Source organism: Rhinoraja longicauda, chromosome 10 (genome assembly GCF_053455715.1).
Source record: "Rhinoraja longicauda isolate Sanriku21f chromosome 10, sRhiLon1.1, whole genome shotgun sequence".
Lineage (NCBI taxonomy): Eukaryota > Metazoa > Chordata > Chondrichthyes > Rajiformes > Arhynchobatidae > Rhinoraja > Rhinoraja longicauda.
Genome location: NC_135962.1, coordinates 26327498 through 26471676, shown reverse-complemented (window position 1 = coordinate 26471676; position 144179 = coordinate 26327498). Strand labels below are relative to the sequence as shown.

The following is a 144179-nucleotide window of genomic DNA, read 5'->3' as shown; positions in this document are numbered from 1 at the left end:
GGTCTTTTCAGGTCATTATGATGTTCCTTTCAATAGTTTAAACAATAGCTATTTCTAAATTTGCTGCTGAATTTTGCACATTTCTAATTTTACCTTTTACTGGAAAGATTCTGAATTCTTGGAGATCTCACCGGTTTCTATCTACTGACTTCATTCTTGAATTTGGTTCTGCTAGAGCATGTCCTAAAGCAACAATTTCCTCTTTAGATTGTTTAAAAATTAAGCTCGTTTTAAATTTGAATGTTTTCTGAGGGATTTCTTGGAGGAGCAAAGGTCCAGGAACAATTAAGGAGGGTGTGAGGTAGAGCAGTATTTGAGCAGAAGAAGGGGATAAAGATTTCCCAGAGTAAACATGCTATTGAAGACATGGGAATAGAGAGGAAGGGAGGGAAAGAAGGAAGTAGGTTGGTGATGATCTTGTCAGCCCACTGTTAATACTGGAATAAGAAAGAACTGCAAATGCAGGTTTACCAAAGAAAGACACACAGTGCTGGAGTAACTCAGTGGGTCAGGCAGCATCCCTGGAGGACATAGATAGGTAATGTTTCGGATCGGGACCCTTAAGATGCTTGGAAATGTCCCGACTGGAATCGTCACCTATCCATGTTTTATGTCTTTCGGTGTTAATATTGACCCTGTCTGTGTGTTGTGAGTTTAATGTTCTTTTGCTGATTGAAGCAGATAATGTTTCTGGCTCAAACAGAGCTAAACAAAATACAGAAAATGCTCAACAGATTAATTGCATATGTGGGAATAGATATAGAGCTAACATTTCTGGTTAAAGTCTCTTCATCGTTGAAACTTTGTCCTGTAATGTAGCCTCCTGATAGACAATAGACAATAGACAATAGACAATAGGTGCAGGAGTAGGCCATTCAGCCCTTCGAGCCAGCACTGCCATTCAATGCGATCATGGCTGATCACTCTCAATCAGTACCCCGTTCCTGCCTTCTCCCCATACCCCCTCACTCCGCTATCCTTAAGAGCTCTATCCAGCTCTCTCTTGAAAGCATCCAACGAACTGGCCTCCACTGCCTTCTGAGGCAGAGAATTCCACACCTTCACCACTCTCTGACTGAAAAAGTTCTTCCTCATCTCCGTTCTAAATGGCCTACCCCTTATTCTTAAACTGTGGCCCCTTGTTCTGGACTCCCCCAACATTGGGAACATGTTTCCTGCCTCTAATGTGTCCAATCCCCTAATTATCTTATATGTTTCAATAAGATCCCCCCTCATCCTTCTAAATTCCAGTGTATACAAGCCTAATTGCTCCAGCCTTTCAACATACGACAGTCCCGCCATTCCGGGAATTAACCTAGTGAACCTACGCTGCACGCCCTCAATAGCAAGAATATCCTTCCTCAAATTTGGGAGACCAAAACTGCACACAGTACTCCAGGTGCGGTCTCACCAGGGCCCGGTACAACTGTAGAAAGACCTCTTTGCTCCTATACTCAACTCCTCTTGTTATGAAGGCCAACATTCCATTGGCTTTCTTCACTGCCTGCTGTACCTGCATGCTTCCTTTCAGTGACTGATGCACTAGGACACCCAGATCTCGTTGAACATCCCCTCTTCCTAACTTGACACCATTCAGATAATAATCTGCCTTTCTATTCTTACTTCCAAAGTGAATAACCTCACACTTATCTACATTAAACTGCATCTGCCATGTATCCGCCCACTCACACAACCTGTCCAAGTCACCCTGCAGCCTTATTGCATCTTCCTCACAATTCACACTACCCCCCAGCTTAGTATCATCTGCAAATTTGCTAATGGTACTTTTAATCCCTTCATCTAAGTCATTAATGTATATCGTAAATAGCTGGGGTCCCAGCACCGAACCTTGCGGTACCCCACTGGTCACTGCCTGCCATTCCGAAAGGGACCCATTTATCCCCACTCTTTGCTTTCTGTCTGTCAACCAATTTTCTATCCATGTCAGTACCCTACCCCCAATACCATGTGCTCTAATTTTGCCCACTAATCTCCTATGTGGGATCTTGTCGAAGGCTTTCTGAAAGTCGAGGTACACCGCATCCACTGACTCTCCCCTGTCAATTTTCCTAGTTACAGATAGTGCCTGACCCTCTGTATTCAAGGTATTTTTTGCTGGGTCTTTTCGATTTCCAGTACCAGCAGCTTTTACTTTTGATTTTCAGTAAATAAAATCCCCTCTGTTTAATTCAGTTTCACTGTTGTACAAACATTCATTAAACCCAAACTTAACCAGCAGCCCAGAGGAACCGAAGGCACTTAAATTAGGGGCGTGGCTGTGTTCTGCAGCTGCGGCTCACCGGCAGTCTCTCTGTCTTTTTTTTGTTTTTTGTCTATTGTCATCGTTTAATGTACGTTTTGTTCTATTTTTAACTCTGTGTATGTGGGGGGGTGGTGGGGGGGTTGGGGGAAACCTTTTTTCTAATCTCTTCCTCAACGGAGATGCGACCTTTACCGTGTCGTATCTCCGTTCGCGCTACGGCCTAACATCGTGGAGTCGGCGGCCTCCAGCTGGGATCGACCTTGAAGACTCCGGTCGCAGGGCCTGGACTTACCATCTCGGAGGCTTCGGCCGTGGGCCCTGCAGACCGCAACATCGGGAGCTCGCAGGTCCCTGGCTGGCGACCGGCTATCGGGAGCTCCAGCCGTAGCAGCCTCGACCGCCCCGAAGCGCGAGGTACGATCGACCCGCTCGCAGGCCCTTCATCACCCTGCTTGGCTCGGCCGCAGCACTTTCCTTCGCCCGGTGGGGGCTCAGGACTTTCATCGGCCTGCTCGGCTCGGCCCTGGGACTTTCCATCGCCCAGTGGGGGCTCAGGACTTTCATCGGCCTGCTCGGCTCGGCCCTGGGACTTTCCATCGCCCGGTGGGGGCTTCAAAAAGTTGGGAGCCTCGATCACCTCGTGGCACCACGGGAGAAGAATGAGGAGGAGATAAGACTTTGCCTTCCATCACAGTGAGGATGTGCCTAGAGCAATCACTGTGATGGCTGTTTGTGTAAAAATTGTATCTGTGTGTCCTGTGCTTTTTGTTGTCTACTGCCGGACCCTGACGTGAGAGGACGCTGGCGTTGTTTATTCGCCGCTTTTCCGTTAGGATAGTTTGTCTGTTTGTTTTTATGTTGATTGTTTTTGTAAAGCGCTTTGAGCACCCGATAAGGCGCTATATAAAATAAATGAATTATTATTATTATTATTATTATTATTAAATTCTTATTTGCACTTTAACTGCACACGTTGTAGACTAGATGTGAATGCCAATTTGTCTTCCATTATAAAAGTGATATTAATTGCTGCTCAGTTATTTATCACCATCCAATCTTGGCCATTGCTTAATTTAGTTCCAAAAGTGCTTTATCTGGTGTACATAGCTGCTTCCTGTTTGTAAATTCTTACTTCCTCAACTTGTATATTAGGTTTTGAAAATAGTGTGTCCTATTCATATTAGTAATATAGATTGGTCAAGATTTAATTCACGTGTATCATTTTTTTTAATTAAAAAAACAAAAAACAAAAAAGTGGGCAGCACAGCTGGTGAAGCTGTTGACTCAGTTCCAGCGATCCAGGTTCAGTGCTGTCTGTGCAGAGTTTGCATGTTAGATCATTGAGCATGGAGCCAGGCCATTTGGCCCAACTCAGCCATGCCGACCAAGGTGCCCAATTCAAGCAAGTCCCATTTGTTTGAGCTTGGCCCATAACTCTCTAAACCTTCCTTCACCTTGTACCTGTCCAAATGTATTTTAAATGTTGTCATTATACCTGCCTCAACTATTTCATCTGGCAAAAACAGACGCAAAGTTCTGGGGTAACTCAGCGGATCAGGCAGCATCTCAGGAGCACATGGATAGGTATCTGATAAAGGATTCTGACCAGGAATGTCACCCGTCCATGGTTTCCAGAGATGCTGCCTGACTTGCTGAGTTAATCCAGCACAATGTTTCTTTTCTTCTCTCCAAGTGCCTGTTACTTTATTTTCATAGATTATTGTTTCTCGATCCTTAATCACCACCAATTTTAAGTTGACCATCCTTTAGTTTGCAGAATGTCCTCATACATTTTTCTGAAGCGGGCAAGTTGCATTTTGTGGTGCCACCTGGTGGCAACCCCAGGGCACAACGAACCATCGGCTCTAGAGGGCAGCGTCTTGGTGTGGGAGGCGCCTGTGTTAGTTTTTGGCTGGACTCCATCGCGTTCCTGCTACATTGGTGACCCCGACGTGATGTGTCCATGGGTCAGCCGTGGCCTATCGTTCCGGCGGCCTGGCGCCGTCGCATCTTTGAGGTGATCCATGGGCTGGCCTACCCATCCATCCGGGCCACGGTCACTATGGTGGCCACAAGGTTTATGTGGCACGGACTTCAGAAGCAGGTCGCTCACTGGGCTCGGACGTGCATCCCGTGCCAGACATCAAAGCTGCATCGACACGTCCGGGCGCCCGTTCAGGACTTCGCAGTGCCACGCCGGCGGTTCAATCACACACATGTGGACATCGGGGGCGGTACCTGTGTTCTTTTTTGGCTGGACTCCATCGCGTTCCTGCTACAACTTGTTAATTTCTAGCATCTTCCCTGTATGTTGAGAAATTTGGAAGACAAAGGTTTGCTCGTCTGCTATTCCTGACCCCACTTTTCTAAGAAAGCTGGAGTGCAACTCCAGGTAACTTATTCGCTCCAAGTATAGTCAACCTTTCCAGCATATCTGACCCATCAGGTCTCACCCCATCCCTTACCTCCATTTCTCTTGTTTCTGCTGATACTTTCTCCGCAGAAAGCACAAGCAGATGGCTCTGGAATAATCTCTTCCCCTCTATGTTGATATTTCACCATTTCACACCAAGTTCTGCTCAAAACAAAATTTTATAAACAGTTCAATGCTTTTCAAAATTCTTTAAAATTAAATTATCATCTGTAACTTTTTTTTTCTAATCAGCAAAATTGTGCTTATAAAAAAATGTGACTTTATATTTCACAATATCTTTAATTGCAACTTTGAATGAACAGAAGATAGGATACATACTAGAAATAGAATAGAATTTCTTTATTGTCATTGTTGTGGTGCACGCAACAAAATTCAGGCGCACTGCCTAAGCGGAGCTCAAATGTACAAGATAAAAAAATAACAATAAAATAACAGTAAAAGAGTGAGAAAAAAAACCTATTCATACACTCACGTACACACATTGTGACACACACACATTCACACATGCATACACATTATGCCTATGTATGCACCCTTATCAAAATATAAGATATTGCGCCTTGTCAGAATATAACATATTGCACAGAATAGTAGTATAAAAATAAATATTATAAATTAATATATCAGTATTGCGCAGAGGTAGGTATTGTACAGTATAAATATTGTCGATCAGGGGTGTGCTTTCAGTGCCTTGGGGTGGAAACTATTTGTTAGTCTTGTGGTGTGCGTTTTGATGGACCTGTAGTGCTTTCCTGAGGGCAGAAGGGCAAACAAGTGATGGGTCCTTTAGGGTGGAGGTGACAGAGTGGGAGAGTGGTGGGGGCCCATCCTGACTGACTGCGGCCACTCTGTTAGGAAGTCCTTTATCTAAAGGCAGATGTTGTGATCGAAGCCTAGGTCGGACAGCTTGGAGACCAGTCTGCTGGGTATGATGGTATTAAATGCAGAGCTGTAATCAACAACCAGCAGTCGTGCAGATGCTGCCCGTTGTTCTAGGTGGAGCAATACAGTATGGAGGGCAGTGGCAATGGCATCATCTGTTGATCTGTTGGCTCTGTGTGCTTATTGGTGTGGATCCAGGGGTGGGTGAGAGAGCAGCCTTGTTGTGCTTAAGGACCAGTCTCTCCAGGCACTTCACGATTATTGGTGTTAGTGCGGCCGGCCTGTCGTCGTTGAGGCAGGTTATGGCTGTCTGCTTCGGAACTGGCACTATTGTGGATGTTTTTAGGCATCCACAATGGCATCCACAATGTTTTTAGGCATCCACAGTGGGGACAATGCACTGTGCCAAGGATAGATTGAAGATGTTTGTGAACACATCAGCTAACTCAGCAGCGCAGTCTATGAGAACCCGTCCTGGAACTCCGGACCGGACCAGCTGCTCTCCGTATGTTGACATTACGGAGTGTGCGTGTGACATCAGCAGTCTGTATGATGTGTGTCTGACTGTTGGAAGCTGGAGCTGGAGCAGTGGGCACGACAGTCTCTGTTCTCTCCACCTCATGGCGGCCAAAGAGGTGGTTGAGCTGCTCTACCAGTGAGGCACTGCTGCTGATGGACGGGTTGGTGTTGTTATTGTAATTGGTGATGTGCTGTATACCTTGCCATACACAACGGGGATCTGAGTTGTCGAAGTGGCTCTCAATACAATACAATATATCTTTATTGTCATTGTACAGGGGTACAACGAGATTGGGAATGCGCCTCCCATACATTAGCAAATTTGCAGATGATACTAAGCTGGGGGGTAGTGTGAATTGTGAGGAAGATGCAATAAGGCTGCAGGGTGACTTGGACAGGTTGTGTGAGTGGGCGGATACATGGCAGATGCAGTTTAATGAAGATAAGTGTGAGGTTATTCACTTTGGAAGTAAGAATAGAAAGGCAGATTATTATCTGAATGGTGTCAAGTTAGGAAGAGGGGATGTTCAACGAGATCTGGGTGTCCTAGTGCATCAGTCACTGAAAGGAAGCATGCAGGTACAGCAGGCAGTGAAGAAAGCCAATGGAATGTTGGCCTTCATAACAAGAGGAGTTGAGTATAGGAGCAAAGAGGTCCTTCTACAGCTGTACCGGGCCCTGGTGAGACCGCACCTGGAGTACTGTGTGCAGTTTTGGTCTCCAAATTTGAGGAAGGATATTCTTGCTATTGAGGGCGTGCAGCGTAGGTTTACTAGGTTAATTCCCGGAATGGTGGGACTGTCGTATGTTGAAAGGCTGGAGCAATTAGGCTTGTATACACTGGAATTTAGAAGGATGAGGGGGGATCTTATTGAAACATATAAGATAATTAGGGGATTGGACACATTAGAGGCAGGAAACATGTTCCCAATGTTGGGGGAGTCCAGAACAAGGGGCCACAGTTTAAGAATAAGGGGTAGGCCATTTAGAACGGAGATGAGGAAGAACTTTTTCAGTCAGAGAGTGGTGAAGGTGTGGAATTCTCTGCCTCAGAAGGCAGTGGAGGCCAGTTCGTTGGATGCTTTCAAGAGAGAGCTGGATAGAGCTCTTAAGGATAGCGGAGTGAGGGGGTATGGGGAGAAGGCAGTAACGGGGTACTGATTGAGAGTGATCAGCCATGATCGCATTGAATGGCGGTGCTGGCTCGAAGGGCTGAATGGCCTACTCCTGCACCTATTGTCTATTGTCTATTGTCTATTGATGCAATAATTTAATTAGCTAGTCAGTATTAATTTAAACAACAACAACCCAACGAAACAAATTGTAACAGTTTTAAGACAGAATAAAGTGCAAGTAGATCTGTGCCGGATCACTGTGCGATGTGACCATCCGGCTCAGCAGGACCGGTTCATGGCAGCTATGGCCCTGGGGATGAAGCTGTTCCTGAGTCTGGAGGTGCGGGCGTAGAAGGCCTTGTATTGTCTGCCCGATGGAAAGAGTTTGAACAGGCTGTTGCAGGGGTGTGAAGAGTCTTTGTGGATGCTGGTGGCTTTTCTGAGGCATCGTGAGGCATCGTGAGCCAAACATCCTCCGCTTGTAGGCTGCTTTGGCGTCTCTGATGCCTCCCTTCAGGTCGGACCTGGCCACACTGTACAGCTCTGTATTGCAGGACCGGAAAGCCATGTTGCAGGCTTTTAGCAGGAGTTGGGCGTCTTTGGTCATCCATGGTTTGTTATTGGGAAAGACATGGGTGTGTTTTGTGGTAGTGACATTGTCTACACAGCTTTTTATGTAAAACAGTACAGTGGAAGTGTAGGTGTCAATGTCCTCATCCTCAAATAAGTCCCAGTCAGTGCAGTTAAAGCAGTCCTGTAGTTGCTCAGAAGCTCCCTCAGGCCACACTTGTATGCCTCTAGCAGCTGGTTTGTCCGTGTTGATAAGAGGTCTGTATGCTGGAGTTAAAAACAAAGAGATATGGTCAGACTGGCCCAGATGGGGAGAGGTGATGCTTTGTACCCTTGTTTAATGTTACTGTAAACATGATTGAGTGTGTTTTTTCCTCGTGGGGCACTGCACATGTTGATAAAATTTCGGGAGGACAGTCTTTAGTTTTGCTTGGTTGAAATCACCTGCTATTATAATAACTCTGTCAGGATGGGCACTCCGTTGTTTGCTAATGGCAGTTAGCAGATAGCCCAAAGCTGTTGTAGTATTAGCATCTGGTGGTATGTATACAGCTGTGATTCTCGTGACATACAGAAAAGGTGACATTTTGTTAATAAATATTCCAGGTCCGGAGAGCAGTGGTTATCAATGACCTTTACATTTGTGCACCAGTTGTTGTTTGTGTATACACAAAGTCCTCCTCCCCTGCTCTTACCAGAGTCTCTGTTCCTGTCGTACTGGTGAGCTGCGCGGCCTGCTAGCCTGATAGCCTCCTCCGGGATTGTCGGGTTGAGCGATGTTTCCTTAATGATCATAACGCAGCAATCCTATATGTTTTTCTGCGTAGATGTGATAAGTTCCAGCTCTTCCATTTTGTTGGCAAGTGATCTTGCATTCGTGATGAAAAGACTTGGCAGTGGAGGTTTGTGCTGGTCTTTTGCTTGCCGAGCATGTATCCCAGCTCGGTAGCCTCGCTTTTGTTTCCTCTCTATGTGTCGCCTTCGTCACTTTCCTGGTAGGACAGTAATCCACAGAGACCCTGGCGGTCTGACGAGTTCTGGCGGAATGTTGTGTCCAAAATTTGCGTTGTTAAAAACCCAGCCACTGCATCGAACCGATGTTTAGTAGTTTGTGTCAGTTGTATGATATGTTAATGTATGCATACGTGACACTTAATAATAAATGAACTAAAAGAATACTACTTAAGGAGTGCCGGCTCGAGGAGTGCTGAGCCACTCTCACTTTAAACCTGCGTCCCCATGTTATTGATTTCTCTGCATGTATCTCGCATGTCGCTTGCCTTACAATGGAAAATCCAAAAGTAGATACGAGGAAATGCTGATACACGTTTACCAAAAAAGACACAAAGTGGTGGAGTGACTCCAGAGATGCTGCCTGACCCATTGAATTACTCCAGCGTCATATTTTAATGGCAAAATCCAAGCTTTTCAATGTTTGATATATTTTATGGCTTTGATCTGCCACCTAGTGTTATGGAAGTGTAGAGTCCTTGCGTACAACCACGTGAGAAAATACAGATGAGTAATTTAAGTTGTGACATACCTAATTACTTACGATGACAGAGGTTTACTGTATGACCTCAATTATCTTGGAAAGCTGTAAACTTAACACCACAATGCAATGCCAAGATATATGACCTTTCTTTTTGTACAGATGAAGCCTTTCAGAAACCAGGTCTGTAGACTGCTATACATACTGAATGTTAAAAGCCACAGGAAAGACTTCAACAAATGGGTAAGTAACAATGCAAAGCCTAAGATGCACACAATTAGAGTCATAAAGTCGTATAGTACGAAAATAGGCCCTTCGGCCCAACTTGCCCATGCCGACCAAGATGCCCCATCTACACTTTTTTGTTTTGTTTAGTTTTTGACTTCAGAGTTCAGAGAGTTTTTGAGTTCAGAGATACTGCGCAGAAACAGGCCTGCGCTGTATCTCTGGTGCTCCAGATAGCACCCAAGGTCAAGATTGAACCTGTAAGGAAGCAACTCTCCTGCCGTGCCACAGTGCCGCCCATGGGGCTGGGGATAGACAACGTTTCTTGCTGGGAATGGACAACGTGCCCAACCTCACTTGCTTTGCATCCCACAACCCATGGTCTTTATTCTACATTTGTTTTTGCACGTTCTCATTCTTATTCTACTTCATTTGCTCTCTGAACAGATAACCATGTTTACAGCTTATTCCCATGGTCACCCCAATTTTACCCAGGTAGGGATATCCCTTCCCCACCCTTCCTGCAATGTTTTGTCTCCTTTTCACTTCTGACAATGGGTCTTCAACCTGAAAATTATACTTCATTATTACATGTACCTAGGTACAGTGAAATGTTATGCTTTGCATACAACCCAGTAAAATCATACAGCAGAAATCATCACCTAGGCAGTACACAAGAGTCACCACGACTCAGGCACTGATAAAGTTACAAAGGTTCACCAAACATTGACTCTTTTCCCTGCCCACAGATGTGGCCAAAGCCCTGATGACCATTTCCAGCATTTTCTGATTTTTGGAAATATATTTATTTTAATTTTCATTTCAGCAAAAGTGCTGCTTTTAAACATACCAAAAAAAATCCTGCACAAAATATAGGGGGAGGGGGGAAGAAAGGAATGGAAGAAGAGAGGAGGGACAGAACAAAGCCTAGCAGGTAATAGGTTGATACAGGTGAGAGAGAGGCAACTGCACAAAATATAATTAAAAGACTAAATGAAAATTGTTTTCATTAGATTAATGAATAAGGAATTTGATCAGTTCATTATGTATTCAGGAAAATGTTCCACTGTTTTAGATTCCTTGATGAATGACAGCTGTCAGAAAAAGGCAGTTTTGGTCTCCAAATTTGAGGAAGGATATTCTTGCTATGGAGGGCGTGCAGCGTAGGTTCACTAGGTTAATTCCCGGAATGGCGGGACTGTCGTATGTTGAAAGGCTGGAGCGATTGGGCTTGTATACACTGGAATTTAGAAGGATGAGGGGGGATCTTATTGAAACATATAAGATAATTAGGGGATTGGACACATTAGAGGCAGATAACATGTTCCCAATGTTGGGGGAGTCCAGAACAAGGGGCCACAGTTTGAGAATAAGGGGTAGGCCATTTAGAACGGAGATGAGGAAGAACTTTTTCAGTCAGAGGGTGGTGAAGGTGTGGAATTCTCTGCCTCAGAAGGCAGTGGAGGCCAGTTCGTTGGATGCTTTCAAGAGAGAGCTGGATAGAGCTCTTAAGGATAGCGGAGTGAGGGGGTATGGGGAGAAGGCAGGAACGGGGTACTGATTGAGAGTGATCAGCCATGATCGCATTGAATGGCGGTGCTGGCTCGAAGGGCTGAATGGCCTACTCCTGCACCTATTGTCTATTGTCTATTGTCTATTGTCTATAATGCTGGATTAGCTTGTGATTAGATGTGGAAATTAAAAATGCTGAAATAAGTAAAACAGCCCTTTAATATGTGAATTATGGCTTGTCCATTATTTTCTATCATTATGCAAAAACATTAATTGGACGAAGTGAATCTTGTGATAACTCCAATTAGAAATTAGTTCACTGTGGAACAGTGGTATATTTGCACCAGATCGAACAATACTCAAGTGCATGGAATTACTTACTCTGCAAAGAAATATATATTTAAAAATAGCATTTGGATATAACATTTAACAACATTTGGACAGGTACAGAGCTAGGAAAGGTTTAGAGGAATATGGGCCACACATGGGCCAATGGGACTAGTGTAGATGGGGCATCTTGGTTGGCATGGGAAAGTTGGGCCAAAGGGCCTGTTTCTGTGCTATATGTCTCCATGATTAAATGCTAAGCACTACAAATACCTTTGCCATTTGACTATATGACCATGTTAGCTTAAAATAATAAAACGCATGAATTTATATGGTATCTTATGCAAAGTAAATACAATCCAAATTATTTGCAACCCTGAAGCAAATTTAAAATCTAGCCACTTTTGCAATGAAAGGAATTCTGTTGGAAACTTTGCAATTCAGCAATTGCAAATAAGATAAACTGCCTTGGTAGCATTGGTTGACAGATGAACATTGGTCAACATCCACTTCTTGTTTGAGTGATTCTGTGATCTTTTACTACTCAAAGGGAAGAGAGGTAATTGGCTTAATGTCGCGTCTGAAAGTTAACACCCACGACAGTGCAGCACTCCCTCAGCACTGCATGAAAGGTCAGCCTGGAAATTAATTGGAATTTACCTCAGGATTTTCTCCATTACTGGGGGTGGGTTTTTCACCAAAGACACGACTGGAAGAAGCCCTGAGGAAATCCCTAGTGTTTGGATTAAAAGGTACATGAAATAGGTCTTCAATTTCAAAAGCTTTATCACAGTTGAAATAACAGCTGAGCAAATCTGCCTTTATTTTAGTTTTATAGATGCAGCATGAAAACCTGTCCTTCAGCCCACTGATTCCATGCCGACCATCAATCACCCGTTCACACTAGTTCTATGTTATCCCACTCTCTCATCCATTCCCTACACACTAGGGACAATGTGCAGAGGGCCAGCTAACCTACAAATCTGCATGTCATTGGGATGTGGGAGGACATCCAGAGCACCCAGGGAAAACCCATGCGGTCATAGGGAGAAGGTACAACCTCCATACAGACTGCACCCGGTCAATCGTTTGAACCCGGGTCTCTGGTGATGTGAGGCAGCAACTTTACCGCTGCAGCATTGTGCCACCACTGGGTTTTTCTCCTGCTCCACCACTATTACTACAGCTGGGATTTTCAGCAAAAACTTGATTAGAAGAAGCCCTGGTGAAATTCCAAGTGTAGAGATTAAAAAGTGCATGGAAAAGGCCTTCAACTGAAAAACATTCATTCAAATGAAATGACAACGGAGCAAATCTGGATTTCTGCTGTTTCAGTGAAAACCTCTTTTTACTAGGCGACGTTTCGGGTCGCGACCCTTCATCAGTCTGAAGAAGGGTAGCGACATGAAACTTCACCTGGTAAAAAGATGTTTTCACCGAAACTGCAGTCTGAAGAAGGGTCCCGATCTGAAACGTCACCGATCCATTTTCTCCAGAGATGCTGCCTGACCTGCTGAGTTACTCTGGCACTTTGCGTCTATGGCACAAGACAGCATCTGCAGTTACTTTTTATTACTCTCTTTTTATTAAGTGGCTCGAAGAATCAAGACCATTCTTCTTCTGTTGTTAATTGCTTTCAGTGATTTTCTTTTTGAGAAACATGGGCAAATATGTAACTTTGATTAACTTGGCATGTGACTAAAAAAAATTAAAAATATCAGCAACAGCACATTAAACGTAGAACATTGCTGGTGAGATGTTTTGCTTGTTTTGAAATTTGGAAAATATATCTCTAAAGGTTTTGGAGATTAATCCAATGTTAATGTAGACTTAAACTAATGAAGTGACCTATGATCATGATGCCTCTGGTAGTTATCCCAAAGATCTACCATAAAGAAAGATAAAGATTAGAAATTTGAAGCTACTGCCCCAAGCAAAATTTTAGCTTTGCGTTGTAAAATATATGTAAACTATGAAGAACAGTTTTATAATAAACAATCTTTTCAATAAACAAAATGTCTTTGTTTCAACTTATCTTTGCACTTATTCTCATTATATGTAAACGAAGCAAATTGAATGATGATATTTATAAATACTTGGCTATAATGATGCTTAGTTTAGTAATTGACCCATTGGATTTAAGGTCTATATTGAAAGGCAAAGAAACAAGAGAAAAAGACAGAAGAAACTCAGATTGTCATTTGCTATTTTCAACATATTTTAAAAGATAATTTTGTATTCTGCTGCATTTTAGGAGCATGGATCGGTTATTTTCTTGTCATTTACGATCCTTTGCTTGTTGAGCTTGGCAATTATCCAGATTAGATGCAAATTAACAGAATATCCTCCAGGCATTGACGAAGCTTGGAAAGAACATCATGGCACAACTTGTGGTGATCCTTGCAGGTGAGAAGCGAGTGTCACCAATTATGTTGAAAGAAAATTATGAAATTGTCGCTGCAATCGATGAAAGTGAATCTAATTTTATCAGTTATCACTGAAATCCCAGTGACTAAAGAAAAAATGAGCATTGCACATTTTAAGGTGAAGGCTCCTCAACTTGTACCATCAACTCTAATTTCATTGCCATGTTATCTATTGTTTGCTAGCTGCTTTCCCTCCTTGCATAGATATTCGCTGGAGTTTAGAAGGATGAGGGGGGGATACCATTGTAAACTTACCGTGTAATGAAAGGCCTGGATAGAGTGAAGATGGAGAGGATGTTTCCACCAATGGGAGAGTCTAGAGCATGGGTTCAGAATAAAAGGATGTACCTTTAGCAAGGAGATAAGGAGAAATGTTTTTAGCCAGAGGGTGGTGAATCTGTGAAACTCATTGCCACAGATGGCTGTGGAGGCCAAGTCTTTGGGTATTTTTAAAGCGGAGATTGACAGGTACTAGATTAGTAAAGGTGTCAAAGGTTACAGAGAGAAGTTAGGAGAATGGGGTTGAAAGAAAAAGATAGATCAGTCATGATTGATATGCAGAGTGTACTCCATGGATATGACGTGAATTTGTATCCAGTTTTACTTTAACTGCTGTCAGAGTGACCACTTTTTTGTGTTCTTTTTCTTCTCGTGCTTCCCAAATGTTGTTCATCCACTAATTTTGTAGTCTCTTACTGTTACTGTGCCAGGGTCTGTAAAAAATGAGGAATGCTACTGGATGTCTGAACAGGAGCAGGCCAGGGTCTGCTGAATGACAAATCAAGGCGGGGAACCTCGCGTTAACCCCATTCCATACTCTGGTCCATCACTATGCCTCATATTCACATCATTCCATCTGTTCGGACTGCACTCCACCCTTCCTGCCCTCAAGGATCCCAGTGGAAGATAAAAGTAATAGATTCTTGCTGGATTAGGTCACAAAGCCAATCTTTTCTCACCCTTCATGTCAGGCAAGTGCTCAGACAAAGATCAGGGAAAATGACCCCTGCATTTGCATTTCTTAACCCCCTTCAAACACTATTTCATTAACCCTGTGAAAATAAAAATAATTATATCATCCATTCTTAAAGTAATTATCTTATATCTTTGCTACTTCATGTGTGATTTGGCAACCAAATGAAAACAACCATTTATTTTTTGTCTTCTCATAATCTTTCATAGAACATTGAACAGTATCGCACCGGAACAATGTTTGTGCCGAACATGATGCTAAGTTAAACTGATCTTCTTTGCCTGTACATGATCCATATCCCTCCATCCTCTGCACTTCATATGCCTATCTAAAAGCTTCTTAAACACCACTATCATATCCCCTCCACCACCACCTCTGGCAGTGCGTTCCAGGCCCCTACCACCCTTTGAGTAAAAAAGAACTTGCCTCACACATCTTCATTAAGCTTTCCCCCTCGCACCTTGTCACTATGCCCTCTAGAGTTGGACATTTCTACCCTTGGAAAAATCATCACTTTGGAACATCCTCCCTTGCATGTTCCTGCTGCACTGATAAAAGTACCAATTTATAAAACATTCTTTATAACATGCAATCAGCGTCACTTGCAAACTTATCCGTTTAATATTGTCCTAGAAACTGGAATCGCTTTTAACTTTTTATAACTTTTTAATTTCATCTTTAATGTTCACATCTGCGCCTACAAATTTCTCAGTATAAATTAGATTCATCTTATTAATATCATTAGATATTTTCTCCTGCGCGTCCCAATGTTTGTCAACTCGTGTTCTTGATGACACCACTCAATGCCGCAGAATATTTAATGGCAAACCTCACCTTTTTTAGGTTTGTTCTTGCAGAGACTGTCCCTGATGGGTTAGTCTATGCGGAAAATGCTACAGGATATCAATCAATATACAACTCCTGGATAAACCTAATCAAAATGGCCAACAACAGCCTGGATATTGCTTCATTCTATTGGACTCTTACTGGAAGCGATATAAATGTGACTGATCCTACTTCTAAATATGTAAGTAAATACATTTCTTCTTTTGCCTTATGCCTGCCTACATTGCCTAATGCCTGCCTAGCTCGGCTTTGAATCTTTTGAGCCTAATTGAAATGTAAAATTAGATGAGGTTAAAATTAGATTATTTTTACTCAAGCTCAACAAGTCAGTGTTGGAGGGATAAATCCTGAGGATTTCTGAGCAAAGTTGGAATGGAGATATTGGCCACACTTTTTCAATCTTCCTTGGATACTTCAATGAGTCTGAAGAGCTGGAGGACTGTTCAAAACAAAGCAGAGGGAAAAATTAGTAGATTATGAGGCACTAACTAACATTACTGATGGTAATAAAGGGAGGCCTTTATCAGAAAGAAAATCAATTCTCAGTAGGGGAAACATAAACATAGAACAGTACAACACAAGAACAGGCCCCTCGGTCCACAATATCCATGCCAAACATGATGCCAAGACCATCCATCATCTATCCTCGCATAATCTTTATCCCTTCATTCCCTGCATATCCATGTGCCTATCCAAAAATACCGTAAATGCCACTATCGTACCTGCCTCTACCACCAACCTTGGCAGTGTGTTCAGGCACCCACCACCCTCTATGTAAAAGAAAAGTTGCCCTGCACATCCCCTTTAAGCTTTGCCCCTGGCACCTTAAAGCTATGCCCTCTTGAATTTGATTTTTCCATCCTGGGGAAAAAAGGTTCTAACTCTCTACCCTATCTATACCTCTCATAATTTTATATATTTCTATCAAATCTCCCCGCAACCTCTGGTGTTCCAGAGAAAACAATCCAAGTCTGTCCAAACTCTCCCTGTAGCTAATACCCCCTAATCCAGGCAACAGTTGGCCAAGGACAGCCAGCATGGAATTGTTGAGTTTTAACAGAGTTCTCTGATAAAGTAACTGAGGGTGTTATTGGAAGTCATACGGTAGGTGATTTATGGACAAGGAAACAGTTATTTGGGTAGAGATACCCGGCTGGGGGGGGAGGGGGGGGAGTATGTGAAATGTATTGTCGGGTAGTCAGGACCAATGGTGGGTCCTGATCTTGAAGCTTGGTTCAAGGGACCGGGCAGGTTGGGAGAGAGTGCTCTGAGTTTGCAGAGACTGAGGAGGAGAATGGTATGAGTGTGGGAAGATGAATGGGGAAATTGTTGAAGAATCAGCACAGCAGGATTTTTTTTCCCTAATTCTGGTTTTGCACCCATGGCTTCTTTAATAAATGTTATGAATTTTATGTGCAATATATGTATAATTTGTTTTTGTGTGGCAGTCTGAGTCGATGTGCCTGTGATGCTACTGCAAACATGATTTGTCATTGTACCTGTATCTCACTGTACTTGTGTACTTGACAAAAAACTTGACGGGATCAGGAATTTGATCTGCATGGGTGGATGGGATGTTAGGCTAATGAGGGAAGGGTGAGGATCCGGACTGTTGTGGGGGTTAGAAGGCATGAGGAAGTGCTGCTATTTTGGTAAAGTATTTTTACTCCAATGTGTCTATATAAAAATTCCACTGAATGACAATAAGGGAATTACACCACTAGAGAGCATTAACTGCAAGTTTTGTGATCCTCAAAATCGTAGCACTATTCCCCTTATAATCTTTTCTGGTATTGGGATAATTTTTTACTGTGGAGGATATTGGGTTTTATTATGAAAGCAATGATAACGATTCTCCACAGGGGTCTATTAATGCAATTAATTTCCAGAAAACACAAAATATTGGAGTAACAAGTAGATCAGGCAGCGTCTACTGAGGGCATGGATAGACGTTGTTTTGGATCGTGACCTACTTCAGGTGATTGTACTAGGGGAGGGAAAAAGCTGGGAGAGATGGGGCTGGGACAAAGTCTGGCAAGTGATAGATGAATATAGGTGAACACAGGTGAAGGATGGTTTAATTGGCAGATAGGTGGAATGAATGACAAATGTTAGAGATCAAAAGGAATAGCAGGTAATGAGAGATGAGGAGTGAAATGTAAAGCCGGAGGGAAGGGTATAGGTGGAAAGCGAAGTGAATTATAGAAAAATTGCATGCAAAATTTGTACAAGAAAGTGTGCAAAAAAACAAGACATTGGTGCAAAAACATAATTAGAACAAAGATTCTGCACTGTTGATTCCTCACCAATTCAAACAGCTTCCCACCTCTTTGCCATTTCCCTCCTCAGTCTTTGCAAACTTGCAGCACCCTCCCTCAATCTCTCCCTTCTCATGAGTCAATTTCAGTAGCTTATTTCCACCTACCTTGATGCGATTAATTTTGTCTCTATGTCAAGCTCCTCTTGGCAATGTGTCTGGTGTGTGTTGCAGTGTGCACTACCTGATCAGAGAAAGGGACTGAGTGACCTTTACCTTGTTATCCTCTTTTTTACCATGTGCTGCAATAGGGTGAAATCATACTTGAAGAACTGGGGAAATTGCCATCAAAGAGAGTCAATGTGCGTGTTGCAACAAGTATGAAGAAATTCCCACGTCAATTTTCCACCGACCTTGAAATCCTGAAAGAGAAAGGTGAGCTCCATAATTACTTCTCATCCTATCTAATTAACAGCATCTATCATTGAAAATTCATTTCAGATTTGTGAGGAAGTAGAGCAATCTTGTGATCAGTGCAGAAGAGCATTGGTAACAGCTGGGAAGAAATTGTCCCAATGCACAACTGGTGTTTATTTTTTGCAAGGAATATGGAGGACAACATATTTTACAGCAAATGAAGTGCTGCTGTTGTAATTGGTTGCTGTGCAATTTATGCAGGGCAAGATGCCACAAAAATCAAGTGATTATCAGTTGTTGACAGGGGTGACTTTTAATGTCCAACTGAGGGACTAGACAGGGTATAAATGTCTTAGCAAATCATCTAAAGGCACACAATAGCCTTCCTTCAGTCTTGTACTGACTGGGGAGTTCAGTTTGATTTTTGTGTTCAGGTCTCAGGAATAGATATGACTCTCAACTTTTTCATTCATAGTCATACAGCCATACATACAGCTCAGAAACAGGCCCTTCAGTTCAACTTGCCCACGCTGATCAAGATGCCCGATTTACTCTAGTCCCACCAGGCCACGTTTGGCCAAGATCCCCCTCAACCTTTCCTATCCATGTATCTGTCCAAATGCCTCCTAAATGATGTTTTTGTACCTGCCTCAACTGGCTCCTCTGGCAGTTCATTCCAAATACCCACCATCTTCTGTGTGAAATTAATTGCCCCTCAGGTTCTTACTAAATCTATTCCCTCTCACTTGAAACCTATGTCCTTTGGTTCTTGATTCCCCTTCTCTGGGTAAAAGACACTTTATTCACCCTATCTATTCCCCTCATGACCGTATACACCTCTATAAGATCATCCCTCAACCTCCTGCATCCTAAGGAATAAAGTCCTAGCCTGCTCAACTTTTCCCTATAGCTCAGACCCTCAAGTCCTGCCAGCATCCTCATAAATCTTCTCTGTACTCTTTCCACCTTAAAATCCGAGGAATATTCTTCACATAACTCTACTAGCATCCCTGAATGGCAGAGCCAATACTTTCTCATACTTCCCTCTGGATCATAGTCACGACACTGAACATCTGATCGTTGTCTCCGACACAGTCACCAATATTTCCTCTAAGATCGTTTCCCCAATCTCATAGAGCCCCCATCAAGTATATTTTTTTTACTGCAAAGCAAAATGTAAGCTTGAAAGGCATTACTTAATTTTCCAACAAGGCATATTAAAGACCTTAGGGCTCACAAATTTTGAAATTTACTTTTTCATATTCAAATATTCCCTGGCCACAGAGGAGATGACAGATGACTAAAGGGCAGTAAATATCTATATTCAAGATGGACAACTTCTACAGGTTATGATTCCAACATCATTGTCTTTGCAAAATGTCCAGTGCTTATCTACACTTGGAGAGGTGTGGATTAATTGAGGATGGTCAGAATGGTTTTGTTAAGGGAGATCCTGTCTGATAGATGATCAAACATTTTGCAGAAATGACTAAGTGTTAATAAGGATTGTGCAGTTGAGGTATACACGGACGTCCATAAGGACTTGGACAAGCTGCCCTTTGGGATATTGTACCAAAGGTTAACATTTACGGAATGCAAGGCAAGAAATGAAATTGCAGAAACAAAGAACAGCAGTTGTTGGTTTACAAAAAAAAAGACAAAGTGCTGGAGTAACTCAGCAGGTCAGGCAGCTTCTCTAGAGAATATGGACTGGTGGCATTTTGGGTCGAGACCCTTCAAATTGTTGGTGAAAGGAAATAGTGAGCGGTGGCCAATGGTTATTTTACATGTGACCTGTGCAGGAATTGGTGATGACACATTAACAGTCTGAGCGTGAATGTAAGAGGGTAGTTCAGTAAGTTCACAGGTAATACCTGTAAGTTTACAGGTAGTGTGAATAATGTAGTGAGTAGTCTTTGGCTACACAATGCTGTATGCCAGGACTTCCACCTTAAAACATGGTAGAGCAAGGCAGGAGCATTGCCTGGGAATGAAAGACCCAGCTTATTATTCATTATTGCAAAGAGTTGTGAAGGTAGCCTAGACCATCACGCAAACCAACTCTCCTTCCATTAACTCCATCTACACTTTAGGCTGCCTCGGCAAGGCCACCAGCATAATCAAGGACAAATCTCACCCCAATCACTTCCACTTCTCTCCTCTCCCATCAGGCAAGATGCACAGAAGTTTGAAAACCCATAACTCCAGATTCAGGGACAGTTTCTTCCCAGCTATTATCAGGCAACTGAATTGTTCTCTCACCAACCAAAGAGCAGTACTGAGCTACCATCCACTTCATTGGGAGCCTTTGAGCTATCTTTAATCGGACTTTACTGCACTTCATCTTGCACTAAACATAATACCCTTTATTCTATATTTATGCACTGCAGACGGCTTGATTGTAATCATATATACTCTTTTTGCTAATTAGATAGCACACAACTTCTCACTGTACCTTGGTACATGGGACAATAATAAACTAAACTAAAACTAACCTAAACTAGTCTACTGAATTACTGGCTGTAATACATCATAACACTTCATAATAAATCATACTTTGTGTTCTCAGTTTAAGAAGGACCATGGTGTTGCAAACTCTTTCTGACTCTTGGGTAAAGGTTATTGGTGGCTGCAGCATTCCTACTTAAATATGGAGTAAATGAAGTGCCTGGAGGTCTTATTGTATTTTGTTCCTGGAGAAATAGGATGACTCACAGTACATACAACATTTAATCCTTTCTTCTTCACTCTCAGCCTTGGTGGGAAGGGTTATGGCAGCTGTATCTCTGGAAGAAAGCATACTTTGGTGCAATATCATTTGGTAGAACTTTTACTGTGCTGTGGAAGAAAACACAAAGTGCTGGAGTAACTCAACGGGTCAGACAGCATCTCTGGAGAACATGAATTGGTGATGTTTTGGGTCGGGACTGATTGTGGTGGGTGCAGAGGGGAAGAATGCTGGAAGACAGGAGGAGCGGGACAGAGCATGGCAAGCAGTAGGTGAATACAGGTGAGGGGGGTGGGGTGATCAGTTAGTGGAAGGAATGTAGGTGGAAATGGAAGAGGTGGGGTGGGGAGAAATTGGTGCCAGTCAATAGTCAATAGTCTTTAATTTGGGGGGGGAGTCTGGGTGGGGCACAGGGGAGAGTGGGGGGGAGGGGGACAAAAGAGGAACGGGTAGGTTTTGGTAGTTACCTGAAATTGGAGTATTCAATGTTAATACCATTAAGTTACCCAAGTGGAATATGAGGTGCTGTTCTTCCAGTTTGCATGTGACCTCACTTTGGTAATGGAGAAGGCTCAGGCCAGAAAGGTCAGTGTGGGAATGGGAAGGGGAGGTAAAATGATTAGTATCCAGAAGATCCAGTGGGCTTTAACGGACTGAGCATAGGTGTTCAGCTAAACGGTCACTGAGTCTACATTTGGTCTCGCCGATGCATTGAGGCCACAACAGGAACACCGGATGTAGTAGATTGTAGAAACAAGGAACTACAACAAAAACCTTTCCTGCATCCAGCAGGCTTTGTCCTGCCCACTCCTCTTTTCCAGCTTTCTTACCCCCTCCACGAAAACCTGTCAGAAGAAGGTACCATAACCCAAAAGATGACCTATCCATGCCCTGCAAAGATACTGCCTGACATTCTATTTGAAAATAAAATCGTGTAACATTGGAAGTAATGTTTCATTTTGAGAAAAGTATTTTAAATTACAGGAATTCAAATCAGGAAAGTGAATTTTGAAAAATTAACGAGTGGTGTGCTTCATTCAAAACTCTGGATTGTTGATAACAAACATATTTTTATTGGAAGTGCTAATATGGATTGGAGAGCATTAACTCAGGTAAGCATAACTATTCGGTCATAAAACCTTCCCATTGATTATTATCTTCAACACAGCTATAAGGTGAGGGGGGGGGGGGGGCAAAGTTTAAAGGAGATGTGAGGACACATTTTTTACCCAGAGGGTGGTGAGTGCCTTGAACACACTAACCAAGGTTGGTGGTTGAAGCAGATACAATGTGACATTTATGATGCTTTCTTGTGCCTGTCATTGTATTTACATGTCAGTTTGAGTGATATGGAATTTAATTGCACCCTGGTGTATCTTTCAATCAACAAATCCCGTCTGCAATACAATTTAGTCAAACTCAAATGTAAACCTGAGGGAGTTACATTGTGAAGAATATAAAGTAGTCCTCCTTGTAAGATCTCCAGCAACCCTAACTGAAAATTATTGTCAAATAGTACATAGATGTAAAACTAAAAATACTGGAGGAACTCAGCAGATCAGACAGCATCTGTGGAAAGAATGGATAGATGCCGTTTCGGGTCAGGACTCTTCTTCAGACTAATCAGAGTTGGAGAAGTAAGCTGGAATGGAGAGCTGGGGGCAGTCAAAGCCTGGTAAGTGATAGGTGGATACAGGTGAGGGGGGAGGGTGAGACGGGGATTGATAGGCGAATGGGTGCAGTGTGCCTAAGGCCAGAGGTGAATAGAAGACAAAAGGGTTTCAGAGAAGGAGAGGAGAGATGCAGTGAAATGTAAAGCCGAAGGGAAGGACGTGGATGGAATTAAATATATCTTGCAAAGATGCCCACTTAATTCACGCTTTATTATCAGCCTCCTCTCTTGTAACGTAATAAAGTGGTCCCTTTGCATGTTTTTTCTTAACATTTTATATCACTAGTTCCCAAAAATCTGAACCTGAAATTAGAAGTTTCCAATTGTGTGCATAGTTGGAAATCATAACCCCCCAATACCCTCCTACCCTGCAAAAGACTGAAAGATGGAAATTTGGATAGAATTTACAAAATGGGGACTATCAGTACTTTATAACTGGCAATCAATCAGTCTGAAGAAGGGTTTATTCACAAAATGCTGGAGTAACTCAGCAGGTCAGGCAGCATCTCGGGAGAGAAGGAATGGGTGACGTTTCGGGTCGAGACCCTTCTTCAGACTGATGTCGGGGGTGGGACAAAGGAAGGATATAGGTGGAGACAGGAAGATAGAGGGAGATCTGGGAAGGAGGAGGGGAAGGGAGGGACAGAGGAGCTATCTGAAGTTGGAGAAGTCGACGTTCTCTCTGTCATGGGCCTCCTCCAGTGCCATAGTGAGGCCCGCCGGAAATTGGAGGAGCAGCACCTCATATTTCGCCTGGGCAGTTTGCGGCCCGGTGGTATGAACGTCGACTTCTCCAACTTCAGATAGCTCCTCTGTCCCTCCCTTCCCCTCCTCCTTCCCAGATCTCCCTCTATCTTCCTGTCTCCACCTATATCCTTCCTTTGTCCCACCCCCGACATCAGTCTGAAGAAGGGTCTCGACCCGAAACGTCACCCATTCCTTCTCTCCCGAGATGCTGCCTGACCTGCTGAGTTACTCCAGCATTTTGTGAATAAATCGATTTGTACCAGCATCTGCAGTTATTTTCTTATAGTCTGAAGAAGGGTGTAAGGAGCAACTGCAAATGCTGGTTTAAACTGAAGGCAGACACAAAAACCTGGAGTAACCCAGTGGGCCAGGCAGCATCTCTGGAGAAAAGGAATAGGAGAAATTGGTTCCTTTTCTCCAGATTTTTTCAATGAAAAAACAGAAACAAGAAACGTAATCTTCACAATATTTTTTTTAAAAGCTTGAAATCGTTTAAATAGCTGTAGTAATTGACTTATCTAGTCACTCTAAACCAATGAATAATAAACATTTATTTAAACATGATAAACATTTATTTTTTATAGCGCTTTTCCAAGTGCTCAAAGACGCTTTACAAAAACAGTCATGACATAAAAACAAACAGACGAACTATCCTGACGGGGAAGCGGCGAACAAATAGCGCCAGCGTCCTCTCACGTCAGGGTCCGGCAGTAGACAATAAAGAACACAAGACACACAATTACAATTTTAACACAAACAGCCATCACAGTGATTGCTCCAGGCACACCCTCACTGTGATGGAAGACAAAGAAAAGTCTTATCTCCTCCTCATTCTTCTCCCGTGGTGCCACGAGGCGATCGAGGCTCCCGACTTTTGAAGCCCCCACCGGGCGATGGAAAGTCCCAGAGCCGAGCCGAGCAGGCCGATGAAGGTCCTGAGCCCCCACCGGGCGATGGAAAGTGCCGCGGCTGTTATGTTCAACACGGCATAAAGATAAAGTACACTCACACGTTAGTTGCCTGAATCACACCAGCCTTTATTTACCCAGCATTCCTAGCTCAAGGAACGCCCACTCATTAACATGGCACATGAATATGCATGAATACATTACACTGCTCTCCCTTTTTTTAAGTATTAAATCCAAGTACTCAGTTACAATTTTGGTATTGTGATACTTGATTTACATCAATACTTTTAACCATATTTACAAATTTAACCTAGTTACTGGTTTGCGGTTCCTGCCTGATCGTTTAACAGTAACAGGTGCAACAGGCATAACAGATGTACGTGTAGACTCAACTGTTAGCTTGTTTGGCTCTATGTTAGTACGCTGACCTTGACTAGAGAAGTCTGTCTCTTTATCTGTACTCACTGAATTTTGTGTATCAACCACAATAGTCTTTTCTAACTCACTTTCAGATGAATACTCAGGGATTAGGAATTCATGCTCAGTTTTCGGTTCGTCTTTGGCTGGAATCATTTGATCCACGTGAACACTTTTGATCTTGTCTCCAACATCCACTAAGTATCTTTTTGTTCCACACACTTCCACTATTTTCCCAACATCCCATTTGTTTCGACTGGACTTGTTGGGAGGACTGAGCACACGAACTTGCTCATCTGGCTTGAAGTTCCTCTCCTTTTTGTGGAAGTCAAAGTGGTGTTTTTGACTTAACTGTTTTTGCTCAACTCTCGAGGCCAAATTGGGTTGAACTAGACTTAGGCGTATTCTTAGCCTTCTCTTCATCAACAGTTCTGCAGGTGAATAACCCGTAGTTGTGTGTGGTGAAGTTCTGTACTTCAGCAAGAAACTAGCCAAACGATGTTTCATGCTGAGCTTTGAACTACCCTGCAAAACCTGTTTCTTGAGAGCCTCTTTGACTACTCTAACAGACCTTTCCGCCGCCCCATTGGAGGCTGGATGGTATGGAGGAACAAGTGTGTGTTTTACCCCGTTACGCTGCATGAACTGTTTGAACTGTTCTGAACGAAACTGAGGTCCGTTATCAGAAACAAGTTCTTCTGGTAAACCATGACATGCAAAAATTGATCTCAACTCGTCTATGGTACGCTCAGCAGTAGTGCTTGACCCCATATGCTTAGCCTCAATCCATTTGGAATGACTATCTACTAGCACCAGAAAATTATCATTACCCTTTTCACAAAAGTCTACGTGAACTCTCTGAAACGGTCTACTTGGCCATGACCAGGGTTGCAGCGGTGTTTTTGGTGGTTTACTGCGGCAATCTTGACACACGCTACATTTGCTCACCAGTGACTCAATGTCACTGTCTATACCAGGCCAATACACAAAACTTCTAGCAATTGACTTCATGCTAACTATGCCAGGATGTTCGGCATGAAGTTCGTACATAATCTTGTTTCTTAAAGACTCTGGTACAACCACTCTATAACCCCACTTTATGCATCCCTGCTCGCATGATAATTCGTGTCGTCGATTATAGAAAGGCTTCAGTTCCGAGTTTGATCCACTCTCGACTTCAGTCCAACCATTCAATGTCTGTTCATAAACACTCTTCAGCACAGTGTCCTTCACTGTTTCAGCTGCAATTTCTGTTGCAGTCACTGGAAAGTCTTCATCTACGACTTGCAGTGTGTAGATTGAGTTCTCGCTTCCCACATCAGAGTTCTCATGGGGCAATCGGGACAACGCATCTGCGACTGCGTTGCATTTGGAGCTTCTGTACTCCACCTTGTAGTCATACTGGGACAACAGAATTGCCCAGCGCTGCATCCTTGATGCCGCCATGGAAGGTATAGCTGACTTAGGACCCAGTATCGTGAGTAGTGGTTTGTGATCAGTCACAAGGGTGAATGGTCTGCCAAGAAGAAACTGGTGGAATTTCTTGATTCCGAACACAATGCTGAGTGCTTCCTTCTCTATCTGTGCATAGTTGCGCTCACTTGGTGATAGGGTGCGGGAGGCAAAAGCAATAGGCTTTTCCTGTCCGTCATCCATTACGTGGCAAATCACTGCACCTACACCATAACTTGAAGCATCACAAGCAAGTTTCATCTCGCGCGTCGTGTCGTAGTGAACAAGGAGTTTGTCACTTGTCAGGTTTTTCTTGCAGATGTCGTATGCATGTTGTTGTTCCTTTCCCCACATCCAATCCTCATCCTTTTGTAACAGATGATGTAGTGGCTTTAGCACGGTTGCTAAATCTGGAAGGAATCGTGCATAGAATTGCACCATCCCAAGGAATGATCGTAGCTCTGTCACATTGTTGGGCGTTGGAGCATTCACAATTGCTTCAATTTTCGCCTTCACTGGGCGCAGTCCATTGGAATCTACTTTGAGTCCAAGGTAGACCACCTCTGATTGTGCAAATGCACATTTGCTCTTTCGTAATTTTACGTTGTGGCAGTTCAATCGTGTGAGAACTTGCTCGAGTATCTCCAGATGTTCTTCCATGCCCACTGTGAATATCAGTAGATCATCCTGGTTGCACACACAGTGCGGAATGCCTTGCAACATTTTGTCCATGACGGACTGAAAGATTTTCGGGGAAGATTTCACACCATAGGGCAGCTTTGTGTATGAATACAAGCCCTTATGTGTGTTGATGGTCAAGCACTGCTGACTTTCTTTGTCAACATTGAGTTGGGCATAAGCATGAGACAAATCCAGCTTAGTGAAGACTCTTGCTCCGCTAAGTTCTGCATACAGATCCTGCGAGGTTGGCAAAGGATACTGTTCGTCATCAACAACTTGGTTGATTGTGACTTTGTAGTCACCGCATAGTCGAACAGTTTTGTCAGCCTTAAGCACAGCCACAACTGGCGTTGCCCAGTTGCTCTGGTCTGTTTTCACGAGTACTCCATTCCGCTCCAACCTGTTGAGTTCTTCCTCCACTTGTTGCTTTAGCGCATATGGTACCGGTCTTGGTCGATAATATACAGGTGTCGCATCTTGCTGCAGTCGAATGTGTGCAGAGTATCCTGTTATTCCCGTGTAACTGTCAGCAAATATATCAGCGTGTTTGCTAACGACATTTTCAAGACGTGATTTGGACACATCAATGCTGAAAATGTTCTTCCAGTCTAATTTTATTTTACGCAGCCAATCCTTTCCAAGGAGGGTCGGTTTATTTCTGTAGCTGGCCACTATGATGGGCAGTGTTACTGACTGTCCATTACACTGAACTTTACAATTCATTTGTCCGCACGTCTCCAAGGCTTCGCCGGAGTAGGTTCTCAACTTGACCTTACTCTCGGACAATGATATCTGTGAGAACTTTGTTTCGTACAAGTCTTTGCTCATGACCGAACAGTCAGCTGCCGTGTCAATGCACATATCAATTAACTGTTCATTAACCAATAGTTTAATTCGAAAGTCCTTGTCTTGGCTGGTTGTAGGCTTATTGACATCAGTTGCATGAATGATGTACAACCCAAGTTCATTGTCATCCGGGTTCATCTCTAAGTTGTGAACTCCTTTCTGGTGTTGTCGTGTGTTTCCCACTGTAAGCTTGGCCCGACATGCTGAGGCGATATGACCTTTCTTCAGGCAGTTATAGCACTTAGCTGTTTTGAACTGACAGGATTGGGATGGGTGATTACCGTTGCAACAATAACAACTGGCTGCACTCGGCTCCCCGCCATATTTCGGTTTCAGTTTGGCCCTAGGCGCTGCTTTGTGAGTGTACACGGCCACTGCAGTATGTGGTGAACGAAACTCGCGAGCATTCTTTGATGCCATCTCCATTGTAGTAGCAATCTTGCATGCTATCTCAAACGTAAGATCAGGAGTGCTCATGAGTCTGGACTGAATTCGTTCGTCCACTAGACCACAAACAAATCTGTCGCGTAGTGCGCGTTCAAGAAAGGCTCCAAAGTTACAGTGCAATGTTAACTTTTTTAAGGCAACAATGTACTCATTGATTGTCTCGTTTTGCTTCTGGTTTCTCGTGCCGAATTTGTAGCTTTCTGCAATTTCCAGAGGCTTTGGGTTGAAGTGCTCCTCCAACTTCTTTCTAATGTCACAGAATGGCACATCTTTTGCCTTTATGGGCGCAAGGATATTCACGAGTGTGCCGTACACTTCAGGTCCGATCACCGTGAGCAGAATCGCTTTCATGCGTTCACGAACGGCCCTGTTTGTTTCAGCCACTACCTCTCCTTCACCACTGGTCTCTGTGATGTTGTTTGCCATGAAGAACATGTTTGCTCTCTCCATATAGGAGCTGAACGGCTCTCTACTTTTGTCAAAGATGCCCAGGCTTCCGATATAGCCCGTGGATGCCGCCATTTTGTCCCTCTCTTTTTTTTTTAACAAAGGAATGAGGAGAGGTTTTTTTTTTCTTTGCACAAGCTCAGATTTCCTGCCTGTTCTGGTGTAGCAAAGCACCTAAAACTTAGCAGTACAAAAGCTATGCAAAACAAACTCAGTCTCCTCCACAATCCCGTCCTCGTCGCCAATTTTGTTATGTTCAACACGGCATAAAGATAAAGTACACTCACACGTTAGTTGCCTGAATCACACCAGCCTTTATTTACCCAGCATTCCTAGCTCAAGGAACGCCCACTCATTAACATGGCACATGAATATGCATGAATACATTACAGCGGCAAGGCCACGCAGGGCGATGAAGGGCCTGCGAGCGGGTCGATCGTACCTCGCGCTCCGGGGCGGTCGAAGCTGCTACAGCTGGAGCTCCCGAAAGCCGGTCGCCAACCAGGGACCTGCGAACTCCAGATGTTGCGGTCTGCAGGGCCCACGGCCGAAGCCTCCGAGATGGTAAGTCCAGGCCCTGCAACCGGAGTCTTCAAGGTCGATCCCAGCTGGAGGCCACCGACTCCACGGTGTTAGGCCATAGCGCGAACGGAGATACGACACGGTAAAGGTCGCGTCTCCGTTGAGGAGGAGATTGGAAAAAAAGGTTTCCTCCACCCCCCCACCACCCCCCACATAGAGTTAAAAATAGATCAAAAGAAACATTAAAACGATGACAATAGACAAAAACAAAAAAAAGACAGAGAGACTGCCGGTGAGCTGCAGCTGCAGAATGCAGCCACGCCCCGTAATATGGGATATTAGACTTCTTATTACATTATCAAATACGGTCAGATATAATTTGATGTGTTTTTTTCCCAGGTGAAGGAATTAGGAGCTGTAATATACAACTGCAGCTGCCTTGCCAATGATTTTGCCAAAATATTTGAAACTTATTGGAGTCTTGGACTGCCAAATGCCACCATTCCCACACCATGGCCATCTTCTTATTCCACAAAGTTTAATAAAGAAACACCTCTTGATGTTAAACTGAATGGAACTGCTGCAAAAGTGTACTTCTCAGTGAGTAGATTTTTTTTTTAAAAGGAGGTTGTTGGATAGACCAACCTTTTGACTGAAAGAACAATGTCCATGATAGACACAAAATGCTGGAGTAACTCAGCAGGTCAAGCAGCATCTCCGGAGAAAATGGTTTGGTGACTTTTTGGGTCAAGGCCCCATGATAAGTGCTGGCATTTATATTAACAAACGGTTTGAGAGCATATTTTTCAATTGCTGGGGAATTTACGGAGATTGACCCTCAGATCCTGCTTAGTCCACATTCTATAATGGCTGTAGAAATCGTTAATGCTTGGATTACGTTTTAAAATACAATGTTTATGAAGTCTACATGGCTAGGTTGTGCAGCTAAGACTATTCATCAGCTCCTTTTTCTAATTGATTCTGTTCTGGACTTCATCTGTGAGCATGGATCTAAAAGTAGTATAAGAAAATAACTGCAGATGCTGGTACAAATCGATTTATTCACAAAATGCTGGAGTAACTCAGCAGGTCAGGCAGCATCTCGGGAGAGAAGGAATGGGTGACGTTTCAGGTCGAGACCAAGGGTCACCCATTCCTTCTCTCCCGAGATGCTGCCTGACCTGCTGAGTTACTCCAGCATTTTGTGAATAAATCAGCATGGATCTAAATCCTGTTGTGGGTGTATCTGTACTAATTCTCAGTAGGGTGTATGCACCTTAACAATGGCTTCAGTGTTACCCAAACCATCTTTACTGAAGGGAGGTATGTGTGGAGACCCATATGAAAGAAAAGTTAAGTTCCTCTTCTGAGGCTGAAACGCACACAGTAGAAAAAAATATACTAATATTACAGTCGTACAGCATGGAAACGGGCCCTTCAGCCCAACTTGCCCATGCCGACCAAGATCCCCCATCTACACTAGTCCCATCTGCCTGGTTTAACCTATAGTCGAACAGTCAAACACCCCGCCTGAGATACGCCTACTTCCTGGTTCGCGACGAACTAGTGCTCCAGGACGGAATCATAGTCAAGGGCCACAAAGCGGTGGTTCCAGCCGCACTCCGGGACGAATACTACAACGACGTCCACAGGGGTCACCCCGGCGCAGAGGCAGCCCTTCAACGGGCGCAAAGCATGTTTTACTGGCCCGGGATGAACCGAAACGTGCGCTGTCTGCAACAGCCTGGCGCCACATCAGCAGAAGCAGCCCCTACTGCCCCAACCAGTCCCGCCTCTTCCATGGTCCTCGTTGGCTACCGACATCTTCGAATGGTACGGGAAACACTACCTAGTTTTGGTTGACTCTTACTCGGGCTGTTCGAGATAGATCTTCTGCAGACCATTTCCTCGGAGGCTGTGATCGAGAAGCTGCAACGGCACCTCTCTGTACATGGCTCCCCTGCACGTATTCAGTCTGACAACGGCAGGCAATTCACCAGCCAAGCATTTAAGAACTTTGGTAAACGATGGGACTTCCAACACATTACCAGCAGCCCCGAATTCCCGCAGACCAATGGGTTCGCCGAACGCGCCGTCCGGAGTGCGAAACAACTCATGGAACGAGCCTACCTTGCAAAATACGATGTATACCTGGACTTACTCAATCTACGGAACATTGCATGGGATCCTGTCCTAGGCTCGCCAGCCCAGCGACTAATGTCTCACCAATCCCGTGCTCCCCTGCCTGTCTCCCAGCAGCTACTCCAGCCCCACATTCGGTCCCCGCCCGTGGTGCAGAAGCAACTACAACGTCAACGGGACACACAGAAGCGGTTCTTCGACAAGTCCAGTAAGCCACTCACACCTCTTGCACGTGGACAAGTGGTTCGTCTGCAAACCGACAAGGGCCACACACGACTGGGACACATTTACGGCCCTTCCACGGAGCCACGTTCATACCTGGTCGAAGTGGACGGGGTCATCTACAGGCGCAATCGTCAACACATCCTTCCGGTGAAGGAACCGCGTCCTGCGACTCCGAGTTCTGACGCCCTGCATCTCGTGTTCACTCCCACAGTTGATTCAGCTTCCCCACCACCAACCGTTGTTCCTGCCGTGGGTTCCCCGCATCGGTCGGTGCCTGGCACGCCCATGTCGTCTCCCACAAATCGTCTGTTGCGTCCCCACTCTCCTCTCCCGTCTGTTCTCCCGCAAAAGGTGGCGGCACGGTGGCGCAGCGGTAGAATTGCTACCTTACAGCGAATGCAGCGCCGGAGACTCAGGTTCGATTCTGACTACGGGCGCCGTCTGTACGGAGTTTGTACGTTCTTCCCGTGACCTGCGTGGGTTTTCTCCGAGATCTTCGGTTTCCTCCTACACTTCAAAGACGTACAGGTATGTAGGTTAATTGGCTGGGCAAATGTAGAAATTGTCCTTAGTGGGTGTAGCGGGGACCGCTGGACGGCGCGGACCCGGTGGGCCGAAGGGCCTGTTTCTGCGCTGTATCTCTAAAAAAAAATCTAGAACGGAGGTGAGGCGGTCTCTTACCGCACGAGGGCCGGACGGGTTTGTAGGGACAGATTGGTTTGAGTGCTTTGCTGTTCAGAGCTGCAGATTTGTTGCAATTTTGTATCAATTATTGCAAAGTCTGGAAAATATTATTGTGGTGCAGTTCTCATCTCTCCTCAGTTCTATTCCTCCCCTTTCCCACCTCAATCGTAAACTTATGCAAATAGACCTGAAATATAGCAGTCTGACTCCTTAACAGCCAACGGTCCTTTATATTGTGGTCCACTTTATAATTCCCATTTTATTCTGTGTCCACATTCCTAATATTCTCCCATTGTTTCTCTGTTCCCCTCCCCATTGCCCTCTCCTTATCTCCCCATTCCTGTTCTCCCCTTCCCTTTAACTTTCCACTCATACATGCTGTTTTTCCTTCATTCCATTTTTTAAAAACTCACTCTTTTCTCCTATACAGCTTTGCTTTCCAGCTCAGTAGACACAAAATGCTGGAGTAACGCAGCGGGTCAGGCAGCATCTCAGGAGAGAAAGAATGGGTGACATTTCAGGTCGAGACCCTTCTTCAGACTCTCTCCTGTCTCTTCTGTACTTATTGCTTTTCTGCCTTTTCTTCCACCATTTTGGTTTCCTATATCCACACCGCTCTTTTTCTATTTCTCCATTTTCCTTCACACATTTTCCCAATCCTTTACCCCTCCACCTTGCCACCCTAATCCAGGCTATTCCCCTACGTCTGGTGGAAATGTAGTGGAGCACAGTAAAGCTTATATAAGTCTGATACTTGACGAATGTGATGTCTTTTAATGTTTTTTTGTTTGATTGGTTCATTTGATGTAGTCCTGATCTTATAGTCTACCTTGTTGTGCCCTTGCACTTTTTTTTATCTGTACTTTCACTTCGTTGCAACACTATATTCTGCACTCTGTTAATATTTTTCTTTGCACCACCTGTGTACATGCGTATGGTTTGATAGTTCTGATGTATGGCATGATTTGCCTGGAAAGCATGCTTCTCACTGTATCTCAGTGCTCATGACAATAAAACCAATACCAATCGTTGAAAGAGCCGTGTTTAAAACATGTCAAGGATGTTATTTATATCAATGCACTTGCACTATTAAAGCCATATAGATACACATAAGACATAGTTCATAAGACATAGGAGCAGAATTAAGCCATATGGCCCATCAAGTCTACTTCGCCATTCGATCATGGCTGATCTGTTTTCCCTCTCAACCTCATTCTCCTGCCTTCTTCATATAACCTTTGACTACTAAACAATAATCTATCAATTTCCACTTTAGAAATACAAATGACGGTCTCCACTGCCTTCTGTGGCAATTAATTCCACAGATTTACCATCCTCCTTCACGCCATTCTGAAGCTCCATTGTTTATTCTGAGTGTGTGTACTCTGGTCCTGGACTATCCCACTACTGGAAGCATCCTCCCATATCCACTCTATCTCAGCCATTATACAGAAACCAGGGATATCAATTCAAACTAGCAATTAACAATCACTGGATTGCAACTGAGATTAAAGAAAACTTTTCAGGTACTGACCATAATTATTGATTTATCTAGAGTTCTCCTCCAAGGATGTGTCCTAAAGGCCGGACTACTGACCTTGATGCTATTCTTAGTGGCATAAATGCTGCCAGACTGTTTATCTTTATTTCTGTCATGGAATATTTTCCAACGTCACGTTTTCAAAAGCATATACTGTAAGTAAAAGGGGTTACTTGTACTTCAGGGACACAATTACAGTATTCACGTAATTGGAATCCTTTATGTGATTGTAAATCTCGCATTTTACCTAGATATTGGCCGCTTATTGATGACTCGCTGAGGAGAGCAGCCATAGAGCGTTGTGTTCACATCCAACTTCTGGTCGGTTACTGGAAGCATTCAGATAAATCCATGCTGGCCTATCTTCAGTCACTGCAGGTTCTAAGAGACATCAAGAAAGTCCATTTTGATGTGGTATTTAAAATGATTTTTTACTTAAAAAAATTACTTGCTGCACTAATGGTGGCTGAGAATTTATTCATTCTCACAGCTCATTCCCAGGTTAAGAACACCTGATTAATATACATTTGATCAAATACTTGGGAGAGTCTGGATGGGGAGGAGGGGTGGGTTTGCCGGCTGCTGAGAGAGACATCTGCTGTGTGGAAACTCAGACTGCTACGGCATATCTGGATAGTCATAGAGTCTGACAGTGTGGAAACAGGCCCTTCGGCCCAACTTTCCCACACCAGCCAACATGTCTCACCTGCCTGCGTTTGACCCATATCCCTCTAAACTGTCGTAACCATGTACCTGTCTAAATGTTTCTTAAATGTTGCAAAAATACCTACTTAAACAACTTCCTCCAGCAGCTCGATCTATACACCACCACCCTTGTGTGAAAAAGTTCATAGTTGAGTTAAACACAATGTTTGAGTTTAACTACACATTGCCCTAGGCTGGCCGATGTTTTTTATTAAAATATGTTATCGGGCAGCTGCATTTCCGATTAACGAACTGTTCAGATTATAAACCGTTCTTGGGGACGAATCCTGTGATCACCTAGGGAGGACCTGTAATTTATTAATGTAAGGATAAATACAGAAATGTATATGGTGTAACATCAATTCCTATTTTAAACACTTCATTGGTACTCTAAAACAATGTCATTGTAATCTACGTGCCATTGAAATATTTGGACTGTTGTTGTGAGGAATACTTAGACAATTAAAAAAAATCATTTTAGGGCCCTTAAAATCTATGGAATATCAAATTATTTTGGGGAGGTTGTTAAAGTTGCAGTGCTCTTTGAATATTTTATGCATAATGTACATTCTTGTTGATTAATAGTAACAGAAATATTACCCTTTTCTAGAAGCTCTTCATTGTTCCAACGGGTAACTTTAGCAACATTCCTTATGCAAGACTGAGTCATGGCAAATACTTTGTAACAGAAAATATTGCATATATAGGTAAGAGCATTATCCTTTTCTCAAAAAGCGTCGGTGTTCCAATCGATCAATAAATGGAAAAAGGCTACAAATAGTATTAGAGTTATAAAGTCATACAGAGTGGAAACTGGCTCTTCAGACCCACCCACACTGGCCAACATGCCCCATTTACATTGGTCCCACCTGCTTGCGTTTAAGCCCATATCCCACCAAACCTATCCTATCCACGTACCTGCCTAAATGTTTCTTAAACATTGTGATAGTACCTGCCTCAACTACCTCCTCTGGCAGCTTGCTCTATATTCCTACCACCCATTCCTTAAAAACGTTGCCCTTCTGGTTCTTTCCTACACATTTACGACATATCCTGCCCTTCTGGTTCCTATTAAATCATTCCCCCCTCACTTTAAACCTACGTCCTTGAGTAGACACAAAATGCTGGAGTAACTCAGTGGGTCAGGCAGCATTTCAGGAGAAAGAATAGGTGACATTTTGGGTCAGAACCCTTCTTCAGACCCTGAAGTTTACACTTCAAAATAAATTGAAGAGTGAAAACATTGGTGAAATATGCTGATGTAGTGGCCTGGACGTGGCCAGAAATAGGCTCACAACCTGCATTAAAGAACTTTCAAAACCTGCCTGGCGTCCACAGCAGCGTTGCACCTCCAGGACCACAGACAACGTCCTCGAACTGCAGGCCCGAAACTGCCATGCGATAGGCGGCCATTTCCTCGTCCACCAGCTATGCGGCTGCCAGGGCGGAATAATCAATACCACCGGCCGCTTGGAGAACGCGTGGACCGCGGGTCTAGATAAGGCGTCGGCCACCCTGTTGTACTTGCCCTCCACAAAGCGGATTTAGGTGGTGTACTCGGACACGTACGCCAACTGCCTCTGCTGCCACGCAGACCATGGATCTGAAACCTTGGCAAATGCGAAGGTGGGCGGCTTGTGATCTGTAAAGGCAGTGAAGGGCCTCCCCTCCAGGAAGTACCAAAAGTGGCGTAGTGTGAGGTACAGGGCGAGGAGCTCACGGTCAAAAGCGCTGTAACGTCGCTGAGCGCCGCTGAGGTGCCTGCTGAAGAAGGTGAGCGGCCGCCAGCACCCGTCAATGAGCTGCTCCAGCACCGCCCCGACCGCCACCTCAGAAACGTCCACCGTCAGGGCGGTTGGGGCATCCTCCCTTGGATGGACAAGCATTGTGGCCCCGTGCGGCCAGGGCCTCCTCGGCATGCTCGAACGCCGCTCCTGCTTCGTCGGACCACTCGACTTCCTTGCGACGACCAGTCCGGAGGTGGAAAAGCGGGCGCATGAGTCCTGCTACCGCCGGCAAGAAGCGGTGATATAAAGAGACCATCCCTACGAATTCTTGCAGGCCCTTAACGGTGGTTGGACGGGGGAACTGGCGGACAGCGTCCACCCTGGCCGGAAGAGGTACCACCCCTTGTGGAGTCACGTGGTGGCCGAGGAAGTCGATGGCCGTCACCCCGAAACAGCACTTGGACATGTTGATAGCCAACCCGTAATCGCTGAGGAGCTGACACAGCTGGTGGAGGTGGGTGCGGAGCTCCTGCCGCGAGCGGCTGGCTACGAGTACGTCATCCAAGTAGACGAATACGAAGTCCAGGCCAGGGCACACACAGTCCATAAGCTGTTGGAAGGCCTGTGCGGCGTTCTTCAACCCGAACGGCATCGTCAAGAATTCAAACAGCCCGAACGGTGTAATAATGGCTGTCTTAGGGATGTCGTCGGGGTGGACCGGAATTTGGTTGTACCCACGCACAAGGTCCACCTTGGAGAACACTGATGCTCCGGCCAGGTGAGCATTGAAGTCCTGGATGTGCGGGACCGGGTACCTGTCGACAACGGTCGCATCATTCAGGCGACAGTAGTCCCCACACGGGCGCCAGCCCCCATCCGCCTTGGCGACCATGTGGAGCGGTGACGCCCATGGGCTATCGGAGGGGCGCTAGACTGTCTGGTGCATGACGCCGCGCACGGGCGTGCATGGGCGGCCCGGTAGTAGGGATGTGGTACTCCACCCCGTGCTTGGGGGCGGAGGATCGGAAGTGGGGTTCGATGATACCCGGGAAATCCGTCAGGATGCGCGCATAAGTCACATCCACGGACGACAGGGGGCCAACATGGAGGGAGACCGGCTCCAGAGTGCTGCAGTGCACCAGGCGCTGCTGCCTGACATCCACGAGCATTGAATGCGCTCGCAGGAAGTTGGCGCCCAGCAGCGGCTGGGAAACGTCGGCAACGACAAACCCCCACGTAAACCAGCTATGGCCGAAGTTGAGGGCGAGCGTGCGTACCCCGTAAGTATTGATAGGGCTCCTGTTCGCCGCTGTGAGGAGGGGGCCGCGTTTGCCCGCACGGATGTCGGCGATGGAAGGAGGCAGGACGCTCACCTCCGCTCCGGTGTACACGAGGAACCGACCCCCGGTGCGACGATCCCGAGCGAACACGCGATGGATCTGGCCAGCCGCCGAAGGAATCATTGACGGCCGGCCCCTGCGTTTCCCGGGAAGGCACAAGGCGGGCGACATTGCTTGACTGTTGCTCCCCAGCGGCGGTGATAATAGCACCAGCCCCCTATGCTGGTGTCCGGTGGTATAGGCGATGGTCCTGACTGGACCAACCACCAGCGACCTCTGGTGGCCTCCAGCGGTATAGGAGGTGGTGCTGACTGGGCCGACCACCAGCGACCTCTGCTGGCGTCGAAAGGAACTGCCGGCGGGCCGTGCGGAGTCGACGTTCCTGCGCCGGGGTGCCCGATGGCTGCCAGATTTCGCTGCGGAGGTCGCCCTGAGACGCGGTCGACGGAGGTCCCGACCTGCTGTGCGCCTCCCGACGCCGCTGAGACAACAGCCAGCGCTTCCAGTTCCTCGTTAAGGGCCATCCACAGCTGGTCAGCGTGCTCGCCCAGCGCCTCCGTTTTGATGAAGGGATCACTGGCGAGCTGTAGGCGGATGTCGGCTGGGAGCTGCCGAAGGTAAGCATGTTTGAACAAGCAACAGGGCTCATGGTCGCCCGTAAGCATGTCCTCCAGGTGGGCTGAAGGCCGGGTTGTGCATTGTTCTGGTCCATCACGACGCGTGATGAACGTCGGGGTCACCAATATAGTGGCCTGGACGTGGCCAGAAATAGACTGGATGCCAGGCAGGTTTTGAAAGTTCTTTAATGCAGGTTGTGAGCATCCACTCACAACGAGTTCCACCGAAGGGATGAACACCCCCCAAAAAGCTCTGGGTAAAAACCCCGTAGCCTGTGGGCAGTCCCTCATCCCTGTCCGTCAAGTGCCGAGGGGACTGACCCTAGGAGTGGCCTAATACCCAGGGACCGCCACACTGATAAATTTAAATCTCAATTTGGTATCTTAGATATGAACAAATGCCTATATTGTAGAGGTGATTAAATACCAAATGTGGTTTATTGTAAAAAGTAGAATGTAGAACAGTATAGCAAAGGAATGGCCCTTCGGCATCAATTACACTTGAATCAGCAATCGGTAAACAGATTAAATATGAGTAGTTGCAATTTAGGACTTACTCCTCGCTAGTTCTATTTCCCTGGAACAATTGTTATCATCAGCAAAGGTGCACAAATCACTAAATGTACCACGTCCAATGCAATCTGTCCAATACATTGACAGAGGACTCGTGAGATGTGGATTGCCTTGATTGCCAGTCAGTGCCGAGATTTATGGTTGGAGTCCTTGATATGCTATAGAAATTATAATCAAAAATGTTCTTGCATTATGTAGTAGGAAACAAGAGAAAATTTGTTTACACTTGCAAAATAAAAATTCCACTCCCAATTGCTTTTATATATACTGATAAGTATTTCGCAGATTTTGGAGGGAGGGATATCTACTTTGCTTGAAGCTGCAAGTACATTGATTTCATTCCCTACGATGTCTTCCAGGTACTTCAAATTGGTCTTTTGACTACTTCAATTCTACAACTGGCGTGAGCTTGCTGATAAATCAGACTTCAGAAGATGAGGAAGAGGCTGATAACACAGCTCACCTTCAGCTAAAAAATCTGTTTCAGAGAGACTGGAATTCCAACTATTCCATAACCTTGGATGATTTGAAAGATGACCTGCTTTTTGTGTAAAATTAATGGTTTAAAATGATTCTTTGCAGGTGCCTTCAGGGTGAAAGACTAACTAAGAGTTGATCTTTTCAACTCAGACTGCCTCTGTCTCCCATGCTCCTCTTAAACCCAAAGGGTTAAGAGTGACGCAGCAGCAGAGTTGCTGCCTTACAATGCCGGACACCCAGGTATGATCCTGACTAGGTGCTGTCTGTACGGAGTCTTACATTCTTTCTGTGACTGTGTGGGTTTTCTACGGGTGCTCTGGTTTCCTCTAACATTCCAAAGATGTGCAGGTTTGTTGGTTAATTGGCTTCTGTAAAGTGTCCCTGGGGTGTAAGATAGAACTAGTGTACAGGTGATCATTGGCTGGCTCGGATGTAGTGGGCTGAAGAGCCTGTTTCCACACTGCATCTCAAAATTAAACTTAAAAAGTTGGAGGAATATGTGAGGCAAGGTCTCCCGACAGTGAAGACTAGTGCAGGAGACAGAGGCCACCTGTGTAATTAGGCTTTTGGTACATGCTGACTGTTGATGGCAGCTGAGTGAGATGCTTCCATTCCCTGTAGGATAAATCTACCTGTATCTACATGGAAATTGCATGCTGGACCCTGCCAAAAGATCACTGTCAATGACGGGCTGCACCTGGTGGGTAGTTGAAGATGCTTTAAGGTTTTCTGCGAGTGATCTGAAGGTTCAAGTCTATACCTTCAACTTTGTGTGACGAGGCATCGAGGGTGAGGTTTGGGTGGGAGTGTTGCAGTTTGGGGAAATGGGCGAACCCGAAACGTCACCGATCAATGATATACAAAAATGCTGCCTGACCCGCTGAGTTACTGCAGCACTTTGGGCAGCAGAGCAGCAGTCGAGTTGCTGCCTTACAGCACCAGAGACTCAGGTTTGATCCTGACTATGGGTGCCATCTGTAGTTTGCACTTTCTCCCTGTGACTACATGTGTTTTATCCAGGTGCTCTGGTTTCCTCCCACATTTAAAAGATGTACAGGTTTGTAGGTTAATTGGCTTCTGGAAATTGTCCCCAGTGTGTCGGATAGAACAAGTGTACAGGTGATAACTGGCCGGCATGGACTTGGGTAGACCAAAGGTCCTGTTTCCTCACTGTATCTCTAAACTCAACTTGGTGCCTTAAATCCATGCTTCCTAGGTCAAAAAGAATCTTCCTATTTACTCCACCTAGCCCCTCATAATTTTGTATACCTCCACTTATTTTAAGAACAACTTTCCCAAAGAAATGCTAGTTTATTATTTCATCATGTAACTTAAAGTTTAAAAATTCTAAAAGTAAAATGGATTATTAAAAGTAAGCTGCTGCAATATTTTTTTTTTGCAAATACATAATAAATTTAGCAGAGAAGCTATAATCTAATTTAGAAGTTTTGTAACTAAAAAGTTATTTATTTTACACTGTGGATTAAAAGTAATTCAATAAATGATTGCCTTTTTGTCACCCTGCATTGAAGGTTGTCAATGGGAAGTTCTGCTTTATGAACCAGTTGGAGATACCACAATATAAAATCGGCACAATGGCAATGCTAAGAATCTGAAATAAAATCAGAAATTACTGGAAATAACTCAGCAGGTTATTTAAGGCATGAAACCAATAGCAATTTAGAATTGCGATTGATTCAATAGACAATAGGTACAGGAGTAGGCCATTTGGCCCTTTGAGCCAGCACCGCCATTCACTGTGATCATGGCTGATCATCCACCATAAGATTATCCACCATAAGATCATCCACATCATCTCCCTCTGAAACCCAACAACCGGTCAAATTTAATCAGCCTCATGCACTGCCTTGAGGACATAAAATGTTGGATGGCACAGAACTTCCTTGAAACTAAACGAGAACAAGTCTGAGGTCATCCTATTCGGCCCCCCCGATTCCATCAAAACGATAACAGGCAGCCTTGGAAGCCTATCCTCCCTAGTCAAACTGCATGTCAAAAACCTTGGCGTGATATTTGACTCTGCATTAAAGTTTGACAAGCAAGTCAACGCTGTGGTAAAAAACAGCTTCTTCCAGCTTCGTACCATAGCTAAAATCAAACCATTCCTCCAATTTGACAACATTGAAAAAATCATCCACGCATTCATTTCCTCCCGCCTAGACTACTGCAACTCCCTATACACTGGGATCAGCCAATCATCCCTGTCCCGCATGCAATTGGTCCAAAACGCCGCAGCGAGACTCCTGACAGATACCCGTAAAAGGGACCACATCAACCCGATTCTGGCCTCTCTCCACTGGCTCCCAGTACAGTACAGAATCAACTTCAAGCTCCTCCTATTCACATACAAAGCCCTAAACGGGCTTGCCCCCCCCGATATCAAAAATCTTCTAGCCCACCACTCTATCTCCAGGTTCCTCAGGTCGGCCGACTTGGGGCTACTGACTATCCCGCGGTCTAGGCTTAAGCTCAGGGGTGACCGCGCTTTTGTGGTTGCAGCTCCTAGACTGTGGAACAGCATCCCTCTCCCCATCAGAACTGCCCCCTCCATCGACTCCTTTAAGTCCAGGCTCAGAACCTATTTCTACTCCCTAGCGTTTGAGGCCCTCTGAGGGGGCGCTGTGAACTGTTTATGTATGTGCTGTTATGTTTGTGTGCCATTGTATGTTCGTTCTTAGTACCTGAACTGATGTACAGCACTTTGGTCAACGTGGGTTGCTTTTAAATGTGCTATACAAATAAAATTGACTTGACTTGACTTGACTTGAAGTACCTTGTTACGGCCTTCTCCCCATATCCCTTGACTCCGCTATCTTTAAGAGCTCTATCTAACTCTCTCTTGAAAGCATCCAGAGAATCGGCCTCCACTGCCTTCTGAGGCAGAAATTTACTTATGTCGCCTTTGATGGTGGAGGAATACTAATTGCTCATAAGGATGTGTTTGATAGCTGAAACTTACAATCCTTGCAAAATCACAGAAATAATAAAATGGTAGAATGAATAAACAGGATCAGCCTGAACTTTGGGTCCTGAATAGCTGATGTTTGCAAAATTGCACCAGGCAGGATGCAACTATGTGATTCCTAAAGCTTGAATGCCAGGCTCCGATAGTATATCCTGTTATGCCTGGGAAGAATGTCTGGGAAAGATGATTGACAATGCTCTTGTTAAGATTAGGATGTGGTTAATTGTTGACTACTTCTGGGAGTGTGTAAACAAGAACTTCTGTGGTATGATTAGGGTCCTTACCTTCGACTAATGACTTATGGTGTGGAATATTTTATGACTAGGGTGACAAGTATATTATGTTCGATACAATTTGTGATTGATTTGAAAGAAATGTTGTGTTAAACATTCTTGCTGCAAATTCTGTATAAAAATGCTGCGAAAATGCTGTATCTTTGAGTGGAAGCATGGGGAGTGCTGAGTATGGTTCTACACCCTTAGCACTCGTCCCCCCACTCCCGTCTGATAATAATTAAAGCTTTGCTTGGTTTACCTTTAACTGTTTGTGTTGTTGTCTGTTTTAAGAACCGAACTTTAACAATGTAAAGCGAAATACTAAGAACGCAGAAAATTGGGTTAGGCTCAATCAAATGAAAGGAATCAATTGGGTGGCTACTGTGCAAATTTTGGGCTGATTTCATTCTTGCACATATGCTTTTCTCTCTAATTTATAGTTTAACTGCAATTGTGATCGTTCCTGCACAATCAGTCATTTGCTTCAGCAAATTATTTACTTAATCAGATGCTGATCTACCTTTTGATTCTGCAACTCATCGCCAATGGTTCTTACTAATTAAATTATTTTTGACAAAATTCAACAGATCACACAGGATTTTTACTAGATTTTGAAGTTTTCTAAAGTATCACAAAAAAATGAGGCTATTTGTCTCATCAAGTGAACTGTATCAATTCAGATGTTTATATGTTGATTGAATACTTATGGCATGCAGTAATAATTCACTGCAAAGTTGAAAGAAATGTTTTAATTTATCCTAACATTCTACAAACATAATAAAAGTAAACATACAATCGACAAATCTCCATTGCAAATTTGAAATTTCCCTTTGAGTGAAGTTACCTTTTTTTTTAATAAAGGTTGATTGTATTTTCCTAGTCTTTTCAACTTTATTGACTGGTGCTGTAACTGAAGAGAAATGTCTCTAGAAGAACAAAACTCTACATAAATCTGTGTATTGATTTAGAGAAGTCCAACAGGCTTACATAATCCATGCTGCCCACGTCTGCCAAGTTTACTCATGAACAGCGAGCGGCCTCTCAGGCTTCTAACCTTATTAGGTATTAATACAGAGTGATGTGCTTGAAAGGATTACAGCCGGTATTCCAAATAAAACCATGTGTTTGATTGGTCAGGTTCCATTGTGATTTAGGGCTTTCTAAAAATTGACTTTAATTCTTAGTCATTTTGCTGCATTACATGCAAAACTATTTCTCAATTCCATTTAGTTACTCTGTTACTGTTATACTATTTAACCTGTCAAAAAACAGTACAGCACGGAAACAAGCCCTTCAGCCCAACTTGTCCATTGTGTCCAAGTGTTGCCCAAAGGTTTCTTCATTTTCTTGACAGAACAACGGCATCAGGGAAAGGGAGCGGCGGAGGCATCAAGTCAAGTCAAATTTATTTGTCACATACACATACTCGATGTGCAGTGAAATGAAAGTGGCAATGCCTGCGGGTTGTGCACAAAAAGATCAAACATATGCCTCGTGGTAAATTCTTTGTGGTGCTACTTGGATGGAACCATCCAACTCCTTCTCTCTGCATTTAAAACATGGTCCATTTAAAACAGGAGCAATTCCTGCTCTCAGCACATTGAACACCTAGCGGTGAAGCCATCCCTTCCGTCACCTAAGGGAATTCACCCCCAATATCATCATGACAAGCAGACGTTTGTCCAACACTGGAAGAGCTGCACACCATGGTCAACAAACATTAGACTACATAACCTGACCCCTTTCCCATCATGGCTTGGGACTTCAACTGGACCAGTTTTAAGAAGTCACTTCCTCACTACCACTAGCATGCGGCCTGCAGCACCAGAGGATCAAACATCTTCCATCACTGCTATTCCACCGTCAAAGATGCTAATCCCTCCAATGGACCTGAACGAAACCACCACTGTTGCTATCGGCTTAATAAAGAAATGAGTGGAGGAGTGTCTTTCCACCGAAACCATACAAATGTTCTTTATTCAGAAGCTTTGGATGAACCAGAAGGTTGGCAATCTACTGAGGACCAGATCTTGGGCATTCAAGTCAGGTGATGTGGGTTCATATAGGAAGTCCAGGTAAGACCTCGATAAGGCCATCGGAAAGGCAAGGAGCCACTTTTGCTCTAATTTGGAGGGTGAGTCGGGTGTTCAATGGTTATGGCAAGGCTTGTACACCAACACTTCTTACAAGCTGAAACCAAATGGCAGCTCAAACAACAGTGAGGCATCACTCCCGGCCGAGCTCAGTGTACTTTGTACACGGTAAATTGTACTCTGCCACATTTCCAGTCTTCCATATGATTGGTTAGGAAATCCAAGCCTCAGTGTTTATTGGCACCTGTGATGAATGGACATTTCATTAAACGTACAAGAAAATGGGTCATGGCTGTCGATCATACCCCAATACGCTTTAGCTCCACAGTAAGCGGAGGGGACTTGGTTAGCCAAACAATGTTGAAGATCAGCAGGCATAATGTCATGCAGTGCAGAAACAAGCCCTTCAGCCCAACTTGTCCAGGCTCAATCAAGATGCCCCATCTAAACTAGTCCCATTTGCCCGTGTGTGGCTTATCTAAACTTCCCTGTTCATGTACTGTCCAGATGTCTTTTAAATGTTTTTTTATGTATCTGCCTCTTCTACCTCCTCTGGCAGCTCAATCCATATATCCACCTCCAATTGTGTGAAAAAGTTGTTCCTTAGGTTCCTATTAACTGTCTCAAGAAAATCAAGAGTTGAGAGTGTTTTATTGTTATATATATCTATACCAAAATGGAACAATGATATTCTTAATTGCAGTCGCACAATGGTTTTGTAAACACAGTATTCAATAGGTAACGTAACAAAAAACATTAAAAAGTTCAATAAATTTTTTAAAACTAATAGCGTAAAAAGCAAAACAAAGTATTGCAGATAGCAAAAATGGTTATCAAAAATTACAGTAGGATCTTGATCAGCTGGGCAACTGGGTGGTGGAATAGTCAATGGTGTTTAATGCAGGTAAATGCGAGGTATTGTATTTAGAGGTCAAACTAAGGCAGCATTTTCACAATGGCAAGGCTCTGGAGAGTGTTTTAGAGCAGAGGGATCTCTGAGTGCAGATACATAGTTCCCTAAAAATGGCGTCGCAGGTACATTGGGTGGTCAGGTAGGCTTTCGGTACATTGGCCTTCATCAGTCAGAGTATTGAGGATAGAAGTTGGGATGTTATTTTAGGGTTGTACAAGTCATTGCTGAGGTCACACTGTGTTCAGGTTTGGTCACCCTGCTATAGGATGCTCAGAAATCCAGTTCCTTAAGCTTGGTAACAGGTTTGGACGGGATAATGGTGTTGAACACCGGGTTCTAGTCTATGAACATCCGGCTGACATATGTCAAATATGTCAAAATGGTCCAGTGCAGAGTGGAGAGCCAGAGAGATTGCATTCCCTGTTTATCTATTGTGGCGGTTGGCAAATTGTAGATATCACTGTGGATAGAGTTGAGGAATTGTAAAGGCAAGAAGACACCAATTGGTGTTATTTACAGACCCCCAAATAGTAGCCCGGATGTAGGGTGTAAGATGCAGCAGGAGTTAAAACTGGCATGTAGGAAAGGTAACACCACTGTGGTGATGGGGGATTTCAATATGCAGGTAGACTGGGAAAATCAGGTTGGTTCTGGACCCCAAGAAAGAGAGTTTGTAGAGTGCCTACGAGATGGATTCTTAGAGCAGCTTGTAATGGACCCTACCAGAGAAAAGGCAATTCTGGATTTAGTGTTGTCCAGTGAACCAGATTTGATAAGAGAACTCGAGGTAAAGGAACCGCTAGGAGGTAGTCACCATAATATGATTAGTTTTAATCTGTAATTTGAGAAGGAGAAGGTTAAATCGGAAGTGTCAGTGTTGCAGTTGAACAAAGGGGACTATGGAGGCATGAAAGAGGAGCTCGCCAAGGTAGACTGGAAAGGGATCCTAGCAGGATTGACGGTGGAACAGCAATGGCAGGAATTTCTGGGCATAATCCGGAAGACGCAGGATCATTTCATTCCAAAAAGGAAGAAAGATTCTAAGGGGAGTAGGAGGCAACTGTGGCTGACAAGGGAAGTTAGGGATGGAATAAAACTAAAAGAAAAGATGTATAACACAGCAAAGAGTAGCTGGAAGCCAGAGGATTGGGAAACTTTCATAGGACAACAGAAGGTAACAAAACGGGCAATAGGGGCTGAAAAGATGAAGTACGAGGAGAAGCTGGCCAAGAATATAAAGGAGGACAGTAAAAGCTTCTTTAGATATATTAAGAAAAAAAGAGTAGCAAAGTCAAATGTGGGTCCTTTGAAGGTAGACACGGGTGAAATTATTATGGGTAACAAGGAAATGGCAGAAGAGTTGAACAGGTACTTCGGATCTGTCTTCACTAAAGAAGATACAAACAATCTCCCAGATGAACTGGAGGACTGAGGATCTAGGGGAGTAGAGGAACTGAAATAAATTTTCAATAGGCGAGATATAGTATTGGGTAGACTAATGGGACTGAAGGATGATAAATCCCCAGGGCCTGATGGTCTGCATACCAGGGTCCTCAGGGAGGTGGCTCTAGAAATACTGGATGCATTGGTGATCATTTTCCAATGTTCAATAGATTCAGGATCAGTTCCTGTGGATTGGATGATAGCTAATGTTATCCCACTTTTCAAGAAAGGAGCGAGAGAGAAAACTGGGAATTACAGACCAGTTAGCCTGACTTTGGTGGTGGGAAAGATGCTGGAGTCAATTATTAAAGAGGTAATAACGGTCCATTTGGATAGCAGTAAAAGGATGTCCAAGTCAGCATGGATTTATGAAAGGGAAATCATGCTTGACTAGTCTTCTGGAATTTTTTGAGGACGTGACAAGTAAAATGGACGAAGGGGAGCCAGTGGATGTAGTGTATCTAGACTTTCAGAAAGCCTTTGATAAGGTCCCGCACAGGAGATTGGTGACTAAAATTAGAGCACATGGTATTGGGGGTGGGGTGTTGACATGGATAGAAAATTGGTTGGCAGACAGGAAGCAAAGAGTAGGAGTAAACGGGTCCTTTTCAGAATGGCAGGCAGTGGCGAGTGGAGTGCCGCAAGGCTTGGTGTTGGGGCTGCAACTGTTTACCATATATATTAATGATTTGGAAGAGGGAATTAGAAGTAACACTAGCAAGTTTGCGGATGACACAAAGCTGGGTGGCAGTGTAAACTGTGAAGAGGATGTTAGGAGGTTGCAGGGTGACCTGGACAGGTTGAGTGAGTGGGCAGATGCGTGAGGTTATCCACTTTGGCGGCAAAAACATGGAGACAGATTATTATCTCAATGGAGTTAGGTTGGGTAAGGGGGAGGTTCAGCGAGACCTGGGTGTCCTTGTACACCAGTCACTGAAAGTTGGCGTGCAGGTACAGCAGGCAGTGAAGAAAGCTAATAGAATGTTGGCCTTCATAACAAGAGGATTTCAGTATAGGAGTAAAGAGGTTCTTCTGCAGTTGTATAGGGCCCTGGTAAGACCACATCTGGAGTATTGTGTACAGTTTTGGTCTCCTAATTTGAGGAAGGACATCCTTGTAATTGAGGCAGTGCAGCGTAGGTTCACGAGATTGATCCCTGGGATGGCGGGACTGACATATGAGGAAAGATTGAAAAGACTAGGCTTGTATTCACTGGAGTTTAGAAGGATGAGAGGGGATCTTATAGAAACATATAAAATTATAAAAGGACTGGACAAGCTAGATGCAGGAAATTTTTTCCCAATGTTGGGCGAGTTCAGAACCAGGGGCCACAGTCTTAGAATAAAGGGGAGGCCATTTAAAACTGAGGTGAGAAAAAACTTTTTCACCCAGAGAGTTGTGAATTTGTGGAATTCTCTGCCAGAGGGCAGTGGAAGCCAAATCACTGGATGGATGTAAGAGAGAGTTAGATAGAGCTATAGGGGCTAGTGGAATCAAGGGATATGGGGAGAGGGCAGGCATGGGTTACTGATTAGGGACGATCAGCCATGATCACAATGAATGGCGGTGCTGGCTCAAAAGGCCGAATGGCCTCCTCCTGCACCTATTTTCTATGTTTCTATGTAGTGGACATTGAAATACATTGCATACATAATGCACATTGTCATTTTTTCTGTACCGTTTTGACATTTACAAGATTACAATAGATAAAGGAGGTCATTTGGTCATCTGAAATGATCATCAATCCAGAGGAATATTAACGTTGGCCCATTGTTCCCAATTGTTCTTAATGTTATTTTCACGTTATTGTAACCTATTTCATATGGTCATAATTGTTTTGTATTTTTACTTGTTTGAATCCATGTCAATTAATTCTGCTTCTGGATACAGTGTAATACATTCAATTAACATGTTTTCATATAAATGATGTTTGTCATTTTAAAACAAATCATTGGCACTTAAATAAAAACAAAAAAATATCAAATTTTATGTCTGCACCTAATTTATTGATGATACGTATGCAAAGTTGGCAGATGCATTAACTATAAGATAGCTTAGCAATGCAAAATTAATACTTCAAATTGGTAATACCTTGAAGTAATCACAGCATAAATCAGTAGCTGTTTCAGAATACAAATTTCAGTTCATCATATTTACAACAAAAATATTCACACACATCTTGGAACATATTTAGGATATTCAGTATAAGAACAAATTAGCTTCTATTCGCTAAGCTCCGATGATATTTTGCTGTTAACTACTTTGAAGATAAATTGCCAGACATTTTTATTGATTGGATATTAATCATTGCATGAATGCTTTTAAAATAATATGTGATGCTAATTAATACAAGTTGATCAATGATGTGAAAAACAATATAATAATTTGAGAATTATTGTGGAAAGCAGGTGGTGCAGTAGATGAGGCACTTATTACAGATTAGGCTTTTATTACAGAGATATCGGCTCTCTACCTCGAGATGAAAATATCCACAAAATTGCTTCCAAATTGAGTCTAATTGCCAATGTCTCTCAGAAAGATCCAATCTGGATTAAGATGGAAAATAAGACTGAACATTTGGTGTGATATTTGTTTCTAAATGATTCATATAACATATAACAACTACAGCATGGAAACAGGCCTGTCCGGCCCTACCAGTCCACGCCGACCATTCTCCCTGACCTAGTCTCATCTACCTGCACTCAGACCATAACCCTCCAATCCCCTCCTATCCATATACCTATCCAATTTACTCTTAAATAATAAAATCGAGCCAGCCTCCACCACTTCCACCGGAAGCCCATTCCATACCGCCACAACCCTCTGAGTAAAGAAGTTCCCCCTCATGTTACCCCTAAACCTTTGTCCCTCTATTCTGAAGCTATGTCCCCTTGTTGGAATCTTCTCCACTCTCAAAGGGAAAAGCCTACCCACGTCAACTCTGTCCGTCCCTCTCATAATTTTAAAATTACTTCAAAGGAACTTTTCTCACATTTGAAAATGTTTGATATATGTTGCCTCTTATGAACTATTTATAAAAGACATTTTAATTCTGACCATTATCACTATTCTTCATGTATTATCATTTTATCTATATGGCCCATATAATTATCTTGGTCAATGCTTTAGATTTCTGTTACTTTTCTTTAGAAAGATAAATTCAAGTTCATATTGTTTAATATGAACATTTGATTGTTAATTTGATGTTTATCTGATTAAATCTTTCTGGTATACTTTTAAAATATTGCATTTGGAAGCTGCATACATAAATGTTCACGAAAAGGTATTTTATTTGCAAACAGTCAGATATTCATGAAATTGGCTATAAAGATGACTATTCCAAAAGGATCAAATTACATGAAGTCAGAAAAGTAAACATATAGATATGTAATGCTAAAATAAGTTCTGAAAGCAGGAAGCCTTTTTACATTTAAGCCAAAGTAGTTTGGAACAACCTGTGCACAAATGTGTAAAATAATATACAATTTACTGAAGTAATTTATATTTAAATTCAGATGTTATATCAAATTCTATTATAGTGTGAACATGTGATTTTTTTTTTGCATCAAATGCTTTGTGAAATCAGAATCAGAATCACCTTTACTGTCGTCCAAAAAACATGTATTTTGGACGAGATTTCAAATATATTTATTGTTCTGTGGAACATATATTTTACATACTAATCAAGTTAATATTTGGTTAAAAGCATAAAATAGCAGATGAATACAACACATAAGCTTCATTAGAAATACATATCCTACTATGCATTTTTAATCTGTGTTGTCTCAGATTCAGATACAGAAATAGCAACTGAAGCAACTTGAGATGTTTCATGTACTACTTTTGTTCACTCTGATTTTTTTTGTTTATTTCTTTGAAAAAGAGTAGATGATTCTTCAGCAGCAGCTGCTTCTGGATCTGTGGTTTCTTGTACTTTAGGATTCTCATTTAAGATATGTACAGTTCCTTCAGTTTTGGTATACTTGCTAGAGAAGAGATGGTCTTCAACAGATTCAGTGCATTCTGATCTAGTTAAATGGAAATCAGCCAGGAATGAAGAATGTTCTTTTGTTGTGCTCACTAACCCAGAAGGCTCACCGACGGTATGTTCTTGAATCCTATATTCCTTTGTAATATTTGTGGAATGTTCCTCAAGATTTGTTAACATTAAATTTTCAGGATGTGAGTATATCGGTAAGTTAGGGGCTTGAAAAGTTCTTTGATTGTCTATATTTTGTTGTTCCTTAAACGTTTTAGTTACTTCGCTTTCAATCAAAGAAGTTTGAAAAATTCCAGTTGAAGTTTCATTTGCTTGATCTTGGCCTTGATTAGAACTTTCAGGCAAAGGCATTTTTCTTGCTTTGGACAACTTTACATTTGTAGTGAAATCACCTGATTCCAGCAAAACAAGCTCAGTTCTAGCTGTTGATGTTACCACTTGGCTGGAGTTTTCCTCATACATTTCTGCTGATATGACATCAATGTTTTTGCACTTAGCTACCATTTGACCAGTATCATCAACTGCAGCTATATTTGCAACATCTTCACAAACTGCTGCTTTATTTGTAGACTGATGAAGTAAATTGTCCTGATTTGTCACTTCAGTGGTTTTGGAACAAAGTTTATCCGGTTGTGCGCTGACCACTGTAATTTCACTCGAAGCTTGTTTCTCTCCATCTGTGTTATTCTCTTTTCTCCATAGTGATGAGAAGCTAATTTTTGGAAATGTAAACCAACTTGTCTTTTCTTTTGATATGGAGCTGTCTTTTGTTGTTAATGGAGCATCTGTCAGGGACAGTTCAGGAACAATTTTATCCAAATCTTCAACTGTCTTTCCCTTAACCGAAGGACCTGAAATATTGGAATAAGATTAAGAAAAAGGAATGTTAGAGAATTTAAATATAATTTTACCAAATCCAATCTCATCTCTAAGCTTCTTTGCCTTTGTCAAAATATAAAGAACAGCGAGGTTGGGGGTGTTCCTGGAAAGCAATACCAAACCCAACAGCAGGTCCTGGCTCACCTGTCAGGGACGATGGACCAGCCGGGTAGGCCCAGCTGGCCCAACGCAGACACCGAGGTTGGCCCGGGGCCTCCACCATTACGATCCGTGCTGCGAGAACGAGGAGGGATCCGTGAGCATCTGTCGAGAGTGGTAGTCGGAGTGCAGGGAGGCCGTTGCACAGTGAGGAGGGTCTTGGGAAGCGTGAACACCCATCGGAGAGCGTGGAGGGCCGTCAGAGAGTGAGAAGGGTCGTTGGAGAGTGAGGTGGGCCTTCAGAGAATGGGGGGGGCCGTTGGAGAGCGGTGCTGTTGGAAGGAGCGGATTGCCTTTGTAGAGTTGCAAGGCCGTCGAAGAGTGAGGAGGGGTGTCGGAGAGAGAGGGGGGCCGTCAGAGAGAGAGGAGGGCCGTCGGGGAGCATGGAAGGCCGTCGGAGAGAGGGGGGGTGTCAGGAAAGCGAGGGCCCGCGAGAATGAAGGGGGGTCCTGGTGGGGTGCGTAGTGAACAGAGGGAAGACCCAGCAGGGGGGCCGTCAAGAACCAAGGGAAGTGTAGGGGCAGGGGGCTGCTGCCACGTGCGGTGGCAGGCAGTAGATAGGAATGTTTGTTGAACTTTGTAACTTGGCGACACTGCCTAGTGGAAGTTGGAGAGTGAGGGGGGCCGTTGCACAGCGAGGAAGGCCGTCGGAGACACATCGGAAAGCATGGAGGGCCGGTCGGAGAGCAAGGGCCAGTGGGAACAAAGGGGGTCTTGGCGAGGTGCGTCATGAACAGAGGGGACCCAATAAGAGAACGAAGGGGAACTGGGAGGGGGGCTGCTGCCACATGCGGTGACAGGTAGTAGATAGGAATGTTTGTTGAACTTTGAAACTTGGCGACACTTGTAGCAAACTTCCTCCAGGCAATACACATGATTTTACGAGATTTTACACCACGAGATTGTACACCGCCTGGCGGGGGCTTCAGCCTCCTTGACGTAGCAGTTTACTGCCTACCGCGGGAGAAGAAGCGAAGAGGCAGAGAAGGATGAAACAGTTTGGCCTTCCATCACAGTGAGGCGATTGGAAGGACGCACTGTGATGGATGTTTTTGTGTTGGACTTGTGAATTGTGTTTGTTGCTTTATTGTTTTTTTGTTATTGGACTGCACGATGGTGAATTTGAATTGCCCTTCGGGGACAAATAAAGTGGTTATGACCATGACTATGACTATGGTTTTACCAGGTTGTATGCAAAACAAAGCATCATTGTACTTGGGTGCAGGTGACAGTAAAGTATCATTGAATTGAACCTTTAATTGCAACTGATGTGAATATGCAGTAGTTTAAGGTGAAAGAGAAGATTTTGAAGGGGAACTGAAGGATACATTGTACACAAAGAGTAGTTGGTAACTGGAATGAACAGAAGAAGTGGTGGAGGTAGGAACTGTGACAACAGTTAAGTGGCATCTGGACAATTACTTGAATGAATAAAGCAATGAGGGATATGGAATTAATACAGGCAAATGGGATTTTTTCATGACAGGCATGATGAGTGGCAGAGACATAGTAGGCTGAAAGCCCTATTTCTATGCTGTACAACTGTGACTTTCAGAATGATTGTTCAATATGATATTTTGAACTTACTGTCATGTCCTGTCACCTTCAGGTCAGCTGAGTCAACATCTACATCGATTGTCGGTGCATGAAAGCCAGTAGATGGATCCTTGACATCCATTGATAGATCTCGTGCTGTGATGTCATGTTCAGATTTTAACAATCCTGCATCAATACCACATTTACCTTCTCTCTTTGGCACTGCAATATCTATTGATGGCTTTTCAATATCTGACATTTTAAGACTAACTTCAGGATCCTCCACATCGACCGTACCATCAGCTTTTCGGAGAGAAATATCAAATTTGGGCAGGTTGACATCAATGTTCAATTTTGGAGCCTTTAGATCGGGACCTAAAATTCTAAAATTTGGCCCTTTCAGTTTGGGAGGTTTCAATTTCCCACCCTTGCCTTCGATGTCCACTTCAAGTGTGTCAATGTCAACTTCACTCTCTGAAGCACCCACTTTCGGCATTTTGGCCTTTGCGTCCACATCAGGCTTTATAAGTGAAATGTCCTCTTCTGGTTCTTCCAGACCTATATCCACATCTGGAATTTCAAATTTTGGAAAAGAAATTCTAAATGATGGCATTTTGAATTTACCTTGTACCTTTGGCATTGTAAGATCTCTTGATGGCGTTTTGACATCTAGTACTTTACGAGTTGCTTCAGGACCCTCGGCATCGATATTCACATCAGGAATTGGTGTTGAAATATCAACTTTGGGCATGTTGTCATCAGTGCTCATTTTTGGAGCTTTGAAATCAGGACCAGAAATTCCTAAATTTGACCCTTTAAATTTGGGAAGTTTCATTTTCCCTCCCCTGCCTTTCATGTCCATGTCCGGTGTCTCAATGGCAGCTTCACACTCTGGACCACCCACATCAGGCATTTTGTCCCTTGCTTCGATGTCAAGCTTGGTGAGTGAAATGTCCACATCTGTTTTTCTCAGTCCTACATCCACATCTGGCCCTTTGAATTTGGGAAGAGAAACTCCAAATGATGGCATTTTCATTGATGGCATTTTGAACTTACTGTCATGGCCTTTCATCTTAAGGTCAGCTGAGTCTAAATCTACATCTATTGTTGGTGGATGGAAACCTGCAGCTGGAGCATCGACGTCCATTGAGAGATCTGGTGCTGCAACATCAAGTTCAAGCATCGCCAGTCCTGTGTCAATATCAAATTTAACTTCCACGTTTGGCAATGCACGATCTATTGATGGCATTGTAATTTCTGGTATCTTAATACTTGCTTCAGGACCCTCAACATCTATGGTACCCATTTGGATTTCTCCTTCTAACTCGCCAGGTTTTAATTCTGACAATTTCACATCTGCATCAGCTTTTGGGAGAGAAATATCCAGTTTCGGCAGGTTAACATCAACGCTCATTTTTGGAGCTTTTATATCAGGACCAGAAATTCCAAACTTTGGCCCTTTAAATTTGGGAAGTTTCATTTTCCCTCCCTTGCCTTTGATGTCCACGTCTGGTGTGTCAATGGCAGCTTCACACTCTGGAGCACCCACATCAGACATTTTGCCCTTTACGTCCACGTCAGATTTTGTGAGTGAAATGTCCACATCTGTTTTTTTCAGTCCTTTATCCACATCTGAACCTTTGAATTTGGGAAGAGAAATTCCAAATGATGGCATTTTCATTGATGGCATTTTGAACTTTGTGTCCTGGTCTTTCATCTTGATGTTAGCTGAGTCCAAATCTACATCTATTGTTGGTGCATGGAAGCCAGTGTCTGGAGCCTTGATGCCCATTGAGAGATCTGGTGCTGCAACATCAAATTCAGGCTTCGACAGTCCTGCATTAATTTCAAATTTTCCTTCCACCTTTGGCAGTGCACGATCTATTGATGTCTTTCCAATCTGTGGCATTTTAATACTTGCTTCAGGAACCTCGACATCTATGGTACCCACTCGGATTTCAGCTTCTAACTCGCCAGGTTTTACATCTGATAATTTCACATCTGCATCAGCTTTTGGGAGAGAAATATCCAGTTTGGGCAGGTTAACATCAACGCTTATTTTTGAAGCTTTGATATCAGGACTAGAAATTCCAAACTTTGGCAATTTAAATTTGGGAAGTTTCATTTTCCCTCCCTTGCCTTTGATGTCCACGTCTGGTGTGTCAATGGCAGCTTCACACTCTGGAGCACCCACATCAGGCAGTTTGCCCTTTACGTCCACATCAGGTTTTATGAGAGAAATGTCCACATCTGTTTTTCTCAGTCCTACATCCACATCTGGACCTTTGAATTTGGGAAGAGAAACTCCAAATGCTGGCATTTTCATTGATGGGATTTTGAATTTACTCTCCTGGCCTTTCATCTTAAGGCTAGCTGAGTCCAAATCTACATCTATGGTTGGTGCATGGAAGCCAGTGTCTGGAGCCTTGATGTCCATTGAGAGATCTGGTGCTGCAACATCAAATTCAGGCTTTGACAGTCCTGCATCAATATGAAATTTTCCTTCCTCGTTTGGCGCTGCAAGATCTATTGATGGCATTGTAATCTCTGGTATTTTAATACTTGCTTCTGGACCTTTCACATCTAGGGTAACGGCACAGAATTCAACTTCCAACTTGCCTGGTATTATTTCTCCTTCTGGTAACTTCACTTCTACATCAGCTTTTGGGAGAGAAGTATCCTGTTTGGGCAGGTTAACATCAATGCTTATTTTTGGAGCTTTTATATCAGGACTAGAAATTCCAAACTTTGGCCCTTTGAATTTGGGAAGTTTCATTTTCCCTCCCTTGCCTTTGATGTCCACGTCTGGTGTGTCAATGGCAGCTTCACACTCTGGAGCACCCACATCAGACAGTTTGCCCTTTACGTCCATGTCAGGTTTTGGGAGTGAAATGTCCACATCTGTTTTTCTCAATCCTATATCCACATCTGGACCTTTGAATTTAGGAAGAGAAACTCCAAATGATGGCATTTTCAATGATGGCATTTTGTACTTTGTTTCCTGGTCTTTCATCTTAAGGTTCACTGAGTCCAAATCTACATCTATTGTTGGTGCATGGAAGCCAGTGTCTGGAGCCTTGATGTCCATTGAGAGATCTGGTGCTGCAACATCAAATTCAGGCTTTGACAGTCCTGCATCAATATGAAATTTTCCTTCCTCGTTTGGCGCTGCACGATCTATTGATGGCATTGTAATCTCTGGTATTTTAATACTTGCTTCTGGATCTTTCACATCTAGGGTAACGGCACAGAATTCAACTTCCAACTTGCCTGGTATTATTTCTCCTTCTGGTAACTTCACTTCTGCATCAGCTTTTGGGAGAGAAATATCCAGTTTGGGCAGGTTAACATCAACGCTTATTTTTGGAGCTTTGATATCAGGACCAGAAATTCCAAACTTTGGCCCTTTAAATTTGGGAAGTTTCATTTTCCCTCCCTTGCCTTTGATGTCCACGTCTGGTGTGTCAATGGCAACTTCATACTCTGGAGCACCCACATCAGGCATTTTGCCTTTTATGTCCACGTCTGTTTTTTTGAGTGAAATGTCCACATCTGTTTTTTTCAGTCCTTTATCCACATCTGGACCTTTGAATTTGGGAAGAGAAATTCCAAATGATGGCATTTTCATTGATGGCATTTTGAACTTTGTGTCCTGGTCTTTCATCTTGAGGTTAGCTGAATCCAAATCTACATCTATTGTTGGTGCATGGAAGCCAGTGTCTGGAGCCTTGATGTCCATTGAGAGATCTGGTGATGCAACATCAAATTCAGGCTTTGACAGTCCTGCATCAATATGAAATTTTCCTTCCTCGTTTGGCGCTGCACGATCTATTGATGGCATTGTAATCTCTGGTATTTTAATACTTGCTTCTGGACCTTTCACATCTAGGGTAACGGCACAGAATTCAACTTCCAACTTGCCTGGTATTATTTCTCCTTCTGGTAACTTCACTTCTGCATCAGCTTTTGGGAGAGAAATATCCAGTTTGGGCAGGTTAACATCAACGCTTATTTTTGGAGCTTTGATATCAGGACCAGAAATTCCAAACTTTGTCCCTTTAAATTTGGGAAGTTTCATTTTCCCTCCCTTGCCTTTGATGTCCACGTCTGGTGTGTCAATGGCAGCTTCACACTCTGGAGCACCCACATCAGGCAGTTTGCCCTTTACGTCCACATCAGGTTTTGTGAGTGAAATGTCCACATCTGTTTTTCTCGGTCCTACATCCACATCTGGACCTTTGAATTTAGGAAGAGAAACTCCAAATGATGGCATTTTCATTGATGGCATTTTGAATTTACTCTCCTGGCCTTTCATCTTAAGGCTAGCTGAGTCTAAATCTACATCTATTGTTGGTGCATGGAACCCAGTATCCGCAGCCTTGATGTCCATTGAGAGATCTGGTGCTGCAACATCAAATTCAGGCTTCGACAATACTGCATTAATTTCAAATTTTCCTTCCACCTTTGGCAGTGCACGATCTATTGATGTCTTTCCAATCAGTGGCATTTTAATACTTGCTTCAGGAACCTCGACATCTATGGTACCCACTCGGATTTCAGCTTCTAACTCGCCAGATTTTACATCTGATAATTTCACATCTGCATCAGCTTTTGGGAGAGAAATATCCAGTTTGGGCAGGTTAACATCAACGCTTATTTTTGGAGCTTTGATATCAGGACCAGAAATTCCAAACTTTGGCCCTTTAAATTTGGGAAGTTTCATTTTCCCTCCCTTGCCTTTGATGTCCGCGTCTGGTGTGTCAATGGCAACTTCATACCCTGGAGCACCCACATCAGGCATTTTGCCTTTTATGTCCACGTCTGTTTTTTTGAGTGAAATGTCCACATCTGTTTTTTTCAGTCCTTTATCCACATCTGGACCTTTGAATTTGGGAAGAGAAATTCCAAATGATGGCATTTTCATTGATGGCATTTTGAACTTTGTGTCCTGGTCTTTCATCTTGAGGTTAGCTGAATCCAAATCTACATCTATTGTTGGTGCATGGAAGCCAGTGTCTGGAGCCTTGATGTCCATTGAGAGATCTGGTGATGCAACATCAAATTCAGGCTTTGAAAGTCCTGCATCAATATGAAATTTTCCTTCCTCGTTTGGCACTGCACGATCTATTGATGGCATTGTAATCTCTGGTATTTTAATACTTGCTTCTGGACCTTTCACATCTAGGGTAACGGCACAGAATTCAACTTCCAACTTGCCTGGTATTATTTCTCCTTCTGGTAACTTCACTTCTGCATCAGCTTTTGGGAGAGAAATATCCAGTTTGGGCAGGTTAACATCAACGCTTATTTTTGGAGCTTTGATATCAGGACCAGAAATTCCAAACTTTGGCCCTTTAAATTTTGGAAGTTTCATTTTCCCTCCCTTGCCTTTGATGTCCACGTCTGGTGTGTCAATGGCAGCTTCACACTCTGGAGCACCCACATCAGGCAGTTTGCCCTTTACGTCCACATCAGGTTTTGTGAGTGAAATGTCCACATCTGTTTTTCTCGGTCCTACATCCACATCTGGACCTTTGAATTTAGGAAGAGAAACTCCAAATGATGGCATTTTCATTGATGGCATTTTGAATTTACTCTCCTGGCCTTTCATCTTAAGGCTAGCTGAGTCTAAATCTACATCTATTGTTGGTGCATGGAACCCAGTATCCGCAGCCTTGATGTCCATTGAGAGATCTGGTGCTGCAACATCAAATTCAGGCTTCGACAATCCTGCATTAATTTCAAATTTTCCTTCCACCTTTGGCAGTGCACGATCTATTGATGTCTTTCCAATCAGTGGCATTTTAATACTTGCTTCAGGAACCTCGACATCTATGGTACCCACTCGGATTTCAGCTTCTAACTCGCCAGGTTTTACATCTGATAATTTCACATCTGCATCAGCTTTTGGGAGAGAAATATCCAGTTTGGGCAGGTTAACATCAACGCTTATTTTTGGAGCTTTGATATCAGGACCAGAAATTCCAAACTTTGGCCCTTTAAATTTGGGAAGTTTCATTTTCCCTCCCTTGCCTTTGATGTCCGCGTCTGGTGTGTCAGTGGCAGCTTCACACTCTGGAGCACCCACATCAGGCATTTTGCCTTTTATGTCCACGTCTGTTTTTTTGAGTGAAATGTCCACATCTGTTTTTTTCAGTCCTTTATCCACATCTGGACCTTTGAATTTGGGAAGAGAAATTCCAAATGATGGCATTTTCATTGATGGCATTTTGAACTTTGTGTCCTGGTCTTTCATCTTGAGGTTAGCTGAATCCAAATCTACATCTATTGTTGGTGCATGGAAGCCAGTGTCTGGAGCCTTGATGTCCATTGAGAGATCTGGTGATGCAACATCAAATTCAGGCTTTGACAGTCCTGCATCAATATGAAATTTTCCTTCCTCGTTTGGCGCTGCACGATCTATTGATGGCATTGTAATCTCTGGTATTTTAATACTTGCTTCTGGACCTTTCACATCTAGGGTAACAGCAGAGAATTCAACTTCCAACTTGCCTGGTATTATTTCTCCTTCTGGTAACTTCACTTCTGCATCAGCTTTTGGGAGAGAAATATCCAGTTTGGGCAGGTTAACATCAACGTTTATTTTTGGAGCTTTGATATCAGGACCAGAAATTCCAAACTTTGGCCCTTTAAATTTGGGAAGTTTCATTTTCCCTCCCTTGCCTTGGATGTCCACATCTGGTGTGTCAATGGCAGCTTCACACTCTGGAGCACCCACATCAGGCAGTTTGCCCTTTACGTCCACATCAGGTTTTGTGAGTGAAATGTCCACATCTGTTTTTCTCGGTCCTACATCCACATCTGGACCTTTGAATTTAGGAAGAGAAACTCCAAATGATGGCATTTTCATTGATGGCATTTTGAATTTACTCTCCTGGCCTTTCATCTTAAGGCTAGCTGAGTCTAAATCTACATCTATTGTTGGTGCATGGAACCCAGTATCCGCAGCCTTGATGTCCATTGAGAGATCTGGTGCTGCAACATCAAATTCAGGCTTCGACAATCCTGCATTAATTTCAAATTTTCCTTCCACCTTTGGCAGTGCACGATCTATTGATGTCTTTCCAATCAGTAGCATTTTAATACTTGCTTCAGGAACCTCGACATCTATTGTACCCACTCGGATTTCAGCTTCTAACTCGCCAGGTTTTACATCTGATAATTTCACATCTGCATCAGCTTTTGGGAGAGAAATATCCAGTTTGGGCAGGTTAACATCAACGCTTATTTTTGGAGCTTTGATATCAGGACCAGAAATTCCAAACTTTGGCCCTTTAAATTTGGGAAGTTTCATTTTCCCTCCCTTGCCTTTGATGTCCGCGTCTGGTGTGTCAATGGCAGCTTCACACTCTGGAGCACCCACATCAGGCATTTTGCCTTTTATGTCCACGTCTGTTTTTTTGAGTGAAATGTCCACATCTGTTTTTTTCAGTCCTTTATCCACATCTGGACCTTTGAATTTGGGAAGAGAAATTCCAAATGATGGCATTTTCATTGATGGCATTTTGAACTTTGTGTCCTGGTCTTTCATCTTGAGGTTAGCTGAATCCAAATCTACATCTATTGTTGGTGCATGGAAGCCAGTGTCTGGAGCCTTGATGTCCATTGAGAGATCTGGTGATGCAACATCAAATTCAGGCTTTGAAAGTCCTGCATCAATATGAAATTTTCCTTCCTCGTTTGGCACTGCACGATCTATTGATGGCATTGTAATCTCTGGTATTTTAATACTTGCTTCTGGACCTTTCACATCTAGGGTAACGGCACAGAATTCAACTTCCAACTTGCCTGGTATTATTTCTCCTTCTGGTAACTTCACTTCTGCATCAGCTTTTGGGAGAGAAATATCCAGTTTGGGCAGGTTAACATCAACGCTTATTTTTGGAGCTTTGATATCAGGACCAGAAATTCCAAACTTTGGCCCTTTAAATTTTGGAAGTTTCATTTTCCCTCCCTTGCCTTTGATGTCCACGTCTGGTGTGTCAATGGCAGCTTCACACTCTGGAGCACCCACATCAGGCAGTTTGCCCTTTACGTCCACATCAGGTTTTGTGAGTGAAATGTCCACATCTGTTTTTCTCGGTCCTACATCCACATCTGGACCTTTGAATTTAGGAAGAGAAACTCCAAATGATGGCATTTTCATTGATGGCATTTTGAATTTACTCTCCTGGCCTTTCATCTTAAGGCTAGCTGAGTCTAAATCTACATCTATTGTTGGTGCATGGAACCCAGTATCCGCAGCCTTGATGTCCATTGAGAGATCTGGTGCTGCAACATCAAATTCAGGCTTCGACAATCCTGCATTAATTTCAAATTTTCCTTCCACCTTTGGCAGTGCACGATCTATTGATGTCTTTCCAATCAGTGGCATTTTAATACTTGCTTCAGGAACCTCGACATCTATGGTACCCACTCGGATTTCAGCTTCTAACTCGCCAGGTTTTACATCTGATAATTTCACATCTGCATCAGCTTTTGGGAGAGAAATATCCAGTTTGGGCAGGTTAACATCAACGCTTATTTTTGGAGCTTTGATATCAGGACCAGAAATTCCAAACTTTGGCCCTTTAAATTTGGGAAGTTTCATTTTCCCTCCCTTGCCTTTGATGTCCGCGTCTGGTGTGTCAGTGGCAGCTTCACACTCTGGAGCACCCACATCAGGCATTTTGCCTTTTATGTCCACGTCTGTTTTTTTGAGTGAAATGTCCACATCTGTTTTTTTCAGTCCTTTATCCACATCTGGACCTTTGAATTTGGGAAGAGAAATTCCAAATGATGGCATTTTCATTGATGGCATTTTGAACTTTGTGTCCTGGTCTTTCATCTTGAGGTTAGCTGAATCCAAATCTACATCTATTGTTGGTGCATGGAAGCCAGTGTCTGGAGCCTTGATGTCCATTGAGAGATCTGGTGATGCAACATCAAATTCAGGCTTTGACAGTCCTGCATCAATATGAAATTTTCCTTCCTCGTTTGGCGCTGCACGATCTATTGATGGCATTGTAATCTCTGGTATTTTAATACTTGCTTCTGGACCTTTCACATCTAGGGTAACAGCAGAGAATTCAACTTCCAACTTGCCTGGTATTATTTCTCCTTCTGGTAACTTCACTTCTGCATCAGCTTTTGGGAGAGAAATATCCAGTTTGGGCAGGTTAACATCAACGCTTATTTTTGGAGCTTTGATATCAGGACCAGAAATTCCAAACTTTGGCCCTTTAAATTTGGGAAGTTTCATTTTCCCTCCCTTGCCTTGGATGTCCACATCTGGTGTGTCAATGGCAGCTTCACACTCTGGAGCACCCACATCAGGCAGTTTGCCCTTTACGTCCACATCAGGTTTTGTGAGTGAAATGTCCACATCTGTTTTTCTCGGTCCTACATCCACATCTGGACCTTTGAATTTAGGAAGAGAAACTCCAAATGATGGCATTTTCATTGATGGCATTTTGAATTTACTCTCCTGGCCTTTCATCTTAAGGCTAGCTGAGTCTAAATCTACATCTATTGTTGGTGCATGGAACCCAGTATCCGCAGCCTTGATGTCCATTGAGAGATCTGGTGCTGCAACATCAAATTCAGGCTTCGACAATCCTGCATTAATTTCAAATTTTCCTTCCACCTTTGGCAGTGCACGATCTATTGATGTCTTTCCAATCAGTGGCATTTTAATACTTGCTTCAGGAACCTCGACATCTATTGTACCCACTCGGATTTCAGCTTCTAACTCGCCAGGTTTTACATCTGATAATTTCACATCTGCATCAGCTTTTGGGAGAGAAATATCCAGTTTGGGCAGGTTAACATCAACGCTTATTTTTGGAGCTTTGATATCAGGACCAGAAATTCCAAACTTTGGCCCTTTAAATTTGGGAAGTTTCATTTTCCCTCCCTTGCCTTTGATGTCCGCGTCTGGTGTGTCAATGGCAGCTTCACACTCTGGAGCACCCACATCAGGCATTTTGCCTTTTATGTCCACGTCTGTTTTTTTGAGTGAAATGTCCACATCTGTTTTTTTCAGTCCTTTATCCACATCTGGACCTTTGAATTTGGGAAGAGAAACTCCAAATGATGGCATTTTCATTGATGGCATTTTGAATTTACTCTCCTGGCCTTTCATCTTAAGGCTAGCTGAGTCTAAATCTACATCTATTGTTGATGCATGGAACCCAGTATCCGCAGCCTTGATGTCCATTGAGAGATCTGGTGCTGCAACATCAAATTCAGGCTTCGACAATCCTGCATTAATTTCAAATTTTCCTTCCACCTTTGGCAGTGCACGATCTATTGATGTCTTTCCAATCAGTGGCATTTTAATACTTGCTTCAGGAACCTCGACATCTATGGTACCCACTCGGATTTCAGCTTCTAACTCGCCAGGTTTTACATCTGATAATTTCACATCTGCATCAGCTTTTGGGAGAGAAATATCCAGTTTGGGCAGGTTAACATCAACGCTTATTTTTGGAGCTTTGATATCAGGACCAGAAATTCCAAACTTTGGCCCTTTAAATTTGGGAAGTTTAATTTTCCCTCCCTTGCCTTTGATGTCCGCGTCTGGTGTGTCAATGGCAGCTTCACACTCTGGAGCACCCACATCAGGCATTTTGCCTTTTATGTCCACGTCTGTTTTTTTGAGTGAAATGTCCACATCTGTTTTTTTCAGTCCTTTATCCACATCTGGACCTTTGAATTTGGGAAGAGAAATTCCAAATGATGGCATTTTCATTGATGACATTTTGAACTTTGTGTCCTGGTCTTTCATCTTAAGGTTAGCTGAGTCCAAATCTACATCTATTGTTGGTGCATGGAAGCCAGTGTCTGGAGCCTTGATGTCCATTGAGAGATCTGGTGATGCAACATCAAATTCAGGCTTTGACAGTCCTGCATCAATATGAAATTTTCCTTCCTCGTTTGGCGCTGCACGATCTATTGATGGCATTGTAATCTCTGGTATTTTAATACTTGCTTCTGGACCTTTCACATCTAGGGTAACGGCACAGAATTCAACTTCCAACTTGCCTGGTATTATTTCTCCTTCTGGTAACTTCACTTCTGCATCAGCTTTTGGGAGAGAAATATCCAGTTTGGGCAGGTTAACATCAACGCTTATTTTTGGAGCTTTGATATCAGGACCAGAAATTCCAAACTTTGTCCCTTTAAATTTGGGAAGTTTCATTTTCCCTCCCTTGCCTTTGATGTCCACGTCTGGTGTGTCAATGGCAGCTTCACACTCTGGAGCACCCACATCAGGCAGTTTGCCCTTTACGTCCACATCAGGTTTTGTGAGTGAAATGTCCACATCTGTTTTTCTCGGTCCTACATCCACATCTGGACCTTTGAATTTAGGAAGAGAAACTCCAAATGATGGCATTTTCATTGATGGCATTTTGAATTTATTCTCCTGGCCTTTCATCTTAAGGCTAGCTGAGTCTAAATCTACATCTATTGTTGGTGCATGGAACCCAGTATCCGCAGCCTTGATGTCCATTGAGAGATCTGGTGCTGCAACATCAAATTCAGGCTTCGACAATCCTGCATTAATTTCAAATTTTCCTTCCACCTTTGGCAGTGCACGATCTATTGATGTCTTTCCAATCAGTGGCATTTTAATACTTGCTTCAGGAACCTCGACATCTATGGTACCCACTCGGATTTCAGCTTCTAACTCGCCAGGTTTTACATCTGATAATTTCACATCTGCATCAGCTTTTGGGAGAGAAATATCCAGTTTGGGCAGGTTAACATCAACGCTTATTTTTGGAGCTTTGATATCAGGACCAGAAATTCCAAACTTTGGCCCTTTAAATTTGGGAAGTTTCATTTTCCCTCCCTTGCCTTTGATGTCCGCGTCTGGTGTGTCAATGGCAGCTTCACACTCTGGAGCACCCACATCAGGCATTTTGCCTTTTATGTCCACGTCTGTTTTTTTGAGTGAAATGTCCACATCTGTTTTTTTCAGTCCTTTATCCACATCTGGACCTTTGAATTTGGGAAGAGAAATTCCAAATGATGGCATTTTCATTGATGGCATTTTGAACTTTGTGTCCTGGTCTTTCATCTTGAGGTTAGCTGAATCCAAATCTACATCTATTGTTGGTGCATGGAAGCCAGTGTCTGGAGCCTTGATGTCCATTGAGAGATCTGGTGATGCAACATCTAATTCAGGCTTTGACAGTCCTGCATCAATATGAAATTTTCCTTCCTCCTTTGGCGCTGCACGATCTATTGATGGCATTGTAATCTCTGGTATTTTAATACTTGCTTCTGGATCTTTCACATCTAGGGTAACGGCACAGAATTCAACTTCCAACTTGCCTGGTATTATTTCTCCTTCTGGTAACTTCACTTCTGCATCAGCTTTTGGGAGAGAAATATCCTGTTTGGGCAGGTTAACATCAACGCTTATTTTTGGAGCTTTGATATCAGGACCAGAAATTCCAAACTTTGGCCCTTTAAATTTGGGAAGTTTCATTTTCCCTCCCTTGCCTTTGATGTCCACGTCTGGTGTGTCAATGGCAACTTCATACTCTGGAGCACCCACATCAGGCATTTTGCCTTTTATGTCCACGTCTGTTTTTTTGAGTGAAATGTCCACATCTGTTTTTTTCAGTCCTTTATCCACATCTGGACCTTTGAATTTGGGAAGAGAAATTCCAAATGATGGCATTTTCATTGATGGCATTTTGAACTTTGTGTCCTGGTCTTTCATCTTGAGGTTAGCTGAATCCAAATCTACATCTATTGTTGGTGCATGGAAGCCAGTGTCTGGAGCCTTGATGTCCATTGAGAGATCTGGTGATGCAACATCAAATTCAGGCTTTGACAGTCCTGCATCAATATGAAATTTTCCTTCCTCGTTTGGCGCTGCACGATCTATTGATGGCATTGTAATCTCTGGTATTTTAATACTTGCTTCTGGACCTTTCACATCTAGGGTAACGGCACAGAATTCAACTTCCAACTTGCCTGGTATTATTTCTCCTTCTGGTAACTTCACTTCTGCATCAGCTTTTGGGAGAGAAATATCCTGTTTGGGCAGGTTAACATCAACGCTTATTTTTGGAGCTTTGATATCAGGACCAGAAATTCCAAACTTTGGCCCTTTAAATTTGGGAAGTTTCATTTTCCCTCCCTTGCCTTTGATGTCCACGTCTGGTGTGTCAATGGCAACTTCATACTCTGGAGCACCCACATCAGGCATTTTGCCTTTTATGTCCACGTCTGTTTTTTTGAGTGAAATGTCCACATCTGTTTTTCTCGGTCCTACATCCACATCTGGACCTTTGAATTTAGGAAGAGAAACTCCAAATGATGGCATTTTCATTGATGGCATTTTGAATTTACTCTCCTGGCCTTTCATCTTAAGGCTAGCTGAGTCTAAATTTACATTTATTGTTGGTGCATGGAACCCAGTATCCGCAGCCTTGATGTCCATTGAGAGATCTGGTGCTGCAACATCAAATTCAGGCTTCGACAATCCTGCATTAATTTCAAATTTTCCTTCCACCTTTGGCAGTGCACGATCTATTGATGTCTTTCCAATCTGTGGCATTTTAATACTTGCTTCAGGAACCTCGACATCTATGGTACCCACTCGGATTTCAGCTTCTAACTCGCCAGGTTTTACATCTGATAATTTCACATCTGCATCAGCTTTTGGGAGAGAAATATCCAGTTTGGGCAGGTTAACATCAATGCTTATTTTTGGAGCTTTGATATCAGGACCAGAAATTCCAAACTTTGGCCCTTTAAATTTGGGAAGTTTCATTTTCCCTCCCTTGCCTTTGATGTCCACGTCTGGTGTGTCAATGGCAACTTCATACTCTGGAGCACCCACATCAGGCATTTTGCCTTTTATGTCCACGTCTGTTTTTTTGAGTGAAATGTCCACATCTGTTTTTTTCAGTCCTTTATCCACATCTGGACCTTTGAATTTGGGAAGAGAAATTCCAAATGATGGCATTTTCATTGATGACATTTTGAACTTTGTGTCCTGGTCTTTCATCTTAAGGTTAGCTGAGTCCAAATCTACATCTATTGTTGGTGCATGGAAGCCAGTGTCTGGAGCCTTGATGTCCATTGAGAGATCTGGTGATGCAACATCAAATTCAGGCTTTGACAGTCCTGCATCAATATGAAATTTTCCTTCCTCGTTTGGCGCTGCACGATCTATTGATGGCATTGTAATCTCTGGTATTTTAATACTTGCTTCTGGACCTTTCACATCTAGGGTAACGGCACAGAATTCAACTTCCAACTTGCCTGGTATTATTTCTCCTTCTGGTAACTTCACTTCTGCATCAGCTTTTGGGAGAGAAATATCCAGTTTGGGCAGGTTAACATCAACGCTTATTTTTGGAGCTTTGATATCAGGACCAGAAATTCCAAACTTTGTCCCTTTAAATTTGGGAAGTTTCATTTTCCCTCCCTTGCCTTTGATGTCCACGTCTGGTGTGTCAATGGCAGCTTCACACTCTGGAGCACCCACATCAGGCAGTTTGCCCTTTACGTCCACATCAGGTTTTGTGAGTGAAATGTCCACATCTGTTTTTCTCGGTCCTACATCCACATCTGGACCTTTGAATTTAGGAAGAGAAACTCCAAATGATGGCATTTTCATTGATGGCATTTTGAATTTACTCTCCTGGCCTTTCATCTTAAGGCTAGCTGAGTCTAAATCTACATCTATTGTTGGTGCATGGAACCCAGTATCCGCAGCCTTGATGTCCATTGAGAGATCTGGTGCTGCAACATCAAATTCAGGCTTCGACAATCCTGCATTAATTTCAAATTTTCCTTCCACCTTTGGCAGTGCACGATCTATTGATGTCTTTCCAATCAGTGGCATTTTAATACTTGCTTCAGGAACCTCGACATCTATGGTACCCACTCGGATTTCAGCTTCTAACTCGCCAGGTTCTACATCTGATAATTTCACATCTGCATCAGCTTTTGGGAGAGAAATATCCAGTTTGGGCAGGTTAACATCAACGCTTATTTTTGGAGCTTTGATATCAGGACCAGAAATTCCAAACTTTGGCCCTTTAAATTTGGGAAGTTTCATTTTCCCTCCCTTGCCTTTGATGTCCGCGTCTGGTGTGTCAATGGCAGCTTCACACTCTGGAGCACCCACATCAGGCATTTTGCCTTTTATGTCCACGTCTGTTTTTTTGAGTGAAATGTCCACATCTGTTTTTTTCAGTCCTTTATCCACATCTGGACCTTTGAATTTGGGAAGAGAAATTCCAAATGATGGCATTTTCATTGATGGCATTTTGAACTTTGTGTCCTGGTCTTTCATCTTGAGGTTAGCTGAATCCAAATCTACATCTATTGTTGGTGCATGGAAGCCAGTGTCTGGAGCCTTGATGTCCATTGAGAGATCTGGTGATGCAACATCTAATTCAGGCTTTGACAGTCCTGCATCAATATGAAATTTTCCTTCCTCCTTTGGCGCTGCACGATCTATTGATGGCATTGTAATCTCTGGTATTTTAATACTTGCTTCTGGATCTTTCACATCTAGGGTAACGGCACAGAATTCAACTTCCAACTTGCCTGGTATTATTTCTCCTTCTGGTAACTTCACTTCTGCATCAGCTTTTGGGAGAGAAATATCCTGTTTGGGCAGGTTAACATCAACGCTTATTTTTGGAGCTTTGATATCAGGACCAGAAATTCCAAACTTTGGCCCTTTAAATTTGGGAAGTTTCATTTTCCCTCCCTTGCCTTTGATGTCCACGTCTGGTGTGTCAATGGCAACTTCATACTCTGGAGCACCCACATCAGGCATTTTGCCTTTTATGTCCACGTCTGTTTTTTTGAGTGAAATGTCCACATCTGTTTTTTTCAGTCCTTTATCCACATCTGGACCTTTGAATTTGGGAAGAGAAATTCCAAATGATGGCATTTTCATTGATGGCATTTTGAACTTTGTGTCCTGGTCTTTCATCTTGAGGTTAGCTGAATCCAAATCTACATCTATTGTTGGTGCATGGAAGCCAGTGTCTGGAGCCTTGATGTCCATTGAGAGATCTGGTGATGCAACATCAAATTCAGGCTTTGACAGTCCTGCATCAATATGAAATTTTCCTTCCTCGTTTGGCGCTGCACGATCTATTGATGGCATTGTAATCTCTGGTATTTTAATACTTGCTTCTGGACCTTTCACATCTAGGGTAACGGCACAGAATTCAACTTCCAACTTGCCTGGTATTATTTCTCCTTCTGGTAACTTCACTTCTGCATCAGCTTTTGGGAGAGAAATATCCTGTTTGGGCAGGTTAACATCAACGCTTATTTTTGGAGCTTTGATATCAGGACCAGAAATTCCAAACTTTGGCCCTTTAAATTTGGGAAGTTTCATTTTCCCTCCCTTGCCTTTGATGTCCACGTCTGGTGTGTCAATGGCAACTTCATACTCTGGAGCACCCACATCAGGCATTTTGCCTTTTATGTCCACGTCTGTTTTTTTGAGTGAAATGTCCACATCTGTTTTTCTCGGTCCTACATCCACATCTGGACCTTTGAATTTAGGAAGAGAAACTCCAAATGATGGCATTTTCATTGATGGCATTTTGAATTTACTCTCCTGGCCTTTCATCTTAAGGCTAGCTGAGTCTAAATTTACATTTATTGTTGGTGCATGGAACCCAGTATCCGCAGCCTTGATGTCCATTGAGAGATCTGGTGCTGCAACATCAAATTCAGGCTTCGACAATCCTGCATTAATTTCAAATTTTCCTTCCACCTTTGGCAGTGCACGATCTATTGATGTCTTTCCAATCTGTGGCATTTTAATACTTGCTTCAGGAACCTCGACATCTATGGTACCCACTCGGATTTCAGCTTCTAACTCGCCAGGTTTTACATCTGATAATTTCACATCTGCATCAGCTTTTGGGAGAGAAATATCCAGTTTGGGCAGGTTAACATCAATGCTTATTTTTGGAGCTTTGATATCAGGACCAGAAATTCCAAACTTTGGCCCTTTAAATTTGGGAAGTTTAATTTTCCCTCCCTTGCCTTTGATGTCCGCGTCTGGTGTGTCAATGTCAGCTTCACACTCTGGAGCACCCACATCAGGCAGTTTGCCCTTTACGTCCATGTCAGGTTTTGTGAGTGAAATGTCCACATCTGTTTTTCTCAATCCTATATCCACATCTGGACCTTTGAATTTAGGAAGAGAAACTCCAAATGATGGCATTTTCAATGATGGCATTTTGTACTTTGTTTCCTGGTCTTTCATCTTAAGGTTCGCTGAGTCCAAATCTATATCAATTGTTGGTGCATGGAAGCCAGTGTCTGGAGCCTTGATGTCCATTGAGAGATCTGGTGCTGCAACATCAAATTCAGGCTTTGACAGTCCTGCATCAATATGAAATTTCCCTTCCTCGTTTGGCGCTGCACGATCTATTGATGGCATTGTAATCTCTGGTATTTTAATACTTGCTTCTGGACCTTTCACATCTAGGGTACCGGCACAGAATTCAACTTCCAACTTGCCTGGTTTTATTTCTCCTTCTGGTAACTTCACTTCTGCATCAGCTTTTGGGAGAGAAATATCCAGTTTGGGCAGGTTAACATCAACGCTTATTTTTGGAGCTTTTATATCATGACTAGAAATTCCAAACTTTGGCCCTTTAAGTTTGGGAAGTTTCATTTTCCCTCCCTTGCCTTTGATGTCCACGTCTGGTGTGTCAATGGCAGCTTCACACTCTGGAGCACCCACATCAGGCAGTTTGCCCTTTACTTCCATGTCAGGTTTTGCGAATGAAATGTCCACATCTGATTTTTTCAGTACTTTATCCACATCTGGACCTTTGAATTTGGGAAGAGAAATTCCAAATGATGGCATTTTCATTGATGGCATTTTGAACTTTGTGTCCTGGTCTTTCATCTTGATGTTAGCTGAGTCCAAATCTACATCTATTGTTGATGCATGGAAGCCAGTGTCTGGAGCCTTGATGCCCATTGAGAGATCTGGTGCTGCAACATCAAATTCAGGCTTCGACAGTCCTGCATTAATTTCAAATTTTCCTTCCATGTTTGGCAGTGCACGATCTATTGATGTCTTTCCAATCTGTGGCATTTTAATACTTGCTTCAGGACCCTCAACATCTATGGTACCCATTTGGATTTCTCCTTCTAACTCGCCAGGTTTTACTTCTGACAATTTCACATCTGCATCAGCTTTTGGGAGAGAAATATCCAGTTTGGGCAGGTTAACATCAACGCTTATTTTTGGAGCTTTGATATCAGGACCAGAAATTCCAAACTTTGGCCCTTTAAATTTGGGAAGTTTCATTTTCCCTCCCTTGCCTTTGATGTCCACGTCTGGTGTGTCAATGGCAGCTTCACACTCTGGAGCACCCACATCAGGCAGTTTGCCCTTTACGTCCACATCAGGTTTTGTGAGTGAAATGTCCACATCTGTTTTTCTCGGTCCTACATCCACATCTGGACCTTTGAATTTAGGAAGAGAAACTCCAAATGATGGCATTTTCATTGATGGCATTTTGAATTTACTCTCCTGGCCTTTCATCTTAAGGCTAGCTGAGTCTAAATCGATTTCTATTGTTGGTGCATGGAACCCAGTATCCGCAGCCTTGATGTCCATTGAGAGATCTGGTGCTGCAACATCAAATTCAGGCTTCGACAGTCCTGCATTAATTTCAAATTTTCCTTCCATGTTTGGCAGTGCACGATCTATTGATGTCTTTCCAATCTGTGGCATTTTAATACTTGCATCAGGAACCTCGACATCTATGGTACCCGCTTGGATTTCAGCTTCTAACTTGCCAGATTTTACATCTGATAATTTCACATCTGCATCAGCTTTTGGGAGAGAAATATCCAGTTTGGGCAGGTTAACATCAACGCTTATTTTTGGAGCTTTGATATCAGGACCAGAAATTCCAAACTTTGGCCCTTTAAATTTGGGAAGTTTCATTTTCCCTCCCTTGCCTTTGATGTCCGCGTCTGGTGTGTCAATGGCAGCTTCACACTCTGGAGCACCCACATCAGGCATTTTGCCTTTTATGTCCACGTCTGTTTTTTTGAGTGAAATGTCCACATCTGTTTTTTTCAGTCCTTTATCCACATCTGGACCTTTGAATTTGGGAAGAGAAATTCCAAATGATGGCATTTTCATTGATGGCATTTTGAACTTTGTGTCCTGGTCTTTCATCTTGAGGTTAGCTGAATCCAAATCTACATCTATTGTTGGTGCATGGAAGCCAGTGTCTGGAGCCTTGATGTCCATTGAGAGATCTGGTGATGCAACATCAAATTCAGGCTTTGACAGTCCTGCATCAATATGAAATTTTCCTTCCTCGTTTGGCGCTGCACGATCTATTGATGGCATTGTAATCTCTGGTATTTTAATACTTGCTTCTGGACCTTTCACATCTAGGGTAACGGCACAGAATTCAACTTCCAACTTGCCTGGTATTATTTCTCCTTCTGGTAACTTCACTTCTGCATCAGCTTTTGGGAGAGAAATATCCTGTTTGGGCAGGTTAACATCAACGCTTATTTTTGGAGCTTTGATATCAGGACCAGAAATTCCAAACTTTGGCCCTTTAAATTTGGGAAGTTTCATTTTCCCTCCCTTGCCTTTGATGTCCACGTCTGGTGTGTCAATGGCAACTTCATACTCTGGAGCACCCACATCAGGCATTTTGCCTTTTATGTCCACGTCTGTTTTTTTGAGTGAAATGTCCACATCTGTTTTTCTCGGTCCTACATCCACATCTGGACCTTTGAATTTAGGAAGAGAAACTCCAAATGATGGCATTTTCATTGATGGCATTTTGAATTTACTCTCCTGGCCTTTCATCTTAAGGCTAGCTGAGTCTAAATCGATTTCTATTGTTGGTGCATGGAACCCAGTATCCGCAGCCTTGATGTCCATTGAGAGATCTGGTGCTGCAACATCAAATTCAGGCTTCGACAGTCCTGCATTAATTTCAAATTTTCCTTCCATGTTTGGCAGTGCACGATCTATTGATGTCTTTCCAATCTGTGGCATTTTAATACTTGCATCAGGAACCTCGACATCTATGGTACCCGCTTGGATTTCAGCTTCTAACTTGCCAGATTTTACATCTGATAATTTCACATCTGCATCAGCTTTTGGGAGAGAAATATCCAGTTTGGGCAGGTTAACATCAACGCTTATTTTTGGAGCTTTGATATCAGGACCAGAAATTCCAAACTTTGCCCCTTTAAATTTGGGAAGTTTCATTTTCCCTCCCTTGCCTTTGATGTCCACGTCTGGTGTGTCAATGGCAGCTTCACACTCTGGAGCACCCACATCAGGCATTTTGCCTTTTATGTCCACATCTGGCTTTGTGAGTGAAATGTCCACATCTGTTTTTTTCAGTCCTGCATCCACATCCGGACCTTTGAATTTGTGAAGAGAAATTCCAAATGATGGCATTTTCATTGATGGCATTTTGAACTTTGTGTCCTGGTCTTTCATCTTGAGGTTAGCTGAATCCAAATCTACATCTATTGTTGGTGCATGGAAGCCAGTGTCTGGAGCCTTGATGTCCATTGAGAGATCTGGTGATGCAACATCTAATTCAGGCTTTGACAGTCCTGCATCAATATGAAATTTTCCTTCCTCCTTTGGCGCTGCACGATCTATTGATGGCATTGTAATCTCTGGTATTTTAATACTTGCTTCTGGATCTTTCACATCTAGGGTAACGGCACAGAATTCAACTTCCAACTTGCCTGGTATTATTTCTCCTTCTGGTAACTTCACTTCTGCATCAGCTTTTGGGAGAGAAATATCCTGTTTGGGCAGGTTAACATCAACGCTTATTTTTGGAGCTTTGATATCAGGACCAGAAATTCCAAACTTTGGCCCTTTAAATTTGGGAAGTTTCATTTTCCCTCCCTTGCCTTTGATGTCCACGTCTGGTGTGTCAATGGCAACTTCATACTCTGGAGCACCCACATCAGGCATTTTGCCTTTTATGTCCACGTCTGTTTTTTTGAGTGAAATGTCCACATCTGTTTTTTTCAGTCCTTTATCCACATCTGGACCTTTGAATTTGGGAAGAGAAATTCCAAATGATGGCATTTTCATTGATGGCATTTTGAACTTTGTGTCCTGGTCTTTCATCTTGAGGTTAGCTGAATCCAAATCTACATCTATTGTTGGTGCATGGAAGCCAGTGTCTGGAGCCTTGATGTCCATTGAGAGATCTGGTGATGCAACATCAAATTCAGGCTTTGACAGTCCTGCATCAATATGAAATTTTCCTTCCTCGTTTGGCGCTGCACGATCTATTGATGGCATTGTAATCTCTGGTATTTTAATACTTGCTTCTGGACCTTTCACATCTAGGGTAACGGCACAGAATTCAACTTCCAACTTGCCTGGTATTATTTCTCCTTCTGGTAACTTCACTTCTGCATCAGCTTTTGGGAGAGAAATATCCTGTTTGGGCAGGTTAACATCAACGCTTATTTTTGGAGCTTTGATATCAGGACCAGAAATTCCAAACTTTGGCCCTTTAAATTTGGGAAGTTTCATTTTCCCTCCCTTGCCTTTGATGTCCACGTCTGGTGTGTCAATGGCAACTTCATACTCTGGAGCACCCACATCAGGCATTTTGCCTTTTATGTCCACGTCTGTTTTTTTGAGTGAAATGTCCACATCTGTTTTTCTCGGTCCTACATCCACATCTGGACCTTTGAATTTAGGAAGAGAAACTCCAAATGATGGCATTTTCATTGATGGCATTTTGAATTTACTCTCCTGGCCTTTCATCTTAAGGCTAGCTGAGTCTAAATCGATTTCTATTGTTGGTGCATGGAACCCAGTATCCGCAGCCTTGATGTCCATTGAGAGATCTGGTGCTGCAACATCAAATTCAGGCTTCGACAGTCCTGCATTAATTTCAAATTTTCCTTCCATGTTTGGCAGTGCACGATCTATTGATGTCTTTCCAATCTGTGGCATTTTAATACTTGCTTCAGGAACCTCGACATCTATGGTACCCGCTTGGATTTCAGCTTCTAACTTGCCAGATTTTACATCTGATAATTTCACATCTGCATCAGCTTTTGGGAGAGAAATATCCAGTTTGGGCAGGTTAACATCAACGCTTATTTTTGGAGCTTTGATATCAGGACCAGAAATTCCAAACTTTGCCCCTTTAAATTTGGGAAGTTTCATTTTCCCTCCCTTGCCTTTGATGTCCACGTCTGGTGTGTCAATGGCAGCTTCACACTCTGGAGCACCCACATCAGGCATTTTGCCTTTTATGTCCACATCTGGCTTTGTGAGTGAAATGTCCACATCTGTTTTTTTCAGTCCTGCATCCACATCCGGACCTTTGAATTTGTGAAGAGAAATTCCAAATGATGGCATTTTCATTGATGGCATTTTGAACTTTGTGTCCTGGTCTTTCATCTTGAGGTTAGCTGAATCCAAATCTACATCTATTGTTGGTGCATGGAAGCCAGTGTCTGGAGCCTTGATGTCCATTGAGAGATCTGGTGATGCAACATCAAATTCAGGCTTTGACAGTCCTGCATCAATATGAAATTTTCCTTCCTCCTTTGGCGCTGCACGATCTATTGATGGCATTGTAATCTCTGGTATTTTAATACTTGCTTCTGGACCTTTCACATCTAGGGTAACGGCACAGAATTCAACTTCCAACTTGCCTGGTATTATTTCTCCTTCTGGTAACTTCACTTCTGCATCAGCTTTTGGGGGAGAAATATCCAGTTTGGGCAGGTTAACATCAACGCTTATTTTTGGAGCTTTGATATCAGGACCAGAAGTTCCAAACTTTGGCCCTTTAAATTTGGGAAGTTTCATTTTCCCTCCCTTGCCTTTGATGTCCACGTCTGGTGTGTCAATGGCAGCTTCACACTCTGGAGCACCCACATCAGGCAGTTTGCCCTTTACGTCCACATCAGGTTTTGTGAGTGAAATGTCCACATCTGTTTTTCTCGGTCCTACATCCACATCTGGACCTTTGAATTTAGGAAGAGAAACTCCAAATGATGGCATTTTCATTGATGGCATTTTGAATTTACTCTCCTGGCCTTTCATCTTAAGGCTAGCTGAGTCTAAATCGATTTCTATTGTTGGTGCATGGAACCCAGTATCCGCAGCCTTGATGTCCATTGAGAGATCTGGTGCTGCAACATCAAATTCAGGCTTCGACAGTCCTGCATTAATTTCAAATTTTCCTTCCATGTTTGGCAGTGCACGATCTATTGATGTCTTTCCAATCTGTGGCATTTTAATACTTGCTTCAGGAACCTCGACATCTATGGTACCCGCTTGGATTTCAGCTTCTAACTTGCCAGATTTTACATCTGATAATTTCACATCTGCATCAGCTTTTGGGAGAGAAATATCCAGTTTGGGCAGGTTAACATCAACGCTTATTTTTGGAGCTTTGATATCAGGACCAGAAATTCCAAACTTTGGCCCTTTAAATTTGGGAAGTTTCATTTTCCCTCCCTTGCCTTTGATGTCCGCGTCTGGTGTGTCAATGGCAGCTTCACACTCTGGAGCACCCACATCAGGCATTTTGCCTTTTATGTCCACGTCTGTTTTTTTGAGTGAAATGTCCACATCTGTTTTTTTCAGTCCTGCATCCACATCCGGACCTTTGAATTTGTGAAGAGAAATTCCAAATGATGGCATTTTCATTGATGACATTTTGAACTTTGTGTCCTGGTCTTTCATCTTAAGGTTAGCTGAGTCCAAATCTACATCTATTGTTGGTGCATGGAAGCCAGTGTCTGGAGCCTTGATGTCCATTGAGAGATCTGGTGCTGCAACATCAAATTCAGGCTTTGACAGTCCTGCATCAATATGAAATTTTCCTTCCTCGTTTGGCGCTGCACGATCTATTGATGGCATTGTAATCTCTGGTATTTTAATACTTGCTTCTGGACCTTTCACATCTAGGGTAACGGCACAGAATTCAACTTCCAACTTGCCTGGTATTATTTCTCCTTCTGGTAACTTCACTTCCGCATCAGCTTTTGGGAGAGAAATATCCATTTTGGGCAGGTTAACATCAACGCTTATTTTTGGAGCTTTGATATCAGGACCAGAAATTCCAAACTTTGGCCCTTTAAATTTGGGAAGTTTCATTTTCCCTCCCTTGCCTTTGATGTCCGCGTCTGGTGTGTCAATGGCAGCTTCACACTCTGGAGCACCCACATCAGGCAGTTTGCCCTTTACGTCCACATCAGGTTTTGTGAGTGAAATGTCCACATCTGTTTTTCTCAGTCCTACATCCACATCTGGACCTTGGAATTTGGGAAGGGAAACTCCAAATGATGGCATTTTCATTGATGGGATTTTGAATTTACTCTCCTGGCCTTTCATCTTAAGGCTAGCTGAGTCCAAATCTACATCTATTGTTGTTGCATGGAGGCCAGTGTCTGGAGCCTTGATGTCCATTGAGAGATCTGGTGCTGCAACATCAAATTCAGGCTTCGACAGACCTGCATTAATTTCAAATTTTCCTTCCACCTTTGGCAGTGCACGATCTATTGATGTCTTTCCAATCTGTGGCATTTTAATACTTGTTTCAGGAACCTCGACATCTATGTTACCCGCTCGGATTTGAGCTTCTAACTCGCCAGGTTGTACATCTGATAATTTCACATCTGCATCAGCTTTTGGAAGAGAAATATCCAGTTTGGGCAGGTTAACATCAACGCTTATTTTTGGAGCTTTGATATCAGGACCAGAAATTCCAAACTTTGGCCCTTTAAATTTGGGAAGTTTCATTTTCCCTCCCTTGCCTTTGATGTCCACGTCTGGTGTGTCAATGGCAGCTTCACACTCTGGAGCACCCACATCAGGCAGTTTGCCCTTTACGTCCACATCAGGTTTTGTGAGTGAAATGTCCACATCTGTTTTTCTCAGTCCTACATCCACATCTGGACCTTTGAATTTGGGAATAGAAATTCCAAATGATGATATTTTCATTGATGGCATTTTGAATTTTGTGTCCTGGTCTTTCATCATTAAAGCAGCTGAGTCTAAATCGACATCTTCTGTCGGTGCATGGAAGCCAGTGTCTGGAGCCTTGATGTCCATTGAGAGATCTGGTGCTGCAACATCAAATTCAGGCTTTGACAGTCCTGCATCAATATGAGATTTTCCTTCCTCGTTTGGCGCTGCACGATCTATTGATGGCATTGTAATCTCTGGTATTTTAATACTTGCTTCTGGACCTTTCACATCTAGGGTACCGGCACAGAATTCAACTTCCAACTTGCCTGGTTTTATTTCTCCTTCTGGTAACTTCACTTCTGCCTCAGCTTTTGGGAGAGAAATATCCAGTATGGGCAGGTTAACATCAACACTTATTTTTGGAGCTTTTATATCAGGACCAGAAATTCCAAACTTTGGCCCTTTAAATTTGGGAAGTTTCATTTTCCCTCCCTTGCCTTTGATGTCCGCGTCTGGTGTGTCAATGGCAGCTTCACACTCTGGAGCACCCACATCAGGCATTTTGCCCTTTACGTCCACGTCTGGCTTTGTGAGTGAAATGTCCTCATCTGGTTTTTTCAGTCCTGCGTCTGCATCTGGACCTTTGAATTTGGGAAGAAATACTCCAAATGATGGCATTTTCTTTGATGGCATTTTGAATTTACTCTCCTGGTCTTTCATCTTAAGGGCAGCTGAGTCTAAATCAACATCTATTGTTGGTGCTTGGAAGCCTATATCTGGATCATTGTCCATTGTCAACGACAGCCTCGCATCAATATCAAATTTTCCTTCCAAGTTTGGCAATGTACGATCTATTGATTGCATTGTAATCTCTGGTATTTTAGTTCTTGCTTCAGAACCCTCAACATCTATGGTACCCGCTCGTATTTCAGCATCTATCTTGCCAGGTTTTACATCTGATAATTTCACATCTGCATCAGCTTTTGGAAGAGAAATATCAATTTTGGGCAGGTTGACATCAATGCTCATTTTTGGAGCTTTTATATCAGTACCGTAAATTCCAAACTTTGGCCCTTTAAGTTTCATTTTCCATTCATTGCCAACGATATCCACATCAGATGTGTCAATGTCAACTTCACATTCTGGAGCACCCATATCAGACATTTTGCCCTGTACTTCCACATCAGTCTTTGTGAGTGAAATGTCCACATCTGTTTTTTTCAGTCCTGCATCCACATCTGGTTCTTCGAATTTGGGAAGAGCATATGATGGCATTTTCATTGATGTCATTTTGAACTTACTGTCCTGGCCTTTCATCTTCAGGTCGGCTGAGTCAACTTCTATATCTTTTGTTGTTGCACGGATGGCAGTAGCTGGAGCTTTGACGTCCATTGAGAGATCTGGTGCTACAACATCAAGTTCAGACTTCGACACGTCTGTATCAATATCCCATTTAAGTTCTACCTTTGGCAGTGCAATATCTCTCGATGTCTTTTCAATCTGAGGCATTTTAAGGCTTGCTTCAGGACCACTCACATTTTCGTTCCCAGCATGAAATTCAGCTTCCAGCTTGCCTGGTTTTATCGCTCCTGATAATTTCACATCTACATTAGCTTTTGCGAGTGAAATATCAACTTTGGCCTTTCTACTTTTTGGTTTTTGCATTTTACTTCCTTTCTTTGTTTGTTTAATTGGTTTTTCTCCAAAATGTTTTGAACCTGTAACACATTCTTGTTCTTTTGCCGTGAGCTCTCCATCCCTGATGTTATCTTGATTAGTGTCACCATCAAGTGAAATTGCACCATCAAGTTTCTTTGTTCCTGTCTTAGCATTTCGAATAATGTTTTGATCTTCTGGGCCACTCTTCTGCTCACTCTCCATTGTACTTGGCCCTGTCATTACCTCTGTAGTTGTCACTGCAAGATCTTTGCTTGTTTGTGAAACATCAATTTTCATTAGACTGACATCAATTGCAATTGTAGAAGACTTGGATTCGGTTCCAGAGATTTCATCTTTGGGTTCGGTGATTTTAGATTGCTTTTTTTTCTGTTGCCTCTCAATATTCTTTTTCTTGTTTTCTGTTTCAAATGATTGAATAGAAATGTCTGTCGCTTGCTTGCTCTTGTCTTCATCATGCTGCTTTGGTAATGGTAACATAAAATCTGTCTTTACATCTGTAATATTCAGTTCTTTTTGTGAGATATCCTCTAGCATTGATTCAGAATGTGCTCTTTCCTCTAGTATTTTGGTGGCAATGTGTTGTGTTGTAAGAATTGGTCCAGGAAGCATAAATTTAGCTATTTTGAGTTTTGGCATTTTGATATTGGATTCACTGCTAATATTGTCGCATTCCATTTGTTCACTTTGTTTATCCAGCATTTGGGTACTTTGATTTGTAGTTATCATTATAGTTTCATTTGACCTTTGTGATGTACGATCTGTATTTATTTGCAATGTGTCTTGTTCTACAGCAGCATAATCCTTGATTCCAATCAAGATGTCTTGCTTTTCATCTTCAGAAGTTTCTTTTTTCCCTATGTTTATGGCACTTGTGCCAATATGTGGTTGTTTTATTTTTCTTTTGTTTTTTTTCCTTTTTTGAGGGTTTTCCACTGTTTTTAAATGGGATTCTATATCTGTGCATGTTGAGGTAATGTCATATTGATCAATTTGTTCTGGTTCTGTTAAGCTTTGAGACCTGTTGAGTTTATGTGACTTTGACTTTGTGAAACTTGAAAACTTGGGCCAGATAAATCTGACATCGGATACTTCAGCCTTCTTCGTCTTCCCCTTCTGAGTGGTTTCTTGAATTAGTAGTCTTTCTTCGGCATTACATTCATCAGAAATACCTCTTGTATTTGATTTACTTGCATAGAGTTTCATAAAAAAGTCTTCGTCGGCTCCCTAAGAGAAGAAATGGACAGTTATTTTCTATCTTTTTGTGAGGGATAAATCCAGCTGAAGAGGCAGACAGACACGTATCCACAGTAAAAGTACTGAACGTGAAACAGCTTATTTATAAGGCTGGATCTTTAGAACATTTTTATAGCTCTGGCACTTTAAAATTACTTAAGATGGGCTTAAGAAAATGGGCTAAACCTTTTAACCAGCTGGTAGCAAAGAAGCATCTTCAATATATCTCATAAGATTGTAACGCTTATTTTGTGCATCATAAGACCTTTATGTTATTTTTAATGACTTGCCTAGCATTGTTGATCACAGAGTTTTCAAGAACACCAGGAAAATAAACAAGAGTTTAGGAACAGGAGCAGGTACAAAATATCCTTGAGCTTGCAATGGCATTCAGTACAATCATGATTGTTTTGTTCTGACCTTTTGCCTGTATTCGATCTTCCTACCCAAAACCATACCCTCGATTTCCCCTATAAACTAAAAAATCTGTCTTAGCCTTCTTAACATTTACAAGACCAAAGATTGATTATTGACTTCTGGAAGGGAAAGCTAAAGATTCATCAGCAGGTCTGTGGTGGAGAGTCAATAGCTTGAGGTTCCTGGGCATGCACATCTCTGAAGATCTGACTTCAGCCTAGTGCATTGATGCAATCACAAAGAAAGCTCGTCGATGTCTCTAGGTTCCTCAAAAAATTTGAGGAGATTTGGCATGTTGCTGAATATGCTATCAAACCTCTACAGGTGCATACTGACTGGTAATATCATGGGCTAGTTCAGTAACTCAAGTGCCCAAGGATGAAGAAGGCTGCAGAAAGTAGTAGACATTACCATTACGAGTATTGACTTCCCCACCATTGAAAGCATCCACAGGAAGTATTGCCTCACAAAGTCTTCAAATATCATCAAAACCACACACTAGCCTGGCTGCACTCTCGTCTTCCTGTTACCATCAGGAGCCTAAGAACTATGACCTTCAGGTTCAAGAATAGCTTCTCCTCATCAACACTTGGGCTCTTGAACCGTGCTGCACAACTATAATCATATTCATACATCAGCAACAAATTACTATGAACTTTGTATAGGTAGCACACTGTACTTCAGTCTGCACTATTACAGTCTGATTACCTAGTAATTACTGGTAATTTATTGAATTATTGTTTATTGTATATCTATTTGTTGTGGTGTGCATTAATTTATCTATAAAGTTGCAGCAAGTAAGAATGTTCCCAATGTACATTTGAACACTCTTGACTTAAGCCTTAACTTATATTAGCACTTTCAAATTCTCAGATGCTAGCTTTTTATCCTTCCCTTTAGCAACTACCAACAGTTCATTTACATCCTTACCTCTTCCTTCAATAAGTTCATAAATTCTAGGTCCATAGTTCGGCCCATCAAGTCTACTCCGTCATTCAATCATGGCTGATCTATCTTTCTCTCTCAACGTCATTCTCCCGTGTTCACCCCATGACCTCTGACACCAATACTTTAACCCAATTCAAATTATTATACCCTCTTGCACTGGTTGCTGCCTTTGGTGTCCTCATTTGTTTCCCTAATTTTCAGAAACATAGAATTGAATTGGCACAAGCATTGTGGGCCAAAGGGCCCATTCATGTGCTATACTGTTCCTGGTTCTATGAATATTACATAGATCTGTAATGCTTGAGACTTTATTCTTCTATCTCGAATCCTGAACCTGAATAATCCATTCAATCCATTCAAAATCCCATTGATTACCATGAAGATAAATAACCAATTAAGTGTATGTGGGAGAATGGAAATTATATGATCCTGTTTTCACTGTGAATGTGTTGTCTGCACACCTCCTTCATATTCCCTTCCTCTCTGTGTCTTTTCTTTCCTGCAATACAATTTTTACTTATTGCAAGCAAAATATTCTTCATTGCATTGATGAAAGTAAGTTTCTAGAAAATATTACTATCTAAATCCACCGTGATGTTTGACGTTGCAGAAAGTAAACCTACCGCATAAGGCTTTGTTCCTTCAACTTCAGCTGATTCTACAGGTACTGTTCTTTTTAGGCAGTATTGCATTTTGTATGGTTCTGAGTACTGTAAAATCTTGAGTGCATCTTCATATTTGACATTATCAAAATAAATTGTAGCACTGATAAGTTGATCACCTGATAGAAAACAAAATCATAAATTTGATTATATGTTAATAAGTTCATCAATTAATCAAAAAAATCAGTTTCTGAGCTATCTTTCTGTATTAAAGTATAGTAAATTTTATAACATTTGACTCTTAACTAAACATACTGTTGTGGACAAGATGAATGTGAACTGTATTGTGCTCTCTGGAGGTGTTAAAGTATTATTCTGTTTTGCAGGTGGTAGAAATGTCTAATAACAGTATTGAAATGTCTAATAATCAAGCTAACACTTAGTTAAGGTGTCATTAGTAACTGTCTTACCTCCACTCAGAAGATGGGATGTTCAAGGCATTTCCTGGAAATGATTACATATTTACAACCAAAAACACAATACTAATGGTTTACTGCATTGTCCAGGATGCTCTGGGACCTTAGCCTGTCTCTTCCTGTCTATTCAGAAAGATGTAAATTATCCTGTGGCACTGTTCAAAGATGAGAAATGTGTCCTTTTATTATTGCTCTGTCAACTACCATATCAAATCCACTGGTTCTCATTGTTCATGAAACATACTGTGCAGAAATCAGCTGCCTTTCTTTCTATTTAATGCCAATTCCCAGCTTCACATGTTCCACTTTTATTGTTTGACATAGAAAGACTATTTGGCCCATCAAGTGTATGCTGGCTCTCAGAGCTATCCCATTCCATCACCTATTTCTCTGTAACCCATTTTCTCACACATTAGAGGTAATTTGCTGGAATCAGTTAAGCTACCGGGGTAAAGGAAAGAGCCCTGTTTCCACCAATCTTTCCACCACTACGCATAAAAGCACAAGAAGCGCAAGACGCCATTGTACGCAGATGCCGAGAAGTGTGTTCAGCTCTGGCTGAACAATTTCTAAGCTTGTGATGAGACTCGATAAGAAGTTAAGTTACCAACCAGTTTTTGGGATGTGGGAGGAAACTGGTGTACTAAGGAGAAATCCACACAGTTACAGAGAGAATGTGCAAACTCCACACAGTAGCCTCAAAGGCAAAGATTGAACTGGGATTTTACTGGAACTGTGGTGCCACAACGTTACCTGCTGCTTCACTGCGCTGTCCTGTGAAGATGATAGGTTGAAAAACTGCAATGGTTAAAGGAATCAACTACATCCTTGCTATTGAGGGTGTGCAGCGTAGGTTCACTAGGTTAATTCCCGGAATGGCGGGACTATCATATGTTGAAAGACTGCAGCGACTAGGCTTGTATACACTGGAATTTAGAAGGATGAGAGGAGATCTTATCGAAACGTATAAGATTATTAAGGGGTTGGACACGTTAGAGGCAGGAAACATGTTCCCAATGTTGGGGGAGTCCAGAACAAGGGGCCACAGTTTAAGAATAAGGGATAGGCCATTTAGAACTGAGATGAGGAAAAACTTTTTCAGTCAGAGTGTTGTGAATCTGTGGAATTCTCTGCCTCAGAAGGCAGTGGAGGCCAATTCTCTGAATGCATTCAAGAGAGAGCTAGATAGAGCTCTTAAGGATAGCGGAGTCAGGGGGTATGGGGAGAAGGCAGGAACGGGGTACTGATTGAGAATGATCAGCCATGATCACATTGAATGGCGGTGCTGGCTCGAAGGGCCAAATGGCCTCCTCCTGCACCTATTGTCTATTGTCTATTGTCTACATCTGAGTTGGACTAGAATCACATGACACCAGCCATTTATTTCCAGATTTTTCATATTAAATTCAAATTCTCAAACGGTCACATAGTATTTTCTGGATTTAAATTTCAGAACATCTGGATTTAAATTCCATGTTTTACCTTCTCTCATGCTCAGCCGTTTTGCAGCAGGTGAATCTTTCTGAACATGTTTAATAAATATCCCGTCCTTTTTTCCACCTTTAACACTGAAGCCACTTGCACCTTTTTCAATGTCTGTGTTCACAAGCATTTCCACAATGTCCTCTTCCTTCTCTTTCTGGAAAAAAAAAGCAAAATGATTTAAGTATCAGCAAGTATTTTCATTATTTTAATTTTAATTGTTTCCAAATGAAAGAAATTTTATGAAAATTATAGATATCAAAAAATAAACCTACCGCTTTGTTACTCATGTTTGCAGAAAAACTTTTCTTTGATAGATTTTCTAATCTTTGCTTATTGTCTGTAATGTCAATTAATGTCTCAGCTGGTCTTTCCTCCAGTACCTGAACAAGAGAATTCAGTAATCATTGCATACAAGAGGAAATCTTAAAGCGATTGATTATGAAACTTGGTAAAACCTACATGTAAAATAATCCAGTGATAATAGGTTTTTTTTGCCTTGAGGGTACTTTAATTTTTAGTTAGCATGAATAAATTAGGGTGGCGCACTGCCAGAGACCTGGGTTAATCAGCCTCTGTAAATTGCTGCTCATGTGCCAAACTGGAATAATATAGTACTGATGTGAATAGATGATCAATGGTCAGCGTGGACTCGGTGGGCCGAAGGGCCTGTTTCCATGCCGTACCTCTCAAATAAATTAAACAAATTAAATTAACTTAAATTGTGGTTTGGTCAGAAAAGAAAAAAAAAGATCCAGAGCCTGAGTTTTTAACTTAGATTTCTAGATTTGTGACAGACTAGTAAATTTAAAAAGGTATGTGTTATATAATCACCATGTGTCAGTTTTAATGTGAGGTTGTAGTTTCATCTCTGGCTGCCAATCTCTATTGGTTAAGGTGGACTTGATTGCTCTGCTTTAAGTGCACATTTGATACCAGACGAACAGTGGACATTATTAGTTGATTCACATTGGGAGGTGTCCAGACCAATATTCTCAGCATTCCTCATCAACCTGGAAATTGTTACCAGCAAGATCAAACAGGTGCGAAGTATTTTTTGTGTACAATTTAAATAGTGTATTACAAAATGTGCCAATGAGTCCAATTTCTCAGCACCATATTGCATTTTTGAAAAACTTTTAAATTAAGTTGTAACTGCTTGGTAATCTAAGAGGTAACAAAATATTTTTGCAGAAAATAGTTTTTCTTAGACCAGGGAAGGTTGAGGGGAAAACCTGATGAGAATGTCCAAAATCTTGATGGAGTAAATAAGAAGAATGATCAGTAACCAGTGATATCGATTTAATCTGTAGCAAGAATTCCAGAAGTACCAAGAGGAAATTGGTTGGATTTCAGAGAACTGAGCCAGGATCAATGGGCTGAATTGCCTCTTTCTTGCAATTTGATTGTACATGAGAGGCATCCAAAACAATCATGTTAGTCTTCAAGCTTTGTTCCAATCAAAATTAATCATACATCAGAAAATGTCTTCACAATGTAGTCGTTATTAAGTCCTCAGTTTCCTACCAATGCATATGCTTTTTTAGTCCACTGAGTGTAATAAAAGCTTCTGGTCAAATGCGTAAATTTTAAATTTAGTTGCACTGTTATGCCCAGCAATATATTACTGGAAAATAATCTGACAATCTATCTTTCTGGGTGGATTCCATAATCTGATGTTCTCAGAACAAATTATACTCCTAAGGGTAATGTAGTCTAACAGTCTTTGATATTAAATCCAATGTCAGATTGTAGATCTTACAAATTGTAACCATTTTTATTCTCATTGCTTCAGCTTTAAATGTATTTACATACATTTTTGTCTTTGTATTCTTCAGTCAGCGTGTAGTCATATATCGGTGAAGATCCTTGAGGTCTTGGTCGTACAGTTTCTACAAATTCTGTTGGCAACTCACACACCTGCAAGGAAATAAAGTACTGGAAATTAAATAATCTAAAGCAGAATCCGTTTAATTAAAATGCTAACAACTCTCAATAAATAAGCATGCTATTCAGCATGTGGTTATGATTGTGGTAACACAATTATTAAATAAAGTAATATTTTTCTATGGAAGATGAAATTTAAATTGAAAATTGTCACTGGCAGGACAGAGCATGTGAATGTTTAAGTGTACAAGCAAACTCTTTGCACTATTTCCTGTAAGATATTAAATTTTCACAAAATAATAGGGGCTGATTTAATATAAAAACAAATAATTTTGCCCAAATTTACTTGCAAAGTGGCACAGTGACTTGTAAATAGAACTGCCTCGATCCATGATTCAATCCTAACTTCTGCTACTGTTAGTGTAAAGTTTTCATGTTCTTCCTGTGGCCATGTAGGTTTCCTCTGGATGCTGTGGTTTCCTCCCACAGCATCAAAAACATGGCAGAAGGTTAATGAGTTCCTGTAACTTGCCCTTAGTATAGGAGGGTGGTAGGAGAATCAGATAGTAGTTAATGGATATATGAGAGAAATTAGGATACAGAGATAAAATGGGGGAAGGATAGCTCTGAGAATGGGCTGAATGGTGAACTTCTATGTCGTAAAGAAGTATGGTGAACTGCTCAGAAAATCAAACAGCATGATGAATATTTCCAGTTGATGACTTTTGAGCAGATCCTGCTTTCTTTTAGGATTCCATTATTTGTGTTGTTTTTCATTGATATTTATGTAAATTTATATCATTTCAATGAATATAATTTACGATAAACATAAAAAATTGTGTTTTCAAATTTGATCAATTGTCTGCAACATTTGTTATCAACCCAATAATTTTTATAAAATACAATATGTAAAACAAATTTTGATGTCTTACATTTAAAAAAATACTTACAGAATCCTGTTCTCCAGGTTCTGTCTCGGCATCTTTTAAGCACTGGACTGAGCCTGCAAATGCAATCAAATTTATAGTACTTAATAATCATATTAGACAATGCAAAACCTGCAGAAAAACATAGGAAGAATGTTGTTTTGGTTTTGTGTACGCTGTTCTCTGTCAATGTATTCATTGCTTCCTTGTTCATGGATTTACCAGAAAGAGCTTGTTGACTCAAAATTAAAACATTGCCGTACAACTTATTCATACACAAAGCAAATGATAACTAATAACTTGCTAAAGTTGATTGAAGAAGGATGTTTGAGGACAAATGAATGTCCGGCAAGTAGGTTGCTTTTAAAAGAGTGAATGAGAGAGTTCAGGTTGTGCATGTTCCTTTTAAAATAAAAGACAAGGCAGCTGAGAGTAAGGAATTTATCAGGCAACTGAATCATCCTACCACAACTAGAGAGCGGTCCTGAACTATTATCTACCTCATTGGTGACCTCAGACTATCCTTGATCGGACTTTGCTGGCTTTACCTTGCACTAAATGTTATTCCCTTGTAATGTATCTATACACTGTAAATGGCTCGATTGTAATCATGTATTGTCATTCCACTATCTCAAAGCACGCAACAAAAGCTTTTCACTATACCTCGGTATACGTGATAATAAACTAAAATGTAAACTGGAACCCTGGATGACGAGAAAATAAAGCTCTTGTCAGGAAAAAGGAGACATGGGTCAGGTATAGGCAGCTGGGATCAAAGTGTGTCCTGAGAGGAGTTTAGGGGACTGAGGAGCATACTTAAAAAGGACATCAGGAGGGCAAAAAGGGGGCAGTAGTTCTTACAGAAATATTAAGGAAAATTAAATCCAAAGAGATTTTATAAGTACATTAATGGAAAGAGGGTAACTAGAGAGAGCGTAGGGGTCCTCAGAAACCAAAATATGGAGCTGCAGGAAATGAGCAAGGTCCTCAATGGGTATTTCTCATTTTTACTGTGGATAAAAAACATGAAGGTGAGGGAGCTTGGGGCAGTCATTGGAGATGTGTTGAGTACAGTCCGTATTATGGTCAAGGAGATACTGACATCCTTTGGTGTATGCAGGTAGATAAATCTCCCAGGCCAGATCAACATGTCCAAGGACGGTGTGGGAAACTAGAAAAGAAATTGCGGGCAAGTAGAGTGGTGAAAAAGGCTTTTTGTACATTAGTCTTTATCAGTCAGATTATTGAGTATAGAAATTGAGATATTATGCCACAGTTGTATAAGACGTTGGTGAGGCCACATTTGGTGTACAATGATCAATTCTGGTCACCTTCTATAGGAAGTATGTCTTAAAGCTGCAAAGAGTGCAGAGATAATTTACAAGCATGTTGCCAGGACTGGATGTGTCTAAGCTTTCGGGAGAGGTTGGACAGGCTAGGGTTTTATTCCTTGGGTTGCAGGAGGCTGATGGGTGATCTAATAGAGGTGTGTAAATGCATGAGGGGAATAGATGGGGTGAAACCACAGAGTCTTTTACCCAGAATAGGGGAATCAAAAACAGGAGGACAGATTTAAGGTGACAGGAGCAACATTTTCACCCAGAGGGCAGTAGCTGCCAGAGAATGTACTTGAGGCAGGTAAAACAGCATTTAAAAGACACTTGGACAAATGCAAGGACAGGAAAGGCTTAGAAGGATATAGGCAAGTGGGACTAGCTTTGATGGGCATCTTGATTGGCATGGACAAGTTGGGCTGAAGGGACCGCCTCTCATAGTCTTATATACTTCTCTCCGGTCACTTCTCAACCTTCTTTGCTCCTGGGAAAACAATCTCACCAATCTGATGATCCACAATAACTAATATCCTCCAATCTTGGCAAAGTGCGGGTGATTCCCTTCTGCACTGTCCGGTGCAATCCGTTTCTTTCTATAGTTTGGAGACCAGAACTGCACATCGTTCACTAAGTGTGCAGTTCACAAGTCACAAGTCACAAGCTATATCATGATGTCCCAACAATCATAATCAATACTTTCGTCCCAGTGAAACCGAGCATGTCAAATGCCGCTCTCACCGCACGTTCTACTCGACTCGCCTCTTTAAGGAAACCGTGCATCTGTACTCTCAGATCTTTTTGTTCTGCAACACTGTCCAGAGCTCTACCATTTACTGTGTAAATCCTGCCCTGGTTTGACATACCAAAGTGCAACACCTCACGCTTGTCAGTTAAATACCATTTGCCATTTCTTGGGCCACCTTCCCAATTGATCTAGATCTTGGAAACATAGGTATAGAATATAGAACAGTCAAGCACAGGAATGTCCATAGCCCACAATGTCCATGCCAAATATAATGACAGGTTAAACTAACCTCTGCTTGTGACTAATCCATAACCCTCCGTTCCCAGCGCATTGATACGCCAACCTCAAAGCTTCTTTAGTGCCACTTTGGTCTTTGTCTCCAACGCCATCCCTAGCAGTGTGTTCCAGGCACTCACAACTCTATGTAAAAACCATGCCCTGCATATGTCCTTTAGATTTTAACAAACTACCTTCCTCACTGTCTACTATACCACTAGTGTCATCTGCAAATTTACTGACAATGTTAACTACATTATCATCCAAGTCATTAATGTTTTTTATGTTTTTAACATTTCTAAGAAACAGCAGGGAACCCAGCACTGATCCCTCAGACTGAAGAAGGGTCTCAAATCGAAATGTCACCTATTCCTTTTCTCCAGAGATGTTGCCTGACCCGCTGAGTTACTCCAGCGTTTTGTGTCTAACCTATGGCACACCACAGGTCAACCTTCCCACAACAAAAGACTCACAAGGTGCTCCGCGGAGCCGAGCGACCCAACAGGCAGGCAGCCAAGAGTGAGGAAGGAACCGTGCTGCCAAGAACGAGGAGGGATCCCCACCACCAGGAACAACCTGGGGGAGGGAGAACATAGGGGGGCCATGTGCTGATGGGATCGAGGAGCTGATGAAAGCATAGGGGGACCTGCGCCGCCGACAGCGAACGGGGCAGGGCCGCCAAGAGTGACGGGGGAGGGGGGGTGGGGGGGCACCAAAAATGTTGGGGTACACGCCACAGGGCCACCAAGAATGAAGGGGGACCCGGCGGGAGGGCCACTGAGAACGAAGGTGGACCTGGCAGGGGGGAGGGGGGGGTTGCCTTCGGCCATGTGCAGCGGCAGGGTTGGTCGCAGATAAGCGTTCCATTAAATTTTGTAACTACCGGCACCCGATACGTGGCAACTCTGTGCACTGCCTAGGTGCGGTCTGTATGACCTTACTGGGTTGTATGCAAAACAAAGAATTTCAATGTGCCTAGATACATGTGACAATAAAATATCATTGAATCGTTGAACTGAAAATGGCCAGAAGTTCCCTGACTTGTCTCCTTGTTGTTAATTTGCTTTAAAACCACCAATACTTCCTTTTTGATAATTCGAAAAGAATAGAAAAAAACTTGAAACGCAGATAAGACAAAACAAAATTCCATGCTTACATTTCTCTTCCATTGGAACCTTTTTAAATAACTAAAAAACTGAGAAGCAACAAAATTTCCACAGTGGAAACTTCAGACGCGTAATCCAAAGGTTAACTGATATGGTGAATGGTTGGGGCCCCTTACACAAATCACACAACTTTTTAAAGAATACACTGCCATCTAAACACAAAAGGTCTGGTAAATTTATTTATCTTTCTTGTTACTCACTTTGTGCATGCTTTACTGTTGCTATTCTTACCATCTTGTGTTGAGTCTTCGCCATGGCTACAAATATTTTCTTCCTTAAAAAACTTTTTTTGCTTGTCTCGTCCACCAAGCCTTTTGCTCAGTGAGGAGTGTTTCCAGGTTATATCCTTTACCTATTACTGTTAGACTATAATTATGTTTTTATTATTGTTCATTATAGTTTGTACTATGGATCCCCCTTCAATGTTACCGCATTTCTTATTGATACCCATCCTCAGTATGTTGGATTGTACTAGACGAAGGGATTAAAAGTACCATTAGCAAATTTGCAGATGATACTAAGTTGGGGGGTAGTGTGAATTGTGAGGAAGATGCAATAAGGCTGCAGGGTGACTTGGACAGGTTGTGTGAGTGGGCGGATACATGGCAGATGCAGTTTAATGTAGATAAGTGTGAGGTTATTCACTTTGGAAGTAAGAATAGAAAGGCAGATTATTATCTGAATGGTGTCAAGTTAGGAGGAGGGGGAGTTCAACGAGATCTGGGTGTCCTAGTGCATCAGTCAATGAAAGGAAGCATGCAGGTTCAGCAGGCAGTGAAGAAAGCCAATGGAATGTTGGCCTTCGTAACAAGAGGAGTTGAGTATAGGAGCAAAGAGGTCCTTCTACAGTTGTACCGGGCCCTGGTGAGACCGCACCTGGAGTACTGTGTGCAGTTTTGGTCTCCAAATTTGAGGAAGGATGTTCTTGCTATGGAGGGCGTGCAGCGTAGGTTCACTAGGTTAATTCCCGGAATGGCGGGACTGTCGTATGTTGAAAGGCTGGAGCGATTGGGCTTGTATACACTGGAATTTAGAAGGATGAGGGGGGATCTTATTGAAACATATAAGATAATTAGGGGATTGGACACATTAGAGGCAGATAACATGTTCCCAATGTTGGGGGAGTCCAGAACAAGGGGCCACAGTTTGAGAATAAGGGGTAGGCCATTTAGAACGGAGATGAGGAAGAACTTTTTCAGTCAGAGAGTGGTGAAGGTGTGGAATTCTCTGCCTCAGAGGGCAGTGGAGGCCAGTTCGTTGGATGCTTTCAAGAGAGAGCTGGATAGAGCTCTTAAGGATAGCGGAGTGAGGGGGTATGGGGAGAAGGCAGGAACGGGGTACTGATTGAGAGTGATCAGCCATGATCGCATTGAATGGCGGTGCTGGCTCGAAGGGCTGAATGGCCTACTCCTGCACCTATTGTCTATTGTCTATTGTCTATTGTCTATTTTATACCACCTTAAGGTTTCTTTCTCTTCAACACAAGCTGCCCTGATGTCTAACTTTCTCCGTGTCAGTACCCTGACTTTTAATTTCTTGTCTCTGTACCTTGACATCCAACCTCTCTTGTTTTGTGCTAATCAATGATCTCTTGAGCCTGCTTCATCATTCAGCAAGGTAACGGCTGATCTTTCTGCTCATTACCATCTCTTATGATACCATTACACAATTTTTCTGCTCATTACCATCTCTTATGATTCTTCTCATATTCAAATATCTATTTATTCCTGTTTTGATTGAGAACAATGTTTATCTGTGTGGAGTTTGCAGGTTCTCCCTGTGACTGAGTGTGTTTCTACTGACTGCTCCGGTTTCTTCCCAAGTCCTAAAGACGTGCCAATTTGTAGGTTAATTGGCCTCTGTAAATTGCCCATTGAGTAAAGGGAGTGCAATTTGTGCAAAAGTGGGATTAGGTAGAGCTGAAGTGGATAGGTGATCGGTGGTCGGTGTAGACTTGGTGGGCCGGAGGGCCTATTTTCATGCTTTATCTTTCATGCTTTAAACTAAAACTAAATGACTGATCCTCTGTAGCCCTTTGGGTCATGAAATTTATTTTCATATCAGTTTTAAATGGGAAACTCCATTTTTTGACATTGTGATCCCAAGTTCTAGTTTCTTCAGTGGAGGGAAACATCCTCCCCACATCCACCTGCTCCAAAATAAAAATGTTTCAATAAGTTCATCTTCTACTCTTTTAAACTCTTGAGAACAGCCTAGCCTACTAATTTTTTCCCTATATGGCAGGCCTGCCATACCCAGAGCTAGTCTGGTGAATCTTTACTACATATCATCAATAGCAGGTATATCCTTTATCTGTTAAAGTGTCCAAAATTCTAGCGAATTGAGCAAGAGTGGTCTCACCAAGGCCCTGTGCATCTATATTTGTGCATTTGAAACCTCTTCCAATAAAGAGTATTTGCCTCCCTCACTGCCCAATGCAACTGCATGATTGCCTTTCCGTGCAAGTCACCTGAAGCTGACAGGTCCCTTTGACCATCAGCATTTCTTAATCTTTGTATCACTTCTGCTACCATCCTCTCAGATGATCAAAATTGCCTTTATATATTTCACCAAACATATTTTTCTTTGTCTTTGGTGTTTTGATCACTTCATATTCCACACTTGGATAGAGTGGATGTGGAGAGGATGTTTCTACTGGTGGGAAAGTCTAGGACTAGAGGTCATAGCCTCAGAATTAAAAGACATTATTTTAGGAAGGAGATGAGGAAGAATTTATTTTGTCAGAGAGTGGTGAATCTGTGGAACTCTTTGCAACAGAAGACTCTGGAGGCAAAGTCAGTGAATATATTTAAAGCAGAGATAGAATGATTCTTGATTAGTACGGGTGTCAGACATTATGGGACAAAGACAGGAGAATATGTTTCGGAGGGAGAGATGGATGAGCCATGATTGAATGGTGGAGTAGACTTGATGGGCCGAATGGCCTAGTTCTACTCCTTACTCCTATCACTTACGATCTTATGACTAGCATTATCCACACCGAAGTACCAATCCATCATGATCAGCACATCCTATGCTACATTTTCTTTCTGACATTCTGCATGGACATACTGAATTTGCCACAATGTGATATGCTTGCCCACCTAATGTTTGCTTCAGCAGAAGTTTCCTCCAATGATATATCATAGGGTTAGCTGACCTACATACACAGACAAATTTTCCCTTATGGGTGACATGAACTGAGTGCCCAAAATGTAAATGGCATAAAATCTTTTTTGGGGGATTATTTCTACAGCATTATACAATTTGCAGTCTAACAGCCACCTTTGTCTTAAGTCCTTAGTGTCAAGAAACTGCAAAATAATTTAGTCTTGCAGTGGTGCAGCGGTAGCCTTACTGCTCAATAGACCCGGGTTCAATCCTGACTACAGGTGCTTTCTGAATGGAGTTGGTACATTCTGCATGGGGTTTTTTCCGGGAGCTCTGGTTTCCTCCCACACTCCAAAGATGTACAGGTTTGTAGGTTAATTGGCTTAGGTAAAAATTGTCAGTTGTTCCTAGTGTGTAGTGTAACGAGGATCATTGGTCGGTGTGGACTTGAGAGGCCGAAGGGCCTGTTTCGGTGCTGTATCTCTAAACTACATTATGACTTTCATGTATAATTACATAATATACAAGATGTATTATAGCATAGATAGACACAAAATACTGGAGCAACTCAGCGGGACTGGCAGCATCTCTGGAGAGAAGAAATGGGTGATGTTTTGGGTCGAGACCCTTCTTCAGACTAGTTAGGGATAAGGGAAACAAGAGATATAGACGATGATGTAGAGAGATAAAGAACAATGAATGAAAGATATGCAAAAAAGTAATGATGATAAAGGAAACAGGACATTGTTAGCTGTTGGGTGAAAATGAGAAGCTGGTGCGACTTTGTTGGGGGAGGGATAGAGAGAGAGGGAATGTCGGGGTTGCTTGAAGTTAAAGAAATCAAGATCATACCACTGGGCTGTAAGCTGCTCAAGCGAAATAAGAGATGTGTTCCTGCAATTTGCATTTAGCCTCACTCTGACAATGGAGGAGACCGGGTTCAGAAAGGTCTGTGTGGGAATGGGAAGGAGAATTAATATGTATAGTAACCGGGAGATCGGGTAGGTTCAGGCGGACTGAGCGAAGGTGTTCAGTGAAACCTGAGGAAAGACGTTCTTGCCTTAGAGGGAGTACAGAGAAGGTTCACCAGATTGATCCCTGGGATGGCGGGACTTTCATATGAGGAAAGACTGGATAGACTGGGCTTGTACTCGCTGGAATTTAGAAGACTGAGGGGGGATCTTATAGAAACATATTAAATTCTTAAGGGGTTGGAGAGGCTAGATGCGGGAAGATTGTTCCCGATGTTGGGGGAGTCCAGAACCAGGGGTCACAGCTTAAGGATAAGGGGGAAGTCTTTTAGGACCGAGATGAGAAAACATTTCTTCACACAGAGAGTGGTGAGTCTGTGGAATTCTCTGCCACAGAAGGTAGTTGAGGCCAGTTCATTGGCTATATTTAAGAGGGAGTTAGATGTGGCCCTTTTTGCTAAAGGGATCAGGGGGTATGGAGAGAAGGCAGGTACAGGCTACTGAGCTGGATGATCAGCCATGATCATATTGAATGGCGGTGCAGGCTCGAAGGGCCAAATGGCCTACTCCTGCACCTATTTTCTATGTTTCTATGAAACGATCGCCCAGTCTAGATTTGGTCTCGCCGATGTATAAGAGTCCACATCTTGAACAACGGATACAGTTGATGAGGTTGAAGGAGGTGCAAGCGAACCTCTGCCTAACCTGAAAGGACTGTTGGGGTCCCTGGACAGAGTTGAGGGAGGAGGTATAGGGACAGGTGTTGCATTTTCCACGGTTGCAGGGGAAAGTACCTGGGGAGGGGGTGGTTTGGGTGGGAAGGTTAACCAAAGATTTGCAGAGGGAAATGTCTTCTATGTTAGGCGGAAAGGGGTGGAGATGGAAAGATGTGACTAGTTTTGGGATCCTGTTGGAAGTGGCGAAAAGTTTGGAGGATTATGTGTTGTATGCGACGGCTGATGGGGTGAAAGGTACGGACATGGGGGACTCTGTATTATAGCATAGTAGAAATAAGGAACTGCAGATGATTAAAAAAGCAGACCCAAAGTGTTGGAGTAATTCAGCGGGTCAGGCAGCATCTTTGGAGAACATGGATAGGTGACGTTTGGGTCGGGACCCTTCTTCAGACTGATTATGAGGAGGATGTGGGAGAAGAAAGATCGAAAAGGGGAGGGGCAGGAAAAGTGGGACAAAGTGTTTCATGTAATAGGTGAGTACAGGAGGGTTGGAATAGGCAGCTGGCTGGACAAAGGCCAGAGATGGAAAAAAGGGGGTATTATAACATGCTGCTTGAGGGGTTTTATTCCACTAAAAAAATTAACGCAAAATAAAATGATTGTGTCTGGGAGAGTAGCCAGTTACTTTATTGTATAATAAGTGCCATACTATTAATTGATAGAATAAGGGCTCATGCTATAACTCCCCTGATGGTGAAATTCTGGTCTCAGTTGAGTGGTCAGTGAATGACAAATATGATATTGTGGTGGTTATTCCATTTAACCAGATACCAAAAACCCTCCTCCCTCAAGGATTATGCATTCTAGAGATTAAACATTCAGCATTGCATGTATTTTATAAACATTCTGAAGGCATATTAAGAATTATTTGTTTTTATTTCTTCTCCAGCTCGGCTGTAGCCCAAATTCCATTGCAAACTATATACACAAGCTAGGCAGTTTGCTGTTAAGATATCAGTTTGTTGTTGTATCGCCACATCTTAGGAGAGAACAAAGATAAATAATCTCCCCTTGAATTCTCCCTGTTTTTTTCTGGAAAAGAACACTATCATATCTGTCACTCGCTAACCACTCAACTGAGACCAGAATTTCACCATCAGGGGGTATAGGCATGAGCCCTTATTCTATCAATTAATAGTGTGGCACTTTATTGTTAACTGGCGACTCTCCCAGACACAATTGATTTGATTTTGCGGTCATTTTTTTATGGCTTGAAAATATGTCCTGCTTATCAGAATGGGCAACAATTTGATTTCTAACGATGTAACACGAACATGCCAACATGACTGGGGCATTATTGGTAGAATAATGGTTTGATTGAAAAATGCTTAAAAATATACTTTTAATTTGGGGTATTTAGTTTCCAATCTCGAAGCACATGTTCCACTGATATAAAACCAATGAATAAGTCACGAGGAAATATCTTGCTCTTACAAATTATTCATTGGGCAAGCAAACACATACCAAGCTAAAAATAATCAGCAGTCCATGTGAGTCACAGGGCATAAACCAGCATTAGCAAAATATTTTGGGGATTACTGCTGCTAATCCTATGGCAAATTGGAAGTATATGCAAGTTTACCTTATTTTATTGTTTTAAGTCTTTTGTTTTCATTTTATAGTATTTTAATTGCTTTGGTTTTAATTATTTTCATTTTTACTTATTTCGATCTATCTGAATAATCTTTAAATGCTTTCATGCTGTTTGGTTGGAATAAGCCTGAGGATTTGATGGTCTTTCAACCTTGCAGGCTATTTCTTCATAAGTTCATAAGTTATAGGAACAGAATTAGGCCATTCGGCCCTTCGAATCTACTTTGCCATTCAATCATGGCTGATCTATCTCCCTCTCAATCCCATTCTCCTGCCTTCTCCCCATAATCCCTGATACCTGCACTGATCATGACCCTTCTTGGATCTGGTGAGTTAGTTCATTCAGCACTCTTCATCTGGCAAAGGTGAGTGTGGGCAGACAGGTAATGCAGGTAACTAGTCCAGGCAAGCATGATCCAGCCTAAGTAGATGACAGCATTCAGTTTCTACACTGAAGTCTGAAGAGGGATCCCAACCCAAAACGTCACCTATCCATGTTCTCCAGATATGCTGCCTGGCCAGCTGGGTTATTCCAGCACTTTGTCTCTTTTGTTCAGTTTCTAAATATGCATATGAACATCTTTTTCAGTATTCAATCCACAATTTAATCTTGAATAACTATACATTTTCACAGATGTATAATTATAATTCTAAATTATTGTGATTAATTGAAACTATTTCTCAACCAGATCAAAACGCATGCTATCATGATGCATGTTTTGTCACCAGAGTTAGAATTGATGCATAATTAGTGAGTGATTTTTTTTTTTTAAATTGCAGAAAACTGAAATAAAAATAGAAAAAACTATAAACACGCAACATATCTGCCAGCATCCTCGGGAAGAGAAACAGAGTTTGAGTCCTAAGATCTTGGACATGAAACACTAGCTCTATTTCTCTGTAAACAATGCTTCTTGATCGCCTAATGTTGCCAGTATTTTCTGCTTTTATTTTAGAATTGAATGAATGAATGAATAAGTTTATTGGCCAAGTATGTACATATACAAGGAATGTGCCTTGGTGCTCCGCTCACAAATAACAACACAAACATACAGTTAACAATTAAGAATAAAGCATAACCACATCAAAACAATAAGGGTACAACATTATGGTCTAAACATGTGGGTGAAAATAAACCAGAGCAAAAAGAGACTACAAACTTTGGTTATTGAGTAGAACAACTACTCGTGGAAAAAAGCTGTATTTTATGTCTGGATGTGGCTGCTTTGACAGTCCGGAGTCGCCTTCCAGAGGGAAATGCTTGAAAGATTTTGTGGCCAGGGTGAGAGGGGACAGAGATGATCTTGCCCGCTCGCTTCCTGGCCCTTGCAGTGTACAGTTCGTCAATGGGGGGAAGGTTGCACATTGATGCACATTTTCTAAGGATCCTCTACTAACCCAAGTTAATATAGTTTTTAAAAGCAAAAAGTGAATACTGGAGGAACCAAACGAGTCAGGCAGCATCTGTAAGAGAATAAATAGATGGTACTTTGGGTCGGGACCCTCCTTCAGACTACTTGGAGTATGGGGGAGATGCCTGGAAAAGAGAGTAGAGGAGGGGGGGAAGTCTGGTAAGTGATAGGTGGACACAGTTGGGTGAGGTGATTGACAATTGGGTGGCGTAAATGACAAAGACGAGAGGTAAAAAGGATACAAAAGGATGTCAGATACGAAAAGGAGGAGTGAAATGTAAAGCTGATGGGAAGCATATGGGTGTAAGGTGATGGGGGAGGTAAAAAGACAATTCCTTCTTATCTGATGTTCTTTTGTCTCCTTTTCACTTCTAACCTTTGTCACTAACCCCACCCATCTACAAATCTCCACTTCTCACCTGAATCAACCAATTAATTGCCAAGCAGAGATAGTAATTTTGTACTCTGCACTGTATTTATACGATGCACACCATTTGCAACTGCTGATGGTGTAAGGGGATGCCACAAGCTTCTCCATATTTGGGAAGGAGACCTCTGTGAATGTGCTCTTAAATAGGTGGCCAATATCTGTAAAAAATTGAATCCATTAACCAATTGACTAAAAAGACATCAAATAATTGCAAATATGATCCAGTCAATCACCTGGCCATCTTTAAATTGTCAAATAACTTGTATTTTAAGGATTGTCAGCAATTTAGACAAATATTTTAAAAATATACATGAATTAAATCTATAGTTTTAATTTTGTGTTATGTACAGTATGGGAAGTTTTGTGTTAAAATGCGATTTACTGGTAGCTCTGTTCTAATGCATATTTCCATAAGACTAATTGGATGAATTACAGAACACTACAATACACTTGCTGAATTGCTTATAACATGATTTCAAACAAGAGTATCACTTAAAATTTACTGTGGAAATTGACAAGCAGAAAGAAAGCTGGCTTGGGGAAGAAAAATAGACTTGGGGAAAAAAGAGACTTTCCATGTAACCATGTAAGAACATAGCTGCTAGTTCCACCATGGATAGCAGTTGAAATTGATTAGCAAACACTTCTTTTAACACTTGTGCAATGTACTCTGTTAAACAACATGCAGCCTGTAGTATTTTCAGCCTGCAGTAGCAAAAATAAACTTATAGCTATTAAAATGACCTTTCTTTTTGAAAATTCTGCAGGAAAATAACCTTGTTTTTCCAAGTCTGAAACTCTTGCCCCAACCCCATTTTCCCCATTGGCGCAATTGGTTGTTATAACCCGATTTTCAATAAAATGAGGTTTCTTAGAAAAGCAAACTATCGCGTAATAAAAGAACTATCTGTATCAGGCAATTGCAGTTTCAATATGATACTTGTATGTATTGCTAATGTACGGGAATCGCTGGTCTGCGCAGACTCGGTGGGCCGAAGGGCATGTTTCCGTGCTGTATCTCTAAACTAAACTAGTTAGTAAAATGGGTGAATCTTTATTAAATGCCCAGAACAGACTTGGGAATTATCTACTTCCTATTCATTATGTTCCTATGATTAATTAGGAGTGTGATCCATTGCAGTTCCTATGTAATCTGTTTTGTGTTACTTCTGTTCTTGGTTTCATGTTCCAAATGTGCCTATATAATACTTAAATAAGTTACTTTGATGATATATTCTTTTTACAGCAATATGAGAAGCCATTTAATTCCTACAACACTGTATTAGATAATAGATTTGTAATTTATTGCTGCAAACAAAAACACCCTTCCCAGCGGCAGAGATTCCAACATATTTGTAGTCAAAGAAGTGTTTTTTGAAGTGCAGTCACCAAGGTAACATTGTCCTATAACATGAATCTGCAAAAAGGCAAGACTTAAATTTTTCTACCAAAAGGGACTATTAGCCCAGGCTTGCAGATTAGGTGTTGTTCCTACATCTGGATTATATTACATACAAGAGACAAACTGTCAAATACTGAAATCCTAAAAGAAATGTTAAACACATGTGGTTGCTTGACAGAACAGTGGTAATTTCATTTCATTGAATTTCATTTCATGTTTCATGTTATTTCATGTTTCGTGTATTTTGTGTTTTTATGACTGTTGGCAGATCAGTTTCGCTCCTGGGATAAATAAAGTTCTATCGTATTGTATCGTATCGTAAACATCTCAGGGAAATCCAATCTCTATCCAATCTCTATCCAATCTCCCGTCTGGACTACTGTAACAGCCTCCTCTATGGTTCACCCTCAAAAATCATCAATAAACTCCAATACATCCAGAACTCCGCTGCCCGTCTACTCACCCACTCCCCGACCCGTGACCATATCACCCCCGTCCTTTACAAGCTCCACTGGCTCCCCATCCCCCAGAGAATCCAGTACAAAATCCTCCTCATGACCTACAAAGCCCTCCATAACCTGGCCCCATCCTACCTGACTGACCTCCTCCACAGACACACTCCCACCCGCACCCTCCGCTCTGCTGCTGCTAACCTCCTGCCCCCCCCCCCCCCCATCCGGACAAAACTCAGATCCTGGGGGGACAGGGCTTTCTCCATCGCTGCTCCCACCCTCTGGAACTAACTACCTCAAACCATCAGAGACTCCTCCTCACTCACCACATTCAAAACATCACTGAAGTCTCACCTGTTCAACACTGCCTTCAACCACTGACCGTCGCTTCACCTTATTCATCCATTTCTGTTTGTTTATTTATTTATTTATTTTTATGTCTTATTTACCCTGTAAAGCGTCTTTGAGTGTCTAGAAAAGCGCTATACAAATGTAATGTATTATTATTATTATTATTATTATTATTATTATTATGAGCCTAGCAGTTCTGTGCTAAATCACTGTTTACATCCGTTCAAAATAAATGCATTGAAAGTAATGCAATGATTTAATGAAAGATGCATTTAAGAACTATCATTCTTATTAATTACATGTAACCTTGCTTTACAAAATATCGCCATTGCTATAAAAAGGCATTAAGGAGAGAATATGTTTGCTGTCAAAACTCAAAACGATGCTGCATATATCAAGAAGAATGGAGAGAGTCTGGGGATTCAAGAGTCAGATAAACAAGGTAAAGTGGTCAATGCCAAAATGAAATTTTAGCACCAGTTTCTAAGTGGTGTAAAACAAGACATTTTAAATGAAAAATAAGGTGACATTGCAACTCTACCACTGCGCCACTGCGCCACATTTACAAAATGTTGGTGCATGCACATGACTTAAAATATATACACATGACATGAAATGCATACATACACATTTATGTATGCATTGGAGTCAATTTATGATTCCCAGAAAATAAATAATAATGATATGTTAAACAGCACCTGCCCTTACTTTATGATAATTTATATCATCTACGTAATTTAGTTTAATTTGGAATTGTTTAGAGATACAGCACGGAAACAGGCCCTTCAGCCCACCGATTCTGCACCGACCAGCGATCCCCACACATTAACACTATCCTACACACACCATGGACAATTTTACATTTATACCAAGCCAATCAACTGACAAACCTGTATATCTAGGGAGTGTGGGAGGAAACAGAAGGTCTCGAAGAAAACCCACACAGTCACGGGGAGAATGTACAAACTCACGGGGAGAATGTACAAAATGTATAGACAACACCCGTCGTCGGGATCGAACCTGGGACTCTGATGCTGTAAGGCAGCAGCTCTGCCACTGCACCACTGTGGGAGGTAATTCACAAAGGATAAATCGTGAATTATAATGTCCACAATTCATTGAACATAACATTAAACTCAGAAAAACTTTGAAAAGTTTCTATTTTTCTCAGTTGGATAGGAATAGGCGACTAGTTGATATCAAATACTTAATCAAAGTGATCATTTTTTGTCGAGGAAACCTCATGTCTGATTCCACTTCTGGGTTAAAATTAATTGCTCAAATGAACAATTCATTTTCTGTAAATAGAACATTTTCCAAACTATGTATTATCCAAACTGTGTCAAAGACCTTGCATTTAACCACACACGGGTGAATTCAGAAGTAAAGGGGGCTTCAGGAAACAGGGCTTCCCCTCTACCATTATAGATGAGGCTCTCACTAGGGTTTCTTCCACATCCCGCAGCTCCGCTCTTGCTTCCCCTCCCCCCATTCGTAACAAGGACAGAATCCCCCTCATTCTCACCTTCCACCCCACCAGCCAGCGGATCCAACAAATCATCTGCCAACATTTCCGTCACCTACAACGGGACCCCACCACTAGCCATATCTTCCCATCCCTTCCCCTTTCTGCGTTCCGCAGAGACCGTTCCCTCCGTAACTCCCTGGTCCACTCGTCCCTTGCTACCCAAACCACCCCATCCCCGGGCACTTTCCCCTGCAATCGCAGTAGATACAACACCTGTCCCTTTACCTCCCCCCTCAACTCCATCCAAGGACCCAAACAGTCTTTCCAGGTGAGACAGAAGTTTACCTGCACCTCCTCCAACCTCATCTATTGCATCCGCTGCTCCAGATGTCAACTTATTTACATCGGCGAAACCAAACGCAGGCTCGGCGATCGCTTCGCTCAACACCTGCGCTCAGTCCGCATTAACCAATCTGATCTCCCAGTGGCTGATCACTTCAACTCCCCCTCCCATTCCCAGTCTGAACTTTCTGGCTTGCCCCTCCTCCAGTGCCATAGTGAGTTCCACCGGAAATTGGAGGAACAGCACCTCATATTTCGCCTGGGCAGCTTGCAGCCTAGTGGTATGAACGCTGACTTCTCCAACTTTAGATAGTTCCTCTGTCCCTATCTTCCCCTCCCACTTCCCAGATCTCCCACTGTCTTCCTGTCTCCACCTATATCCTTCCTTTGTCCCGCCCCCCTGACATCAGTCTGAAGAAGGGTCTCAACCCAAAACATCACCCATTCCTTCTCTCCTGAGATGCTGCCTGACCTGCTGAGTTACTCCAGCATTTTGTGAATAGAACAAATGAAAGATATGCAAAAAAGTAACAGTGATAAAGGAAACAGACCATTGTTAGCTGTAGCTAGGTGAGAATGAAAGCGGGTGTGACTTGGGTGGGGGAGGGATGGAGAGAGAGGGAATGCAGGGGTTACTTGAAGTTAGAGGAATCAATATTCATACCCCTGGGTTGTAAGCTGCCCAAGCGAAATATGAGATGCTGTTCCTTAAATTTGCGTTTAGCCTCACTCTGACAATGGAGGAGGCCTAGAACAGAAAGTCAGTGTGGAAATGGGAAGGAGAATTAAAGAGTTTAGCAACCGGGAGATCAGGTAGGTCCAGATGGATTCAGCGAAGGTGTTCAGCGATGTTATGTAATAGTTGAATAAGACGTTAGTGGAGCCATGCTTGGAGTATTGTGTTTAGGTGTGATCATCCTGTAATAGACATTAAGCTGAAAAGAACGTAGAGAAGATTTACAAGGATATTGCTAGGACAAGAGCCTGAGCTATAGGGAGAGGGTGGCAAATTAGGGCTTTATTCCTTGGAGTGCAGAAGGCTAAGGAGTAATCTTATAGATCATGTGGGGAATGGATAGGGTGCGTGCACAGGAGTCTTTTTCCCAGGGGAGGAGAATCAACAACAAGAGGTCATTTGTTTAAGGGCGAGATGGGAAAGGTTTAATAAGAAACTGAAGGACAACTTTTTCACATCATGACTAGTGGATAAATGGAACGGGCAGCCTGATGAAGTAATTGAGGCGGGTTCCATAACAACACTTAAAATACATTGGGACAGGTACATGGAGTGGAAAAGGTTTAGAGGGATATGGGCCAGGAATGGGACTGGCATATGGGACTATCTTGGATGGGCCATCTTGGTCAGCATGGACCAGTTGGGTCAAAGGATCTATTTCTGTGTTGTATGACTATGATTCTATGACTCTATGACTAAGACTGAGAAATAATTTGGCAAGTTTCTGTGAACTCTTACCTATGTCTGCAGGTGCACCATAGAAAGCATAGTATCAGGATGCAACACACTTTGGTTTGGCAACCGCTCTGCCCAATACTGCAATATATTTCAGAGAGCTGATGATGTAGCTCAGTCCATTACACAAACCCAGCCTCGCCCCCTTGTATGTCATCTCACCATGCTGCCTCAGGAAAGCAGCCAACAAGGACCATTTTCACCCTGGTCATTCTCCCCTCCTGTCGGGCAGAAGATACAAAAGCTTGAAAGCACATACCTTCAAGTTCATGAACAGCTTCTTCCCCACTGTATCAGACAACTCATCGGCCCTCCCATGATCAAGCACGTGGTCCTAATCCTCCAACCTACCTCATTGTGACCCTGCACTTATTTTTACCTGCACTTTCTTTATAACTGGAACACTAGTATGCTGTAACACTATATTCTCCAGTCTAGTATTTTTTTTCTCTTTGCACAACCTTTTGCACGTGTGTATGGCTTGATTGCACTCATGTACAGTGTGATTTGAATGGCATGCAAACAAAGCTTTTCACTGTGTCTTGGTACACATGACAATAATAAACCAATATCAATACCAAATTGTGCCAATTTCCTGTGGAAGCTTATTCATTGTGAAATTGGACCAAATACTTCCAACATTAGCAACCCAAACGAGGCTGATACTCTTCCAGCATCATTCATATTTGTGAAATGCATAAACTTAAGTCTACCTTATTGAGAGAAACTGGAGTGGTAATGTGCAACCTACAACCTTCCTTTATATCTCCTAGTACAAACACAATGATATGGCACAGATCAGTGCATTGAAGGGATCAAACTGCAACATCGATACAAGACTGTTTGCATGTCTTCCTGGGTTTTCATGGTTGGTGATACTTGTAACATCATTACTAAAACTCACAGTAGTTACAGCAGGCTATCAAAATCACGTGCAATACAGAAAATTTGTAAACTGAATATGTGATCTGGGTGTGGAGCCTTGGCTTTGAATTGATGTAATCAGGGAGGTGGTCATGGCAATCTACACATAAAACATGCATTAACCCATTCACACCTCTGATTTATCTCCACGATACTCTTGTTTGTTGCACCATTACTGCACTGGTAATAGTATTTAAGGCATTTTGTCGTCTTCTTAACAACGAAGTTGCGGCAGCTCCAACCTTTGCAGCCGGCTGCCATCAGTAATAGTTGGATTTATTGCAACCATCGGGGTGAAAACTACACTAACAAGCTTTTTAAATGTTAATTTTCCAAACTTTGCAATTTCTTTCAGGCCGGCCCTTGGTTGGGCAATAAGCATTAAAGTTGGGCAGCACGCATTTAACACACCAAAAAAGAGTGAAGTCTAATTTCTAAGAAATATACTTTCATGTACAGTACACTTTCTGTATAATCGTATACAACATATATATATATATATATATATATATATATATATATATATATATATATATATATATATATATATATATATATGTATATATATGTGCATATATATATATATCAAGCACTTTATAAACTTTAGAATTATTTATTGGAAATAGTTTACAAAATACAAGCAAAACGTAGTTAATTCAGGCAATATACAGTTAAACTCTGTTCCAAGTTCTCTGTTAATCAGTTGGAATTCTTATTCCCAGTGTTCAGATTGCCCAACATTGCTCTGTTCCTGTTTGATCCCTAATTTCTCAGTATTTTACAACTAATAAATAATAAGATTAAATATAAAGTTAGTTTATCGATTGCTTCTCCTTTGATTGTGTCAGAATTCTCTTTGTTAAAAGGTGTACTCTTTTGGATTATTTGGGATTGTAAAGAATTGATGTTTTATTTTTCTCCAATAAAAATAACATTCTAATTTTATTTCAGAATTACTAAAAAAGTACACCTCCAATTTTAAATATATATTTATTAAAACTTTAAAGGTAGTGTTTCCACTGTTTGGAAATTCTGACCTTGTGTGATATATAGGCAGCGCAGTAATCAAAACCATAACACACATGCTAGAAGTTCTTGCCCTTCAGAAATGCAGTTGCATGGTTTTCTCTTTACAACTGTCTTGAGCAAATACTGTTCTTTCTAGTTGTTAGTTACTGCCCTTGTTCCATGAGTTAAATTTACTTGGCAAAATTACAAACTAATCTGGAGATATGTTTTGATCGTGTACACGTACATTAAATTGCACCAAGCCAACGCTCTCAGTTATGTACTGGGGACTTGTAAACACATTCAAAAAGGTTGTCTCATGATATAAATATAACAACGAGTGCTGAATCATACTCGTTTTTTTTCAACAGGACAGAACCATGTTGAATAACAAACAATCTAACATTAAGATTTCCAGTTTGTGATTATTTTACTACAGTCGATGATAACATAGTTTATAAAAGATGAAATGCATTCTTAAAACTTACCAGAAAACTTGTTAGTTCTAAGCCTGGATATCTTGAGAATTTGCTGAAACTAGCCCTGAAGTGTATCAGCCCTGATCGTCAGCCTGCCTTCTGTATTCTATCAGTGTACGAGTGTCAACTGAACAGAGTTTTTCTGTGAAACTAGTTTTGTCTATGTAAGGATTAAAGGGGTGGTCCATTGCAGTCAAATTTGACTGTGCTACCACTAATCAAGCTGCCTAACCAGAGCTAAAGTAGTGTCGTCAAGACGAATATCCTTTGAAATTGAAACCCAGAGTTTTCAAGTAACAACTGGGCTGCTGTATTTCGACCACGGCTGAGCAATCAATGATCCCTTTATTCCTAGTTTAGTCACAGTAGATTAAGAATAACTGTTCTTTTCTGAATCTTCCACTGCAATATTATTTACCAAAATATTACCAATTTGCATTTATAGAAATGATAGAAATAGACATAAAGACCCATGGTGAGGCAGCAAAAGGCGTGGTTAGCAATGCTAGGGTGGAGGTGTCATACGGTTGATACGATGAAGGTGAATATAAAACAAGTGAGCAGTGAAGTTATCGAGGCATTAAAAAACAATGAAATTATTTTCTCATCGGCATTAATTTTGACTGTCAGCTTTAAACAGCAGAAGAGGTTATCATTAATATTCAAGCAAAAGTCTTACGATATCAATTGAACGGAAGTGTTTGTTAAATGTGCATCATGAGTGTCAGGCTCAATGCATGTCCAGGAAAGCTATTACAAATCAACTCCGGGAGCTAGCAGTTTGAGGTAAACTTTTCCTTCTGGGCTTGTATCTCTGGGCTTCATGAAGAATCATCAATTTTCTTCACTGCCAAGGGTATTACTTTGCTTACTCATCCTCTCTGTCCCCACCACCACTGTCCCCTCTGTCACTTACCTTCCTATGGATCCTTTCCTTCTGAGCCTTGTGACAGCCCTGACTAAAGATTTCTTGCATGTCATCAATAAATTATTGCCAGCTTTGGACAAGAATCCAATGTCACAACCAGAAGTCATATTGCATAACTCTCTGACAATATGAACATTCTAGCTTATTCCTCCCCATTCATGATACTCCAAATGACTCATCTCCAATTTGTATTCTCAAAAAATGTGCTGAAATTCAAAGCTTCAGGAACATGAGTGCAATGCAAGAAATGTTTAATGAGGCTGGGAAGACTCAGGAAGTGAATATTGGTGTTAAAGGGGACTGGCGTGAAGTGAGTTCTCAATACCCAAGACCTGAATAAGTCCTCTTTAACTAATATGGAATCCAGGCATTATCAAGCTAATTTTAGATAAATTAATTAATTTATTCATTTATAGAAAATCGAATTTATGATAAAATCTTGACAATTCAAAATAAAATGAATTTGGATTATGTTGCAATGCCTAATATGATTCTAGTGTCTTATTTAAGACACAGCAGAAATTAATTTGCTTTGCTCAAAGAAAGACTTTTAATCAATAAAACAAAATCTTATACTTACTAAAATTGAAACACCAGTTCGAGACCCACGCACATTTACGTTCAATCGGCATGATATTGTTAAATGCAAAATTCACTGTATCTGCAAACTCATACCATTTTCTATACTATAATCTAGTCTGAGTTAAATGTACTTTTAAATTAATTTATCTTTGTAGATGGAGTCCAAGAGAAAAAACATTGTCTTTATTCCTGATTTGAAACTTTTTTTGCACATGCAGAACTACAGAATGTTCACAACAGGAAAAGAGAAAAGAAGGAGGCAACATAGTCCATCAAGTTCATCTAGCACTAGGTGACAGCATTCCACTAATCTGACTCCCCATCCTTTTCCCTTATCCTTGTGATTATTTTTTTTTCAGGTGCTTGTTCACTTTCCTTTTGAATAGAGAAAGACTCAGTTGTGAAATAGGAAGCTACTTAAAAGGACCATAGTGAAGCCCACCGGAAATTGGAGGAACAGCACCTCATATTTCGCCTGGGCACCTTGCAGCCCTGTGGTATGAACATCGACTTCTCCAACTTTAGATAGTTCCTCTGTCCCTCTCTTCCCTTCCTCCTTCCCAGTTCTCCCTCTATCTTCCTGTCTCCACCTATATCCCTCCTTTGTTCCGCCCCCTGACATCAGTCTGAAGAAGGGTCTCGACCCGAAATGTCACCCATTGCTTCTCTCCTGAGATGCTGCCTGACCTGCTGAGTTACTCCAGCATTTTGTGAATAAATACCTTCGATTTGTACCAGCATCTGCAGTTATTTTCTTATACTTAAAAGGACAGCAACTTTCAAAGTAGAAAAGCCTAATTTCCTCTGGTGCCACAAATAGAGTTTCTGTCATGGTACTCCAGCAGACCCGGTTCAATCCTGACCTCAAGTATTGTCCATGCAGTTTTCACTGTAACTCCTTGAGTTTCCCTCAAGTACATTGGTTTCCTGCAAGTTACACCAGTTTTCCCTCACATTTCAAACATGCAGAATGATAGGTTAATTGTTGAGGGATCAGGGGGTATGGAGAGAAGGCAGGTTCAGGCTACTGAGCTGAATGATCAGCCATGATCATATTGAATGGCGGTGCAGGCTCGAAGGGCCGAATGGCCTACTCCTGCACCTATTTTCTACGTTTCTATGTTTCTATGTTGAGGGGTGGGGGGGAGAGATTAATTGGGGATGTGAGCAGCATGAAATGGGAATTTTTGTAAGATTATTGTAATGACGGTTAGGGTTGTCAGTTGATGCTGAACCAGTGGGCTCTTTTTCTGTGCTGTATGATTCGAGGAGTCAATTCCAAGCTGCAGGCTATGGACGGAAGAAGGGATGGAAATTGCAGTGGTTATGACCATCATTTTTGCAACCCTTTCTTGATTAGGAGAAGGTGCTGCTAGATTAATGGATTGTGATGTTATTTCCCCATTTAAAAAGAAAGAAAGAATAAACCTGGCATTTGGAGGTTAGCCAGTAGTGGGAAACCATTTGGAGACAAACAATCTGGACAAACTAATTGGCATCTGAAAAAGTATGCACTAATAAATGAAATGAAAGTCAGCACAAACTTGCTGTAAGTAAATCAGTGAAAAACTCGATCAAGATGTAGAAACAAGGAACGCAGACGCTGATTTACAAAATAATACACAAAGTGCTGGAATAACTCAGCTGGAGCACAAGCTAGCATTTATTCCAAGAGGACTTGAATATAAAAACACGGATGTAATGGTGACACTATAAGGCACTGGTCAGACGGTATTTGGAGCACTGTGAGCAGTTTTGGCCCCCATATCTGAAGAAGGAGATGCTGGCTTTGGAGAGGGTCCAGAGGAGGTTTACAAGAATGATCCCAGGAATGATTGGGTTCAAGTTCAAAGTTCAAGTTCAAAAACACTTTATTTGTCCCCCATGGGGCAATTTACAAAGGCACATAGAGTAGTACAAAAATTATTGGGGGGGGGGGGGGATTAGCAGGGTGAGCAGCAGGCCAGGGGTGGTTGGGAGTTGAGGAGCTGAACAGCCTTGGGACAAAGGTTGTCCTTCTCCTCTGTATCCTTTCTACATTTGATGAGCGTTTGATGGCATTGGGCCTGTGCTCGCTGGAGTTTAGAAGGATGAAGGGTGACTTCATTGAAACTTACCAAATGATGAAACGCTTGGATAGATTGAACATGGAGAGAATGTTTCCACTTGTGTGTTATTCTGGGGCTATGACCTTTGATCCTAAACTCTCCCACAAACCCTCCTACTGGGAGAGTCTAGGGTCAGAGGCCATAGCCTCAGAGTAAAAGGACGTACCTTTAGAAAGGAGATGAAGAGGAATTTCTTTAGTCAGAGGGTGGTGAATCTGTGGAATTCATTGTCACTGACAACTGTGGAGGCCGTCAATGGATATTTTTAAGGTGGAGATTGATAGATTCTTGATTAGTAAGGGTGTCAAGGGTTATGGGGAGAAGGCTGGAGAATGGGGGTGAGAGGGAAAGTTACATCATCCATGATTGAAGGGCAGAGTAGACTTGATGGGCCAAATGGCCTAATTTTGCATCAATTGCATGAATTTATGGATGTTTCAGGTGATGTTTTAGATTGGAACCCTTCTTCAGTCTAATTATAGGGGAGAGGAGAAAGCTGGAAGAGCACAGGGGCAGGACAAAACCTGCCAGGCAATGGATGAAGATAGATACAAAATACTGGAGTAATTCAGTGGGTCAGGCAACATCTCTGGAAAGAAGGAATGGGTCAAGACCCTTCTTCAGACTGGTTGGTGATGTGGAGAGATAAAGAATAATGAATGAAAGATATGCAACAAAGTACTGATGATAAAGGAAACAGGCCATTGTAAGCTGTTTGTAGTGTGAAAATGAGAAGCTAGTGTGACTTGGGTGGGGGAGAGGTGCATGTGAACCTCTGTCTAACCTGGAAGGACTGTTGGGGTCCCTGGACAGAGTTAAGGAAGGAGGTATAGCGACAGGTGTTGCATCTTCTGCGGTTGGAGGGGAAGGTAGCTGGGAGGGGATGGTTTGGGTCGGAAGTGATGAATTAACCAGGGAGTTGCGGAGGGAACGATCTCTGCGGAAGGTGGAAAAGGGTGGAGATAGGAAAATGTGGCTAGTGGTGGGAACCTGTTGGAGGTGGTGGACATTTCAGAGGATTATGTGTTGTATGCAACAGCTGATGGGATGGAAGGTAAGGACTAGGGGGACTCTGTCTCTGTTGCAACTAGGGGATGGGGAGCAAGGGCGGAGCTGCAGGGTACCGAGGAGACACGAGTGAGGACCTCATCTATGATGGGAGAGGGGGCCCCGTTCCCTAAAGAATGAGGACATTTCGGATGTTCTACTGTGGAACACCTCATCTTGGGCGCCGATGCGGCATAGACGGAGGAATTAGGAGTAGGGAATAGCGTCTTTGCAGGAAGCAGGGTGGGAAGAAGTGTAGTGAAGATAGTTGTGGGAGTTAGTGGGTTTGTAATAGACGTCAGTCAATAGTCTATTTCTTGTGATGGAGACTGAGATCAAGAAAGGTGTCGGAGATGGTCCAAGTAAATTTGAGTGCAGGATGAAAATTGGTGGTGAAGTTGATGAAGTCCATGAATTCTGCATGGGTGCAGGAGGTAGCACCAATGCAGTCATCAATGTACCAGAGATGTAACGGAGTTCGGGGATAGGGCCAGTGTATGCCTGGAACAGGAATTGTTCAATGTACCCTACAAAGAGGCAGGCATAGCTGAGGCCCATGCGGGTGCCCATAGCTACACCTTGGACAGAGGAAGTGGGAGGAGTCAAAGGAGGTTGTTGAGGGAGAGGACCCGCTCCGCTAGGCAGAGTGTTAGTAGAGGGAAATTGGATGGTTCTGTCGTCGAAGAAGAAACAGAGGGCTTTAAGGCCTTCCTAAGGGCGGCACGGTAGCGCAGCGGTAGAGTTGCTGCTTTACAGCGAATGCAGCGCCGGAGACTCAGGTTCGATCCTGACTACGGGTGCTGCACTGTAAGGAGTTTTGTACGTTCTCCCCGTGACCTGCGTGGGTTTACTCCGAGATCTTCGGTTTCCTCCCACACTCCAAAGACGTACAGGTATGTAGGTTAATTGGCTGGGTAAATGTAAAAATTGTCCCTAGTGGGTGTAGGATAGTGTTAATGTACGGGGATCACTGGGCGGCACGGACTTGGAGGGCCGAAAAGGCCTGTTTCCGGCTGTATATATATGATATGATATGATATGGTGGGGAATGGAGGTGTAGAATGACTGAACGTAGTAAAGATGAGAGAGTGGGGTTCGGAAAGCGGAAGTCATTGAAGAGACAAAGGGCATGTGAGGTATCTTGGACAGGTCGGGAGAGATTGGACAGGGGAGATAGGATGGAGTCGAGGTACATGGAAATCATTTCTGTGGGACAGGAACAGGCAGAAACAATGGGTCTGCCAGGGCAGTTGTGTTTGTGAATTTTGGGGAGAAGGTAAAAACGGGCTGTGCGGGGCTGGGAAATGACAAGGTTGGAGGCTGTGGAAGGCAGACAGCCAGAAGTGAAGAAATCAGTAATGGTTTTTGAGATTAAGGCCTGGTGCTCATCTGTGGGATCATGGTCAAAGGATAAGTAGGAGGGGGTGTCTGAGAGTTGTCGCCTGGCCTCAGCCCGGTAGAGATCAGCATCCCAGACATCCACTGCACCTCCCTTGTCAGTAGGTTTGCTCATAATGTCAGGGTTGATGAATACATGGATTTTCAATGTTGTTTGCACATTTTACAAATGAATACATTTACTAGCAAAGTTAAGGTTCACAAAGTAGGTAGATGTTGAATTATTTTCATACTGGATGATAGGAATTGATATTTGGAATGCCTCTTTGTTGATCCATTTTAATCAGTCTAGGACAGACCAATTTTAATTTCTTAGATGACACCAAACTCTAAAATATAGTAAGCAATGAATAGAAAAGTAACAGACTTCAGAAATCTTAGATACGTTAGTGGAATAGTGAGAAACATGGCAGATGGAATTTAATCAGAGATGTTGTACATAATCTTGGGAAGATCTAGGCTCTATGAACAGAGGAATAGAATAAAGAAAAGGGAAATTGTTGTCAAATCCTTATAGGGGATTGGTAGGCTATAACTGGAATATTGGCATTTTTTGGCACATGATTAGTGGCACTGGTAGTTGAGTTGCTGCCTCACAGTTCCAGCATCCCAGGTTCAATCCTGACCTCAGGAGCTGTCCTATAACGTTTGTATGTTCACACTGTGAACATGAGGGTTTCCTCCTGGTGCTCCAGTTTGTTCCCACATCCCACATTGGTAGGTTAATTGGACATTCAAATTGCCTCTTATATGTAAGTGAATGGTACGCAGGGAGTTTATGGGAATGTGGAGAGAATAAAATGGCAATAGTGCAGAATTAGTATAAATGGACATTTTATACCCGGCATTGACCTTGTGGGCTGAAGGGCCTGTTTCTGGCCAGATTCTATGACTCTGTAATGGAAATGGAGAATAGGTGTATTGATCTCTTTACAATAGAGAAAGATCAGAGGAATTATGATTGTGGTATCATATTTAATTACCAAATTATGATGGTTTTGATTACATATGTCAAAATTATATCCAGTGGTAGAAAGGTCAATGTGAAGGAAGGAACTGCAGATGTTGGTTTACACTGAAGATAGACACAAAATGCCGGAGTAACTCAGCGGGTCAGGCAGCATCTCTGGAGAAAACGAATAGGTAATGTTTGCGAGTCGACCCAGTCTGAAGGAAAGTCTTGACCCAAAACGTCACATATTCCTTTTCTCCAGAGATGTTGCCTGACCCACTGTGTATTCCAGCATTTTGTATCTACAGTATCTTTGGTAGTAAGAGCAATGATTGACAAAAGAACCAAGATGATATGAGAAACATATTTTAATGGTGGGTGTTCATGATTTGGAATACATTGACTGAAAGGGCTGAGGGATCTGATTTAATAATAATCTTCAAAGTAAATTTGGATAAGTATTTGAAAAGGGGAAAAAAATCATAGCAGTAGATAGTGTAACTAATCAAATAGCTGTACCTTGGAAATGGCACAATTACAATATGCCCTTTTCAATGATGTTTCTTAAGTATGATGATCTAGTCATCGGACTCATTTGATTGTTGTTTCCGAATAAATGAAGCCTTTAAATTTGATAAAAGTTGCAGAGTTCGAAGGATAGAAGATAATAAAAGGTCAAGCATTCCTGAAATTCTTCCAGACATACCATACTTTAAAAAATGCCTTGATAAAAAAAATATTGTTTATAAATTGAAATTGAACATGAATATGTATTGATGTGGTATTTTGAGAATAGAGAAACATGGAATTATTTGCACTGAATGTTATTCATTAGACTGGATGAAACCAAACAAATTTGCTTGTCCATTTATAGAAATAATCTGAGCCTAATAAAGTGTTTATTCATCCATTTGTCCAGATGACTAGATCATATGGTGCCTCTTGATTACTTTCAGCTGATGATAGACACAAAAAGCTGGAGTAACTCAATGGGACAGGAAGCATCTCTGGAGAGAAGGAATGGGTGATGTTAAGGGTCGAGACCCTTCTTCAGACTGGTAAGGGATAAGGAAAAATGAGCTGGAATACAACAAAAAGGATTCTCTGATCTGCATTGAGCTAGCTATTGAGCTCACATGGAACACGAGGTCAGATTGTAGAAGGAGTTGGTAAACTCAAATCTAAAGAAACTGCTTTTGAGTAAAAACTCAAAGACCTAAAACAATGGCCAACATTCCTCAAAAATCACAGATGTTATTCATCTCACTGTGGGAATCTGTCTTTATAAATTAGGGCAGTGCGGGCTTCTGTCTTCTGCCATACTTCCAGCTTGGTTCTAGAGCAAATGAAATATGTAAGAAGACACTGGTAGCTGAGTTGCTGCCTCACAGTTCCAGCAACCCAGGTTCAATCCTGACCTCTGCAGCTGTCCTATAAAGTTTGTATGTTCGCCCTGTGACCATGAGGATTTCCTCCTGGTTTAACCCAGAGAGAAACACAAAAAGGTGGAGTAACTCAGCGAGTTAGACAGTGTCTCTGGAGAAAAGCAATAGATGATGTTTCGGGTCTCAACCTGAAACATCACCTATTCCTTTTCTCCAGAGATGCTGTCTGACCCGCTGAGTTACTCCACCTTTTTGTGTCTGTTTTTGGTTCCAGGGCAGATGGCTTGTGATCTCCATATATCAGCATATCTGCCCCAATCTACACCACTCTTGATGGTAAAATGCTGGATGAGATATATTCTAAGTTTTTTATATATAAAAAAGTTTATCTATATTCCAGTTTCTGATTTAGTCAACAAGTATGCCCTAGCATTTTGACAAAGCCCAGGTAAAATGGTGCAACACAGGGCCACCACCAGTGCAGAAGCTAGCTGCCACGCCACCATCTCCCCCCCTCCCTTGTAGTAGATGAGTTAAAGAGCGATAGAGTCTTACAGCATGGAAACAGGCCCTTTGGCCCATCCATGTACCTGTCCAAATGTTTCTTAAAAAATGCAATAGTACCTGCCTCAACTACCTCCTCTGTCAGCTTGTTCCACACACCTACCACCCTTTGTGTTAAAAAGTTATCCCTCAGATTCCTATTAAATCTTTCCCCCTTCACCTTGTGCCTATGTCCTCTGTTTCTCGATTCCCCTACTCTGGGCAAGAGAGTGCATCTCATGATTTTATACACCTCGATTAGATCACCCCTTATCCTCCTGCGCTCCAAGTCCTAGCCTGCTCAACCTCTCCCTATAGCTCTAGCCCTCGAGTTCTGCTAACATCCTCGTAAATCTTCTATGCACACTTTCCAGCTTGACATCTTTCCTATAACATGGTGCCCAAAACTGAACAAAATGCACTAATTTTGGCCTCGCTAACGTCTTATGCAACTGCAACATGACCTCCCAACTTCTATATTCAATGCTCTGACTGATGAAGACCAATGTGCCGAAAGCCTTTTTGCCCACCCTATCTACCTGTCATGCCACTTTCAATGTACTTGTGCTCCTAGAACCCTCTGCTCTACAGCACTCCCCAGAACCACTCCCCGGAACCTACACAGAACCTTCAATGTTTAGGTTCTGCCCGTATTGGTGTTCCCAAAATGCAACACCTCACATTTCTCTGTATTAAATTTCATCAACCATTCCTCAGCCCACCTGCCCAACCGATCAAGGTCCTGCTGCAATTTTTGACAACCGTCTTCGCTGTCTACATCCCACCCAATTTTGTGTGATCTGCAAACTTATTAACCATGCCGTATACGTTCTCATCTAAATCATTGATACAGATGACAAACAGCAATGGGCCCAGCACCGAACTCTGTGGCACACCATTAGTCACAGGCCTCTGGTGTCTGAAAAGCAACCTTCCACCATCACCCTCTTCTTCCTTCCATGAAGCCAATTTTCTATCCATTCAGCTATCTCTCCCTAAATCCCATGGGATCTAATCTTCCAGAACAGCCTACCATGCAGAACCCTGTCAAATGCCTTACTAAAATCCATGTACACAATGTCAACAGCTCTGCCTTCATCGACCTTTTTGGCCACATCTTCAAAAAACTCAATCAGATTCGTGAGACATTACCTCCCATGAACAAAACCATGTTAACTATCCCCTAATCAGCCCTTGTCCATCTAAGTGCATATATATCCTATCCCTCAGAATACTTTCAAGTAACTTTCCAACCACAGATGTTAAGCTCACTGGTCTGTAGTTCCCAGGCTTTTCCCTGCTGCCTTTCTTGAATAGAGGCACAATATTTGCCTCCCTTCAGTCTTCCGGCACATTGCCTGTCGTTAAATACAACAAGGGCTCCTGCAATTTTCTCTCTAGCTTCCCACTGTGTCCTCGGATATATCTGCAGCGTAGGTTCATTAGGTTAATTCCCGGAATGGCGGGACTGTCGTATGTTGAAAGACTGGAGCGACTAGGCTTGTATACACTGGAATTTAGAAGGATGAGAGGGGATCTTATTGAAACATATAAGATTATTAAGGGATTGGACATGCAAGAGGCAGGAAACATGTTCCCAGTGTTGGGGGAGCCCAGAACCAGGGGCCATAGCTTTAGAATAAGGGGTAGGCCATTTAGAACAGAGATGAGAAGAAACTTTTTCAGTCAGAGAGTTGTAAATCTGTGGAATTCTCTTCCTCAGAAGGCAGTGGAGGTCAATTCTCTGGATGCTTTCTAGATAGAATAGTGGTCGCTGGTTCCAAAAAGCTTATCCACAAATATTTCATCCTCTTGCCCCTCCCAATTTCCCAAGACTAGATCAAGCATTGCCCTCTCCTGTGCAAGGGCCTCAACATATTGCCGGAGGAAACTTTCCTGAACACATTTGACAAATTCCCCGTCTAAATCTTTCACACAATGGCATTCCAGTCAATGGGAAATACCCTACTATGACAACCTTATTAGACCTGCAGCTGCATGTAATCTCCTGGCACATCCTGGCTCTTGTAATTCCCGTAAACTATTTGAGGGCCTGTAGTACACCCCCAATAAGGTTATCATCCCTTTCTTGTCCTTCAGCTCCACCCATATAGCCTCATTGGATGGACTGTTCAGTGAGGCTATATTTAATGCCTCTTGCATTAAAATCCATGCAATTTAAACCAACAATCCTTCCTCCCACCCTACCTTTCTCCTGCCTATTCTGTCCTCTATACTTTCTCTCACCAACTTCTAACCTTTCAATTGCCTTGGTCCTGCATAAGATCCCACCCTGCTGCCAATCTAGTTTAACTCCAACCATGTATCACTAGTGAACCTGTATGTATTGGGTAATGCAGAAAAAAAAGGATCAAAGTATTTTCCCAATCAACACAACCTGATTGAAAGGTTAGCTGACATTGGATACAAGAGCTTTCAGGAAAGTGGTGCAGTGACAGTGAGAAGAAATTACAGGTGAGTGGAGATAATGATCTACGGGAAAGATTGCAAAGGATGGAGGTATTGAGTGCAGGAGAGAACACATGGTCTTTTGGGGGAAAAACCACACGTGGAGATGGGAATTTGAGGAGAGTTTATGGACTATATGGAGATAAGCATTTTAAATCTGTTAAACAAAAGCAGAACTCCACCAATTCTGACTACGAGAAACAAAAATCAAGTTTATGCTGAGTCATTCCTTATTGACGATATAATAACGATGTTTAATATATAAATGCAGCATTTGGATCAATGCCCAGGACAAAATGTCAGTACAGCCTTTAACAAAGGTTTATTGCTTTCTTTGCAAGAGATCAGCTATCTTTTTCCAGGATGTCAGGTATTTTAATTGGTTTACATCAGAGCGATGTCCATCTACTGTATAATTTAGTTTAGAGGTACAGAGTGGAAGCAGACCCATCGGATCTGCGCCGACCAGCGATCAGCCTGTAGAGACCTTAACCTCCTCCCTTTAACATTTAAATACATTACCTTCAGCAAGTTGCATGCCCACAACAACTTGGGTTTTACCATGGATTGGAAATTTTACCTGGTCCAGGCACCTTATTCCTCTGTATAAATAGGAGTAAATCAAAGGCTGGATATTCTTTGTTGAGTGGCGCACCTCCTGATTCCCACAATCTTTTCATTATCTGCTATGTATAAATTCATGAGTGAAAAAAAATAACATTGCTTGCTTGAATGAGTGCAATCACCTTGATGCCATTCCAGAACAAAACATCCAATCCATCCAAACCCCAACCCATCCCACATTCCACCATTGTTTAGTCTAGTCAATTGAGTTTGTTGTCATTGGTGAGGTTCAGGTACAAATTAAGCCTTGCTCCAAAGATCTTTTCCAGGTTAAAAAAAGTGGCCATTAGGAAATGGCTCTGGGCACATTTGTGTGCATGATTCTTCTTGGCATCAATATTGCCTGGTGTGGTTTCCACTTCCCCAACCTTTGCCTGGACCCCTATGGAAGAGCCTCTCTCCTCCCAAACATATCAGCCAAAACATCCAGAGCAACAATAACATGAGATGCCTGTTTTCAGCAGTAATTAGACATAGTTTACAGCAAGCAAATTGCATAATGATATCCACCTCAATCTCAATCCCAAATTCCACTCCACCCATCCACCTCCTCGCCTCACTACCTCAATTTTCACTCAAAGAGCTGCAGGAATGATATTGACAAGTTTGGTTTGGTGTTAGCCACTGAAAAGGTTGTGGTCTGTAGATATTTGTTAAGGCAGGAAACAGCATAGTTGGTACTATCTTGTTACCAATGTCATGTTATTATGGCTGTTACAGAAATTCTGTGAGCATCCCATGCCATTTGTTGATTAATCAGACATCATGATCCCTGAACCCCCTTTTGCAGTACATTACAATTTAGCACCCAGCCAACAATAACCTCTTCGACAAGAATGCTTTTAGCACGAAAATAAATTTTAACTCTCTCCCAATCAGTGAAGAACAGGGGAACAGTTACAACCAAATTCAGTTGGTGATTTAAATGCCATAGATTTTTTTTTTGCAGATGAGTTTTTTGTCTCACTTAGATGGGACCCTGATCTACAATACTAATTCATGGATGGATGTTATTTTCATCCACTGCTGGGCAGCATCCTCATTAGCTGCCTAACATGGATAGAGCTGTTGAGGTGAATAAAGTCCATTTTTATGAAAAACAATGTATGTGCCCTTCATGATCTCATTTTCTCTCCTCCTGATCATAAGTTTAGTTTTGTTTAATTGATTATTGTCATGAGTACCGAGGTACAGTGAAAAGCTTTTTTTATTGCGTGCTATCCAGTCAGCAAAAATATATATACATGATTATAATCAAGCCGTCCACATTGTACAGATACAGGATAAGGGAATAACGTTTAATGCTTGATAAAGTTCAGTAAAGTCCAATAAAAGATAGTCCAAGGGTGTCCTATGAGGTAAATGTTAGGTCAAGACCATTCTCTAGTTGGTGATAGGATGGTTCAGTTGCCTGATACCTGGTGGGAAGAAATTATCCCTAAACATGGAGGTGTGCGTTTTCACACTTCTGTACCTCTAGCCTGATGGGAGAAGGGAAAAGAGGGAGTGGCTGGGGTAAGACTGTCCTTGATTAAGCCGGTGGCTTTGCTGAGGCAATGTGAACTGTTGATGGAGTCAATGGAAGGAAGGTTGGTTTGCATGATGGCCAGGGCTACATCCATAACTCTTAACAATTTCTTGTGGTCTTGGATGGAGCTGTTTTGCAACTGCAACCCAGACATTCCCTACCTATATCATTCATGGACTAACTTTGTTGCTGTCAGTCTTCTTTTAGTGCTGGTGGCCTGTGAACTAGCAATTTTGGTTCTCACCAGTACCACAATCTGCATTAAAAGGAGAGACTGGTTAAAATCTGCTTGGATTTGTGCAGGTTTGTTACTGCATCTAATGGTCTCCTGGTTCCATGGAGTGTGATCTTCAAGTTAGACAAGTGTAGAAAACAATTATTCAGAGGTCATACATCCCATCCAATGTTCCATTCCACTGAAATCAATTATAGGTGGCATATTTTCTACTTCCCATTAAATGCCCTCATCAAATTAAATGTTTATGGTGTAATTCTGTTAACATGATGGGTTAAACCTGGCCGAAGGTGATGGGATAAAACTGTCCTAAATCGCATTGTCATGCACCATTTGCAATCTGATCCTGGATTTTTAAATTATATATTATCAGAGGCTCCTTTCTTTCAAGCTACCATATCATGTTATTTGTCCTGGGTTTTTAGCTATTATATATATATATATATGTGCATAAAACAGACAGTGGTTTGCAATATTTATGACAATATTAGTGCAGGCACTAAATAATGTAAAATATGTTTTGCCAAGTTCTCCAAATAGTTGCCTAAGAGGTAATTAACAAGTCACTGGTGAATTTAATGCTTTCAAAAATGATTAAAAATGTATGAATTGATGTTAGGAAACTTTTCTTAATATATTACATATTTCATGCTGTTTCAGCTCACACCAACATTGTTAATGCAGCTCAAATAGCAGGAAACCAGCTAGTGGTCAACAAATGAAAAGTTGAGCTGGTGCTCAACTAAATGTCCAAATGCCAATACGAATTACTGGGAAATATTTCGAGCCATTGGAGAAAAATCCACCTTGGGGAAATCTGCAAATCTAATAAAGATAGGTACTTAACAAAATGCAAAATGCATAAAAGCAGTAATCTCAATGATAGAATTTGGTGTTGGGACATATAAAATATAAGCACATTAAGATTCCTGTGGCACAGAAACATAAAACCACCACAATTCTTCAAACAGAATAGATTTTATCATCTTATTTTTCTTATATTTCAAAGAAATTACTTTGAGTGTAAATCTTGTCCATGTCAAGTGATTAATGCTTCTTGAGGCCGCATTTGGAGTATTGCTTTCAGTTTTAGCCACCCATTAGAATACAAAAACAGGGATGTAATGGTGAGGTTCTGTAAGGCACTGGTCAGGATGCATCTGGAGTATTGTGAACAATTTAGGGCCCCATATCTGAGGAGGCATGTGCTGGCTTGAGAGGGTCCACAGGAGGGTTACGACTGAACCCAGGAACGAGTGGGTTAACATCTGATGAGCATTTGATGGCACCGGATCTGTACTCGCTGGAGTTTAGAAGGATGAGGGGAGACCTCATTGAAACTTACCACCTGAACGGCTTGGATAGAGTGGATGTGGAGAGGATGTTTCCACTAGTGGGAGAGTCTAGAACCAGAGGTCATAGCCTCAGAATTAAACGATTAGGAAGGAGATGAGGAGGAATTTCTTGTGTGAGAGGGCAGCGAATCTGTGGAATACTTTGCCATTAAAGGATGTGGAGGCCGAGACATTGGATATTTTAAAGGCAGAGATAGATAGATTCTTGATTAGCAAAGGTGTCAAGGGTTTTGGGGAGAAGGCATAAGAGTGGGGTTAGGAGGGATAGATCAGCCATGATTGAATGGCATTCATGGGCCAAATGGCCTAATTCTGCTCCAATCACTAATGATCCTGCTATATTTGCGTTCAATGCCTATTAAATATTGTCATAGTACCTACTTCAACCATCTCTTCTGCAGGTGAATGCCATCCATGTTAAAGCTTATTAAGCTAGAAAATATGCAGAGAAGATTTACAAGGATGTTGCCAACACTCGAGGGCCTGAGCTATAGGGAGTGGTTGGGCATGCTAGGACTGGGGGTGAGGCAAGTTGGGCTGAAGGGCCTGTTTCCGTGCTGTATAACTATGACTCTAATGCAAAGTCGTGGAATTTTTTCACCTTTAGCACTACTACAATGTCAGTTCATGCCTTAGCCTAATTAAGAGTTATGCTGCAAAAGTACAAACAAGTTGCGCAAGTTAGATGTTATCAAATAACTATTTACCCAAGTTATACTATCTGTAAAGGTTTATGGTCAAAAACATGCAGCCCGCGTCATCCAAATATACCCCTCACATGTGCAGCTACACATAAACCTTTCATTCACGGTAAAATGCTTCTGACGCAGAAAGACGACACATTTGCTTTAAATTCTTCCATGTGCTACTTAATCATGTTATTTTTGTGTGGATGAAAGAGAAAGGGTAAAGAAAGGGGAAAGGAACGCACGTAAATACAGGAGAAACTACTTAGAGGAAGGGACAAGTATTGTGAACAATCCTGAAAACTGGATTATTGACTTGTACAGTATAAAACCACTATGCACTTCAATCATTCCCTTGAGGATCATAAGACATAAGAGCAGAATTAGGCCATTCAGCCCATCGAGTCTGCTCTCCCTTTCAATCATGGCTGATCTGTTTTTCCCTCTCAATCCCATTGTCATGTCTTCTCCCCCTCACCTTTGACACCCTTAAGGCTTTTCCAAACGTTAGTCCATTTAACTTAGCTGCAATACTGATTATTTATGCAGTATATTGTGGTGACTTTCCCATCCTAATTGGAGCTAAAAGACATGTATCACATATCACAATGATGGCATTACAGAAGTGAATCATTGACTCGCCCACTCTCAGTGCAGACGAAGGAGCCAAATCAAACTGCCCCGTTGATCTGCACAGTAATTTTTATTTTAACATTATAATTTAACAAATGTGTACTCTACACGATAATTTAAATGTGAATGTTGCATTAAAGTCAAAACAATTTGTATTGCTTCAAATTCTTACCGCTATAACTTTTAAAAATATTGTGCAATCACAACCATTTTCATTATTTTTTTCAGGACCATGGCAATGCTGTTTTGGGCAGTGTTTAATGCCTAACCCCCAAAATGAGTAGTTTTTCATTACTTTATATGTATGTGCACAAGGATTGTCTTGTCGGGATTTGACAATCGCCTGTCAGATCAGAACATGCCCGTGTGGCACAGTTAAAACGGAACGAACTCTGCTCGGAACGAAGTATTTAATTTAGTTCGATATTTATTTTACAAAACATGCATTTCTGGAATCAGTATTGGCCTCGAGTTTGCCCCCCTAACAATGCAACAGCGGTATCTAACTATCTGCAGGCTTGGACAGGGACCTGCTGGAGCTAGAAGCTGAAATGACCTTGGGAGAGGGAGTGAGGAGATACAACTGTTGCATGTCGTGGGCCGGTGGGTGCTGAACCATTTCGATTCCATTCATTTTCTGGTGTGTGCGCGCTAACATTTTACCAGGCTGCTCGCTGCATTCACTGTCACAGGGACTGTCGCTCCCCCAAGAAAAGTATTCCAATTACACGTGGCAATGCGTGCGCTGCACAATAGCTGCACACGCCCTATTGTTAATCTCATTTCACCTTAAGCAAACACATAATACAGCTAAAGAATGTGTTTCAAGAGAAGTGTGGTGTGGTACTCCTTGCCGCGGGCGTTTACCGCAAATGTCGCCGCCCTGCCTGCTTCGTAGCCGGACAATTAAACTCTAAGCAAACAAATATTTTTCCCATGGATTCGCCCACATTTGTTCCTCCAGTGTTAGTTTCTTCTATACGCCCAACAACAGCGCAAACCCGGCAAAAATATGGACGGTGTGACTAACTCCGCACAAAAAATGACATCCAAATAAGTCGCAAAAAATGCAGTTCTGTCCAAAACTGCAAGTTGATACAACAATCCACGCATGCAAATATGGGCTTGAATTGCTAGTTCACCGCACGTTAAGAATATAGAAACATTAATTTGGTGTTATACAAAAGCATATAGCAATACAACAGCCATAACATAAGCAGCTAAATATTGCAGAAGCTGTTTTAACCCCCATTCCTTTTTTTTCCATCCTTAGATCTGTACGGTCTGTCTTGTTCATGCAAACATCGACCACGCCCTAAAACTGCAGAAAAGCGACGACTGCGTATCCGGAACAAAGCAAAGCGAAGCAGCATGAACAGGTTACAAAGCATAGATTAAGAAGCCCACCACTGGCTGGATCTCCTCGCCAGTTTGCAAAGGGCAGGTGAAAACAGTCGCACATCTTGGAAATCTTGTAGGAGTCCCGATCTAAATGTCCCCGGGTTGTCAGACGAGCCTGGTATTAGAGGAAAAATAGGCGATATTCCACGGCGAATGGTTAGCTCACAATGTCGAAGCACAACATCTTTTAACGGTCAGGATGAGAGATGCTGACACACTGCCCGGAATCCTTGCATCACTCAATGCGGGTCCCTAGGCGGTCGCCAGATTATCCAGGTCAGCTTTGAAATCCATTATGTCAATTTGATCAGATCTGCAGAGGACACTCAGGACATTGCGGAGAAACATGCCAAAATATCTATTAACTGATGCACTGCATTAACCCTGCCCGAAACACAGAGTTTGAGAAGTAGGGGAAATTATAATGTATTTTCTAGTCGAGAGGAAGTTATTGATCGGGATAATTCATTCACATACGCACTGTAAGACGAATACATTGCTAAACGTTTCGTTTGGTACATAACAAGTCGTGCAAAGAATCATGTTTTCGTTCAGATCTCATTTAAAGATAAGGGTTCAGTTCGCTTTAAATATCAGGTGAATAGAGTTTCGACATCTACCAAAACCGATTATGATATAATATTTTAACAAATCCGGTAGGTTTCATAAAACTTACTTGAAAATACTATGCAGACTATGCCTTTAAAATACTCTGTTTAAACAAAAATATTGTATCGATATATTTGAAAGAGAATGGGGTTGGTGACAAATTAGATATTGATGGAATAACCATCCTTTAGTTTATAAATATTAGCTTCAAAATGTTTTTGGCAAAATGTGCTGCGGGAATTATTCGAGTTTGCGGAGAAGGCTAATCCTTCTCGAAAGCTACAGTAGAGAAATGCAATTGGAATTTGAAAGTCAGTCTTCATTGATTTTATGCAGAATTTTAAAAGAAAACACATGGTTTACAAAAAAAAAGAGACAAAGTGCTGAGTTTTTTTCAACCATGTGTTTAAGCGGGACAGGCAGCATCTCTGGAGAACACGAATAGGTAACGTTGGTGTCGGAACCCTTCACTTTCAATTTCTAGGGTCCTACTGTCTAATCGTTGTGATTTGTTTGAATTGAAACGTGGAAGAACCCGGGACCTGGATGGTGTGGTATTACAAACTATCTTGTTACCGTATCATTGTAGACCTCCACAACCCCCATCAGTTTTCTTCACCACTGCTGGTGAAGATCATGACACTCTACATCGGTGCCTGATTCTGTGTGTTAATGCCACTGCCAATTCCCTATGTTCACTCAATTTTGAAGCTTTTTAAGAGGATCCGGGTGATCGTTAGAAATAATATATTCCTTTATTTGTCCCACACCGGGGAAATTTACAGTGTTACGGCAGCAAAGCGGATAGCAAGAGATCATTCAATATAAATAAAAGTAAAGACAAGGATAAATTGTCATCAATTTACTGTGTATTTCTTGAACCGTTACTGTTGACTTGTCTGCTGGGAGCAGTGCTGGTTGTGCAGTCTCACAGGAGCGGGAAGGAAGGACCTCCTATATCTCTCCTTCACACACTTGGGGTGAAGGAGTCTGTCACTGAAGGAGCTACTCAGTGCAGTGACAGTGTCCTGCATGGGGTGGGAGTCGTTGTCCAGCAGCGATGTTAGCTTTGTCATCATCCTCCTCTCTCCCACCGCCTGCACTGGGTCGAGGGAGCAACCCAGGACAGAGCTGGCCTTCCTGACCAGCTTGTCAAGTCTGGTAATGAAATTACTTTCAAATGAGTAATGAAAGAGCAACACGATAGCAATAAAGCAGCCCTTTGAAAAAATATTTGTAATTATATTATAATAACCATTATACTGGAGTCTACTTGCAGTGTGTCTGCCTGAATACTCGTTATGAGCGCATTCAACGAATATCCGTTCATTCCTTTCAATTAACGTAGTTGCGAGTTTATTTGCGCCTGATAAGGTATACTCGACTGTCCACAGTAATCTGATTATCACGCCCTTAAAATGTCGTGGCGTTTCTGCCTTGTCAATAGAAACGGACAAAGGATATTTATTATAGCTAATATATATGTTTTGAGATTTGTGGAGACAATTTTCAGGGCTGCAATTTTAACTTTAAAAAAAGTAAAATGCCTCCAGAGCTCAAACAGAACGAGGTTTTCTCTATGTTCTTATTACGACTATTTTCGAATATTAATCGCTGGAAAGCAAGTTACGTGTTAAATATAATAGACAGGACTCGTATGCTGCATTTAAAAAATAAACACACCTTTATTTAGCGAGATGGTGCTTGCACTAAAATGGTAAAATTCTGCAATGAAAATATGAACCAAATCTGCTACGACAGCGTCTTCAAATAACACCCAGTCTGAAGAAGGGCCTCGACTCGAAACGTCACCTATTCCTTTTTCTCCAGAGATGCTGCCTGACCCGCTGAGTTACTCCAGCATTTTGTGACTATCTTCTCTTCAAATAGCACAGTGGTTTTGGTGGGTCTATAGTCCAGTGTGTTTTTTCAGTCCCAGCTCCTTTAATCGCAAACAGTGCCAGTGTTCAGAGCTTAGATACCAGGCGGATTTTGATTTTTCAGATAGTTTATAGAAACGTGAAAAAAAACGTGGAAAGGGAAACACTTGCTCCTATTTGCATTTAAGCGCGAACCAAAATGCTGTAGTATCTCAGCGGGTTAGGCAGCATCTATGGAGAAAAGGAATGGGTGACGTTTCGGGTCGAACCCCCTTCTTCAGACTGGCTGACCCGCTGAGTTACTCCAGCATTTTGTGTCAATCTTCGGTGTAAACCAACAAATGCAGTTCCTTTCTACCCACAAATCGGATTGCGCGTGTCAGAGACTAAATATCGTGTCTAAATAGGAATATCAAACTATAAAAAACTGTAGTTTGATCATTCTTTGCCCTTTTTTTTGCTATGAAAGTTCTGCTCTTGCCTATTTGAACTCCAGTTCTTTATGTGAACTCCAATTACTTCATCCCATCGTCATATCGGAACCCTTCTTCAGACACAAAATTGTGTTCAGGTTGTCCACCATAACCGGTTGAAGAGACCATGGTGTCCCTGGGCTGGAGTACAACGATGGAGGACTGCAGGGGCTCGGCCTTTTCAAACTGGCGATGGTGCGATTGGGTCGATTGACATAACCGAGAATACGAAGAGAAGATACAAAGTACAGGAGCAACTCAACGGGTCTGGAGAACATAGATAGCTGACGTTTCGGGTTAGGACCCTTCCCCCGACCCGAAACGTCACCTATCCATGTACTCCAGAGGTGCTGAGATAATCCAGCACTTTGTGTCCTTTTTTCTGTAAACCAGTAGGTGCAACTCATTGTTTCTCCCTGAATATTGAGAAAATGGGAAACAGCTAAATAAGTGTATTATTTTGAAGAAAAATACCGTCAAACTAGTATTGTGATTGATTGATAGATAGATAGATAGATAGATAGAAAGAAAGAAAGAAAGAAAGAAAGAAAGAAAGAAAGAAAGAAAGAAAGAAAGAAAGAAAGAAAGAAAGAAAGAAAGAAAGAAAGAAAGAAAGAAAGAAAGAAAGAAAGAAAGAAAGAAAGAAAGAAAGAAAGAAAGAAAGAAAGAAAGAAAGAAAGAAAGAAAGAAAGAAAGAAAGAAAGAAAGAAAGAAAGAAAGAAAGAAAGAAAGAAAGAAAGAAAGAAAGAAAGAAAGAAAGAAAGAAAGAAAGAAAGAAAGAAAGAAAGAAAGAAAGAAAGAAAGAAAGAAAGAAAGAAAGAAAGAAAGAAAGAAAGAAAGAAAGAAAGAGCATAGAAACAGCATAGAAACAGCATAGAAACAACCCCTTCGGCCCACCGAGTGCACGCCGACCATCCATCGCCCGTTCGCTCAAGTATTATTTGATTTTTTTAAAAGATTTAGATATACAGCGCGGAAACAGGCCCTTCGGCCCACCGAGTCCGTGCCGCCCAGTGATCCCTGCACATTAACACTACCCTACACACACTAGGGACATTTTTTTCCATTTTACCCAGTCAATTAACCTACAAACTTTGGCAGCGATCTGGGAAATTCTTTACACCTGATCGGTCCCTCGGGAACAAACCCCCAGAGAATATCGGAGATGGTGACCGACGCCCGAGGAATGATGTCCAATGAAAGACTTACAAAGCATTGTTTTTAAACAACAAAAACCAAAAATACTGCTGCCTTTTAAAATGTGGCTTTCCCCACTTCATTTGAACACAAAATATGTTTATCCCTTTCACTGGGTATGCATTTGGAGAATGAATTCTGGTTGCCTTCTTCGAAAAGAAAATGGTGATGCAGCGGTAGAGTTGCTGTCTGACAGCGCCAGGGACCCGGGTTCGATCTTGACTGCGGTGTTGTCTGTACAGAGTTTGTACGTTCTCCTCGTGACCGCATGGGCTTCCCCGGGTGCTCCGCTCACCCACCAAACTCCAAAGGCGAAGACGTACAGGTGTGGAAGGTTAATTGGTTTCGGTAAAGATTGCAAATTGTCTTTAATGTGGAGTGTGAGGGTTGATCGCTGGTGGGCGCGGACTCGTTACAGTTACAGTTTCCGCACTGTATGTTTAAATTACAATTTATAAACGATGGGTAAGTTTAATTAGGGTCCAGGAACTACGATCCAGGGGATCAGCGAGGAGCCAAGTAAATAAAGAGTAAGCACAATGTTCTGATTTCGGTTTGGGATGTGTTGAAGCATCCAGTGACTGTGTACAGTCAGGCTGGACTGTAATTTACTGGAATACCGAGCAGAAATACAATGTGCGAACGGTACTGGTTTGGTTTACATTTCTCAAAATAGAAAATCGAGCCTGTATTAAATGTGAGCTGTTTATCGATCACGGGAGAAACGTTGTCCTGAAGGACGGAAGAACTGTTTTTCTCACAAGCCATAGGTATTTTTTTTACAAGTCACGGACCATTTATTTTCACAATGGGAGGGGAATGTTGAGCAGGTGGTGCTGTTGCTGCGGGCAATGGGCGAGGTAAGTACAACCTTTGTGTTTGTGGGACCATAGGCGCGGCTTTAAAAGCTACGTGAGACCAGAGATATTCAGAGCACCTGAACCTTACACCAGTAACTTTGTTTAACAAACTTTTTGCCGCATGATCTCATGTTTCTTTTAACTTGTTGGCGAGTCACATAATAGTATTACCTTGCCAAAAATCCAGGTTTGATTTTTGTCAAAGTAATTACATTTCTAAACAAAATGTCACATTCTCACAACGTTTAAGAAATATTTGGACACGTGTATGGATAGGATAGGATAGGACATGGGTCAGTGTGGGCAAGTTGGGCTGAAGGACCTGTTTTCATGCTGTATCTCTAACCTAAACAAAGGTCCTTGAATCATGGTTTCAGTCTGCAGTTTAATACCATTTTCAGATCACAGTCAAACCAACCACTTCACAGAAAAAAAAGGAACACTACCTTGAATGCCCATAAAATATAAGAACTACAAAATTGGAGGCGATATTTAACAAAAGAATGGGAACCCACAGTAGGCAAATACCATATGTGAGGAGAAAAGGCAGGATAATTTCAAAATAGACAAGAGAAATCAAAGTTAAACCACATCAGAGGGGAACAGGGAAAAAATAGGCAGGAGGTGAAAACTAAATGTTTGTAATTTGGTTTTTGGTTGGGGTATTAGGAGGCAATTAAGAGGATTCATAGCAAACATTTCAGCCTTACCGTTTATATTATGGTGCCATCACAAATGAGTCCAAGCTGACCGTCGATCACCCATTCACACTAGTTCTATGTCATCCCACTTTCTCCTTCACTCCCTAAACATTAGGAGCAATCTATGGAGTCAAATTACCCTCCAAACCACATGTCTTTGGGATATGGAAGGCTTGCTTAAATGTTTATTTTGGGCAGTACTGATCCTTAGACCAGTAATGTTATTGTCTACTAGTACTCTCTGTTGGGAAGTCGTCAAATTGGGTTTATTGTCACCTGCACAAGTACAGTGAGATACAAATACAATGAAAATGTTGCTAAGAGCAACATCACAGACTCAGATAATGCACATATACATAAATCACATATAAATCACACACAGATTCTGCAGAACAGTAAAATAAAAAGAATGTTCAAAAAAGCATTCTTGCAAAAATAAGCAATTGGAAACCCAGTCCAGGATAGTGCAAGAGGTGGTTCCCTAGTGTTCTGTTACCAAGATAGGATTAGGGTTGTGTAGGTCAGTTGGAGAACTTGATAGCTGTAGGAATGTAGCTGGCCGTGTGGAGTCTGGTGGTGTGGAACTTCATGCTTCTGCCTGATGTTGGTGTTTCTATGCATTGGAATTGCCATGCCAGACCGTGATGCAACCAGTCAGGATATTATCCATAGTAGATCCGTAGAAATGTATTAGCATATATGCCAGTATGCTAAATCTTTTTATACTTAAGAAAGTAGAAGTGCTTGCATACCTTCTATGTGATTATATCAATGGGTTTGGTTCAGCAGAGGTTAAATAATATGTTAACGCCCAGGAATTTGAAGCAGCTATCTCTGTTCCCCACCAATCCACCAATGAAAACTGGAACAATGTCTCCTGAGGAGTGGGAGGAAGTCTGAGTCTGAGGAAGGGTCTCAACCCGAAACGTCGCCTATTCCTTTTCTCCAGAGATGCTGTCTGACCCGCTGAGTTACTCCAGCTTTTTGTGTCTATCTACAATGTCTCATGACTTCCCTTTTCTAAAGTCATCAATTAGTTCTTTAGTTTTGTTGATGTTGAGCAAGAGGCTGCAGTTGCAACACCACTCGACCAACACTTATTCCATCTCTCTCCTTTACACTTATCTACCTCCACCCATGATTTGGCCATTGACAGTCATGTTATCAATGAATGTATAGATAGCATTGGAGGTTTGCGTAGCCTCGTAGTTCACCATGTAAGCATGCAACCTCAAGCCACAAGGTGCAGCTGTACTGATGGTCAGTGAGAAGATCTTGTTACTGATGTGCACTGATTGAGGTCTGCTAATGAAGAAATCATGGACTCAGTTGCAAAGGGAGGTTCAGTGGCCCAGGAATTGGAGCTAGGCAATGAGATTGGATATGATGATTGTGTTGAACACCAAGCTGCGGCCAATGAGCTGCAGCCTGAGCAGAGTGGAGAGCCAATGAGTTGGCATCTGCTGTTGGCCAGTTGTGTTGAAAGACATATTGAAATGGAGCCAGGTTACCTGATAGGTTTTTTGCTTATTTATTTTAAAGAATTTTATTTTACAAATTATTGTGCAGGTTTCAGGTGAGTCACAGCCATTGTTTCCTATATCTGAGAAACTCAAAAATCAAGATGTTGAGATGGTTTCAATATTGATATGTTGGAGAGAATGGCAATCAATTGTTAATTATGGTGAATTACTTCAATGTACAGTGAAGTTAATCATTTGATTAAACATAAAGCATCAGTCTGAAGAAGGGTCTCGACCCGGAACATCACCCATTCCCTCTCTTCAAGATGCTGCCTGACCTGCTGAGTTACTCCAGCATTTTGTGATACCTTCGATTTGATTAAACCAAGTCATCACTCCAAGCAAAATAACAAATTGCATTCAGTCGTGCTTTTTAAAATTCTTTTTTGGCCCTTGCCATTCTCTAGAAGGAGGATCACCAAACTTGCTCTCAGGTTTCATCGTGCAGTAATCTATCTGGTTGTTAATGCATCTCTGATGTGCTGATTCGCATTTTAGAATTTAAAAGATACAGAGATATGTTTAAAAAAATACGTACTAAAGCTAAAACTGACTAGTACGGCAATAAAGGGCAATCAATTATCCATCTTTATCTAAAGAGAAAAGGACACAAAGTGCTGGAGTAACTCAGCAAGTCAGGTAGCATATCTGGAGAACATGGATCGGTGATATTTTGGATTGAGACCTCTCTTCAGACTGAAGAAGAGTCTCAACCTGAAAAGTCACCTATACATGTTATCCAGATATGCTACCTGACCTACTGATTACTCCACTACTTTGTGGCCTTTTGTGTACTAATCAGTATGTGCACTTCTTTATTTCTATATTTTACTAAAGTGATTCTGCTATGAGTTACTAGTCAACTATGGGTCAACTTTTTTTAAAAAAATACTAAATCCAGTGGACTGTGAAAAATGGCTATGCTCATTTTTTTTTAGATTTTTTCAAGCTAAGCTTTACGGGAATAAGAAATAATGGTTATTAGTGTCTGGAGAAAAGTAAACATACTGAATTCAAGGTTAAAAATTCTTGCAAATAGTTGGAGTCCACCTGGCTATATTGCACGTAAGATTGTGGTGCAAGCACCTTTAAGTGTGCATGGGTAAACTTTCGATCAAAACTAAAGATACACTAAAACACACAAATAAAACAGACTAAAAACACAAAAGAAGAAAGGGACGAGCGAGACAGGCTGTTGGCGAGGCTGCCGGCAGCTCCCGGAGGTGTATGAGTTGGTCTCTGCTCTTATTCACTGACAAAATGCTAGTGTTGGAATTTACAGTTGAATCTAAAAATTGTGTTCTGGCTTGTCATAACTATCCTCTTAACCTGAGGGAAATTGTTAGATAATTTTAAAAAACACTCCTATTACCTCTACTCCAGCAGTTTCTCTCTATATATAACTCATCTATTTTTCTTCTTTGTAATTTTATCAACCACAATGTGCACTTTATTTTTTGTGTTTTTCCTTGGTTCACTAATTTTTTGATATCTTGCTGCTTTTTACTTAGCTCGGGGTCCCTTCCAATCTTTGACATTTTAATTCACTAACCCACCACCATCTGACGGCTCTGTCTATGGGCTCCTACACGGTTACAGTGAGGCACAAAATAAGCTCACGGAATAACACTCTTTATTTGTCTGGGCATGTTGCAGGCTGCAGGGCTGAGCAGAAATTTCACGAACGTTAGATCATTTGCTCTATCTAACTGTGTTTTTTTTCCCCACTCGTGTGTCAGACGACATTCTGCCATCGCTTTGCCATAGCCAGTGCCACGTCTGTGCCTCTGCGGAGATTATCTGCAGTGCAAGCCTCTCCGACGGAAGTCAGTAGGTGGGCCATTGTCTGTACCTCTCCACAGTTGCATTTGTCAGAGTCCGAGAAGCCCCACTTCTTCAGGTTGCGTCCGCAATGTCCCACACCAGTGCGGAGGTGGTTTAGGGCTTTTCAGGTAGTATAAGGCAGGTATTGTCCTGATGCCATCTGTTGTTTGGTTTTGATACCTGGCACGGTTGGCTCTAGTTCCATGAAGCTGTTCCGACTCTTCAAACGTTTCTTGGCATGTTGGTGATTGTACAAGGGGTGACGGGGGCCTGTGTCCACATTGAAGCGTTCTACTGCAGCTGCCCGATCATGTCTTTGAGACGGTCCGTCGATGCCAGCCAGCTCGTACAGATGTTCAACCTTTGTCGGCTTCAGGCATCCTGTGATTTTCCTGCAGGCAGTGTTCAATGCAGAGCCCACCTTGCATACATGTTTACAGCAGCTCAAGACGGATCCAGACGGGTCTCGCATATTCTGCCACTGAGAAGCAGAGTGCCAGGGCTGCAGTGCGGATTGTTGTTGGGTCACTTCCAAATGAGCTGTTTGCCAGTTTTTCGATGACACTGTTCCAGGTGTTGACCATTGCCTTGGTTTTCTCAACATGTTGGCGATATGATAACGTGTGATCGAGGACCACACCTAGGTACTTTGGGGCTTGCAATGTTCCAACAGGACATCATTCCATCGCACCTGCAGCTGATGTTTCGCAACCCCGGTTCTGGTGGAAAGTTGTTGGGTTTGGACGCTGGGAATTCTGTTGGTAGTATATTGTCATATTCTTCAGAGCAGCCTCTAGTACGGTCTCAATCTGGCTGGAGTCTGAGGATTGTGTTGCGATGCATAAGTCATCGGCATACAGAAACAACCTAGTTTTCGGGGTGATGGGTTGGTCATTCAATAGTCAATAGTCCATTTATTTGTCACATACACATAAATGTGCAGTGAAATGAACAATTACCCGCAGTTCAACAATAAGACCAATAAGAATAATCAATAAAAATACAATAACACATACAATCATAAACCAACACCAAACAAAAGAAATATCCATCACAGTGAGTCTCCTCCAGTAACCTCCTCACTGTGATGGAAGGCCAGAGTGTCTTTTTCTCTTCCCTGCCGTCTTCTCCCGCGGTCAGGCTGTTGGAGTTGGGGCAAGGGAGTTGGAGAACAACGTTGGGGCAAGGACACTGCCCTGTGGCAGGCCATTCTTTTGGCGTCTCCAACGGCTGTTCTGACCATTCAGGCATACGAATAAGCGGTGATTCTCCATCACTGTCATGATGAACTGGACAAGTTGAGAGTCCTGCAGTGTTTGTTCTGGTTTGGCTTTCATGATACGGTGGTTTACAGTGTCATATGCTGCGGACAAGTCTACGAATACTGCACCTGTGATCAGCTTCCACTCGAAGCCATCTTCAATGTGCTGAGTGAGCTTCAGCAGTTGTCCTGTTGTTGACTTTCAGTGGCGGAACCCAGCCTGTTCAGGTATCAGGACATCGTCTGACTGTCTTCCATTTGTAGATGTCAGTCTTCTCCCCTTTTTTGCATTTGTATATTCTGGCCGGCGTCGTTTGTCCGAGAAGGTCAGGCAAATTGCCCAGACACCACAACATTCGCAACACATTATCCAGGAAAAGGACCATAATTGTTCAATGGTGGGCCATCATTTCACTCTGTCACTGGCATTCCCTTTGTTTCACCCCTTGCCCTCTCCCACCTTATCTGTTCCTCAGACCAACTTGCTTTCTCTCTTTCTCAGTTCTGCTGAGGAGACCTTGAACTGAAATGTTAGCTGGTTTCTTTTTCCACAGAAACTCCCTTATTGGCCAAGATCTTCCAGTATTTCTGGCTTTGGTCAGTACCCAGTATCTAATTCCATTTGTTTTCCAATATAGATTGAAACTGTTTCCAATGCAGCATGCAAGAGGAAGATGTTCTTTGTTCTCTTTATATCATAGTGATGATGTCCACCAATAAGCTTACAATTACGTAAATGTTTTATTTGATGAATTAAGAAGTGGATAACCCAGGTGTTGATGGTATCTCAGTAATTCCACTCAACATCTTGAAATCTGTTCTGGTTTCCGATCAATGCATGGAAAGTTTTTAGGCTAATTTTTTTAGTAATTTATTCTTCATAACTATTTATCAGTGAAATAGTTGATCCAAAAAGCTTTGCATTAAAGTTAAAAGGAAGACAAAGTCATATTCATCAATCTGATATCCACTTTGCAATTCTGTTTCTTTTGGATCAGAAAGATTAAAGGATTTTTGGATCAACCACCCACCCTTTATTGCCACAGATGGCAGTGAAGGCAGAGGCCAAGTCATTGGGTATTTATAATGTGGAGATTGATAGGTTCTTAATTAGTAAGAGCATCAAAATTTATGGGGAGAAGGCAGGAGAATGGGGTTGAGAAGGAAACGTAGATCAGCCAAGATCGAATGGAGGAACAGACTTGATGGGCCAAATGGCCTAATTCTGCTCCCATGTCTTATGATCCAATGACCCTCAAGGGAAAGACTGAAGTGCATGGTAGTTGCATACTATACAATTCAATACATCCAGGTTTCAGAATTGTTCACAATACCTGACCCTTCCTCCAAGTAGTTTCTCTTGTATTTGCGTGTGTTCCTTTCCCCTTCACCATTTCTCTTTCATCCATACCTAAATAACATCGCTCATAACCATATAAACATTTATGAGAAATCAGAAGATGATTATTCAGTCCTTTAACCAAGTGGATGTTGCCTCATCCACATAGTGAAATATTGCTTATCAAAAATATCTTAATTTGGTTTAGTTTATTATTGTCAAATGTCCAGAGGTATGGTGAAAAGCTTCTTGTTGCGTGCGAAACAGTCAGTGAAAATGCTATACATGATTCCAATCAAGCCAATCATAGTGTGCAGATAGAGGATAAAGGGAATAATATTTAGTGCAAGATAAAGTCCAGTAACTTGCGATTAAAGATAGTTTGAAGGTTGACCCATTGTGGAAATATTTAACAATGACAATTTTGTGAAACCAAAAACTACTGTGTGATCGTTATTATTCTATTTCACCAGTTCTCTTGGACACAGTTTTTTTTCCAGCCTGATTTCTACAACTTAAGTGGACTCCAAATACCTTTCAAGCCTCCAGAGTCAGCACACCCATTTCAGAGCAATTTAGATCTGCTCCTTTCCGAGAGTTCTGAAATGTGGGCAGTTAATGTCTTACACAAACCTTTTGTAAATTGTGGATCAAGGGGTGACACCTTAGTGACACAACACAATCCTTCGTTGAAACTGACAAGAACACAAAGAGCGTGAGTAATTCAACAGGTCAGGCAACATTCGTGGAGAACATGGATGGAAGATGTTTCAGGTCAACGCCCTTCTTCAGACTTAACTGCTGCCTCTTAGTCACAGTGAGCACTGAAAGAACCCCTACATGTCTAGCAAGCTCATTTGCTTCATCTTCTCACTGTCACTGTTGGGTTTTTGTGCTCGTTATCATAAATATGCATGGTTAATCCATAGCAGTAACTGCCTTTGTACTTTTTATTTGAGCCAGACATAAAGACATCGCCATATCCTGGATACCAACTAACAGGGTTCTGAACTGATGTACTGAATGTGTAATCCTGATGAAGATACAATCTCCATGAGGACCTTCTTCACCCATCCTGATTTGCTCCTCCTGCCAACCAAGCCTGCCCACATTTCCACCCTCACCCCTCGTCCCTCCCTACTCTCTCCCTCATTTACACAGTGCATGAGTGTATGATCTTACCCTCGTATGATTCTCAACCGATGAATAGATTCCTCCTTTGTGCCATTAAGGATTTCTATATTTCCAAAATGGCATGAATGTTATCTCTCTCTAACTTAGAGTGATTTTCCACTTCTCTTTCCTGTGCCCAGCCCCCACCCCATGCTACTACACATCCCATCACACCCATTGCCTGCTCTTTGCTAATCCTCCCCACATTTGCCTCCCCATTTCCTTTTTATTACCACCCTCCCCCCCCCCCTGTCTCTTTCCAACCATATCCCTCCCTCTGGCTTTACATTTCACTCCTCCTCTCATTATCTTTGTCACTCCATCCATCTGCCAATCAAACCCCTCTTATCAGTACCCACCTATCACTTGCCAGGTTTTGTCCCACCCCCTCCTCTCTTTTCCTGCTTTCCCCCCTGCTCCAATCAATCTGAAGAAGGCTTCCAATCCAAAACATTGTCTGTTCATTCCCTCTACCTGACCCATTGAGTTTAATTTAGAGGTACAGCATGGAAACAGGCCCTTCAGCCCAATGAGTCCACGCTGACCATCGATCACCTGTTCACACTAGTTCTATGCTATCCCACTTTCTCATCCACTCTCTACACATTAGAGAAATTTACAGTGGCTAATTAATCTACAAACCCGCATGTGTTTGGGATGTGTGAGGAAACCCACGTGGTCACAGAGAGAATGTGCAAACTCCACACAGACAGCACGCAAGATCGGGATTGAACCTGGGTCACTGGCACCGTGAGGCAGCATCTCTACCAGCCATGCCACCCCAAGTATTCCCCCAGCACTGAGTGTTTTGCATATCTAAATTGTTCTTCAGGCCCTTTCTGCTCAAGGGAGCATTATTTGTCAAAGTATAATGGTTTAGGCATGTATTTATTGAGTACATGATTAATTTCCTTCAAATGGAACCTTTAGTGTCATTTGCTCACCAGAAAGGTAATGTGAGGGGCACATATTCAAAAGTATGGTATTGGATAAATCCTTGGCTCCACCACCATCTGATGTACTGCGGCAAACTGCTGGGATACCACTCCATCCCAAAACTTCATTGTTTGCGTGTAATGATAAATTTTCTAAGTGGTCAATGTTTCAAAAACATCAATTTTGTGAGGCATTGGCATTGACACAGACATACATTTACTTGTCTCTTTTGGAACAAAATGTACTTTATGGTAGAATTGGCATCTGTATTGTTCCAATAAAACGAGAAAAGTGAATAAGTGGAAAGGCTCAAATATTTTTTTTCCAAAAGCACTTTGTCAAATAGAAGGGAGGAAGATGGCAATTGAAAGATGAGAAACTTAAATACATAGAAAATAGGTGCAGGAGGAGGCCATTCGGTCCTGTAACTGTAATTCTTTTTGTGCACAACCCGCAGGCATTGCCACTTTCATTTCACTGCACATCGAGTATGTGTATGTGACAAATAAATTTGACTTGACTTGACTTGAAGCCAGCACCGCCATTCATTGTGATCATGACTGATCGTCCCTAATCAGTAACCCGTGCCTGCCTTCTCCCCATATCCCTTGGTTCCACTAGACCCTACCAGCAACAAAGATTTAATAATACAATCTTGTGTAAAAAGACAGAGATTCACTTTGTTTATGTATGTCAAAAACTATCATTCACTTCATTAGTGTTTGTCTTGAGCACAAAAAAAGAGCTATAAATTAAGCTGACACAACACAGTGAGATGTAACAGCTACCATTTAATGAAAGAATATATTGGAAAAAGTATGTACATAATATTGCAGCAAATAAATTGTTTGGTTGTCAGAAATTATTGTTGCCAATAATAACCGATATCTATTTGCTTGTTTAAAGTACTCTCAGCCAGTTTAGGAAGTGGATCGTTTAATTGGAAGTAACAATTAATGTTGGCATTAGATTGGCAAACAAACTGAAATTCTCCTCTTCCTCCCCCACCTCTTCCCCCCCCCTCTCCCCCCCCTCTCTCCCCCCCCTCTCTCCCCCCCCCCCCTTCCCCCCCTCCCCCCCCTCTTTCCCCTCTTCCCCCCCCTCTTCCCCCCCTTCCCCCCCCCTCTTTCCCCCCCTCTTCCCCCCCCTTCCCCCCCCTCTCCCCCCCCTCTTTCCCCCCCTCTTCCCCCCTCTCCCCCCTCTTCCCCCTCTCCCCCCCTCTTTTTCCCCCCTCTTTCCCCCCCACCCCCTCTTCTTCACCCCCACTTCTTCCCCCCCTCTTCTTCCCCCCCTCTTCTTCCCCCCCTCTTCTTCCCCCCCTCTTCTTCCCCCCTTCTTCCCCCTCTTTCCCCCCTCTTTCCCCCCTCTTTCCCCCCTATTTTCCCCCTCTTTCCCCCCTCTTTCCCCCCCTCTTTCCCCCTCTTTCCCCACCCTCTTTCCCTACCCCTCTCCCCCCTTCCACCCCCCCCTTCTCCCCACCTCCCCTCTCCCCCCAGGAGTCCTGGATAATGTCTGTTCTCCGGAGGCTGATTCTTTGCTTTTTTAGAAGTCAATTTAATCCATTCATCGCTCTTGCAGTTCTGCGACAAAAAAATCACCCATACCTTTTCTCTGGCAGGAATGACCAGAAAGTAATCTTTACCATTTCACTTTCCCACTTTCTCTGCCCCACGCTCATTTCTACTGTATGTCATCATTCTCAACAGATGGTGCCTGTATGTCTGCAGATGATCCTCTACAACCATTAATTCTTTTTGCCACTGGAAAGATAAGATGTTAAATTATTCAATAATTCACTAAACATCCCATTGAAATAACAGTGCTCAAATCTTTACTGGGGGATGCAATTAGGAATAAATGACTATTAATCAGAATAGGCTGTCATGAGAGGTTCATGTTTAGAGTTAATTTAGCCATGTACATTTTCACACAGATTTTGTTGCCTTGATTATTTCATTATCAAAATCATAAAGCAAGATATCCTTTTGTTAGTACGTTAATAATGACCTGTAAATGCAAGCAGGTGCTGCAATTAGGACAGAGAGTTAGATTCTGGTCTTTTACATGTTGGTAGAAATCCACCTAATCAATGGGCTATTTCTGGATAGGCAGTCTTATTTGAAATAACTAGACTGCCTCAGTCAGGCTCTGCAAGGGTGTAGGCTACAGACCGATCCAATTTTACTCAGATACCCAAAAGTGATTAAGAGAAGAAATAAAGAAAATTTCATATCCATTGGGATTATGTGCAATGAAAAGATTTGTGCTATAATTCTGATTTAGGGTCCCAACCCGAAACATCACCTATCCGTGTTCTCCAGAGATGCTGCCTGACCTGCTGAGTTACTCCAGCACTTTTGTGTCTTTTTTTGTAAGCCAACTTCTGCAGTCTGAAGAAGGGTCTCGACCCGAAACGTCACCCATTCCTTCTCTCCTGTCTGACCTGCTGAGTTACTCCAGCATTTTGTGAAATAAATACCTTCGATTTGTACCAGCATCTGCAGTTATTTTCTTACACTACATGTTTCTAAAATCTGATCTGGGAGTGTTTTGATGTTGATAGTAAATGTAAAGAGCTACATTTCCCAGACTTAACAGCTCAAATCCTGATTAGAAATAAAATGTATTTTTATTAACGTATAATCATTTGTGAAGCCATCTTGTACATAAGCTTTCTGTAGCAAAGTAATCAACTTAAAATGTTAACTTTATTCCCCTTGTATGTACAACTTCATTGTACATTCTCTGCAGTAAATATATAGCAAATCTAGCATTCATTATTGATGCTACATCTCAAAGCTAATTGCCACTCCGATATAATTCTTTCTGATCCTCAAGGAACATAAAAACATGATGAAGCGATTCAGCTTCTGCGGCAGAGGAATTGTTTAGGTCATGCGCAGAAAATACCAGGCCACAGGCTTTGGGTTCTTTTAGACGTGTTAAGTCTTCACCGATATTCAATGTCTCCATTAACTTTTAAATAAACAGACATCACTATGACAATGCATTTGAAAATGTCCCCTAGGACGTCCTTGCACTGCGTTTTGCAATGATGAACTCCCCATAAATCTTTGTATTCGAGTCAAACATTCCCATTATACAAGCTCTTGGTTCGGTTTCAGTTTGCTGAGTAAATTGCAGACTGAAAACCAGACTGAATTAATCTGTGAAAAGAGACAATGCTGCACTGAGTGATTTAGCAAAAAATATCAAAGCATCACTTATTGATGAACCATGCAGACAGTACAGAGAGGGAACTAAGTGCCAGCATCTTTCTGTGAGATATTTAATTACATATTCTTGTTGGAATAAACAACAAAGTTTGGATTGCTTTCCTTCATTTATAAATTTGACCAAGGGAATAACTCCTCTATCACAAAGAACGGTGTGGTGGCACAGCAGTACAGTTGCTGCCTTACAGCACCAGAGACCCTGGTTTGATCCTGACTACGGGTGCTGCCTGTACGGAGTTTGTACGTTCTCTCCGTAACCTGTGTGGGTTTTCTCCGGGAGCTCCGGTTTCCTCCCAATCTCCAAAGACGAACAGCCTTGTAGTATAATAGGCTTGTTAAAATAATAAATGGCTCCTTGTTAGTGTGCGGGGATCACTGGTTGGCTCAGACTCAGTGGGCTGAAGGGCCTTGTTTGTGCTCTATATCTTTAAAACAAAGTAGATAGCTGATTGTAATTATTTTTATTTCAGAGAAGATCTTTGCTGTCTAGTACTTCCATCAGTAAGAAAATGTTTAACATTTTCTTAAGGAATAGGCTTGTATCACATCACCTGAAACTGGACAGATTATAGCTACGAAGGGGAGAGAGAGAGAGAGAGAGAGAGAGAGAGAGAGAGAGAGAGAGAGAGAGAGAGAGAGAGAGAGAGAGAGAGAGAGAGAGAGAGAGAGAGAGAGAGAGAGAGAGAGAGAGAGAGAGAGAGAGAGAGAGAGAGAGAGAGAGAGAGAGAGAGAGAGAGAGAGAGAGAGAGAGAGAGAGAGCTATTTGTGGACATTCCTTGTGCAAAATTGGCAGCTGCCTTTCCTACAATAAGAGTGATCGCATTTCAAAAGTAGCTGAATGGCATTTCCTAAATGGTTTGTTTACTTTCTTTCTTTAGGCTCGGCATTTAATGTACATGATAATGATTTGAAGAGAACAAACAACTTTTTATTCATTTAGAAATGTTAAAAAAAGAATCAGTGTGTCTTTTTAATGACGTGGTTTGTATCACACCATATTGTTTTGCCTTTCAGCTGGCTTTATATGTACATTCAGAAGCCGCACCCATACATTTTTCAATGAACCTTAAGACAGAGAAAACTTGCTTAGCCGTCTGCTTTGAAAACAGCTTTTCTTTCTGTAGAATTGTTGCTGGGATGGAGAAACTCAAGAGAAAAGTCCCATGATGAGATTGGTCTGTCTAGTAAACTAGAAATGGCATCATATGAGTATGAATTTAAAACATAATGGGTCATTTTCATTTTAATCTCTTGATTCAGGACATTATATGATTTGTTTTTCCACAAAATATGATGATTATTCATTTACTGAAACACTAAATAAAATCACTAAATGCAATTGCTCATGCAAAATTAGATTACAGCCTTTACGTTTTGATTTCAGTCAAAACATTTCTGGTTAATACATTGGTTTCATGTGACTGTGAGGTAAGAAGAAGATTTTTTTTCTTTCCTGTCAGAATAAGAAAATAAATCAATCTTTATGGAAGCTTGCCCAAGTTTTCTCTCTGCATTTTGACCAATCACTACTTTTGTCAAGAAGGCA

At 42.1% G+C, this 144179-nt stretch overlaps 2 protein-coding genes across 2 annotated transcripts; one reads left to right on the top strand and one right to left on the bottom strand.

The window, feature by feature from the left end:
- Positions 1–8714: 8714 nt before the first annotated feature.
- On the top strand, positions 8715–40424 carry LOC144597292 (5'-3' exonuclease PLD3-like). The gene is made up of 11 exons (XM_078406459.1): positions 8715–8778; positions 9438–9518; positions 13594–13745; positions 15582–15765; positions 18153–18276; positions 21971–22098; positions 29525–29725; positions 33732–33871; positions 33968–34130; positions 35032–35128; positions 39038–40424. The coding sequence occupies exons 2-11, from the start codon at positions 9438–9440 to the stop codon at positions 39229–39231; spliced, it is 1464 nt and encodes a 487-aa protein (XP_078262585.1). The 5' UTR covers positions 8715–8778; the 3' UTR covers positions 39232–40424.
- A 10291-nt stretch (positions 40425–50715) lies between these two features.
- On the bottom strand, positions 50716–135292 carry LOC144597520 (uncharacterized). The gene is made up of 21 exons (XM_078407001.1): positions 134917–135292; positions 88100–88152; positions 87078–87182; positions 85538–85645; positions 85263–85419; positions 83326–83483; positions 78838–81328; positions 77151–78783; positions 74559–77087; positions 70026–74495; positions 69115–69962; positions 65872–69060; positions 65481–65817; positions 63540–65417; positions 61709–63476; positions 60948–61645; positions 59007–60884; positions 58356–58943; positions 56141–58292; positions 53494–56086; positions 50716–51719 (listed from the first exon to the last, which is right to left on the bottom strand). Exons 1-21 carry the CDS (start codon positions 135290–135292, stop codon positions 50716–50718), a joined length of 29013 nt encoding a protein of 9670 aa, XP_078263127.1.
- Between the last annotated feature and the right edge of the window lie 8887 nt (positions 135293–144179).

Excerpts from the sequence above, each read along its gene's own strand:
- LOC144597520 (XM_078407001.1), bottom strand. The coding sequence starts at position 135,292 with ATGTTGAGAAAACCAAGGCAATGGTCAACACCTGGAACAGTGTCATCG. Across the intron at positions 88,153-134,916 it reads TCACCAACATGCCAAGAAAC|GCTCAGTCCAGTGCTTAAAA; the intron begins GTTTGAAGAGTC and ends TTGCATTTGCAG. Across the intron at positions 81,329-83,325 it reads AAGGAACAAAGCCTTATGCG|GGAGCCGACGAAGACTTTTT; the intron begins GTAGGTTTACTT and ends TTCTTCTCTTAG.
- LOC144597292 (XM_078406459.1), top strand. The coding sequence starts at position 9,438 with ATGAAGCCTTTCAGAAACCAGGTCTGTAGACTGCTATACATACTGAAT. Across the intron at positions 15,766-18,152 it reads CTGATCCTACTTCTAAATAT|GGTGAAATCATACTTGAAGA; the intron begins GTAAGTAAATAC and ends GTGCTGCAATAG. Across the intron at positions 34,131-35,031 it reads AGAAAGTCCATTTTGATGTG|AAGCTCTTCATTGTTCCAAC; the intron begins GTATTTAAAATG and ends ACCCTTTTCTAG.